The sequence below is a fragment of the Lynx rufus genome, unplaced genomic scaffold (genome assembly GCF_022079265.1).
Source record: "Lynx rufus isolate CCGP_SWC_20201006 ecotype Redwood Valley unplaced genomic scaffold, mLynRuf1.p SCAF_1, whole genome shotgun sequence".
NCBI lineage: Eukaryota > Metazoa > Chordata > Mammalia > Carnivora > Felidae > Lynx > Lynx rufus.
Genome location: NW_025814823.1, coordinates 9,763,660 through 9,897,746, shown reverse-complemented (window position 1 = coordinate 9,897,746; position 134,087 = coordinate 9,763,660). Strand labels below are relative to the sequence as shown.

The 134,087-nt window shown below is 42.6% G+C and overlaps 1 protein-coding gene, 1 long non-coding RNA gene and 1 other non-coding gene across 5 annotated transcripts; 1 reads left to right on the top strand and 2 right to left on the bottom strand.

Moving 5' to 3' along the window:
* Positions 1 to 1,590: 1,590 nt before the first annotated feature.
* Positions 1,591 to 7,635, bottom strand: LOC124511353 (uncharacterized). Its single transcript, XR_006961869.1, has 2 exons — positions 6,410 to 7,635; positions 1,591 to 3,930 (listed from the first exon to the last, which is right to left on the bottom strand). It is a non-coding gene; the product is annotated as an uncharacterized LOC124511353 (long non-coding RNA).
* A 30,628-nt stretch (positions 7,636 to 38,263) lies between these two features.
* TRNAN-GUU (transfer RNA asparagine (anticodon GUU)) lies at positions 38,264 to 38,337 on the top strand. Its single transcript has one exon. It is a non-coding gene; the product is annotated as a tRNA-Asn (tRNA).
* Positions 38,338 to 48,281: 9,944 nt separating this feature from the next.
* On the bottom strand, positions 48,282 to 86,963 carry USPL1 (ubiquitin specific peptidase like 1). Of its 3 annotated transcripts, XM_047078385.1 has the most exons (9): positions 86,857 to 86,963; positions 83,421 to 83,586; positions 82,769 to 82,897; positions 75,519 to 76,164; positions 70,935 to 71,048; positions 66,098 to 66,227; positions 61,818 to 61,943; positions 53,160 to 53,317; positions 48,282 to 50,354 (listed from the first exon to the last, which is right to left on the bottom strand). In XM_047078385.1, the coding sequence occupies exons 2-9, from the start codon at positions 83,517 to 83,519 to the stop codon at positions 48,469 to 48,471; spliced, it is 3,288 nt and encodes a 1,095-aa protein (XP_046934341.1). In that variant the 5' UTR covers positions 83,520 to 83,586; positions 86,857 to 86,963; the 3' UTR covers positions 48,282 to 48,468. The 3 variants fall into 3 exon arrangements, with proteins under 3 accessions (XP_046934341.1, XP_046934350.1, XP_046934360.1); XM_047078394.1 differs by lacking the exon at positions 83,421 to 83,586 and having other exon boundaries at positions 86,857 to 86,961; XM_047078404.1 differs by lacking the exons at positions 82,769 to 82,897; positions 83,421 to 83,586 and having other exon boundaries at positions 86,857 to 86,961.
* Between the last annotated feature and the right edge of the window lie 47,124 nt (positions 86,964 to 134,087).

Here is a 134,087-nt window from a genome sequence, read left to right as displayed (position 1 = left end):
AGTGTGTGGCTATGAGCTTGTGGAAAGATTAAGTAAGCCACCCATAAGAGCAGAAAACATCATACGTGTGTCGTGCAAAAACAGGTATCTCGTGTGGGTTCCTTTCCCCCAGCTATCAGCTTGCCTTACAGGCTCTCTATGGAAAGGAGGCCAGTAGTGGGCATGACCAGATGTGGACGCATTCAGTTCTAATAGAAATAAAAAATTGTGAGGCTCATATACGCCCAGTTAATTTTTGACAGAGTAATTCAATGAGGAAAGGAATGTCTTTCAAACAAAGGGTGCTAGAACAACTGGCCATTCATAGGGGGGGAAAATGAACCTTGACCCTACGCCCAAATCGCACACGTATAACTAGAGATGGGTCTTCAACCCAAACCTAAAAACGAAAACTGCAAAGCTTCTGGAAGAAAAAAATAAAAGGAAGTCTTTGTGACCGTATGGAGGGCAAAGTGGTTTTTCTTCCATTTGTTTAATTTTTCTTTCATTTATTTTTCATTTTATTTCTTTCATTTCTTTCATTTGTTTTTCATTTTGTCATTTTTTTATTTTTTCTTTCATTTTTTCATTCTGTGTACAGTTGACATACAACATTACATGAGTTTCAGGTATACAACATGGTGATTCAACTTGTCTGTATGTTATCCTGTGCTCACCACAAGTGAAGCTGCCATCTGTCACCAGACAAGGCTATTACAATGCCATGGGCTAGATTCCCTAGGCTGTAAAAAGTTGTCGTTGTTTTTTAAAGACACAAAAAGTGTGAGCTGGGTAAAGAAAAAAATCAAAATTTAAAACATTTGTGCTTCAAAAGACACCATTCAGAGAATAAGAGGGCAAGCCACAGACAGGGAGAAAATACTTGTAATACATAAACTTGATGAAGGATGTAGTCTCTCCAGAATATATAAAGAACTTATTCCCAGCCAGTGATAAGAAGATGAACAATCCCCGTTTTAAAAAAAAAAAAAATGGGTAAATGACTTGAACAGACATGTCACAAAAGAAGATCTACAAATGGCCGATAAGTGCGTGAAAAGATGCTCGGTGTCATTAGTCATCGGGAAACGCAAGGTAAAAGATCCCACCATAAACCTTCTGGAATGGTTAGCAAGGATGTGGAGCAAATGGGACTTTAATTTAACCCATTTCTGGTCAGAGCGTAAAGTGGTAAATGTAAAAAAGGGGCAAAATACAAATAAAAACACTTCGGAAAAAGTTTGGTAGTTTCTTAAAAAGCTAAATCCGGGGCGCCTGGGTGGCGCAGTCGGTTAAGCGTCCGACTTCAGCCAGGTCACGATCTCGCGGTCCGTGAGTTCGAGCCCCGCGTCAGGCTCTGGGCTGATGGCTCAGAGCCTGGAGCCTGTTTCCGATTCTGTGTCTCCCTCTCTCTCTGCCCCTCCCCCGTTCATGCTCTGTCTCTTTCTGTCCCAAAAAATAAATAAACGTTGAAAAAAAAAATTTAAAAAAAAAAAGCTAAATCCACATTTACTCTATGACCTGGCAGTCCATTCTCAGATATTTGTCCAAAAGGGATGAAAACACGTGCCTTGTTGCAGTCAGGGTTTCACCAGAGGAGCGGAGCTGCTAGAAGATTATATACATGTTTATATATTTATATTTATACATATAATCCATACACGTATATGCATGTGTCATAGGGATCCAAGCTTACACAACTGTCTATGTGAATGCATTTGTTTTCTAGGGTCGCTGTAAAGAAATTTAAGACAATAGAAACCTATCGGGACACAGTTCTGGAGAGTAGAAGAAATCCACAATCAAGGTGTTGGCGGGGCCATCAGCTTCTGAAACCTATAAGGGGAAGGTCCCTCTCTGCTCCCCCCAGCTTCTGGTGGTCGCCAAGAGTCCTTGGTGTCCATTAGCTTGCAGCTGCAGCCCTTCAGTCTCTGTACCTGTCACTACCTTGTGCTCACCCCTTAGGTCTCTGTCTTCACATGGCCATCTTCTCATGAGGACAAAAGATCCTCAAAAGGATCAAAAGTCCACCCTACCCCAGTGTGACCTTTCTTAATTCATTATATTTGCAACGACCCCATTGCCAAGCAAGGTCACATTCTGAGGTACGGGAGGTTAGGACTTCAACAGGTCTTTTGGAGGACACAGTTCAACCCTTAACTGCGCAGCTTCTGTTCTCCACTTGGTGGAGAACAAGTGGTTCTCCATTTGGTGCTGAAGCCTCAAATCCAAAAGGGCAAGCCGACAGGCAGACAGGGGCAGGTAGAGAGGTACATGAAGTGGGGGAAGCAAGAACTGGACTGACGCTAAAATATGGGAGGAAACCACGAGGACAGGCTGGAACCCATTATCTTTCACACACCGACTTTAAGCCCAAACCTCAATGACTGCGACTTTCTGCCGGAGATTCTGGTAGCCTCGTCACAGTCCAGTCAGAGAAGCTGAAGGAGTTCCTAGAACAAGCTGGAAGAACTGAGGGCCCAGCCAACTGCCCTAAGTCAACTGGTTGAGCCAGCAGATAGGCAAGAATGTGTGTGCCAGAGAGCCATGTGCCCTGCCTAACTGCTAAGCATAAAAAGATGGCTGCTGGTTCGCGTCTACCTTCTGAACTCATGTCAAGTGCCTCCTGTAGTCCACACTAACCCAGAACTATGCAGGGAGATGAGAGGAGGGTGGGAGTCAACTTCTGCCAACCGACTGTGCGTGTTGATATTTTGACCTCCTCCCACGAATCATGACTGTTCTTAATGGCATCTAGAATAGTGAATTTTTTCCAGAAGATTTTCAATGGACTTTGCCCAGATCCATCAGAGAAATCACTACTTATGGCAGCTCTAGCCTTACAAGATGTATTTCTTAAGACTCCTAAGTCAAAGTTACTTCTCGATCCATGAGCTACAGAATGGGTGTTGCATTAGCATGCCTGAAAACAGCATTAATCCAAAAAAAAAATATTAATCTCCTTGTACAACTCCTTCAGAGCTCTTGAGTGACAGGTCAATTGTCAATGAGCAGAATTGTTGGAGGCTATCTTTTTTTCTGACCAGAAGATCTCAACAGTAGCTTCAAATATTCAGTAAGCCATGTTGTAAACAGATGTGCTGTCCTCCAGGCTTCACTGATCCACTTACAGAGCACAGACAGAGCAGATTTAGCATAGCTCTTAAGGGCCCCAGGATTTTTGGAATGGACAATGTGCATTGACTTCAGCTTCAAGTGATCAGCTGCACTGGCCCCTAACGAGAGAGTCAGCCTGTCCTTTGAAGCTTTGAAGCCAGCCATTGACTTCTCCTCTCCAGCTCTGAAAGTCCTCGGTGGCATCTTCTTCCAACAGAAGGCACTTTGGCCTACACTGAAAGTCTGTTCTGGAGTGTAGCCACCTTCATGAATTATCTTCGGCAGATCTTCTGGAGAACTTGCTGTAGCTTCTACACGAGTGCTTACAGATTCACCTTGTACTTTCATGTTACGGAGACGGCCTCTTTCCTTCAACCTCACGAACCCACCTCCGCTGGTTTTAAACTCGAGTGGCTTCCTTACCTCTCTCTGCTTTCATAGCGTTACAGAGAGCTAAGCCTTGCTCCGGATCAGGCTTTGGCTTCAGGGAATGCTGTGGTTTGGCCTTCTATCCAGACCGCTCAGACTTCCTCCACATCAGCAATAAGGCTGCTTCACTTTCTTATTTGTGTGGTCACTAGAGCCGCACTTTTAAGGGCCTTCAAGAACTTTCTTTTTTCATTGGCGACTCGGCTGCCGGTTGGGCCCAAGAGACCTCGCTTTCAGCCTGTCTCGGCGTTCAACACACGTTTCTCACGAAGCTTCATCATTTCTAGCTTTTCATTTAAGGTGAGAGACATATGACTCTTCCTTCCATTTGAGCACTTAAAGGCCGCTGTTGGGTGACTCACTGGCCTTATTTCAATATCATTGCATCTCAGGGCACAGGGAGGCCTGAGGAGAGGGAGAGAGACAGGGACGGTTGGTTAGGGGAACAGTCAGAACACACACATCTATCCATTCGTTTCACCTTCTTATATCAGCGTGGTTCCTGGCACCCCAAAAACAATGACCATAACATCAAAGAACCCTAGTCACAGATCACTGTAAAAAATGGGATAATAATGAAGAAGTTTAAAATATCATGAGAGGAGCGCCTGGGCCGCTCAGTCAGTTGGACACCCGACTTCAGTTCAGGTCATGATCTCGCAGCTCTTGAGTTCGAGCCCCGTGTCGGGCTCTGCACTGCCAGCTCAGAGCTTGGAGCCTGCTTTGGATTCTGTGTGTGTGTGTGTGTGTGTGTGTGTGTGTGTGTCTGCCCCTCCCCTGCTCACCCTCTGTCTCTCTCTCTCAAAATAAACGTTAAAATAATTTTTTCATCAAAATAAAATAATAAAATACGATGAGAACTACCAGAATGTGACACAGAGACACTAAGTGAGCAAAAATGGCACCCATAGCCTTGCTCTATGCAGGGTTGACAAATCTTCGACCTGTACATCTACGTTAAAACCTGAAGGATGAGTAGGAATCAGCTTAGCAGAGACAGGAGGAAAGAGGAAATGATGTGTTCAAAGATCCCGAGCAGGAGAAAGGTCACAAGGCAGCTGAGGAAATGAAACGCTCGGCATTTAGCTGGAAACCAGATTGAGGAGACGGGAGGGGAGGGGCCTGGGGAACCGCTTCACCGAGGGCCTCGCCAGTGCGGCCAGGAGTTTCAAAATGATCTTGGGAACAGAGAGAAGCCACTCCAGGACTTTAAGGGGAGTTGTCTCGAAACAGGATGGGCATTTGCCATCAGCTGAGCAGGGTGGAGACGGGGAGAGCAGCTGGGAGGCCGCGCCAGAGGTCTACGGAGAAAAGGGGACGAGTTAGACTTGGCGTGGTGGCAGTGACCTTGGGCAGAAGTTGGTGGGTTGGAGGACTGTTTCTTGAGGAGTAACTGCAAGGGTTAGCGAGGGACGAGGGATAAAAGGAAGAGGAGTCAAGGGTGATTCTCAGAGGTCTGACAACCTTCCAGATGAGTGTTGGTGTAATTCCCTGAGAAGTTTCTCTCGAGACTCTTTCAATATCATGGCCCTTGCAGCCCTTTGCTGGGGGGAGCGTGTGGGCACACAGCTGAAGTTCCCGGTGCCACGTTGACTCGGGCTACCGTCGAGTGAATGCTTGATGAGCACCCTAGCTCGCACACAGTCGCGTGGCAACACGACAGTGAGGTGGCGATATTAGACCTGCTGCGGACGTGTGTGTATTAAAAATGAACGCCCGTCTTCCGTGGTCTCGGACAGCAAAGGACTAGAGGGAGGCGTGTGCGGCCGGCAGAAAGGGGGGGGCATGTGGAGTAGACTCAGTGAAGGGTCCACGAACCCTGTGCCGTGACGGAGAATGGAATTACAAGCTTCGTTTCCCCCCAAGTACATGGCCACAGGGGGTTCCCAGCTCGAGATGAGGGGTGGAGCATCGGCACAGAATTCCGATCCCTGCGACCACAGCGCCCGCAGAGAAGCGGAGGGACAAATTAGAAAAGCGGCTCTAATCCCAGGAGGGTGCCCTCGGGCGGCAGACGGGTCCTTGTCCTCCGCAGAGAGCAGGGAGAGGCGAGGAGAAGTCCTGTGGGGGTTGCTCGGCCTTATTTTATTGACAGAAATGATGCAGCAGGCAAGGAAAGAGAATACTCAGATCAAATGACGGGGCATTTAAAGATTCAGAAGTTAAACTTCTTCCCCCAGCAAACTTAGCCTGACCACAGTACCAGAATATATATAGCATTAGAGTGTTCTTGTTCCTGTTTTCCTTTTGAATAAACCAGCCGAAAACATTATTGTTTGCAGTGCTAAATGGATTTCATAACCAATACAGGATGTGGCTAAATTCATATTACTGTGATAATTTTAATTGAATTTCCTGACTCTTACATGCTTAATTGTCAACTTTTAGCACTGCATTAAACATAAGTTTCCAATGTTATTAATATGAAATGCTCACATTCCCTTAAGACCGTGATTATATTTTGCTTATCATTCCTGCATGTTGTATTAAGTCTATTTAAAATATGTCCCGAGAGACCCTTATATGTTTACTGCATTAGAAGAAAAACAGATGTTCTCACATATCCTGATAGATATTGCAATTTACATTGTATATGAAGGTTGCTGAGAACCACTTAGAGGTTTTTTTTTTAGTCGGCCAGAGGGCTTAAGGTTTAAGTAATCCACAGTATCCGATAGTGTGTGACACTATAAAATTCAAAACAAATGCCAGTCACATTTTCCAAACGCAAACACACATTTTAAAAGTGTCCTTGGAAAGAGGGAAAAAGGAGCATTTGAACCACCGCCTCGTTGTCCTCAGGCTGTGTTTGGATTACATGCACAAGTGAGCACTTGCCTCAAGTTTACCTGCAGAACCGCCCCAACCGTCCCTCCTCACTCACGTGGAACTTGTCCATGAACCCCACTTGTCCAGCGCACGCCACGAAGTCCGACATAGCGAAGGCAACCCTGAGCAGCTCAAACAGATTTAACGGAGACTATCCACTAAACAAAACGGCGTTTGATTCTCTGAACTGCCCTGAGAAGGCTGGTCATTTTATACAGGATCGTAACAGGCTTAGTCGTCTGAAGTCCATACTTCCGGCAAGAGAATAAAGAGCTAGAATAAGGAGACAGGTGAGTGACAATGTGGGAATATTTATCGAATGCAGCTAAATGCAAGCAATCTTACACACGTCACTTTATTTAGACTTTAAAACAACCCTACGAAGAGGTATTATTGTCCCCTTATCCAGAGAAGAACACTGAGACTGAGGGGTCACCCGGTAAACAGGAGGTGAAACTGAAGTCCCAGTCAAGGTTGCTTTGGCTTCGGAGAATCATAACAACAATAGCGTAATTGCTAACAGGTTGCGGCTGCCTTTTCCCCTGCACAGCGCCGCCGACAGAGAAGCGTCCAGGTTCCCGAGCGAGCCCGGGTGCACGTGGAGATGTTCTGCACGCCCACTGCCTGAGAAGGCAGCACCACCTTCACCTTGGCCAGGGCACTGTGGCACAGCCGTACTCCTCACAGCAGAGAATCTTCCTGAGAGCAAAAGGTAGCATAGATCAGGTGTGGTAAATACACCAGGCACGGTACCAGTGGCTCGTACTCAACGTCTCCAAAGTCCCTATGATGATTGCCCTCATTTGCAAATGAGGAGAGTGAAGCTCAGAGAACCCCAGCAACTTGTCCGTGGTCACACAGCAAGTTAGAGCGCGGTACTTAAGGCCATACTTGTCAGTCCCCAAAGCCAGTGAGACCTAGGTGTTTCACGGAGGCCCCGGGGGGCTTAGGCAACCGGTCACGGGCGCACGTCGACCTGGAGAAGGAGCAAGGTGGCGAGCCCAAGGACCAGGACAGCCCTCCTGTATCTTGCGACATGCCATAGCCAGTTGAGAAACGATCTGACCTCAGAAGGGCCCCGCCCCCGCCGAGGGCTAATCTCTCACGACCTTGACAGACGCTCAAAAGGGGGAGCACGGCACAAGACTGCAGTGAGTAGCAAGACAGAAGCCAAGAATGGCGTTGTTCACTTAGTAAAATGAACACTTTGGCAAGCCCTGAGTTTCCCAACAGGAACCAGAGACCGTAAGCTAAGTGGAGACGTTCTGCCAAATGCCCAGGGCCCGTTGGCAGGCGGTCTTCTAAGAGGCCACAAGAAGTCCCCCAACGGAACCACCTGCCAACGTTTCCCACGTCTAGGGTCCTCCCCTCTGGCGCGGCCACGAGAGCCCGACAGCGGACTGCACACCACGTGCTGGTCCCCAGAGCACCCCTTGGGCTCCCGGGCAGCTGGCAGCCTGGCAGGGGTCCCCCCCCGACAAGCCCCCTGCCAGCCGCTGCCTCTCGGCCAGGAGCCAGGGGAGGAGGGAGAGCGGGGCAGAACGAGTGCAGCCCGCGGAAAGGGATCACTCACACACGACGACGACGAAGCGCTCACCCCCCTGGTTTCCGCACCTGTGGATGTCTCCCTCTCCTTGCCCTCCCCCTCCCCCTGCACAGCAAAGGCCTTTCTGTGAGGAGGGAAGGAGCCCTTCCCTGCCCAGGTGTCTTTCTCAGGAGAGAGGAAAAGGGGTCCTCTGGCCTCTCCCTCCAGAGGAACGGAGACATAGTCTAAGCCCTTCATGAATCTCGGAACACGCGGCTCAGGTTTTTTCTGTTAAGGTTAGTACATCCGTCACTTATCCTAATGCTTATTCAGCATCCCTTTAGAAAGAGCCAGGGCTGGGCGTTCCCTCGACAAAGTAGCTTTCAGGGACTCGCCGTTATTTAGTGCAAGGCAAGTAAGAATCCCTTAGCTGTTGATTAGGAGTGCGACCCCGTGATGCAGATTTATGGAACAAGACTGGAGAAGAAATTTGGTTCAGAAGTAGGCGGAGTTGGACGTACATCCCAGGACCTTCGCGCTTCTGGGAGCCGTCAGCTCTAAAAACCACTGCATGTGCCCGAAGACTCAGGTGGGTTTGTAGGGAGGCACGTAGAAGATGCCTCCAACACACACACACACACACACACGCACACGCACACGCACACACGCACAACGAGCGCCTCAGAGACAGCCAACATCTTCTATGTTCCCAAGGCTCCCCAGGGGGCCTAAAGACTTCCCAAATTCAGAGGTTTTCAGACTTTTCCCGTGCATTCCATGAGAGCTGCGGTTAAATGCCAGCATTTTTTGCTTCTGTTGACTTCCCGGAGTTGTGCGAGGCCCTGTTTGCAGTGACAACAACTCTACAGAGCTCTAGCAAGATCTAGCTGTGTCGGAACGCCCCCTTTGCACGGGGGCGGGAGGGGAGAGAGGGGCAGAGGTGGGGGTGGGGAAATCAGGACCCGCAGAGCCCCCACAGTGGGAGCGGGTGCCCCTTCAGCCTCACCTCTGCCAGAGCTGTGGCACCTTCACTTCCCTAGTCCCATGTGCCGGGAAGCGATTTCTGTTCCTTTCCTGGGCGCCTCATGCCTCACCAGACAAAACACACTTCGGATGAGGATGGGGGTTGGTACAGTCTTCTGACTGTGGGGTCAGAGGCGGTGCAAGGAGAGGACCCGAAGTTGCAATGTTATCTCCCTTACTCATTTCCTTGTACCCTGCAGAGAGGAAGGCTCACAGGTTCAGGTCCACAGAAGGACAAGTGTCCCACATGGACACTTCCTCTTTTCAAACGTCTGTGTCACCCCCACTTAATCTGTCTCCTACTCTACCCTCGCAGCCCGGTGTCCTCGCTCCTTCCCCTCTTTAGAAAGCTAATCCTGGGGCGCCTGGGTGGCTCAGTCGGTTACGCGTCCGACTTCGGCTCAGGTCACGATCTCATGGTCGGTGGGTTCGAGCCCCGCGTCGGGCTCTGGGCTGATGGCTCAGAGCCTGGAGCCTGCTTCCGATTCTGTGTCTCCCTCTCTCTCTGCCCCTCCCCCGTTCATGCTCTGTCTCTCTCTGTCTCCAAAATATATAAACGTTAAAAAAAAATTTTTTTTTAAATAAAAAAGAAAGCTAATCCTCCCCATCCACCATTTCCAGCCCTTCAACCCCCACCCCTTCCACCATCCTGCATCCCCAGAAAGTTCTCCTTCTTATGTCTTGGGAAGTCCAGCTTCTCAGGCTTTGCTCAGATGCACAACCTCTCTTCTCAACTTTTGCCAATTTAGGATTGGAGAAAATGAAATGCAGCAAAGAAGATGTGTGGGCTCTTATCCCCAGGTATGGCTGGAGGCAAGTTGGCTTAGGCGCATCCAGGACCGGGACCCAAAAATCCTGACAATGCTCCCTGCCTACAGTTCTGTGTCTTCGCGAGCCGGCTTCTTCCCCTCCGGCTGGAGTCGGGCTCTAATTCAAGGGCAATGGTGGTGGTGGGTGTTTCACTCCACTTCAGAGTCCCCAACAATGAGAGCGACGACAGGCGGTATCTGTTGTTATCTGGAGTAGCAACCCAGTCTGGCTTGACTTGAGGCAAATGTGTTCTTCCTGTTAGCATGGCTTTGTTCCTGGACCTTGCAGAATAAAAAATCCTGGCACCTTGGTCCCGGCCCACCTTACAAACTCCATGACATGTCTTAGCAGCTGTTACTGGTTGAATTGCATCCTCCGAAAGATATGCTCAAGTCCTAATGCCTGCAGCCTCAGAATATGATCTTATTTGCAAAAAGGGTCACTGCAGATGTAGTTATTTAAGTTAGGATGAGATCATCCTGGGGTCAGGGGGGCCGTTTTCCAACACGACTGGTGTCTTATAAGAAGACAGACACTCGGGGCGGGGGACGGGGGGGTGACAACAGAGGCACATGTGACAATGGAGGCACAGGTTGGAGTGATGGATCTACAAGCCAAGGTTTGCAGGCAATGCCAGGAGTTGAGAGAAAATCATGGAAAAGATTCTCTCCTGGAGCCTTCAGAGAGAGCATGGCTTGCCAACATGTCCATTGGGGACTTCTAGCCTCCAGAATGAATTCCTGTTGTGTGAGGCCTCCCAGTTTATTGTACGTTGTTACGACAGCTCTAGGAAATGAATACCGCAGTAAACACGGGTTGTTCCAACTCGAGTCGACTCTTAACGGTCACTAGCTATCACGGCGACAGGAGATACTTGTGCCTCAGTTCACCCCACCAAATGGAAAACTGTTTGAGTCGAGGCCTGCTAGGCACTTGCCTGTCCCTCGAATCAATTTCTTCCAAGAACAAGGATGGGTTAATATTAAAGGCTAAACGAATTACTCAATAGCAGACAGTATAGACGGACTTACGGGATCTCAAGGCAAGAAATGGTACAATATCCATGCTGGGAACTTGAGCAGTGCCTGCTGTGGGACAAGGTAATACAGTCTGTCACTAAGTGCACGAAGAGCAGGTTCTGAACAGAAGTGGCTGTTGTTCTCCCCGACATCCCTAGGATCCAAACATTTGCCATCATGCTTTCTCTGTCTTTGAGTTTTTAAGACATAGATTCGGTTAAGATATTCATGAGGCGGTTACCTCTCAAAGATTCAAAACTTGCAAATGTAAGTGGTGCAGCCACTCTGCAAAACTGTGGAGGTTCCTCAAAAAATTAAAAATAGACCTACCCTATGACCCAGCAATAGCACTGCTAGGAATGTACCCAAGGGATACAGGAGTACTGATGCATAGGGGCACTTGTACCCCAATGTTTACAGCAACACTTTCAACAATAGCCAAATTGTGGAAAGAGCCTAAATGTCCATCAACTGATGAATGGATAAAGAAATTGTGGTTTATATGCACAATGGAATACTACGTGGCAATGAGAAAGAATGAAATCTGGCCCTTTGTAGCAACGTGGATGGAGCTGGAGAGTGTGATGCTAAGTGAAATAAGTCATACAGAGAAAGACAGATACCATATGTTTTCACGCTTAGGTGGATCCTGAGAAACTTAACAGGAACCCATGGGGGAGGGGAAGGGAAAAAAAAAAGAGGTTAGAGTGGGAGAGAGCCAAAGCATAAGAGACTCTTAAAAACTGAGAACAAACTGAGGGTTGATGGGGGGTGGGAGGGAGGGGAGGGTGGGTGATGGGTATTGAGGAGGGCACCTTTGGGGATGAGCACTGGGTGTTGTATGGAAACCAATTTGACAATAAATTTCATGTATTGAAAAAAAAAACTTGCAAATGTAATTAATGACCTGAATAAGTGCTGCTTCTATTGCAAATAGGGGCAGCCTTGTGGAAGGAAGGTTGAAAAACTCCGTTCATACGACAGGGATGCCCACTCTCACCGTTGTTGTTTAACATAGTGCTGGAAGTTCTAGCATCAGCAATCAGACAACAAAAGGAAATCAAAGGCATCAAAATTGGCAAAGATGAAGTCAAGCTTTCGCTTTTTGCAGATGACATGATATTATACATGGAAAATCCGATAGACTCCACCAAAAGTCTGCTAGAACTGCTACATGAATTCAGCAAAGTTGCAGGATACAAAAATCAATGTACAGAAATCAGTTGCATTCTTATACACTAACAATGAAGCAACAGAAAGACAAATAAAGAAACTGATCCCATTCACAATTGCACCAAGAAGCATAAAATACCTAGGAATAAATCTAACCAAAGATGTTAAGGATCTGTATGCTGAAAACTATAGAAAGCTTATGAAGGTAATTGAAGAAGATTTAAAGAAATGGAAAGACATTCCCTGCTCATGGATTGGAAAAATAAATATTGTCAAAATGTCAATACTACCCAAAGCTATCTACACATTCAATGCAATCCCAATCAAAATTGCACCAGCATTCTTCTCGAAACTAGAACAAGCAATCCTAAAATTCATATGGAACCACAAAAGGCCCCGAATAGCCAAAGGAATTTTGAAGAAGAAGACCAAAGCAGGAGGCATCACAATCCCAGACTTTAGCGTCTACTACAAAGCTGTCATCATCAAGACAGCATGGTATTGGCACAAAAACAGACACACAGACCAATGGAATAGAATAGAAACCCCAGAACTAGACCCACAAACGTATGGCCAACTCATCTTTGACAAAGCAGGAAAGAACATCCAATGGAAAAAAGACAGCCTCTTTAACAAATGGTGCTGGGAGAACTGGACAGCAACATGCAGAAGGTTGAAACTAGACCACTTTCTCACACCATTTACAAAAATAAACTCAAAATGGATAAAGGACCTAAATGTGAGACAGGAAACCATCAAAACCTTAGAGGAGAAAGCAGGAAAAGACCTCTCTGACCTCAGCCGTAGCAATCTCTTACTCGACACATCCCCAAAGGCAAGGGAATTAAAAGCAAAAGTGAATTACTGGGACCTTATGAAGATAAAAAGCTTCTACACAGCAAAGGAAACAACCAACAAAACTAAAAGGCAACCAACGGAATGGGAAAAGATATTTGCAAATGACATATCGGACAAAGGGCTAGTATCCAAAATCTATAAAGAGCTCACCAAACTCCACACCCGAAAAACAAATAACCCAGTGAAGAAATGGGCAGAAAACATGAATAGACACTTCTCTAAAGAAGACATCCAGATGGCCAACAGGCACATGAAAAGATGTTCAGCGTCGCTCCTTATCAGGGAAATACAAATCAAAACCACACTCAGGTATCACCTCACGCCAGTCAGAGTGGCCAAAATGAACAAATCAGGAGACTATAGATGCTGGAGAGGATGTGGAGAAACGGGAACCCTCTTGCACTGTTGGTGGGAATGCAAATTGGTGCAGCCGCTCTGGAAAGCAGTGTGGAGGTTCCTCAGAAAATTAAAAATAGACCTACCCTATGACCCAGCAATAGCACTGCTAGGAATGTACCCAAGGGATACAGGAGTACTGATGCATAGGGGCACTTGTACCCCAATGTTTATAGCAGCACTCTCAACAATAGCCAAATTATGGAAAGAGCCTAAATGTCCATCAACGGATGAATGGATAAAGAAATTGTGGTTTATATACACAATGGAATACTACGTGGCAATGAGAAAAAATGAAATATGGCCTTTTGTAGCAACATGTATGGAACTGGAGAGTGTGATGCGAAGTGAAATAAGCCATACAGAGACAGACAGATACCATATGGTTTCACTCTTATGTGGATCCTGAGAAACTTAACAGGAACCCATGGGGGAGGGGAAGGAAAAAAAAAAAAAAGAGGTTAGAGTGAGAGAGAGCCAAAGCATAAGAGACTCTTAAAAACTGAGAACAAACTGAGGGTTGATGGGGGGTGGGAGGGAGGGGAGGGTGGGTGATGGGTATTGAGGAGGGCACCTTTGGGGATGAGCACTGGGTGTTGTATGGAAACCAATTTGTCAATAAACTTCATATATAAAAAAAAAAAAAAGAAAAAAAAAATAAAAGTGAAACTCGAGGTTAAAAAAAAAAAAAAAAAAAGAAAAACTCTGTTCATGAACCTTATGCCCTCCTGTGTACCCCTTACCGGGTTGAGAAGCCATGAAATAAACTTATATATATAATAACTTATATATATAATATATATATATAACTTATATATAATATTATATATATATATAATAACATATATATAATATTATATATATAATAACTTATATATATAATATTATATATATAATAACTTATATATAATATTATATATATGTAAACATATATAAACATATATATAAGTAAACATATATATATAATAACTTATATATATTATATATACACACACACACATATATATACACATATACATATATACATATGTATATATATATATATTCTGGATGTTTCTTTGTCCTCACTCTCTTGTTAAAAGTTTTCCATGTTTACTTATTTTTGAGAAAAAGAGAGAGACAGAGCGCAAGCAGGGGAGGGGCAGAGAGAGAGGGAGACACGGAATCCTAAGCAGGCTCCAGGCTCTGAGCTGTCAGCACAGAACTCGATGCGGGGCTCAAACAGGCCATGAGATCATGACCTGAGCTGAAGTCAGCCGCTTAACCGACTTAGCCACCCAGGCACCCCCGTCCTCACTCTTTATTGTTCCCCCAAGACGTTTTGTAGCACTCTCCTGGTTTGTGAGATTGACCTACATCCAGCTGCAAGGGTGGGTTCTGATTTGTCCAAAGTGATAGGTGCGATCACTCCCCTTCTGCCGCAGTGGTGGGTACACTAATGTAGTCGTCGCACAGCGTGAAAATATTCCTCTCCCTAGTCTCCTCTCCCTAGTCTCCATTCCTCTCCCTAGTCTCCATGTGATCGGTTCTGAGATGCGAACAGAGTCCTGACTGGGGCCTCCGGAAGGTTTTTATGATGGTTTGGTTATTTGGGTTTGGGATTTTTTTTTTCTTCGATTATAAAGGGGCAGACTCAGCAAGGTGCTGAGTCTTAACCTGTCTGTCCTCTTCTTCCTGCCGGAGGCCAGAATGGGACGCCATTGACGAAGCAGCCATCTTGCTTCCAGGAAAACAGAACCCACTCATTGAAGATGATGCAGCAGAAAGCCAGAAGGAACCTGGCTCTTCGCAGACAACTCCCTTGAGCAGCTTTACCAGCCCGGGTCCACCTACCTCTGGAAACAAACTAAAAACCCCATCTGAATCAAGAAGGTGGAAACTGGCATAAGTGAGAGTAGACAAGTAGATCAATAGAACAGAACAGAGAGCCCAGAAATGGATCTATGCTGGCCATACAATTAACACCTGATCTACTGAAGTTCATCAAAATTTAAAGTTTCCACTCGTCAAAGACATTAAGAATATGAGAAGGCAAACCACAAACTGAGAGGAAATATTCACAACACATTTATCGGGCAAAGAGCTTGTATCCACAATATACACACTGCTGTAAATTAAAAAGAAAAGAAAACAAAGCGAAATGCAACCCAGGGTTTTTAAAGAACGAGCTGAAGACTTCAAAGGGCATGTCACAGAGAAAGCTGCAGAAATGACCAAAGAGCGCATGGAAAGGCGTTCAACATCACCGGTTGTCAGTGAAATGTAGTCACAACCACGTGATATTTCACATCCGCCAGGATGGCCAAAATGTTTAAAACTGGCAACACTTCTGTCCGCGAGCATGCGGGGCAACGGAACGCTCACACGTTGCCGTTCAAATTATCGTGGGCATTTGGAAAAACCGATGGGCAGTTTCTTGAAATATTAAATACGCACCTATTTATTTACCCAACCATTTTCCTTCTGGTTATTTGCCCCAGAAAAGTGAAAACTTAAAAGACGTATACAAGAATGTTTTTAAATGCTTTATTCACGACAGGCAAGAACTGAAAACGGCCCGAATGTGTATCAACCAAAGAATGGGTACAAAAAGTGTGGCATATTTATTCACTAGAATACTACTTAGCAGTGAAAAGGAAAGGACTACTGAAACTTTCAACCACGTGGATGAATACTATGAATATTACGCTGAATCGAAGAAGTCAGACACAAAGGGATACATTCGGTATTGTTCTATTTATATGAAGTTCTAGAAGCAGGCACAACTAAGCTATGGTAAGAGAAATCAGAACAGTGGCTGCCTAGGGGAAGGGGTCAGGGTTCACAAGAAAGGGACATAGGATCATTTCCTAGGGTGATAAACATGTTTTATATACCAATGGGGTGGTTTCATAAACTATATAGTACCTTTGCCAAAACTCACTGAACAGGAAACTTAAAATATGTGGATTTACATCATGTAAATATCTCAAAAACAAAACTAAACTAAACTAAGCCAAAAACCTTATTTGGTTAAGTCCCTGCCGTCGTGTTTCTTTTAATGTGGCTAATGCCAGCCATCCTGATTCAGGAAGGAAAAACTGGAGCAAAAAATATAAAGATAACAACAGGAAAATGAAGAATCAACAGCAGGCAGTGTGGTACACAGCGTACCTCCGTCCACAAGTCCTTAAATCATGTAAAAGGGTGTAAAATTAATTGCATTCATCATATAGTTGAATGGAGTTTCTTGTGTAGGTGGGTAAGCTTTGTGTACCAGTCATGTTGCATGGAAATAGGACACATATAGTTATTCCTGAGGGGAAGCTCAGGCCCAGGGGAAGGTGGGCTACCAGATGTTCCTGACATCCTGGGACCAGCTTTAAAAACACAGCTGCAGGGGCGCCTGGGTGGCTCAGTTGGCTAAGCCTCCGACTTTGGCTCAGGTCACGATCTCACGGCTCTCGAGTTCAAGTCCTGCATCGACTCTGTGCCGACAGCTCAGAACCTGGAGTCTGCTTCGGATTCTCTGTCTCCCTCTCTCTCTGTCCCTCCCCTGTTTGCTCTCTCTCTCTCTCTTTCTCTCTCAAAAGTAAATAACCATCAAAAAAAAAAAAAAAACCAAAAAACCCACTGCTGGAAAACTGGGTGTGTGAACCACCCAGTTCTCTCTGTGGTTCTCTCTGCCCCTCCCCTGCTTGTGCTCTCTCTCTGTCTCAAAATAAATAAATAAATAAACTTTAAAAAAAATGATAAAATAAAATGCCACTTAGCATCAAAACACATTTGTGGATATGGGTCCTGAGGGGCGAGGTAGTACTCCTACATAAGGGGTCAATCAGCACCGAATACGCTTATTCCAACCCGTTTAGACGATCATAAACTCTAAAAAGCACAATTTCTAAAATTCTGGCAGAGAACTCTTACAACTCTGGGGAACGGTCCGGTGGGTTCTCGCCCCCCACCCCCACCCCCAGCCTTGGCCCGGGGCTGCAGACCCCATCGGAGAAACCCCTCACCCTCTCTCACGTTTCCCTCGATGCTTTTCTGGCTCTGCCTCAGATCTGACCCCACGGGATGCAACAGCACGTGTGACGAGTCCCAGGGGGTTTTCACGCAGGCCTGTCCTAGGATTACTACAAAAGCAATGTTCATGTCCTGGTGGTTTTCTAACGTCACCTGGCCAGGTATTACCTTCAGGCTTGATGTAGCTGTCATAGAAGGAAATTGCAGGAGAAGCTTCCTGCCTCTTGGGCTTTATTCACAGGCTTCCTTACTTTTCGGCTTCTGACGTGCACTGACGTCGTTAGGCCTCAAGAGCAGGACAGAAGGGAGCGGGCTGGAGGCCTTCGTGCCCAACTTGCGGCCTGCCTTCCTCTCCCCTAGCAGATTGGCAGACTGTCGCCTGTCAGGCCCAGCTGAAGCTCCCGCCCGCGTGGGTCACTGGCTGTCAGCTGGAGGAGAAGTTCCAGGAAGTGGATGTTGTTTTTCAGGCTCAGAAAGGCCACATGCTAAAAATATCGATGGCAGAGGCTGTCACCAGGGAACACTTGGCAGTGGGGAAGATGTGCTGTGAAATGGAACAGGCTCGTCCTTCGGGGAGAGGTTTCTCGACCAGCCCGATCTGTGAAGCAGCCTTGGTGGCCAGCCCTCCGCGGAGCTCTGGACACAGGGAGCTCTCCTCGCCAGGAGATAGATACCCCCACTTCTTGACTCCTACCCACGCAGGCTCCCTTCTGTGTTTCCTCTTTGGGTAAATGAGATCATGGCTCCCCCGTGTTCCTGCGCTCAAAACCCAGGAGTCACCTTAGTGACTTCTTCGCCTTCACCCCCCTGCATTGACGTGCCATTCTCCGGTCCCCCAGCGGTGCCTCCGCTTCCGCTCTCTCATTACCTCTCGTCTGGACGACTGCGGTGGCCTCTTAAGTTTTCTTCCTGCTCCGGCACTCCTTTCGCCAACTTAGGTTACACACATCCTCACAGTCATCATCATCTTTTACGCCTTTAAAAAAACATCGCCCCCATTGCATACAAGTATGGCGCCTTGAAAACGAAGGCTCTTCCCAAACTCTTCTCCAAGCCTTCGTTTCTGTACGTGTGTCTGTTGCTGTCTATGAAACGACTCCCAAAACCAAAGCCTTAAAGCATCAAGAGAACACCTACTGTCTCTCAGTCACTGTGGGTCAGAAAATCAGGAGCGTCTTAGCTGAGCGGTTCTGGTTCAAGGTCTCGCCTAAGTTCCAGTCAGGATATCAGCTGGGACTGCGGTCACCTGGAGCTCCGACCCAGTTCTAGCGGATCAGCTTCCAAGAAGGCTGGTTCACACAGACAGTAGGAGCAGGTTGGCGCTGGCTCGTGGCGGGAGGCTTCAGTTCCTTCCCCACGCGGGTCTATCCCTAGGCTGCTGGGTGTCGTCACCACAAGGCAGCTAGCTTCCCCCACAGCAGGCAGTCCACAGAACAGCAAGGGAAGTGGCAACATCTTCTGTGGCACAGTCTTAGAAGTCACACACCATCACTTCCGTTGGTCACACAGACCACCCCTGAGACAATGCCGGGAGGACTACAAAAGAACATGAATAGCAGGAGTTGAGGATCATTGGGCGCCATCTTGGAGACAGTTTTCCACCTTGACCCTCACCATCTCTTCCTTCGCACCCTGAACTGCAGTCGAACAAATGGTCCTCCTCCCGTTTCTACCTGACAAAATCCTGCCTGTCCAACCAGGACTCACACGGCCATGAAGTCCTCCCAGATCCCACAGACTTTAATAAATTCCTCCCCTCCTGGTCCACTTAGCATTTCTTTTCTTTCCTCTTCGCTTTTCTTCTCTTTTCTTTTCTTTCCTCTTCTTTTCTTTCTTTCTTTCTTTTTTTTTTTTTTTTTTGAGAGAGAGGGAGAAAATGAGAGGGGAGAGGCAGAGGGAGAGAGAGAGGGAGAAAATCTCAAGCAGAAAATCTTAAGGTGTGACTTCCACACCTAGCACGGAGCCCAATCCCACAACCCTGGGATCATGACCTGAGCCAAAATCAAGAGTCAGACGCGTAACTGACTGAGCCACTCAGGCACCCCCCACTTTTCTTTTTTTTTTTTTAGCACTTAGCATTTCGACCTCTATGGTAGTGTTTATCACATTCTGCCTTGTGTTACAGTTGGGTACAAATGTAACTAACTACCTCCGAAAACCCCTGAAAGGACCCATGATCTATTCTCTTGTTCACCCACCCCTTGGGAAAGTACTTACAGAAGTAGATGCTGTATATGGGTTTATTGAATTGAATGTGTCCTCCTTCCTGTCAGGGTTACTGGTTGGGTTAAATCCTACAAGAGAAGAGAATATTTCACTTAGCATCATACTATGTGCCTACTGTGTGCTAGCTTTGGGGGATAAACATGGTCCTTGCTGCCACAGGGTCTCAGCCTAGTGAAACATTTGTAAATTCTCATGAATGACCAGACAAATGGAGCCACATTCAAAATTCTCTACTCTGTCAACTCAGCACATTGGAATATTCGAGAATATTCCTAATTTTTGAAAAATATTTTACCTGGAAGATTTTGTGGCCCAGTCTTTCCACTTTATCCTCAGCTTTTTAATGATGGTTCCTACTCATTCATTCATTCATTCGCCTACCCAATCAGCCATTCAGACATTCAACAAACACTCACTGAGCAAGCCACTGTGGGTATTTAAAGATAAACGAGATGAAGTGTCTCCTTTTAAGACTTTTGAAATCCAGCAGAGGAGACAAACAGGTACACAAAGCACTAGAACACAACCAACCGTTAGCACAGGAAAGGGAGGAGCATGACAGCAACAGATTTCAAGGGCAATTCCGAAGATGCTCTCCAGCCTGCAGGGTGAGGGGGGGGAACCCCCGCGTCTGCTGTAGAGGCTGCTGAGGGCAACATTAACCTCCTCAAACTACATCAGAGATGAACAGCTGTGTCTTTTTTGTCCAGAAAGATCTGGACCCCCTCCCCTGGTCCCCAGAACGAAACCTCACCGCCAACCTCTCCATCTTTCTACTCAAGGCCTTGAGAGCCAACAAGGGAAACAGGAACAGGAGTGTCAGTTAAGATCAAGTTCAAGTTCGCCAGGTGAGCCTTCTCAGCAGCATCCCTCCCTGGGTAAATGGATCAGTCCTCACCTGAGTACTGTCCTTCCCCGCTCTGAAGCGGCCTGGAGAGGACAGGCATACCAATGATTCAATACTAGTGATTCTATGAATCTGGAACCTGCCGTCGGTCCAAGAAGGGAAAAAATAAATACATGCTCATGTATTAATTCCTAGAAAATCGGTACTATTTCTATAGTTACCGTATTTTTTTTTTTTGAATCATGAATAAGAATACCTGGGCGGTCCCATTGTTTGCTACATGAATCCAATAATGGGATGGAATATTTTATTTCATTGTTTTCCTGGAACCCTGGGACATATGATTGCTAAAACAAACCTCATAAATGCTCATTTATTTTTAATGCATTTATTTTAATGCATGCAAGACATATCATACACATAAAGAGGATTTATAAGACATACGCACATTTTAAAGCTTAATAAAATGAACACCGGGTACCCACCACCCCACTCAAGAAATATACGTCAGTTGATTATTAATAATAAGAGCTAATATTTTCTAAGCACTTATTATGTGCCAGACACTGTTCTAAGCACTTTACATATATTATCTGATGGATTTTCACAACAACCTTATATGTTAAGCATCACTATTATTTCATGAATGGAATAACAAGCCTCCGTGTGGGAGCTTGCCCGAGGACACAAAGATAATAAGTGGTCGAGGGGCGCCTGGGTGGCGCCGTCGGTTAAGCGTTCGACTTCAGCCAGGTCACGATCTCGCGGTCCGTGAGTTCGAGCCCCGCGTCGGGCTCTGGGCTGATGGCTCGGAGCCTGGAGCCTGTTTCCGATTCTGTGTCTCCCTCTCTCTCTGCCCCTCCCCCGTTCATGCTCTGTCTCTGTCTGTCCCCAAAATAAAAATAAACGGAAAAAAAAAATTTAATAAGTGGTCGAGCTGGGGTAGAAACCTAGACAGTCTGCCTCTAGAGCCCACACTTTATTTTTTTTTAATATTTATTTATTTTGGGGAGAGCACAAGCCGGGGAGGGGCACAGAGAGGGGGACAGAGTATCCAAAGAGGGCTCTGGGCTGCAGGCTGATAGCAGTGAGCCCAACGCAGGGCTCGAGCTCACGAACCTCGAGATCATGACCTGAGCCAAAGTCAGACGCTCAACCGACGGAGCCACCCGGGGAACCCTCAGAGCCCACAGTTTAAATCACTACACTATACAGAGGCCCTTGGCTGTACAGGATATTGGGACAAATTGACCATAAGATGAAACGTGTATGCAAACCAAATGTCTCTACTGACTCCTACTCTTACATGGAGGGTGAGTTTGGGAGCAGAAGCCTTCCTAACCACAACAAACAAAAAACTCCTGAGACCCAGGCTATCGTTGCCAAACAGCAGCAGATTTAAAAGATGTAAAGGCAGAAACAACAGGGCAAAATGTATAATGATTTTAAAAAATCCTATTACCCGCACCTACAGACACATAACCTCATGGTTATTTTGCATCAAATGCAAACTTTATCCTGAAACAGCCAAACGTGATGTTAGAGCTTCAATGATCATGGGAATTTTTGATTCCACAAATAACTATTAAGGGGAAGATGGTTTCAATTGATATATTTATCTTAATCTCAATAGGGCGGCATGCAAGGGCCATGACTTTTTTTTTTTTTTTTCCCAAATGTCCGAAATCAGAGTATTGGTGGGAATCAAAGATCTTTTTAAATGACTGAGCTTTAGGGGCGCCTGGGTGGCTCAGTCGGTTGAGCATCCGACTTCAGCTCAGGTCACGAACTCGCGGTTTGTGGGTTCGAGCCCCACGTCGGGCTCTGTGCTGACAGCTCAGAGCCTGGAGTCTGTTTCAGATTCTATGTCTTCCTCGCTCTCTTCCCCTCCCCCGCTCATGCTCTCTCTCTCTCTCTCTCTGCCAAAAATAAATAAACATTTTAAAAAATTAATTAATTAAAATAAAAAAAAAAAAGACCGAGCTTTAGAATGCCAGACAAAACGCCAGGAAGGTCTGGCTGAGGTTGTGCGTCCGTGCGAGGCGTCCGGGGCAGGGGGAGAGCCTGTTGCAGAGCCCGGTGGGCGAGGCCCGCCTCCTCTTTCCCCTCCCCTTCTCCTTTCCTGGTGCTTGGGCTCTTCCTCTCCGCCCTTCCCTTCCGACTTCACTTCTTTCCTCCCACTCACCCTCCACTCCACGCACTGCATTTGTCTTTCCTTCCACACCCATCCTTAGAATCACCTTCTCTTTCTGCACCCAAATGCCTCTCCTTTGCACCCTTCAGACCCCTCGGGGAGCTCACCGAAGATGTGTAATGTGCCTCCGTTAACGGCTGGTTCCGGGCTCCAAAGCATGGAGCACATTTGTGCAGGGACATAGGCAGGCAGGGTACAGATGCGAACGAGACTGGGTCCCCCTGGCCCCAGACAACTTCCCGTCTAGAGAAGGAAGCAGACAGAAGCCCATATAACCAACCCAGGCTGAGTGGGCTAAGGCAGAAAAGTAGGGCTAATACTATGGGTGAGCAGACCCCTGGGGGGAGCCCAGATTCATGCTGCAACAAGGAGGGCTTCCCGGAGGAGGCAGCAGCTGAGCAGAAGTGTAGGGTCCTGCCTTTCTTATCTCCGAAGCTTCACGTGAAATGCTCAGGAGAGATGTCTTCACGGGGGTTAGGAGAAAGGGCTGCCGGAGAGTTTCAGCACCCGCTTGCATAACCGCGGGAGCCTGAGCTCTGCACACAGCCACGCCTGTGGCTCCCCGACCCAGCTCACCCAGCTACGATTCCCCCGGGATTCTGTCTCGAGGGGCAGAGCTCCGAGGGAGATCAGCAGAAGGGAGCAGAGTCCGTCTTAAAGACCTTGCCTTCCCGGCCCGGAATGAGAAGCAAACGCAGGCCCGGACACTCAGCTTGTCTCACGTTCCCTCACCCCCGGCCCCTCTGTACGGGGTTTCCAGCCTGCCTGTCCTTCGGTTCAGACTCAGGACAGCAGGGAAGGTGAGGAAGTGGAGAGGGAGGGCGAGAGCAGATGATTCTTTCAAGAATCTGCTCTTGAGCAAACCACTTCCCCTCCCTGGGCCTCAGTTTCCTCATCCGCAAAATGAGAAAGCCCGTCCCTGCCAGCCCAGCCGGGCCGGCTGTTTTCTGTTTCCGTCCTGCCCTCCTTCGGTACGTCTTTCTCTTGCAGTCAGATGGGGCTGTTTCCCAGTTTCTGGAAACCGCTTCTCACCATCTGCCTATCATCGTCCTCTGTCACAGGAGCTCTTCCCCCCCCTGTGGCTTTTCTCTCCCCTGCCTGGGCTCCACGGTGGGGGGACACAGGCCATGCTGCCGTTCCTTTGGGGCCGGCCTTTCTGAGCCTCCCTCCCCTCCGCCTCACAGCTTTCAGTGGGCACACACGGACAGGAAGCCGGGCCCTCGAACTGTGTGCTCAGCACTTGGGGCAAGAGCCATTGCCCCCAGCCTGACTCACAGAAGGGAATTCAGAATCTCTGCAAGGCCAGCCGAGCCACGTTGGGGAAATGGCCTCCTTTTTTTCCCCCCCCTTCGAATCCTGGTTAAGACTTCAAGGAAGGGTCAGGTGAGCGTGGTTGTTGCAAGACGGAAGCAAGGGGCCCTCCAGGCAACGGCGGGGACACGGTCTGAGGCGGGTACGGAGTCCGCGGTTGATAAATGGGAGAATGAACGCTGCTGTGGATTCTGTCGCAGAGGACGTTCCCTCCCTTTAGAACCGCTGCCAGAGAAAGGGACTTTTCTAGGATACACTCCATATGGAAAGATAGGACAACAGTCCCGTGCGCGTAAAAGCCATTTCCCTTTGGGTCTTTGTGCTGGAAGCTTCCGCCCGGCTTCCTTCTCCCGAAGCAGCCCCTGACAGGACACATGGGTCGGAAGGGCTGGCAAAGCAGGGCAGGCTGCTCAGGCGACCCAGGCGTGCGGGTGGTGCGACCCTCCTCCGCTTGGCCGTTGGTCCATCTGTCCCTTCACTCCCGCGGCCCTTCCTTTGTGCGCCCACCTCCTCCTGCCTCCCCGAGAACAGACCTGCGACGCTATGCCAGCCTGAACTTCCGTCCCCACCCCGACAGGCGCAGCCCACGGTGCCAGGGGTGAGCTCATGAAGGTCACAAATGTATCTGTTCTCATCCCTCACGACAGTCTTGCTCTCTCCCTACACGAAACGCCTCCAGCATTTGTGTTCTGGAACGCTCCGCCAGCGTCCAATAAACTCTGCCTTTTTTGATTGTAATCCCTTTGATGCACAGGCCCAGGGTCCCCAACCAAACTGCAAGTTGCTCTGTAACCTCTCTAACCCCGGTACCTGTCAACGTGTCTCATTCATAGTCAGCGGATTCCTTTTTATTTTTTATTATGGTTTATTACACAGATAAAACATGCTCACGGTAGGATTACATGTTTATTGGCAGAGTAAATCACCACGGAATCAAGTGCACAGCCTCCAAAGCTATTAAAGAAATGCAAATTTTTTTTAAATGGAAGATATTCTTATACATGTATTAAATTAAGGCAAATCAATAAAAATGAAAAAATGCTATGCAAGAGTGATTATGGAAAAGAGTGTGCTTACACAGCATTGGTGGTGGTGGGGCCACCTATCGTTCGGTTCAAGACTCTGGAACACTACCTGGAGGTATCTCACAGGACGTATAAAGATCCCCGTGCCCTGGGGCGCCTGGGTGGCTCAGTCGGTTGGGCCTCAGACTTTCACTCAGGTCACGATCTCGCGGTCCGTGAGTTCGAGCCCCGTGTCGGGCTCTGTGCTGACAGCTTGGAGCCCGGAGCCTGCTTCAGATTCTGTGTCTCCCTCCTCTCTGCCCTTCCCCCGCTCGCACTCTGTCTCCGTATCAAAAATAAAAATAAACGTTAAAAAAATTTAAAAACAAAAGATCCCCACGCCCTTCAATTTGGGATACGAGTGTTAGATCTGGCATCGGGGTATCCTGAACCTTCTCCATTCTGTATTCTCCTCTCCTTGTTGCCTTCTCTCTCTCTCTCTGCCTCTGTCCTCTCTGTGTCATCTCCTCTCTGTCCACCTCCCCTCACCGGGGATTTCCTTCTGCCACTGTGTCTGTCCTCAACCACATTGCCAAGAGCCCGTCCTCATTCTGCTCCAAAGTAGAAGGAAATGTCTCCCTGGGCTAGACTTTAAGCCTCTGTCTTCCAAGTGTCTTCTCCAGTGTGGATAAGTCCCGCCTTGCTTGTGCTCCTCCCATCAGAGACTTCACCAAGCCCTCCGGGTGAATCAGGGTGTTCCCTGTGAGACATCACCAAACACCAGCACTCCGTGTGCAAGGCCAGGGAGCTATCCTTTCCTCCCTGGAGTGGGCGTGCGGAGCAAATCCCAAGAGCAGAGACTCGGAGCTTGCTCACGGAGAACATGCACAGGCCAAGGCCAGCAGCGAGACCCCCCCGCACTGCTCCCTCCCCAGCTCACTCCCAGGACCAGAGGAAAGAAGAGATGGGGGGGCGGCGGGGAGTGGGGGTGGGAAGGGAGTGCCTGTGCTGTTTCCTTACTTAGCTGGTCCTGTTTGTCTTCTCTCTGCCGTCCAGCGGCCACTGTCATGGTAGCCCGTGCCTACTTCTCTTCCGAGCCAGTTTGGAGGTTCCGCTGTGATTGTCCCGTGGACAATCCCTCCGTTGGGAACTTCACAGAAGCACAAGGTCTTGGCTCAGATACTGTAGCAGACGCTGAGGGTGCCACGGCCGGAGGCCAGAGGTCCACACTCTTCACGGCACCCGGCAGATTCTTTCTTTCCTTTTTTCTTTTTATTGGAGCTTCGTTGACATACAATGTCATGTTAGTTTCAGGTGTTCAGGGTAGTGCGTCAACAGTTCTATACATTATACAATGCGCACCACCTCCAGTGTGGTTACCATCTGTCACCATCCAACGTTTTTACAACATTATTGACGATTTCTTCTCATCCCTGTGCCTTATTGATTTCATAACTGGAAGTTTGTACCTCTTAATCCCCTTCGTCTATATCGCTCATCTCCCCCACCCCTCCCCTCTGGCAGCAAGTTCTTTCTTTCTTTCTTTTTGAGAGAGAGAGAGAGAGAGAGAGCACAAGTGGGGGAGGTGCAGAGAGAGGGGGAACAGAGGATCCCAAGTGGGCTCTGTGTTGACAGCAGCGAGCCTGAGGGGGGCTCAAACTCACAAACCGTGAGATCACGACCTGAGCCAAAGGCTGCCATTCAACTGACTGAGCTACCCAGGTGCCCCTGCGAGTTCTTTCCTGTAGAGAGAATCCAGAGCACCTGCATGGCTTCCACAATCACCTAAAAATCACCTACTTCTAGGGATCCAGGAACGGAGTTTTCTTTAAGAAACGTTAGCCTTAAAGTTCTAAAGTTGCCCCCTTCCCCCTCCCTGAGACAGGAGCTGAATGCTTTTCCCCCCAGATCAAGCAACAAGTGAAAGGAGATATAAGGGAACCGCTGGAAGAAAGCGGGAGCCCCTCTCGCACGCGGAAGGACATGTGCCTGGTGCTGCTGTACGATGGGCAGAGGGCGGCGGGATGGATCTTGCTAGAGCTCGATTTGTGTGTCTTCAGTTTGGGAAGCATGGACCCTGGTGCCAGGGGCATGGGATGAGGGTAACAGCGGGAGCTCCTGGAATTCGTCGGCTAAAAACGCACACGGTTCCTGTTGCACAGTGGTGTGAATATAGTTAACCCTACTGACCTGTACATTTTAAAGGATCAAGAGGGTGAAGTTTGTGATATGGTTTTTACCACAGCTTAACAAAAAGGGGAGAGAGGCACAGGGTTTGCCACGGCCCAGATGGGCACTGCGGAAGGTAGCCCCAGAGGATCCCTGCCCAGAGAACTGCCTGCCGTGGGGACACGCAAGCAGGAAGAGGCCAGCGCTTACTGCTTCTGGGGACGGGGACTGAGCCGAGTGGTGGCAGATCACCCGGAAAAGGAGCACCCACTTGAAGGGATAGACACGTACAGACTCCCCAGCAGAGGGGTCACTGTGGAACCTCAGACAGGGGTCACCCTAGGGCCTCGCTATGCCTGCCCCATGTGGTACCCACTAGTGGACAACTGCTGGCCCAGAGCTCCCCCCTGGGTTGGCTACTACTTCCTCAGATTGCCACCATAGCCTGGGGCGTCCCCGTCCAATCCTGTTTCCTCCATCAGCTTTTACAGCCATTGCTCTGCACTGGTAACCAGTTCAGCGTCTGCTCCCAAGGGGATCCAAACAGTCACAACTGCAGAATTTCAGAACCGGTCTCCCCAAATCATGCCAAACGCCGCGGGCTGAGCGAGCGTCTCTCTCTGGGATGTGTGAGCGCTTTTCACCCTTTTCCTTCAGCTCTGAAACACCAACACCTAATATGCTGTTTGTTACCCACGATTTCTGTATCCTGTTAGGTATCGCACAAGCCAACTTCCGCTACGTAACACTGTGGTGACAAAACCTAAAATCTCCGTGGCTTACCATGACAAAGGTTTATTTATTTACCTGTTTATTTATTTATTTATTTATTTATTTTAAAGTTTATTGACTTATTTTGAGAGAGACAGAGACAGCGCAAGTGAGGGAGGGGCAGAGAGAGAGGGAGAGGGAGAATCCCAAGTAGGCTCCATGCTGCCAGCGTAGAGCTCTACATGGGGCCCAAACTCACAACCCCCAGATCAAGAGTCACACACCCTACCAGCCGAGCCAGCCAGGTGCCCCAACAAAGGTTTATTTCTAACTGATTTTATAGGTTACCAGTCACTTCTAGATGTCTTCTCATAACGGAATCTGGGCTAAAGGAACAGCTTCTCTCCTTGATGTGCCTTTTTAACGGCAACGGGAAGAGAGCAAAAATGCGAGTGGACGTGTGCAATGCTCTGCAAGTTTCTGACACTCATATTTTATTAGCCAAAGCAAATCACATGGCCAAACCTGACAATGAAGCATGGAAGTATATTCTTCCCACAGTCCCAAGGCAGCGGGCAAGGATATCTAATCCTCCTCTGAAGAGGCAAATATTTGAAAATACAGAAAGATGCCAGGGCTGAGGTCTCCAAGAGTTCTTGACCTTTCCTAGTTGTGCCAAAGTGGCTGCCACGGCTCCAAGAAACAGAGCTATTCCACACAGGAAGGAAAAGAAAGGGGGAAGGATAAGCAGGAAGAAATGCTGGCTGAGTCTGTCAATCTCTTTCTCTCTCTCTCTTTTTTAAGATTTTTATTTTTATTTAAAAATTTTTTTTAAGTTTATTTATTTTGAGAGAGACAGAGACAGTACGAGTGGGGCAGGGGCAGAGAGAGGGAGAGAGAGAATCCCAAGCAGGCTCCGTGCTGCCAGCACAGAGCCCAAAGCAGGGCTCAAGCCCACGAAACCATGAGATCATGACCTGGGCCAAAATCAAGAGTCAGACACTTAACCGACTGAGCCACCCAGGTGTCCTTAAAGGTTTTTAAGTAATCTCTGCACCCAGTGTGGGTCTCACACTCACAACCCCAAGATCAGGAGTCACACGCTCTACTGACTGAGCCAGCCAGGAGCCCAATGTCTCTTTGAAGAGTTGTTGTTATTGGGGGGTTTTTTTGCTTTTTTTTTTCTTTTCTGGCAGGCTGCCTTAAAGACTTCCACTTACTTACGTTTCATTGGCCATTTCTCTGTGCAAGGAAAGCGAGGCTATGTTATTCAGCTACCACTCCCAATAGAGGGGTTTTGTGAGTAAGGAAGATAGTATGAATATTGGGTGCTCAGCTGGTGGTTTCTGCCATTCCAATAAGAGAGGTATCTAAAAGTTTTGAAAGCTGCAAGACAGAATGAAACAAATTAACTAATGAAACTGCAAAAGAAGCCACAGTCTCGAATTTTCTGTGGTTGTTGCAGAGATGCTGGAAGCTGATCTACCTACTAGAACCCTGACATGTTTCTGGGCTCCGAGTCAGCAGCTGGGCTAGAAGACAGAAGCAAGAAGTGGGCTGAAAAGAGAGAGAACTCGTGAATGTCTTACATGGACAACTACCCTTCACACCATTTTTCCCATCACGACCCAGAAAGCCAGCACTCAGCATTTACTCCCATGCAAAACAAAACAAAACCCAAAGATACAAAACAAAATATTTCAGCCCTCTTTCGTTAAGCCTCTATTTGGAGGCCCCTGCAGCCTGACAGCCCCCTTCTCACCCACTTTACCCAGAGCTCTGAATCCAAATCCTAGTTGGTAAAGATAACTGGCTTGAGAACAGACCACTGTGGAAGCCCACATCAGCTAGGCAGTCTTTCTGCCTTATATATGAGCAAACCGTTGGGGCTTACCAGGCAAATGAGGGGCTCTACTGCAGGATCAGATGCAATCTCAGCTGATGCCACACCCACAACCAAATGTTAAGTGAAAGTCTGTAGGCTGAACCATAGGCCCACCCCCAGCCCTGTTGTATCCATGCAACAAGAACAGGTTGCTATGAAAATGGAACATTCAGAGAACCACAGAGGAGTACTTATAAACTTAAAAACTCTGCCTATCACAAATATAAATATTAATACTGGGAAGAGGGTGGTAGTCTGGGCAGTGCAAAGTAAAATCTTCATATTGAAGAGTTAAAAGATAATGTTAAAAGTCTTCCAAATAAGTAAATAGAGGTAACAACATATAATCTAGAGTTCTGAAGGTAGCCACAAGAAGAACTAAATAAAGAACCTGCTTTGAAGGAAAGGAAGGTAGGTAGGAAAGAAAGGAGGGAAGAAAGAAAAGAAAAAGAGGGAGGGAGGAAGGGAGGAAGGGAGGAAGGAAGGAAGGAAGGAAGGAAGGAAGGAAGGAAAAGGAAAGAAAACATTTTCTCTGAGTTTGGGATTCAAGGAGGGGAGGAAATGTGGAAGTCCACGACTTTCCCCTATAACCTGCTCTGTATTATTTGATCTGTTGCCAGTCACATGGACTTCTGTACCTATGCTTTCTGCAACACTACATTTTTAGATATATACACATTGAAACTGCTATATAGCATTGCAGTGTCTAAATATGCCATGCTTATTTATACAGACCCTTTAGATGACTATTTGAGTCATTTAAAATGTTTCAGTGTTAAGAACAATATTGGATCAAACAGTCTTGTATACATCCTTCTGTACAAGTCTGGAGGAGGGATACTCTGCACTGGAGGGAAGGAGTCTAATTTCACCAGGAAACTGACAAATTGCTCTCCAGGGCATGTGAGCCAGCTCTCATCCATAAGACATAAAAGTGCCAGTGTTCCACACCCTCACCAATTGTTTTTCAAGTCTCTTACATTCTGCCAGTCTGGTGGGTGTGAAATGACGTCTCACTGTGACGCTGCTTCCCAGATTATTAGAAGAGTTGAAGGTCTTCTCATGAGTTTGCTGGCAATACGGATTTCCTCTTCACTGAGGCTTTGCCTGCGTTTCTGTTTTGTTGTTTATCTTCCGCTAATTGGTAGGCATTCTTTACGAATTCTGGATACTAAGGCTTTGTGGGGCACACATGTTGCAAGGTCTTCTCTCAGTCTATTTGGTTTTTAAATCTGTTTACTTTTTGCTCATTCATTTAACATACGTTTTAAGTGTAATCAAATACATCAACCTTTTATGTTCATACTCACGTTGTGTTTATGAAATCCCCTCTTACCCTGAGGTCATCATTCTGTCTTCCTTAGGGCACAAAGTAACGCTTCAGTTAATATATGAATAAATACACGAATAAACAAAGTCTTTCCAGGTTGTTGGTCTCTGGGACATTACACAAATCCAATTTTTATTTTGTACAAGCACCTTGCTCATACAAGCAAATTTGTATTGCAAGATCAGACTTAAAGACAAATGTTAAAGGGGTTGTTACCATTTATCATAATGAAACCAAGCTGAAGCATGCCTTACTTTACACACACGGAAGTGTACAACCAGCAAGACTAATTCTTCTTCACAAAAGATGCACTTGAGAAATGGGGTTTTAATATACAGCAATGTTTAGATTAGAAATCAGAAAAACAATCTTGTTAGTAAGGGCTACAGCAATACAACAGGGCACCTGGAACAGCCCATGTATTGAAAAAATTGTACTGAGCCTCTATTGTATGGCAGACCTGTAAGAAAAATTGTGGAACTTCTTTTTTAAAAAGGGTGGGGGGAGGGGGTGGCGCCTGGGTGGCTCAGTCGGTTAAGTGTCTGACTTTGACTCAGGTCATGATCTCAGGTCATGAGTGTGAGCCCCTCATCGGGCTCTGTGCTGACAGCTCAGAGCCTGGCACCTGCTTCGGATTCTGTGTCTCCTCTTCCCTCTGCCCCTCCCATGCTCATGTCTCTGTCTCTCAATAATAAATAAGCATTAAAAAAATTTAATAAATAAACATTAAAAAAACCCTATGCAATCATTAGATCTGAAAGCCAGAGTCATTGCCATCAGTAGCACCAAGTCAATGGCTCTAACACGCATGTTTATCAACTGCATCCCACTGCTTTTCTCCTTAAGCCTTTGTCTTTCGTGTCCTTTTCATTCTCCGTGGCCCCATCAAGGCCTCCTCTCTCCACATCGAGTTTATAGAAACAGTCACCCAACTGGTCATCCTCCTTCCAGCTCGCTCTCCTATCCTCCCGTGCTGGACGAAACGTCCCCCGAACCTGGCTACGATCAAGCCTTCTGCTCAAAATTTTCACCGCATCCTCGCCGCACTTTGGATAAATGTGCCATAGAAATGTGTACATTGTCCCTTTGATGAGTATTTAAGTCATTAAAAATTTTCCACTCTTATGAACAATACCATTCGTAATGCAAATTTTCTCGCTGGGTATTCAATCCTCTGCTTCCTCTGGGCTGATTTTCTGTTCTCCGCCTTTGTTCCTTCTCCTCCCCGGCTAAAGGATCCTGCCAAGGACAGCCCAAGACCCACTTCTTCCGCTGATTGTTTACTGACTGTTCAGTGATTATTCCCACCTCACATTCCTAAAACACTTACCATCTGTGCCATGCAGTTGGCACATGCTGTCTTGAAACGTTTTTATATATCTCCTGCTTCCCAAAGTAGATTAAAGCGATCTGTGGGCAGGAATGATGTGTCAGAGAGTCTTGGGCAGAAGGGAGGTCCCCGAAGCATCCAGCCCAGTTCCTTACAAGATTCAATAAATATCTGCTGACTGTCATTTAGCCCCAAATGTATTAAATTTTTCATAGTATATTCACCAACGTTAAAGAGAAAAGTCTTAATACTCTCCAGTAGGTTGGGTTATGCTTCCCAGATGAAAACGACTCATGCTAGAAAAAGACAAATGATTAATGCAAAGAAGTGTTTTTGAACATTAAGAAGAAATACAAGAGTGACCTAAAATCTCAGGCACTCCACATCTCTTTTTAAATGAAAGCATACTTGGGGTGCCCGGGTGGCTCAGGCGGTTGAGCGGCCGACCTTGGCTCAAGTCATGATGTCACGGCTTGTGGGTTCGAGCCCCGCATTGGGCTCTGTACCGAAACTCAGAGCCTGGAGCCTGCTTCGGATTCTGTGTCTCCTTCTCTCTGCCCCTCCCTTGCTTGTTCTCTCTCTCTCTCTCTCAAAAATAAATAAGCATTTAAAACAAATTTTTTTAATGAATAAACGAAAGCATATTCATTACTGAAGAGTCACACGTTGTAAAACTCCCCGCAGAAGTTTACACGTTCCCCAGACACCCTTCTCTCAGGGGGTTGAAGACTTGGAGAAGAGAGGCCAGCATTGACGGTTACGCTGTGCTCGGCCAAGACCCACAAGTCCGCACGCTGCGCTGCCCAAGTCGCCACCTCACGCGGGCACTCTTCTGGCCCCAGACAGACCAAGTGGAGAATAACCACCTTACCACCCTCTACCTGTAATTTCGGGAAACTGCTGCTGTCGCCTTTCATCACCGGCTCCTTAAAAGTACTGCTTGCTGCAAATGCTTGAGGAATTAGCGAAAAGAGGTAAAGAAGAAAATACAAACCACCACCCAGGCATAACCACTAACACTCTTTTGGAGGTTTCACCAAAACTACACACACACACACACACACACACACACACACACACACACGCACCGCCCTGTGGGCTCCTGCCCCACAGGCAGTGAGAGGCTGTGTGGGTCAAGGTTACAAGCGTGGCCTCCGGAGCCTGACTCCAGGTCTGAAACCTGGTCCCACCGCTCACTGGCTCTGTAACCTGAACAAATTGCTTCCTGTGCACATTCTTTCACCTGCAAAATTAGAATCATAGCGTCTGCCTCATAGGGTTGCTAGGGGTTTAAGTGAGGTGATATATATGTCACGTCCGTACCAGCCAGATGCGTAGAAAACACCGGGCAGTTCTGAGTTATCATGATTGGACAAGTCCCCATCTTACCTTTGAACTTGACATTTTATCAGGGCTCTGTTGCCAAATCTTCTTTGAAAATATTGTCTTTATGGGGGCGTCTGGGTGTCTTAGTCGGTTAAGCATCTGACTTCAGTTCAGGTCATGATCTCGTGGTTCGTGAGTTTGAGCCCCATATCAGGTTCTCTGCTGTCAGCGTGGAGCCCGCTTCGCATCCTCTGTCCCCCTCTCTCTGCACCTTCCGCTTGCTTGGTCCCTCTCTCTCTCTCTCTCTCTCAAAAATAAATAAATAAATAAATAAATAAATAGGTTTTTTTTAAAAAAGAAAATATTGTTTTTATGATTATACGTTTCTCTATCCTGCTTTTAACTTACCACGCTTTACCACGCCTATATGTTTTTAATATTCTTTTAAAAAATTATTTCTGATGTCTGTATAACTGATACTCTATCTTCTAAATATGCCACATTCATCATTTTCTTCTATTGCGGGATGTTCAGGTTGTTTCCTATTTATCACTATGATATATAATACTGTGATAATAAAAACTTTAGTCACATCTCTGTTTGCTTTCTTGTGACTTCTAACATAGAATTTCTAGAAGGATAGGGGATAAGCATTGTTTAATGTTTATGTTACCAAACCGCCATCCAGAAAAAAATACTCCAAGTTCACACCCATCAGTCCTGTGTGAGAACAGCCTCTATATCCATGATGGTGTTTTAGTGTTATCTCTTTTCTCTTTTTTTTTGCTACTTGGGAAAAAGAAAATTTTTATGTCATTTAATTTTGATTTTGACAGCCAAACTTTTATGATTATAATGGTCAAGTGTACTTCCTCTTTCGGGAATATTCGATTCATGCCCCCATTCTTTTGCATTTGTTTGATTTCTTTTGGTTGAGTTGCAAAGAGGTTTTTCATATTAATTGGTAAGTGCTCCTTATACTAGCAATTTAATTTTTCTGTTACATTCTATTTTTTTCCAGTTCACTTTAGAGCTTACGGCTTTTATTTCCTCATTGACTCAGCACATAGTTATTGAGAACCTGCTGTGCCAGACAATGTTGTAGATGCTGGGGATTCAGCAGGGAGCACAGCCGGCTAAAATCTCTGTCCCTGGAGAGCTTACATGTTAGTGGGAGAGTGGAATTGCAATGCACAGAACCATCTAGTTCCTGGAATGCCTGCTCTAGAGTTTTATAAGCACCTGTAACTTCTTAGACACAACGGGCCTGTTAAGTCGTCTTCTTTTCAGAAAACCATTGTACCCACGTGAATACAGAGGAAGAGAGACCCCAGGGTCTCTTGATAGAGAAAATGAGATAATATTTTCAAACGAGTCTGGCTGGAAGGGCACCCATAGACTTTCAGACGGGACTTGGGATATCAAGAGCACATCTAGTGTTGTTTCTTTTTCCTTTCACACACACACCTCGCTTACACATCCCGCACTAGGGGGCAGGAGAAACAGAGGGGTGCGGGCACGGATGATGAGAATAGAAAAGCTTGGGGTCCTATCTGAGTTGGCTCAGGCTGTCACCACAAAGTGCCACAGAGCGGGTAGCTTATAAACAGCAGCACCCTCTCTCTCCCAGTTCCGAAGGCTGGAGGTCTCAGATCGGGATGCTAGCCTGGTCAGGTTCTGGGGAGAGCCTTCTTCCGGGTTGCAGACTGCTGACCTCTTGCCGTGGCCTCACACGGTGGGAAAAGGTTGAGCTGGCTCTCTGGCCTCTTCTTAAAAGGGCACTAATCCTATTCATGAGGGCTCACCCAAGTACCTCCCGGAGGCCTCACCTCCAAAACCCAGCACACTGGAGATTAGACTTTAACATGCGAATTTGGGGAGGCCATAACGAGGCTCCATAAGCGGAGGGGATTGTGCCAGGAAGGACTTTATGGAATGGTTGATGCACCAGCACCAAGTTTACAAGAGATTCCCATCCCTCAATGGATGCACAGGAGAGCTAGGGGACCCACAACAGGAGCAAAATGGCCTTCTCAGCAATCTGTGTGCACGTGTGACTCAAGCACCAGCTGAACGACCACCCCTCCAAAGTGTCAACTCTTGGAGGGGTGCCCGGGTGGTGCAGTCAGTTGAGCGTCCGACTCCAGATTTGGGCTCAGGTCATGATCTCACGGTTCATGAGTTCGAGCCCCGCATCAGGCTCGTGCTCACAATGAGGAGCCTGCATGGTATTCTCTCTCTTTTCTCTCTCTACCCCTCCCCTGCTCTCTCTTTCTCTCTGTCTCTCCAAATGAATAAATAAACATTTTTTTAAAAGTTTAAAAACCAAGTGTCAGCCCTTGGAAACAACTCCAGAGAAGCAGACAGAGAGAATCCTGAGTTAACTGAGATTGTGCCTTGGGCAGTAGCAGAACAAGGCTGAAAATAAAAGTTGAATGGAGTTATAGAAAGTTCTATTTCTCATACCTCTGAAAGATCTCCCTGTGCTTTTAAGAGGGATCATGCAAAAAAGAGATCATTATTTCAACACTTAGACAAGAATTCCCACAGTTCTTAAGAAACTGAAAATGCAGATAGAAGGTTCTGTTACATTAGCATAACCTTAAGTTCACTTTTGCAAAGGCAGTTCCAAAAACAGCCGATCCGATACGTACAAGGTGGAGGTCATCAATCCCTCCTTCACCCTTGGCCCCTCGCAAGCAACACATACATAAACATCCCTACAGAGCCAGGACAAACACAACGGACCCCCAAAGTCGCCAACGCAGACGAACAAGATCCTCGTGAGGACAAAATCTCTAGATGGCCCTCCTCAGAAGACTCCTCCCTCACCCCCTCTCCTTGCACGGCTCAGGCTTCCCTGCCGCTTCCACTTTGTCCGCTGTCTCCACTCTTTGTCAAAAGCTGCCCTCTTATCAGGGCAGCTGCCCTCTGTCACTCTCAGCTTACTCCTCAATAAAGCAGAGCTGGCTTGCTAGGAGGAAACGAGTAGAGGAAGATGGGTTCAGAAAAGATGTTCCGCATCACTAATCGTTAGGGAAATGCACACCAAAACCACAACGAGATAACACTTCGCACCCATTGGGATGACTACTTAAAAAAGGGGGGCGGGGCTGGTGGGCAGGGAGGTTGGTGAGGATAGGGAGAAAGAGAAACCCGGGGTGGCGGGAACGTAAAATGGCACACAGCCGGTGTGGAAAATGGTGTGATGGCGCCTCAAAAATTTTTAAAAGGGGATTACCATACAATTCCCCAATTATACAGCTGGGGATACCCCCAAAAGAACTGAGGGCAAGGCCTCAAAGAGATGCTTGCACACCCATGATCACTATCACTGCAGCATCAGTCACAAAAACCGAAAGGCGGAAGCCACCCAAGTGTCCCCAGACGGATGAATGGGTAAAGATGTGGCCTATTCATACAATGGGACATGATTCAGCGTGAGAAAGGAAGGAAATGCTGCCCCAGGCAACAATATGGCTGAATTCTGAGGCCATTGCGCTAAGTGAAATAAGCCGTCGTCGCAAAAGGACAAAGACCGTCCGATTCCACTCCCATGAGCTGCCTACAGTCAAAGTCACAGGGACAGAAAGGACAAGGGTGATTGGCAGGGTCAGGGGGGAAGAGGGGAATGAGGCGCTCGCGCTTGAGGGGTCGAGAGCCTCAGTTGAGGCCAGGACAAAGCTCTGGAAGTGGATAGTGGTGGCCGTTGCACAGCGATACAGATGTACTTAATGGCACAGAACGGTGCGCTTCTAAACGGGGGAGGGGCGGGGTGAATGCTGAGAAAAAGAACTTGGGGGAGGAGTGGGTGTCGGGTCAAATCGGACGGAAACAGGAACACTCAAGGACCGGCTTTACGCCCTGGAGAGCTGGAGTGGACTCCCCGGGCTGTAGGGCCAGGAGCGGGGAGGAGGCCCCACCGAGCTCTAGGGACTGGCCACCCAGAAGGATGTCTGCAGCTTATCTTAACGCCACACCCTCCACGAAGCCCCCTTCTGATGTCCCCTAAACTCCGCCTGGTCAACGGAGGCCACATGCCCTCCAAGCGGGCACCGGCTGGGGCTCAGGAAGGGAAACACATCTTACATTCTTTAGCCCAAGCACAGATCGACGTTCGGCCCGGGCGCAGACGCACGGTGCCTGCGGAATTAAAAGGTAACGGTGAGGGGTGGTGCCGAAGGGGGGGTGGGAAGCCTCGGGGCGAGGGGACACACGCGACGCTTGGGAAAGCCAGCCCTAAAGTTTGGGGCCTGACACACGCGGCCCCCGTGCTCCGAGCCCACACCGCACTTGCTTCTTCTCGGACAGGCTCTACCGGGACCCCTTTGCCCAGTTCTGCCCGCGGGACCCAGGGCGGGGTCTGCTGGGGGCCGCGGGCACCCGGCGGCGCCCCGCACGCGGCCCGCGCAGACACGCAGGGCGCGCCCCTCCGCGTCCCCCGGGCTCGCGCCCCAGCGCGGGCGCGCTCACGAGCTCGGGCAGGGGCCGGCGCCGCCCGCGGGGGCGCGCCTCGTCCCCCCCCCCCCCCCCACCCTTCCCCGCGCGGCCGCGGGCTCGGCCTCTTCGCGCCCGCGCGCCCGCGCGCCCGCGCCCGCGCCGGGCTGCCCTCAGCCGCGGCCCCTCCCGCCGCCTCCTCCTCCGCGCGCTCCTCCGCGCGCTCCTCCGCGCGCTCCTCCGCCCGGCTCGCGCGGCGACGCCCTGGGCGGCGAGAGCCTCCGCGGCCGCGGAAATCTGTACACACCGCGCGGCGAGCCTGGTAGCTGGGTCTCTGTGGCGCAATCGGTTAGCGCGTTCGGCTGTTAACCGAAAGGTTGGTGGTTCGAGCCCACCCAGGGACGGGCGGCGCTCATTTTCCTGAGATGACCTCGTTACGGATCCATTTTAAAATGGCAAGCCTGAGATTTTTAGTCGAACGGGAGTACGACGCCACCACGCTTCCAGGCTAGAGGAAGACCTTGTCCTCTCAGTATTTGTTGCACGGCGGGGGCGGATCTAAGAGGGACTCTGCGTCTGGACTGGCAGCTTGTGCCTTGGTCATTCAGTTCCCGTGGTCATTTATCCACGGGAAACCAACACACATTCTTCGGGAGACCGGCCCAAGATTGTGCTTCGACAGCAGTAACTGTAACGGGGGGGGGGGGGAATAAATGCCCCTTGACAAGTGAGTTTCTCCCAGAAAATCGGATACCACCAAAAAGTAAATGTACTTACTCAATACTGCCTTATCTACTGCCAGAAGAATCCGAGGAGCTGTTCGATGAACATATGCAAGGGGAGTCACCTAAAAGTGTGTGGGGGCATAATCACCCCACGTAACTGTGCTAAACGGAGCTCTGTTTTGGACAATGGACTTGAACCTAGGCAAAGGTGTTAATGTTTGCGTTAGATCGCTGACACAATTTTCCCTGAAATTAAACTCAGGCAGAAATTGTTTGTATGAGTTCTTGCTAAAAGGTTTCCAATGACGTGTTTTCAACTCCGGTCTCACAGAAGACACAGATCTTTTACAAGCAGATGGTTCACATAAGACTTTCTATAAAGATAGAGAACCACACGATAATATGATAACGTGATGCTATAATTCGTTCCTGCCAAGATTGAGGTCATGTGGTGGGTGCTTTGTCTCTGGGATGTACTTTTCCTGGATAGAACTGAGAGACTCGGAACAAGGAATAAGTTAGCTGCGTCACTCGGCGGTCTCTTAGGAAATGCCTTGCAAATGCTGGCTGGTAATTATTTATCAAATAATTGTTGATAATAAAATACCCTCTGTTGTCTAATGAGAAGCCCTAAAAAAGGAGACACAGTGTTGCACTTGGAGAATTTCAGGCAGATTCAGCAGTAGCCGGCCCCCCACCCCCACCCCCCACATTCCAAGCTTTCCACTCATACTTATGGATAGATTATAGTAGAAACAACAAAAGGGAAGGCAGTTAGGTCATAAGATCATTCATGTACTGTCCAAATCTAGTCTAACACTTCAAGATGAAGGAGGCATAATATTTGCTAATACTTAAGTTATGAGGCATTAGAAAGCATATCCTTCCGCTTTAAACTGATCGTGTTTATACTAGGTTATAAGCTCCTTGAGGGAAGAGACCAACTTCTGTTCTTAGTGATCATTTTAGATTCCAAACTGCTTCCTTCAAGATGCAGTTCAAATTCTTGAGCTTAACACACAGAGGCTTTCATGATCTGTTGCCTTGTCTCCTACCATGTTCCTGCATGAAAACTTCTAGTGGTTATATGCATTTACCAGGAGTTCCTTCAATGGCGCATGCCGCCTTGTACCCCCCACCCCCCAGAAGTCTTTCCCGTTACCCTGATGTGCCGGTCCCCGCCCCCTCTGTACACACCCGGGTAACAGCCGCAGAGGAGTTACCTTCTCAGGGAGGCGTCCCCTGATGCCCCTCCTCCATTCATTCATCACGCTACCCTGAAAACAGGGAGTTACTTGTCACCTACGCTAGAATACGAACCCCTGGAGTGTAGTGACTACGTCTTTATTCACATTGTTTGCTCACCTAGCACAGGCCTGTCACATGCACATGCTCAGGACAGATGCGTTCCCTGCCTTCTCAGAGTATGTGATTAACAGAGATAGATACTCAGATAAAAATGCATATGATGAAGTGTCAGCGTGAGGGCCACAAAAAAATGTTCCCAGGCAGTAAAGGAGGAAGTCAACATAGATAGGCTGGATTGTGTCTCCGTGGAGGATTTAAAACAACCCTGAAAGATCTGGACAGGCCAGAAGGCAGGGGAGAGCTATTTAAAGCTGGCAAAATTTGGAGACAAGATGGGGGTGGGTAGGAGAGGAGCGTAACCAGAATGTGGAACAAATGTACTTAAATAGAGCGCACTGAAAATGTTCTTAGCTTGCGGAAGGGCCCTGAAGACCAAAGGATGAGGCTAGACTTTACCCTATAAAGTAAGGGAGTAACTGTTAAAGGTTTCTGTTTCAGGATATAATGAAATTTAGTCTTGATGGTTGGTCTGGCAACAGAATAGGGAAAATAAGAGATCAGAGAACAGTTAAGAGGAAATTATATTTCAAAGGAGAGGCAATGAGGTGACTTTAGAAACGAAGGATGTAATTCAAGGGAAGACTGGATAAGATTTAGAGACCGAAACAAGAGGGAAATGTGGAGGGTGGTGCCTACATTTACAGCCTGGGTGACCCAGGAAATGGTGATAGTGTTACTTGATGTTGGAGGGGTCTTAAAGAAATCTTGAAATTGGAGAAATTATACATTGCCCATACTTTCAGTTTACCGTACTTGTGGCTGGTTCTCCACCATGGAGTTCATCTAAAACCTAGCCCCAAAAAGAAAAAAAAAACAACCTAGTCCCAGAATCAGTCTTCATTTTTTAAAAAGTTTTTATTTATTTTGAGAGAGAAAGAGAGAGCGTGTGCACAAGAGTGAGCTGGGGAAGGGCACAGAGAGAGGGAGAGACAGAGAGAGAGAGGGAGCCAGCACGGAGCTTGATTCGGGGCTCGAATCCGTGAACCGTGAGATCATGACCCGAGCCAAAGTCTGACACTTAACTGACTGAGCCACCCAGGCGCCCCTGTATTTATTGTATTTGTATTCTGATTAGTGATAAAGGTTATAAAGTATGTCAAATCCAAAGTGTTTAGGGATGGAAAAATTACTAAACTGAAGCTTTTAAGGTAATACAAAGAACTAGAATAGTCTAATACTATTGACAAGCCACCAAGAAACCAATTTTTTTCTTTCTTTTTTTTTTTGCTGAGCAATTAAGTAGATACGCAAAATTAGTAATAAATGACTTCAGACCCCCAAAAAAGGCTGCTTTGGGGTTTTAACACTTAATACCTTATTTTTATAATCTGCAATGACTTGATGTGAAGGGCTTTACTATATTGATCCTTTAAGGGTTGCTTCTATAGGGATTTACAGCACAGCAGATACCAATTTGTATTTCTTTCCTTGCAAGTTACTTTAATGACATCCAGCAAACTGTCATACTTTATTACCCCCTTGGAGGAATTGAGCCATTTTTCATTGCTTTTTTTTTCTTTTTAGTAAAAACAGAACAGAAATTACCGTCTGCCAAAGAGGACTCAAACTAGTTATTCCCTAAGATAAAGTGACAAAGTAAATCAAACACACACTTTAAGGAGACCGACTATCTTAGTACTAAGCTGGGAAGTCGATTATTATAGATTATCATATGTGTGTGTGAGCACAGGGGTGTTTATTTATACCTAATTGAACAACATATTCACTTTAATACTCGAGTTTAGGCTAGTCTGATAATTGAAATTCACTAGAGTGTAAACTACATAGGCGAAAATCTACATTGGATGTGACTCAACATAGAACTGAAGTTTGAAATACAGAATTTCTCCATTAATCATCAAGCAAGGAGGTTCTTTACTGGAACCACAACTTTCGTGGCCAGCGGGGACATCAGTTTACTGCTGCAAACATTTTGCCATCCTGCTGAATTGGCCTGGTTTACACTGCCTTAGGGCTGGGGGAGCAGTAAATATCTGGTGTTGTAGACACTTGAACCTCAGCATATTCCACGATCTCCACCTCCAAGCCTGGTGGGAAGGTATACTAAAAAGAGAAGGCTGGCAAGAAGGGTGCTTTACCAAGCTATTAAGTACCTGCAATAACCAAACAAAATGAATTTCCATCTTGAGATGTGAAGTCTTTCACAAGTTCCTTTTCTCTCGATGACCTCTTGCTTCTGTGGTTACATTTTAACTCCTGACGACTGTATTTTACACTTCTCCGGTACTAGATTTGTTGTCACTTTAGCCCGTTTGCTATGTTGCAGAAGTTGATAAGCCCCTTTTCGTGGATCTGCTCGGATTAGAAACAACCTGGTATGCCGTTCTGCCTCCTTTGCCTCTTCTGTGGCTTCCTGAGGGAACACTGGTTGGGGAGAAGGGGTGTGGAGGTCCTGGTGCTCAAAAGTGAAAGAGAGTCAGAAAGACAGTCACAGATAAGCTCGCTGAGCAGGCCTGTTCAGAGCCAACCAACTATGGGGGACTCTTTACAGGCACCCACAGGAGGGGTTGCCTCTGGAAACTGCTCGGAATGAAGTCATTAGTTTAAATGTGACTTCTTTGGGATGCTTTCTCTAACCTCCCAGATGGATCCCACCCTTCCTCGTCATCCTCTGCCATAACACATATTGATCAATGTTTTTTGGCCCCCAGGCTCTGCAGTCCATTTTGTGTTGTTTGTATTTGTGGTACCTAGCAAAACTCTAAAGTTACCTAAATTTGATTGCAGTAATCATTTTTGTGATTATAAGCCAAAGCATTATGCTGTATACCTTAAGCTTATGCAGAGATGTAGGTCAGTTATATCTCAATACAACCGGAAGCGAACAAAAACAGAACAAAACTCTAATAAATCTTCCACTTTTCGTCCAGTGTTTCTGACTTGCAGAGTACATTATTATAATAATGTTAACTGGAAGAAAAAACAGTTAAAATTTAATAGACTTTCCTCCCAGCGTATTTTCTCCTGGAAAATTGAGATTTACACTATTTAATTGGCATTCTACGACTGAGCACCAAAATTTCCCCCTCAACTTACTACAGGAATTGAACATTTGTTACATTTAATATGAAAGATAGGTGAATGGTGTATCCTGAATGGTTAAAGAACAGTAAGTTGATTCAGCAAATGGTGTTCAAACAAATTTACTATCAGGGGAGAAAAACCTCAGTGCAGCACATCAAAATACATTCCAAAAGAATTAAAGATTCATGACTGAAAAAAAAAGAAAGAAAAAAGAAAGAAAAGAAACCTAGCTTTACCAGAAGATGTATGTAAATATTTGTATATTTGGGGTGTGGAAATGACCTGGCTAAAACATAATACCGAAAGGAAAAGACTGTAAAATAATGTAAAATTTCTATCAAATTTCTCCTAGTTGCTTTTTCAACCACTGTTCCCCTCTTCATTATAACCCTCCCGTGCCTTTGAAGCACAGACCATTAGACTGAACCACCCACGCTGTTCCTTTGCGGCCATCAGCCATTTTCGTGGTATTCTGCCTTTCCTTGAGGATTTTAGCTCCTGGCTTACTGTATATTTCTTTCCACCAGGACTCCTGCCGCCATTTAAATGACTCTGCCTTCCACAAAGTCTATCCAAACACCATCCTGGCCTCTTGATTCCTTCATCTCCTCACTTTTCATGGACCCTTGGCCATGCACTTCCCTTGTCACACTTCAGACCTTGTCATCGCCAATAACTGCACTGTTCCCAAAAGCTCAGTTTCAAGCACGCTGCTTTCTTACTCACTCCAACTAGTCCCGCGCTGGCATTCTTCACACCCACCTCCAATCCACTGAGATCTGCCACCACTTTTTAAATGATCACCACCTGTCCTATGTCCCTCTAGCCCTCCTTATCACATCCTTAAAATCATTTTCCTTGCATAAAGCCTTAATTCCTTTTCTCCTCTGTCCCATTTACCTGGCAATACCTCTAACCTTGGCTGGATCCAACTTCCCATCTACTCTTTCTGTCCTGAGCAGCAAATGTGATTAGAGAAAAACAACCATCTTGGCTCATTTTGGTTAAAACTTACGGCCATAAACGTCTGGTGGGTTCTCTGTACGGCCTAGTGAGCCTATTGCCATGCCCCTGTTCAATTAGCTCTCAGACTAAAAATTCTAACTTCTCTCACTCAATGTTCAACTCCCCCAACACTCATACTCAGCTGGTAATATTACTGTATCCCTGAGAAAATAAAAATGTGACCTTCCTCACTGCCCAATCATCACATCTCCTAATATCTGTACCCATATATTTGTCTTCTCTAGTATTAACGTGGATAAACCTGGGGGCTCTGGGGTGGCTCAGGTAAGCGTTCAACTTGAGTTCAGGTCATGATCTCACAGTTCGCGGGTTCAAGCCCCACATCGGGATCTCTGCTGTCAGTGGGGAGCTCGCTTCAGATCCTCTCTCTCTCAAAAATAAACATTAAAAAAAAATAAAATGGATAAACTCCTTCTAGCTCGTTAAGGTCACACCTCCTCTTATACACTGGGTCCCCAGCCCTGGAGAAATTTACTGTGGCAGCTATCACTCCTCTCATCTACAACATCCATTCAGGTCCACACATACACATACTATGACATCTCCCGTCTTAAAGACATTAACAAAAATCTTGACCCCTCACTCCCTCACCGGGCACCAGGTGAATGTTTCAAAAGGGTAGGTCTCTATCTGCACTTTCTCTCAATCCCTTCTCTCTTGAGCCCACTCACACTTGTCCCAACTCCACTGAACTGTCCTCACCAAGTTACCAAAGACTTTCCAATTACAAAAGCCAATGGTCATTCTTGGTCCTCACCTTACACTACTTCTCAGCAGCATCTGACATATCAGCATCGCTCCGCCTCAAAAAAAAAAAAAAAAAGCTTTCTTCCCTTTTCAGGACACCACACTCACGTCCCTTCCATGGCTCTTCCTGTTCCCCAGAGTTATTTCAACTCCCTAAATGACTCCATCCTTTACTGGACGTTAAATACGATCACGTATTCATAATTCCTAAGTAGGAATCTCTAGTGTCCGCCTCTTCCTATTAGATTATCTCCACTTGGCAGCCTAATGGGAACCTCACATATATTCAAAACTGAATGAGTGAGTGCTTTGCTTTAAATTTTTTCCTTCCCAAGCCTGTCCCATCTCAGTAAATAGTATGACCCATCTGCTCAGGCAACAAAACCTGAGACTCCTCTTTCTGCCCCACATCCAACCCATCAACACATCCCGTTGGCTCTTCTTTTGAAATGCAACAGTAATCCAGCTACTTTTCAACACCTCCACAGGGCTCACCCTAAACTCTGGGGAGGCTGTAACAGACTATGGCTTCTACTCTGACCGGCTATAGTCATTCTCCACGCGTAAGGGATCCTTTTGAATCTAAGACTAGATATCCTGCCCTTGCCTGAAACCTTCTAGTGGCCTCCATTATTCTCAAGTGTTAACAAGGTCTTCGCTATGGCCCACAAAACCATTCAAAAACTGGCTTCTGCCAACCTCCTTCATCTTGTGTTTTAATTCTCTTTCCCTTTGTCTCTGCTCAACCGCAATGGACTCTTCCTAGTCCTCAATCATGCCAAGCACCCTCACTCCTCTGGACTTTTGTTCTTCCTGGAATGCCCTTCCTCTACACAGTCACATGGCCCAACTCCCTAACTTCACTGAAGTCCCTGCCAAATGACACCCATCTCCAAGAAAACTTTCCAAATCCACTCAGTCTGAGTCCTCCCATGCGCTCACCTGCTGTTTTCCTCCACAGCATTCAGTGCTATTTGACTAAATCCTCATTATGCAGATTGTTTGTGATTTTGCCTACATGCTTAGATTTATAACCTTAAAAATCAACACTTACAATGTGGTTACTATGGACACCCACAGAGCCGCCCAACACATATGACCCCAGGTGAGGTCTAACAGGTCAACACTGCCTTGATTCAGCTCTCATGCTGTAAGTGTCCTTTTTACAATATATCTAGTGCCACATCTTTTGTGTGTTTTTGGTGATTTCACTGTTTAAAATGTACCTCAAGTGTAGTGTTAAACTGCTGTCTGATGTTCCTAAGCACAAGAAAGGTGTGATGTGCCTTATGTGTTAGATAAGCTTCCTTCAGGCGTGACTTAAAGTGCTGTTGGCCTTGTACTCAATGGGAATGAACCAACGATATATGTTACCTGAGGTGTTTTTAAACAGAAGCACAGAAAAAACAAGGTTATTTGTTGATCAGTTGACGATAATGTTGCAACCAGAGGCTCACAGGAACCTAACCCTGCAATTCCCCTAGGAGCAGTGGTTCAGTATTTCATATTCATGGAACGCTTGTGGAAACTTTATAGAAGAGAACCACCACAAGTGACCATCAACTGTATCTGTTACCACTTAACATGATATATTTATTTCCTTGTTTAGAAGGCAAGCTCCTTCTAAAGGGCAAGAATTTCTTTTTTTACTGCTTTATCTCTGAGGTTTACAACACTGTTTGGTACTTACCAGAAATCTAGAAATATTCAAATGATTAAGCAAGTTCTTGGAGAAAGTCAACTGGCCAATTGTTATATAAATATATAACGTCATATAAAGTTATACTCAACCGCACTAGTAATCATGATAATGTTAAAACAACAACAAAAAAACAGCCAAGGTTTTTTTGCTCCCTCAATGCTACTACTTGGTGTTGGTGAGGATTCAGGAAAGCCAATCATGCCATCATTAAAAGACTTTAAAAATGCATATCCTCTGACCCAGCAATTCCACTCCCAGAAAATAAGACAAAAATAAGAAAGAAAAAATCTGTGCAAAAACTTAACAAGAATTGTTGTGGCACAACGAATAATAACAAAACAGTACAAATCACCTTGAAATCTCAAGATTGGTAAAACAATGATAATCCGTACAACCTAACATTATGGAGCTATCCCAAAGTTGCCAAAGCTGTTAAGACGGAGAAAATGCTCATGAAACGTTAAAACAGATTGTACAAACAGGTCGAGTAGAATTTCTTAAAGTCTATTTGTATACAAATGTGAAAATGTTCGTGGTAGTTATTACCACTAAGTGTAAAGACCGAAGGTTCAAAATCTTCCTATTTTTCTGGATGTTCCAAGCTTCTCCTGACAATAAACATGCGCTACTTTTGTGATAAAAGAAGAAAATGGGGCCGGGGGAGGGGACGGAAAGCAAATTGGACAAATCAATCACGAAGTGCCGAGTACCAGAGTACTCCATCCCAAGACTGCCACCCTTAAAACCTTAGGAACTACCCCTAGTAACTCACATCACTATTGCAGTGGTGTTGTTTAAGCAACCAAATTTTAAGTGGGTCCTGAGGGGGAACACATGCTTCTAACAGCTGCAGGAACCACGCTACTCAAACCCGGCCGAACGACTCACTAAGCTCTGTGCTGTTTTTTTAGGTCAAATGTGATAAAAGGAGCCTGCTCACAGAAATGTTGATTTTTGTTTTGATTTCAAAGTTTATTTATTTTGAGAGACGGTGTGCACAAACGAGGGGAGGGGGCAGAGAGGTGACAGAATCCCAAGCAGGCTCCATGCCACCAGCATAGAGCCCATCGTGGGGCCTGAACTCACAAACTGTGAGATCACATCCTGAGCCAAGATCAAGATCTGACGTTCACCCGACTGAGCCACTCAGGTGCCCCAGAAATGTTGGGATTTCAATGAATTAGTGTTTCATACAAAACAGAACGTTAACATACAGCAAGCTTTATAAGCACTTGGTTATTACTTTCTCCCTAGAACAACTGTTGGATGGCGTCCAAATTTGCTTGCGGAAATAAATGTGTGGGAAAAATATGAGATTTATGATCATGTGGCCTCTTTGCATATAACACAAAAATAGATTATTTTCCTGTTAGAGATCATTTATTGATCATGTAACGTTACTTAAAGTTCTAGTAACAAGGTTCCTGCCATCCTTACTAAGTAGAGAAGGAAAGTTCTTTGGGGGAGGTTTACATTCCACAGCACTTGACTGGTACAAGAAACAGGCGTAGGATCTATGACCATAGAACGATTACCAGTCACACATTCATATCCCATGTACAATGACTTAAGTTTGTACAAACTAGTGTTTCTCCTGAACCACTGTAACCGAAAATTAAAATGTAGAAATTTAATGTACCCAAATGTAAAAACTGCCAGAAACTAGACACTCCTCTGTATCATTTTTAACATTTGAAAAACTCACTCTCCTACAATACAAAATGAAGCAAACAAGGAAAACCAATTCCTGATCATTTTAATTTGTAAAACAGATTACATGCTTTGTGGGTAGAACCAAAGGTAAAACCTCACGTAGCTTACATTTTGTTCATGACAAGGCCAGTGTATAAATACTACTTAATAACATATGAAGTTTTCCAAGAGCCATAATAAATATTCAACTAAAAGAAGACAGCATGCAATCAACAACTCTCAAACAGATATTCATCAAAATGAGGTAAGTCTAATGTGTCATTTGCTAAAGAATTTAATGTCGAAGTGGAAAAAAACTCATCAAAAATATCAGTCTTCATGGAACTTTCCAAGTTCAATGTCCTAACGCAGGCATTATTTGTCAGTGAGTCTGGCTGAACTTCACACGGATTCTTCTTGGTGGGGCTGCAGTAATTATGGTCCTGTCTCAGGTGTGTATTTTGGGGAATGTCGTCTAACTCAGTAGGCACTGGTGCTGTGACGTGGTCATCTCCCATTTCTAAATACCTGAAATCAGCCTCCCCATTTGCCGAGTGCTCTGTTGAGACAACAGCTGTAGGAGACAACAGTTCTGCCAAAATTTCTTCATGACTTTGACCACTGTATGGAACCGCGGTGCATCCAGATTTATTCTCAGCGGTATCGATCTGATACTGTAGTTCTTTTAACAAGTCTTCTATCGAGTCACAATCGTTTGGAGACCCACAATGGGACACGTGTTCTAAATTTTCACTTGGAAGCGCTCCGTTTTGGGGGGAAGACATAAGAGCAGCTAATTTCTTCTTCTTTGCCTTAAGTTTTTTAAGAAGTTTGAGACGAAGTTTATGAATCTGACCCTCAACTGAGTCTCCATGGTTTGCAGAAGAAACACCATGTTCTTTGACACAGGAACTGTGACTGCGGTGAGCTCCGTAGGGGGCGTTTTCACATTTCTTCAGAACATCTGAATCAGCAGTAACATTAGCATGAACACGAGAAGTCGTGCCACCAGGCAGTGGATGACTTGGTGGCGGGGTGCTAACCGTAGGAGGCTTCCTTGCACACCTATTAGCTTTCCTGGATGCCCGGGTAGCCTTTTGGTTCACACCTTTAGTTTTAAAGCCACCAAAATTACTTGCCCCCTTAACCGAAGGCTGCAAATCAGTTACGGTGTTCCTATTACGAGCCGAAACACAAGGTGGCATAAAAGAAGCACCTTTGCTTAATAAGCCTTTAACCCAACTTCCTACAAATGGTTTCTTCGGAGCGTCTTTCAGAGATGGATTCTGCAGTGGCTTTGCTGTTACAGGTTTAGAAAATGCTGCCGTTTCGTTTTTCTTCAAATTAGATACCTGAGATGTAACCTGTTGTTCGGGTTTTCGTTTCTCAGTCTTTGGTGAAGGAAACCGTGTCAATGGAGTGTCCTTCTCGTGGGCCACTGTGCCCTCAACTTCCTGCTGCCCACCGTGTACAGGATCAGTAGCGGGGATATTATTCACGGGTGCAGCAATCCCCGTGTCTTCGGCATTCGGCGGTGCAAATCGCACGCTTGCATTTACAGTTTGAGACGGAAGCTTTAAATCCATGAATTGGTCTTGAGTCAGGTTTCCAACACATGGAGCAGATACTAAAGAAGCCAGTAGTGACTCCTGTGATTGCAAAGCCTTTGTTTTGCCAACTCCTGCATTCTCTGCCACAGGTTTATTTTCAAACGGGAAACTTTCAGAGTTAACCTGTATTTCTTCAAGTGTCAAAGATAAAATATTGTCGTCCCCCAAACCTTCTGGACCGGAAAGTAAATGATGTCCGTGAGCTACAGCCTGACCCTGCGAAAGAGTATTAGGAGCAAATGACACACTGGTGGGGAGAGTTCCTGAGGACGGCTCGGTGGAGGCAGCATCACCCACAGAACACCATGCTGGAGAGGCTTGTTCCTCATCACCAAAAGCATGCTCATCACTAGTCTTTTTAAGTGGAAGGCAGGCAGATGTTTTATCTGGCATCTCAGATGTTCTTCTTTCCCAGATAACAATATGGATCTCTGAAGCAAGAACTTCAAATTTCTCACGCCTTTCAGAACATAGGCCTTTTAGGTCATCACATTCCAGCCAAGTTCCTGGGGGAGAAGGAAGTTAAATAAATGAGGTTAGACATTCAAAACGCACCAGCTAGGTTAATTTTCTTCTGGCCATTTTAACTGCTGTATCCCTGAATATCCATCAAAGGAGAACACTTGAGGGGCGCCTAGGTGGCGCAGTCGATTAAGCGTCCGACTTCAGCCAGGTCACGATCTCGCGGTCCGTGAGTTCGAGCCCCGCGTCACTCTGGGCTGATGGCTCAGAGCCTGGAGCCTGTTTCCGATTCTGTGTCTTCCTCTCTCTCTGCCCCTTGCCCGTTCATGCTGTCTCTCTCTGTCCCAAAAATAAATAAACGTTGAAAAAAAAAAAATTAAAGTACCAATGTTGGGGCGCCTGGGTGGCGCAGTCGGTTGGGCGTCCGACTTCAGCCAGGTCGCGATCTCACGGTCCGTGAGTTCGAGCCCCGCGTCGGGCTCTGGGCTGATGGCTCGGAGCCTGGAGCCTGTTTCCGATTCTGTGTCTCCCTCTCTCTCTGCCCCTCCCCCGTTCATGCTCTGTCTCTCTCTGTCCCAAAAATAAATAAACGTTGAAAAAAAAAAAAAAAATTTAAAAAATAAAAAATAAAAAAAAGGAGAACACTTGAGAACATGGCCTTATCGTTGTCACCATTTCCTTCTGCCAAAGGTTTAAGTCTTTATTTGGACAATTAAAGTTACAGACTAACATCCAGAAATTTTAAAAACTGAGATAGTGTTTACTCTTCCCTAAATTGCCCACAAAAATCAAGACAGAAGTCTAAATATTTAACTTTTGTGACTTGGAACACAGTATATATCGCCCAATTTATCCAACAACATCAGAAAATGGATTTTTTCTGAGGCGCCTGGGTGGCTCAGTCAGTTAAGCTTCTGACTTTGGCTCAGGTCATGATCTCGTGGTGTGTGGGTTCGAGCCCTGCATTGGGCTCTGTGCTGACAGCCCCAGAGCCTGGAGCCTGTTTCGGATTCTGTGTCTTCCTCTTTCTGCCACTCCCCTGCTCGTGCTCTGTCCCTCTCTCTCTCTCTCTCTCTCTCTCAAAAATAAATAAACATTAAAAAAAAAAAAACAAGGGGGATTTTTTCCATATCTGTGAATTTTCATGAAGTCTGTTACCTCAAGTACCAACATTTGTTTGAATTCTTAATTTTTTTTTCTGATTAAAAAAACGAAAACTTTAGAGCTTTCATGTGTTTAGTTGTTTTATTTCTGAGCTTCTATTCTCTCATTTGTCAAGCAAAAATGAAATCATGTAGGTAGGACAAGGGAAGAGGTTAAGACCCTGTAGACACACACAAAAAAAACCCAACAAAACCATTCACTAAGTTTATGTGGATATATCCTTATAAACCACCTGAACCTACTATTTCCATACCCATTAAAACTTCTGAGACTCTGTTGTCTGTTTATGTCAGTTGGTTAACATTTGGACCTAATCCCCAGGGACTGATTCAATGCTCGAGGGAGGAGCCATGACCTTTTTTATAAGGTAACCATTTGATTTTTATATGTTGGAAACCATATAACCATGTAACCTACTGAAGAGGATTTCAGATTCCCTGGAATGCAGTAAAAAATTAATTTTTTTTCCAGTTTGTTTATGTTATTGAGAACCACTTCCCTCCAAATGCTGAAGCAGAGTAAAATTTTAAGGTGATCTTATTTATAATGTGAGTTTTGGCTTGCAAAGTGCTTTTATAACACATTATTGTGCCACCCACCCAAACCACCCAAAGAGGAAAATATCAGCTATGAGAAGTGTCCAAATAATAGAAAATGGAAAAACAGAAAATATCAAAAAGACCCCTTACCAACAGCCTGATACAACACTTTAAGTGGCTGCGTTATCTTGTTTAAGACAAAGTGAACACTGTGAGAGAAACACACTCAATATTAAACCATATTAGATAAATGTTAGGAAAAACCTAGCAAAGTTCATGGGCTGTACTATTTAATCTTCTTTTGAAAAGTTTAACTATTTAAATAAAGGCTTTACGGGGCACCTGGGTGGCTCAGTAGGTTAAGCGTCTGACTTCAGCTCCGGTCATGATCTTGCGGCTCAGCTCATGAGTTCGAGCCCTGTGGAGCCTGAAGCCTGCTTCAGATTCTCGGTCTCCCTCTCTCTCTACCCCTCTCCTGCTCACTCTCTGACTCTCTCTCTCTCTCTAAAATAAATAAACGTTAAAATAAATAAATAAGTAAATACATACATACATACATACATACATACATACATAAAGGCTTTACCTTGACCATAGCTATAGCAAATTATAGAGTTCAGATACTCTATTTCATGGGTAGAGAAGGCTACATGATCTGTAATGTCCAATAGTCTTAGAAATAGATGTTTTCTTTATGACTAACAATTGTAAACTAAGCAAAATTTTTTTATTCTCAGTTAAAAACCTTTCAGTACGATGCACTCTCTTTTTAAAAGAAGTACATGTTACATATCTAGGAAATCAGAACTGGCACCATTCACTTATCTGTACTGACCACCTATTACTCATGGAATAAAAGCAAACATAGTGGAAAAAAGCAAATTGTAAACTAACAATAGTATATGATCCCGTTCTTCACCTAGAAAAGAAATACGCATAAGCACATGTACCCCCATACAAAAGCAGCAGAAGACAGGAGTGATTCTAAACCAGAGTGACAGAGAGGCGGGGGCAGAAGAATTAAAGGCAAGGGCAAGAAGTGAGAGGGAAAGGAGTCAAGACAAAGTCTGTCTTTTTAAAAAAAAAAAAATCGAGAATTTAGCCTCTACGCCTATTATCATAAAAGAAAAAGGTTTAAACACTTACCATCAGCATCTAAAATCCATGTTATAAAATGATTATTTGCTTGGTACTGAATTACAGAAGTTATTTGATAAAGACAGCCTTCAAAATGGAATGAATAGCGCTGCAAGTCATTTCGTGGCAAGCCTTCCACAAAGTGCAACATGAATATGGGAGATACTCTGTGGGAGAGGAAGGCAAGCAAAGTCAAACAAATTTCATGCCCGTGCCTGGTTATACAAAAGACAGTCTGAAGCAAGGAAGTCATACATAACGCTTTCAAGGCTAACTGCACTAATTTTTCTTGAGAACCTCCAGATGTGTGCCTTAATTAGCAACGGAGAACTCACTCTACGAAGTATGTAACAGTAAACCCTTCTCAGAATGGTATCACCGACAGTTGGAAGCCATCATGCAATAAGGCTCTAACACAGACCATTAAACAAAAATTGCTCTGTAAGCCACACTGCTGCTTTGGCTTAAAGAAGATCTCATAGTAACATAACTATTCTGCAAAATCACAGGGAAAAATCCAGACCTTTTAGAATTTTCTTGGGCATCCAGTGGCCCAAATGAATTACTTTTGTTAGATGGCATAGGTAATATGGGAAAACAAAGTAACAAACCTAAGACACTGAAATCAACATTTAAAAAATTGCCAATATGCTAATAACTTGTCCTATTTCACTTTTATCTCAAGAAGCAGAGTGGTCCATCAAAGTAAAACTACTCCTTAGGAAGCTTAATTTGTACCTAAGTAGACAAGAAAATAGAACATAGTGGTTGATTTACCATACACTTCAAGACATCCATAATTTCAAAAATACACTTTATCGTTATAGTCACATGCCAAACCAGAAAACAGAATCCAAAGATGGGCCTCAAATTAACTAAATTTAACAAAGCTCTCATGATTTAAGAAAAATGTCAAATACCCCTTTTCCCAATATTTAAACAGCTGTCAAACTTACTTATCAAAACTTATTCAGCTGAAATGAACTTGAATCAGTGTCCAAAATGCAGATTATTCAGACAAGGAATAATTAGTAAATTATCTCATCGATCATTCTGTTAGAGGAAAGAATCAAGTCTTCAAAATTTAAGTACCTATAAATAACAAGTCCTGCAGAACTGTCTATAATGCTAACCCCCTTTGTTCTTTTATCATATCTGTAGCATCACTTTAAGATAATACTGATTATAGAGGCGCCTGGGTGGCTCAGTCAATTGAGCGTCTGACTTCGGCTCAGGTCATGATCTTGCATTTGTGAGTTCGAGCCCCGCGTTGGGCTCTGTGCTGACATCTCAGAGCCTGGAGCCTGCTTCCGATTCTGTGTGTGTGTGTCTCTCTCTGCCCCTCCCCTGTTCACGCTCTGTCTCTTAATAACAAATAAATAAAATTTATTATAATATATTTATTATTTAAATATACTATATTTATTATTAATAAAATAAAAAATGAAAAAGAAAGATAATACTGATTATAAAATATACCACTAGGAAAGAGAACTGCTAACTGAACTCTACCACGCCATCAATTTATAGACATACTCCCATTTTAAATATGTGAAAATGTGCCTCTGAATCAGTGATCCACAGTGAAAGTACAGATATGTTCTCACAGCTTGATATGCAGGCTTCAGGCACCTACTTGACTCCTTAAGTACTAATATCTTTTCAAGATATCTTTTTAAAAAAAATTTTTTTTTTAATGTTTGTTTATTCTTGAGACAGAGACAGAGCGTGAACAGGGGAGGGGCATAGAGAGAAGGAGACACAGAATCTGAAACAGGCTCCAGGCTCTGAGCTGTGTCGGCACAGAGCCCAATGCTGGACTCAAACTCACTGACTGTGAGATCATGACCTGAGCCAAAGTCAGACGGACGCTCAACCAACTGATGAGCCACCCAGGATACCTTCTGTGGCTAGTTACTAAAACATTCTCTCCTGGATCCCTAGATTACGCAAACTTGCCCCCTTAGTAGTGTGAATTACACATAGAAAGTGTTCAATGGTCAGCATTTTTTTCTTAATGGCATATTTAAAAAAACAGTACAATTTATAATGATGGCATCTTGGATTCAATAAAATAAAGCATATGCCCCCTCCTCTTCGAGTTTATTTTCCTCTCTGGGTCCCTAGACTCTAGCGTCCTTTAACAGTCACAGATTTCTCCTACCCGTACTTCCAGCCTGTCTCATTTCCAGCCTCACCGCTGAGGGTACAACTTTACTCTTAAGCTGGCAATAGATTTTGTTCCCAGGCTTCTTGCTACTCGCAATGCCTAGCATGTCGAGGACGATGCTCAGAGCTGAGACTGAGTTAAGCTGAGACTTAACCATAAAAAACCTGGATGGGACAGGTTAACAGAATTGGAATGAGAGTCACAAGAGACTTCACGCTAAGATCTGCTTGCATTCACCTCCTTAACTTGAGGCTGAACTCCTCCTACTAGAAGGATCTACCCTCAGGAAGAGAAACAGAAAAGAGAAAGAAGCACAAGAGAACCGTGCCAATTGCCCCGCTACTCAGACGGCAGGGCAACACAGAGTCCCCGTCCCACAAGGAGCAGCCAGTTGTATGTAATGGCCTGGATAGAGTACAAGTTTTTTATTTTTATCCCAACTAATGTAATGTAATAATCTGTATTTTAGAAAATGCACATTTAACAACGTGCATATATACTCCTCAACGGTAATAACAGGCTTTAGGCAAAAAAAATCTGCAAATATAATTTTTAAACCTCATTGCATTCTAGATCTAATTACATCACTGAACTAGTTCATATTTCAGATTCTATGACAAAAATTGAGGGGCGCCTGGGTGGCTCAGTTGGTTAAGTGCTGACTTCGGCTCAGGTCATGATCTCACGGTTCGTGGGTTCTAACCCCATGTAGGGCTCTGTGCTGACAGCTCAAAGCCTGGAGCCTGCTTCAGATTCTGTGTCTCCCTCTCTGCCCCTCCCCCATTCATGCTGTCTCTAAAATAAACATTAAAAAAAAAAATTAAAAAAAAACTGTGAGTAAAATCAGGTATAATTAAAGTCAGAGTTGGGGGTGCCTGGGTGGCACAGTCAGTTAAGAGTCCAACTCTGGATTTTGGCTCAGATCATGATCTCACGGTTCATGAGATCGAGCCCCATGTTGAGCTCCATGCTCACCAGCACAGAGCCTGCTTCGGATTCTCTCTCTCCGTCTCTCTCTCTGCACGACCCCTCACTCATGCACACATGCACTCTCCCTCTCTCTCTTAAACTTAAAACAAAAACCCGTAATTTTAACTTTTTTAAAATGTTTTTTTAATTTATTTTTGAGATAGAGTGTGAGTGGAGGAGGGGCAGAGAGAGGGAGACACAGAATCCGAAGCAGGCTCCAGGCTCTGAGCTGTCAGCACAGAGCCCGATGCAGGGCTCGAACTCACAAACCGTGAGATCATGACCTGAGCCGAAGTCGGACATTTAACCGACTGAGCCACCCAGGCGCCCCTTAACTATTTTATATGTCAGTACTCCAACCAAACTTTTGTAGGGAATGGTTCAATTTATCTGCTTGGAAGAAAGTCTCAAAGTCATTGTAATTTAATGATACTTTAATAAGCTCTATAAGCACAGAACAGAAACATCTAATTCTCTTCCTATCACTCCCCTACCCTTTACAAAAAGTTATTAAAAAAAAAAAAATCATGGCACAAAAACAGACACTCAGATCTAGGGAACAGAATAGAGAACCCAGAAATGGACCCACAAACCTATGGCCAACTAATCTTTGACAAAGCAGGAAAGAATATCCAATGGAATAAAGACAGTCTCTTCAGCAAGTGGTGCTGGGAAAACTGGACAGCGACAAGCAGAAAAAGGAACCTGGACCACTTTCTTACACCATACACAAAAATAAACTCAAAATGGATAAAAGACCTAAATGTAAGACAGGAAGCCATCAAAATCCTTGAGGAGAAAGCAGGCAAAAACCTCTTTGATCCTGGCCAGGGCAACTTTTTACTCAACAAGTCTCCAGAGACAAGGGAAACAAAAGCAAAACTGAACGATTGGGACCTCATCAAAATAAAAACCTTCTGCGTAACAAAGGAAACAATCGGCAAAACTAAAAGGCAACTAACGGAATGGGAGGAGGTATTTGCAAACAACATATCAGATAAAGGGTTAGTATCCAAATCTATAAAGAATTTATCAAACTCAACACCCAAGGAACAAATAATCCAGTGAAGAAATGGGCAAAAGACATGAATAGACACTTCTTCAAAGACATCCAGATGGATAACCGACACATGAAAAAATGTTCATCACTCATCATCAGGGAAATACAAATCAAAACCACAATAAGATACCACCTCACACCTGTAAGTGGCTAACATTAACAACTCAGGTAACAACAGATATTGGTGAGGATGGGGAGAAAGAGGCTCTCTTTTGCACTGCTGGTGGGAATGCAAACTGGCGCAGCCACTCTAGACAACAGTATGGACGTTCCTCAAAAACCAAAAACTAGAACTGCCCTACGACCCAGCAATCACACTACTAGGTATCTATCCAAGGGATACAGGTGTGCTGTTTCGAAGGGGCGCATGCACCCCAGTGTTTATAGCAGCATTATCAACAATGGCCAAAGTATGGAAAGAGCCCAAATGTCCATCGATGGATGAATGGATAAAGAAGATGTGGTGTATACACACACACACACACACACACACACACACACACAATGGAGTATTACTCGGCAATCAAAAAGAATCAAACTTGCCATTTGCAACTACGTGGATGGAACTGGAGGGTATTATGCTAAGTGAAATTAGTCAGAGAAAGACAAATATATGACTTCACTCATATGAGGACTTTAAGACACAGAACAGATAAACACAATGGAAGGGAAGCAAAAATAATATAAAAACAAGGAGGGGGACAAAACATACGAGACTCTTAAATATGGCACACAAACAGAGGGTTATGGGAGCCGGTGTGGGGAGGATGAGCTAAATGAGCAAGGGGCATTAAGGAATCTACTCCTGAAATCATTGTTGCACCATATGCTAACTAACTTGGATGCAAATTAAAAAAATAAAAGAAAATAAACTTTAAAAAAATATTGAGTACCCGCTCTATAACAGGGAGAGATGACATAGTACTGTTTACTGATACATGAAGATTCCATAAAATAATAATAAAATTGATTATAAAACAACAAAAAAAAATAACTGTTAAAACTGAAGTTTAAATAAATAAACTTTTCAAATTACAATCCAGGGTACTGTGTGACTTAGACTCCTAGTAATGAGGTTTTTTTCAAGATCTGTAAAGTAAAATTAAATCAGATTCTAAGTTGGTGCTCCGTATCACCATGCTCTGAATATAATTCCTAAATAATACACTTAAAGTAGCAGATCTGGCCTTGCTAGATTTAATTCATCTGATTTATCAATGGACTCTTTTTCCAATGGGAATATATTAGAGTGTGGATTACCTGAGACAAGGTGTTCAGGGAACTCACAATACTATTAGTTTTTAGAATGCTGACTGTAAGGTTGAATTATACATGATATCATAATGGATCTAATTACTTTTAAGTTATCCTTAAAAACTATTAAATTTGTTTCTAGATTCCATTAGACAACAATAAATCTTGATTTGTTGAATCTTGTTGTTGAATATGAATTTCAGGGGCTCCTGTGTGGCTCAGCCAGCTAAGCATCCGACTTCAGCTCAGGCCATGATCTCGCGGTCCATGAGTTCAAGCCCCGCATCAGAGTCTGTGCTGACAGCTCAGAGCCTGGAGCCTGCTTCAGATTCTGTGTCTCCCTCTCTCTCTGCCCCTGCCCCACTCACGCTCTGTCTCTGTCTCTCTCTCGAAAAATATACGTTAAAAAAATAATAATACAAAAAGAATATAAATTTCAAAGTAAAAAACTCAGAGGACTTCAAAAGACCCTGTCATTTAAAATTTAAGTGAAATTTTACACACTAGTTCAGTTTACTTTTGAATACAGTCAATGTCCAAATTATAAACTCGGCTTATAATTGGCCTGTTAGAACTCTAAACACATTTCACATTGAAACACTTATATTCAACGGATATGTTTCTGGATCAGAGCCTGAATCTCTAATGTAAGTAATGCATCTTATTTGTATAATTAAAAATCGTACGTTGCAATGCATCCAATTAACAGATCAAACAAAATCGGAGTAAAAGTTTATCTTCAATGCTGGTGCGTGAGAAAAAGCAGGTGTAAGTGTTAGATGAAATCACATACACCAGGCAGCCTCAAGCAACCCACCGGTCCAGTACAGGATGGCAGATACCCACACCCTGCTGCCCTTCTACCTCCTTCTCAAGACAGGGCGTAAACAAAAAAGACTCCCACAACACTTCAGTCTCAAAGTTTGAAACCCCAGACAACCAAAACAGACTGTGGACTTTATATTAAAGGTAGCTCCTCTTCTTTTCCATTCAAATGCTATCAAATGATAGTGAATGGGGGGAAAGAAAGGAAAGAAACCGAAAGGGCCAAGAAGGGGAAGAAGACATGAGGAAACAAGCAAACAACAAATATTGTGCAGGCAAAAATTAAAGAGCAACAGGGAAGCAGTAACTGAGCAGAACGGATGAAGCGGTGACGGGAGCGCTGTGGGGTGGGCACACTCAGGAGAAGAGCTTATACATGTCACAGAACCCCTCGAAGACTCAACGCTGATGGGCAACAGATACTGCAGAATGTGGGGTAAGGCCCTGGGCTAAAAACTAGGGTAGTGACAGGAAGAGTGTATCCAGAGCTCCCATGCACCAGGCTCAGAGAGGAACCAGTATAGACCGGAACACTGGAGCAAAAGATGAAAGGTGGCAGAAGAAAGGTTTCTAGAAAAAAACGTGGGGGAGGATTCCAAAATTGTGAAACATTTAAGTGTTTAGAAAATGTATCAATGAGGGGCGCCTGGGTGGCGCAGTCGGTTAAGCGTCCGACTTCGGCTCAGGTCATGATCTCGCGGTCCGTGAGTTCGAGCCCCGCGTCGGGCTCTGGGCTGATGGCTCAGAGCCTGGAGCCTGTTTCCGATTCTGTGTCTCCCTCTCTCTCTGCCCCTCCCCCGTTCATGCTCTGTCTCTCTCTGTCCCAAAAATAAATAAACGTTGAAAAAAAAAATTAAAAAAAAAAATGTATCAATGAGTGAAGAATTTGGAAAAATTTCACAATGCATACATAAAGAAAGCAAATGAAAACACAAGGAAATAATTCCAGGAAGACTTAGAAGTTATAAAAGAAATGAAATACAACCACATATACTGCTTGGCTGGAGAGGAAATACACATGTATTCATAATAATAATGAGTACCGATTACAAAAATCAGTACTGATATCAGTATTACAGATAACAAAAAATGTTACCATGTTGCAAGGACAGGGAGAGGTTAAAAACAGACAGAGCCCAGTGATTGGTGTAAGAACCCTAGTCTTCAACAACTATAAAAGAAGGAGAATGGGGCGCCTGAGTGGCTCAGTCAGTTGAGCTTGGTCCAACTTCAGCTCGAGTCATGATCTCACGGTTCGTGAGTTCAAGCCCCGCATCGGGCTCTGTGCTGACAGCTCGGATCCTGGAGCCTACTTTGGATTCTGTCTCCTCCTCTCTCTGCCCCTCCCCACTTGTGCTCTGTCTCTCTGTCTCTCAAAAATAAATAAATGTTGAAAAAAAAAAAAAGACTGCATAAAAGTGGAATAAGCTTTAAAAAGAAAAAAGAATGAAAACAAAGAGAAACAAAAGGTGGAATAAGTGCACTGTTCTGAAACGTCAAAGTAAATACCGCTTCACAGGTGTAAAATAGACGCTTATGGGAGAGGAGGTCGGGGGGGCACTGCTCTCTTTCCTTCTAGGTCTTGGCAGTATTAGATTAACCAAGAATGTATTACCTAGATGAAAACAACTCTTTAGGAAAAGATTGGAGGGATTTCCTGGCACATCCAAGGGCATCAGAAAAGGTATGAAAAGGTTAATGCCCCTGCTTCTTTATATCACATTATACCTCCAAACATTTCTTTACTGAGAGTCAGAGGCGAGGATGACTAAACACGAAGGTTACAGGATGCATTCGTGCGAAGTGTATTAACAAACGAGACAGACTGCCTAGAATGGAACTGACCCATGAGCTTAAAATATGGGCTTCTGGTAGCAATTTTAGAAAAGGTAATTCTGACCAGTGGTCCCACTGCGGACAAACAGAAAAGCTGGCAAAATATACTAAAAACACATCTGCTCAAAGGCAGCAGAAAGCTTCCAAGGGGATGAAGAATTAGCAGGCCGAAGTCTGGGAGAGGATGGGAATTCAGACAGATGAGCCTCTGGTTCACCTTTGAGTCATCTTAGTTCTTGAAATCAGATTAAGGAAATCCCAGAATTCTAGTGACTCCAGGCACTTGGCAGAGGAGACAAAAACTGATGATTAATATCCTTAAAGGGAGAAAACAAGGTAAAAGAAGGCAAGGCCCCATTAGAGTGGGGTCAGACAGTCACCCTGAGACAGGTGCAGCGGTACTTTGCCTGGGACAGTTTGCTGTCGGCCAGAGTCCACGACGGAGAGGCATTTTGGCAATTCGTAACAACTCAAACTTCTGACAAAGTTTCAATTCTACAAATTAAATCCACCTTCATTTCGTGCCAAAAATAGTAAGACAATTTTAACTCACTTTTCCAATACCATTTTTCTTATCTGTGACTTATTCCTGCAATTGTTACATGGACCAAAATGGGCAGCATTAAGTGGGTGCCACTCAGGGATGACATTTGTAAAGGTGACCAGATTCTTCATGTATCTGTAAAACAGAAGACATAAATTAACTTAAATTCGTTTACATTAATTTCAATCAATGCCTAAACCTTCATTCACGTATTTATACTTCCCTATTCCCCCATATCCCATGATAAATCAATATGCTAACGTTCCTCGCACACCCTAGTAAAGCTCTCTGTGAAGACCCTCCACAGTGACTCCTGTACTTTTTCAGCTGTGAGATGAAGACAATACGAAAGGCAGGGTTTCTCAAGAACAATACTGACATTTTGCGCTGGGTATTTCTTTGCTGTGAGGCATCTGTCCCATGCACTGGGGCTGTTGAGCACCATCTCTGGCCTTGACCCACTAGATGCCAGTAACAGCCTCCAAGTGCAGCGACCGTTAGCTCCAAACACCGCCAAACGTCCCACGAGGTGCAAAACAGCCCCTCGCTGAGAACCACCGCTTCCAAATTTATTACGAGCTCACCCCTTACCTACAAAATTACAATCTGGCTACCCGTATGGACAACCAAAAAGGAAAAAAGACAGTTCCAAATGTATAATCGCGAACACATACAACTTAACTTTCTTGATCTTTAAAAAATTAGAATGCCAGTTGTGGCAGAATTTTGTTTTCCCAGATACAGAAGTTCCAAATTTGCACTTTAGTCTAGATACCTGACAGCGAGAGGCACCTAAAATGATCTTTATTTTTTTATTTTTTTTTTCCAACGTTTATTTATTTTTTGGGGGACAGAGAGAGACAGAGCATGAACGGGGGAGAGGCAGAGAGAGAGGGAGACACAGAATCGGAAACAGGCTCCAGGCTCCGAGCCATCAGCCCAGAGCCCGACGCAGGGCTCGAACTCACGGACCATGAGATCGTGACCTGGCTGAAGTCGGACGCTTAACCGACTGCGCCACCCAGGCGCCCCTGATCTTTAAAGATATACACTACATCAATTGGGTCTACTTTAATAAAAAAAACCTTTAAAGGGGCAATTAATTACCTAATAGACATTAGTTTTTTCCTAAACAATAACAACAAATAATTGATCAATCGTAAGTGAGATCAGCACAGGCTATTACAAATACAGCAGTTCTCAGGGAAGCTAACATTTTAAAAGGGAGCAGCATAAAGTTATCAACAAAATGGAATGATTTATTTCTACTAAATTTTTAGTGCTCACAGATGACTGTTAAGGCTCCCATTTTTTAGTCTATAAGGGGGAGTTTGTCTCTGCAAATAAATGTTCATGCTCCACATGACAGCTAACGTTTTTGAGCACGTACTATGTGCAGGGCAGGGCGTTTACGCTCCTCTCCCAAACAACCCTAAGTGGCAGACACTATTCTTATCCCCATCTTACAGATGAGGAAAGTGAAACAGACTGCATATCAGATGATAAATGACCGACTTGAGATTTTAATCCAGGGAGTCTGACTCCAAAGACCATGTAAATAACTGCCTCCAGAATATACCTTATAAATCAAGTAACAGATCTTAAACAGGCACCAAAAAAAGCAGCACAAAACCCAGTGAGTTTGCTGGATATTCTCACGTTGGATTAAGTGGAAATAGTTTTAAACTATGATATATTAAGATTTAATGAAATGCCACTTCATGTTAGCTTTTCCTCTAGAACTACTTATTTTTAGAACAAAGGAATTAAAAAAATAAAACCAGAAACCAGCAAACTCAAACAGCCAGTGGCTTCTTTCCCCTGAGCCCTCTGAGATTTTTTAACATACCTCCAAAATGCTCTTGTATTCGAAGTATTCAAAGTAACTTAATGCAGCCAACAGATCAAAATAATTACTAAGTCACTGGCCCTCAATAATGTGTTTATATGTTATCTCCCTAACTAACTGGTCTGAATTTGGCCAGATAGAGATTATTTCTGTTGAGTTCCTGGCACATAAAACATACTCAATGAAAAGCTGTCAAACAACTCAGATGTAGACTTTGGAAAAGCTGTAATTAAGCTGATTTTAATCATCAAGCTTGTTTGTATTACTTAAAATCCAGGTGGTGATTAGGGAGTGTGTATACTACAGTGAGCAAGAAATCGAGGCCAGAAAACGTAAGCCTGAGTTTTGCCATCTACTAGTGTGTGTCACCTCGGGTGTTATTTACCCCCTTTTCAAGGTTCAGTTTCCCTATCTGTCAAATGAGGAGAAAATTAGATAATTTATATAAACCAGTGACAGAAGACCGAGAAATAGATAACTTGTTCTTATACTCACTTACAGAAAACTATTTTAAGTCCTAGGTGTGAGTGAATGCTCATTCTTACTCTGTTCTACTACTTTTGAGTCAACTGGTAAAAAACAAATGTCTTCTGGTTCTGTTGCTTGCATTCCCTAGAACATTCTCTCAGACTGGACTCTCCTTGAGTGATGCTTAAATACCAAAAATAATCTCAATTTAGATAATGAATATCTAAATGGTTTTCTCTCACATTTTTATTTAATAATGTTAAATAATTTTATTTTTATTTGTTTATTTATTTATTTTAACGTTTATTTATTTTTGGGACAGAGAGAGACAGAGCATGAACGGGGGAGGGGCAGAGAGAGAGGGAGACACAGAATCGGAAACAGGCTCCAGGCTCCGAGCCATCAGCCCAGAGCCCGACGTGGGGCTCGAACTCATGGACCGCGAGATCGTGACCTGGCTGAAGTCGGACGCTTAACCGACTGCGCCACCCAGGCACCCCATAATTTTAATTTTAAATCTGTTGTTTAATAATTTGACTCCAAATTTTCTAATTTGCTAGTAGGTGGGTGAGTTTAAGGCAAGAGGAAAGTATCGCTCTCCATGACAGTAATTTGAATAAATGACCAACAAAACCAGTTTGGTGATTTCAACTGCCAGTCAGCAACTTTCTCACGCACGGACAGAGTGAAGGTGTCATGTGTGATGAAAACTTTCTCTGACTCCTCTTTCCAAACCAACTTTCTCTCCTTGTTATGTGGCTCAGTGTATGGAAGCAAAAGAAACCCTCTGCCGCTTTCTTCTCCATGGTTCCTCTCAAGTCCCAGTCTCAGGGCATAAAATGATTGTGCGCCCATCAGGACCCCTCTAATCCTCACCCAGAGCATCAGGGAAGTAGGAAGCAGGCTGAGACAGCTCACATGCAAGAGGATTTTGGCGGTGGCTGGTCTTTCACGGAGGAGCGGAAGAGCCTAAGTTCTTCTCAGAACTCCTGCCAGACTCCCAGAGCCTCAAATCAGTTTCCGTGAGGTTAAAAAAGGTAACCGAACAAAAACCCTAGTTGCTAACAGAGGAAACAAAACACATATCATTTCAGGCAATTCTAAGAAGTATTCTTACTCCGCAGGGAATCCAGAATGGGGGTTGTGGGAGAATGCACTGCTCTTCCCATCTGTCCCCACGGAAGAAAACTCCTACTAAGTAACCCCGCAGACCATGGATTTTTACGCTTCAGTTGAAAGAAGCAAGCAAATTGCAGTTTCTGGGGCTCAAATTTTTCCACTGATTGATTGATTACTTATTTATTTGAATTTTTAATGTTTATTTTTGGGAGAGAAAGAGACAGAGCACGAGCGGGGGAGGGGCAGAGAGAGACACACACAGAATCCGAAGCAGGCTCCAGGCTCCAGGCTCCAAGCTGTCGGCACAGAGCCCGATGCAGGGCTCGAACTCACGGACTGTAAGATCATGACCTGAGCCGAAGTCGGATGCTTACCGACTGAGCCACCCAGGCGCCCCTCAAATTTTTCCTTTGAATCTTACTGGTGGGGAGACTTTAAGATATGGTAGGAAATTTTTTTTCTAAACATTTTTATTTATTTCTGAGAGACAGAGAGAGACAGAGAGTGAGTGGGCGAGGGGCAGAGAGAGAGGGAGACACAGAATCTGATGCAGGCTCCAAGCTCGAAGCTGTCAGAACAGGGCGTGACATGGGGCTTGAACCCATGAACCGTGACATCATGACTTGAGCCGCAGCTGGACGCTTAACCACCTGAGCCACCCAGGCACCCTGGTAGGAACTTTTACTGAGGGCAGAAGGAACCAGGGAGAGAGCAATGCCACAAATCAAAGTTTCATTAAAATTTTATTACTCAGAACTATTTTCAATAGAATGAGTCCATTTTTAAAAAGAGAAAAACGAAAAATATAAAAAATTTAAAATTTAAAAAAATAAATAAAAAGAGAAAAACTAACCTGCTTTGATACTTGTGCCCACACTGTGAGCATTCAAAATTCCAAGAGAAAGAATACATGAAAAGCTTTTCAATGAGGGGTTCCATTTTTAAGAGCAGGGGAAGTGCAAACACTGGGCTTTCCATATCACCTATAAAAAGAAAAGGGAAAACTATTGTTCATAATTGACTGAAAAAAGTAAACCCAAATCATTAGCTGTTATCTTTTCTCACTACGTTCACAGTACAATATATGTGAAAACATGAATATATGACAGAGTAAGTTACTCACAGAGGGGCAAGGGGAAGTTTTTAAAGCATTTCTCTAAAAATGTCTATCATAAAGATTTAATTATCACTTCAGTCCCTGTCTTCCATTTCTCGTGGCGGACACCTACGAAAACTTTTTAAGGCAAAAGACACAAAAGACCCACACTATCTCCTCAGAGCTGTTAACAGCTCTAGAGTATTATAAAAACAAAGCAAAAATACACAGCTTGCCACAGATACTCAAAATAGTACACCTGGTGAAACATTGTAGAATAATGGCAGACGTGGACAAAACCATTAAAAAGCCACTTCTATTCCAACCGTCTTGTTCCACGTGTGAAGGACGTGACACACAGGGTTCAAGGGCTGGCCTCAAATCTCCCTGCTCTTCTTCTATCACTCTTCTTAAAATCTTTTAACAGTTAAAATTAAACTTCAATGGCTTTAAGACTAGAGAAGATCTGAATTCTGGTGTCCTTGAAACAAAAACTGGACAGTGAATCTGGTCCTCCAGTTTTGAGATCAGCAGGCAAATTAAATAGGAAGATTTACATTCTCCTCTTACACTTGTTCTCCAGTTGGTTTCTTGCCTTTCTGTCCTCAGGGGAGCTTAGATGGTGCCGTACTGATCCAGCCCTAGAAAGAACTGGAGTCCTTCCCTTCCCTACCTGCCCGGGAACAGTCTCGCTTCCATGGTCCAGTTCTCCCCCTGGCCTGCAGCTACCACAGCCGGGAACGTGGCCAGGAGGAGTCACCTTGGCAGGATGCAAATGCAGAGCAGGTGTGACTGCCGGAGCACACTCTATACCAGTAGTTACAAAGGCTATTTTAACAGTCGCCTTTGTGGTATAGCCCCACAGCTATTTCCATACAAAAATAAAAATCAAAACAAAATTTTTGTACGTAGAAATAAATGCAAATCAATCTCCTAAACACACGTCAACAGCGTAAACAGGGAACAGTACAGCATGTTTGTAACAGTTACTACCATTTAAATGCTTACTCTACCGTAGCTAAATATTAATTGAGAAGCAACTAATTTATATTTCTTAATGACAACATAGAATCTGCAAGTCTAAAAATACATAAAGTTCTCAGTAAATCAAAATACCATAAAAGAAAAAAATCATAAAAGAGCTCAAAACACACCGTTAAATAAGTTATATGCATACAGATCATTTTCGGTAATTTATATAGCTCCTAAATTAACCTTAATTATTTTTCCTTTGTTTACAACTCTTATGGGTATTAAGCATAAAGCATTTACTAGAGAACACGTAATACCAATTAATTCCAATTTTTATAACTTCCTGCTGAAATCAGTTAAGTGGTTTCTTTGACTCTAGTATCTTCAGCCCAACTCCTACCCAACTACCTGGTTTTTCATATTTCCCTAAAATACTATCATTTGCCATGATGCAAATCTTTCAGTGACGTTTTGCTGCCCAGCTAGTCAAGTTTTCTCTTCTGATCATTGTTTTTGTTTTTTTTAAACCAATGTACAGAGTTCTTTAGAAGATATCCAGGATATTATTTCTTTGTTCTATTTTTGCCCAGAGGTTTTAAACTTCAATGTAATCGTATCTACCACTATTTTATGTACCTTATTTAGGAAATTCTTCTCCACTGAGTGGAAAAATATTCAGCCATATTCTTTACCAAAGTGTTAGAATTCTGCTTTTTCATGTTTAGGTCTTTTTTCTTTTTAATTCATTTAGAGAGAGCGAGAGAGCGCACGCGAGCGCAAGTCGGGGAGGGGCAGAGAGACAGGGAGACAGAACCCCAAGCAGGCTGCCTGCTGTCGGAGGCGCAGAGCTCTATGTGGGCCTCCAACTGTGAGGTCATGACCTGAGCCGAGCCACCCAGGCACCCCTGAAGTTTAAGTCTTTAAATGGGCTGAAATTTCTTTCTGATTACAGCGTCAAGTAGGGATCCAACGTCCCCCCTGTCTCAGGAACAAACTGTCCCAACACCATTTACGGGACGGCCTTTTTCCTTCCCCTACTTATCTACATCACCACCTCTGTCACAGGAGGTAAGCGAACAGGGAGGGTTTCATCTGGACTCTATTCTATTCTACTGGGCTGTGTATCCTTACACTAGTACACAAATCTCAAAGACTAAATTAATCTTTAAGATTACATAAATAAATCCAAACGAGAATATTAGCTTTATCTTTAAAAAAAAAAAAAATTAGACATTAGAAAGAGAAAACTAAGTTGAAGAGCGCAGTTACCTTTGTGGAGAGGTAAGGAAGAACTGAACAGGAAAGCGTACAAAGGGGGCTTAGCTTGTATTTGTAATGTTTTATATTTCTTAAACTGCAGGGAGGGGGGACAGAGAGGACAGGCTACGATGCATTTTTTAAAAACAATAATCAAAACGATGCTATGGCTGATCTTAAAAACGTAACCAACATTCGGGGTCAGTACAGATTCTCTTTCTCTTTCTTTAGTCCTTTCAAACACACAGTGACACTCAGAATGAGAACACAAACACTGTACAATTTTAAAATGCTCTTTTTAAGTTTATTTGTATTTATTTAGCACAGATTAGATTTCACTGGTAAGATCTTAAGCTCTAACATAGCGCCCAGTACTGTGCAATGAGTAATATGAACACAAACAAGAGAGGAATTCTACTGTATTAGAAGAGCTGTACACATGCCCAACTGCTATGGCTGCACAAAATAAGAATTTAAAATTCCCTTCTCTGGGGGTGCCTGGGTGGCTCAGTGGGTTGAGCATCCGACTTCGGCTCAGGTCATGATCTCACGGTTTGTGAGTTCGAGCCCTGCATCAGGTTCTGTGCTGACAGCTCAGGGTCTGGACCCTGCTTCAGATTCTGTGTGTGTGTGTCTCTCTCTCTCTCTCCCTCTCTCTCTCTTTCTCTCTCTGCCCCTCCCCCACTCATGTTCTCTCTCTCTCTCTCTCTCTCTCTCTCTCTCTCTCAAAAATAAATAAACATTAAAAAAAAAAACCCACAACATTTAAAAATCCCTTCTCTGTTACATAGAAAACCAGGCCCAAGGCAGCAGTGGAGCAAGACACAACCTTGCTCCAAATATAATGATCAGGACTAAGAAGGGTGGCGGTTCAGACTTGGGGAGAAACCACTCTGGAATTCAACTGGGAACTGGAGCAGGAACCCTGAATAAAACATCTCCGGTCACTCCAGGAGGGAGGCGATACCTGCAAAACGCACCACGGGAACCCCTCAGTCTGCACTCTGGTAACCTTATGGAAAAGGCTCCTCTGCGATGAGTATCCACCCAACAGATCAGGGGTTGGGGGTAAGAACAGGGACTGAAGGAACCTCAAGAAAACTTTTAGGCTGACAGCAGTGTTCTCTACCTTGATTGTGGTAATGGTTCCACACACCGTATACGTTTAAAAAGAGTTTTACTACATCTAAATTATACTTTGCTAAAAAGGAAAAAAGAATTTTCATCGCATCTGAGATCCTACCTGATAATAAGTTACAAAAGCCCTTTAGACCTAAAGGAGATAATGCCAAAGATTTGGCAAATCGAATTCCAGTTTATTATTTTAGGGACAGAGGAAACACAAACGTAGGAGCTCACGGAAAACAAAATAATAAAAGTAGGGGACAGAAATGTGAGACCAAAGATACTACCATTTACATGGTTTTTACCATGTAAAAACCAAGGTTTTTTACAAAAAGACCTTGCTTCCAGATGCAGTATCTGCGTCTGATGAAATAGATTTTTCTCACTGAGAGAAAAATTTGAAGGCATTGATATTTTATATAATTTAATATGGCTAATATACTAATAGAGGTATCCTGTATTTTTTACCACAACACAATATTAGTAGAAGAGTCAATACAAGGATAAAGAGAAATAAAACAAAAGACAATACCCTTTAAAAAAAAATCACTACTGGCTCTTCTTTGCAATACCCAAAAAATTGAGAAACCCCGGGACTCTAGCACCCCTAGCTCCACGTTGCTCCAAGGCCAGATCATAGAGAACAAAGCAGGTCTCGTTACTGTGCCCTTCTTAAAAGAAAGCTTTCCCAGAAGCTCATCAGGATATTTCTCCTCATATTCTCTTGGTGAAAATTGGGTACGGCAATTCTTCAACCGATCCCCGGCAAGGGAAGTCCAATTACTATGGCTGGGTTTAGATCAGAGCTTCTCAACCCTGTCCATCCTTAAGAATCACACGGGGCTTCTAAGCCGCATCCCTGAGATTCTTATTTAATGGACGTCAAGTACTTTTCAATGCCCTAGGTACTTTTTAATGCATCGTCAAGGTTGAAGACACTGAATCAGTCTACTGGAGGTAAGTATTAGAAAAGCAACCAATGGTGTCCACCCCCTGAGTATCCATCTGGTTCTGAGAACTGCATCCACTTTCAAGGGTAGAACACAAGCCTGCATATTCATACGGGACAGCTCTACCCAACAAATGATTTAACCAGCAGGAGGCTCCTAAACGAAACTACACAGATTTTTTCCTCCCAAGAATCTAATCACCCAAAGTAATAAAATAGTGTATTTCCTTATGATGTAAGGATTTCTTTATGATAGATGAGTAAAACAGTTAAATTACACAAATTACTTACCTAATGTGCATCTAAGCTGAGGCTGAAGCCTAATGAAAATTTCATCTCTGACTTCATTCAGACAGGTCTCTATCTTTGCAAATACTTCTGAAGGAAGCTTTTTACAATCTCCATCTAAAAATGAAATACAGATTATCAACTTCTCATCAATCTGTATCTTCCACAGAAAATTAAGACATTACCAAGAATGAAAGTTCATCAGAGTCAATACACTTTGTAGAGACGAAATGGAAAACACAAAATTGCCTTGATTCTTATTCCTCTGTGTTATACCATTTACTGCCTTAATATTTCCTCAGCCCAGCATCATTAGTAGCAATTCCATGAGCTAACATCTTTGTGCTTGAGTAAATCTCAGTGAAAAGCTTTCCTCATCCAAATAACCACAGGCCTAGCAAAAGAGCTAAGCTTTCAGATAGTGTGCCTACCTCTGAAACAGCTGAAGCTACGTCTTGTCTTGTGATTATTACTTATGTTAGAGACATCTAGTCATTTATTTTTTTGTAGAACTTTTATCAAACTTAGCCAGATCACAGGAGCAGATAAAAGTATAATTATTTCCCAAACTAACATTTGGTATATATAGCTCCCTCCTTCTATTGTCTCTGGGGGGTGGCGGGCGGTGAAGGAGTCTTCAATGACAGCATAATGTTTATACAGTTCTGCTTACTTAATGTTTACACATCCTGCTTACTTCACATGAATTTGCATCATTAAAAATTTTGTAGGCTAGTTATTACACTCCAACTGAACCACAGTTTTATTAAAAATTTCCCTAGTGCCGGACGTTTAAGTTGCTTCTTTTTTCACTATTATAAATACTGTCGTGATAAACGACTTTGGGGCACATACCTGTCCACATTTTTATTCATTTCTTTAGGGTTAAAGTCCTCATAATGGAACTATTGTGACAGAAAACTAAGATTAATAAGAAAACTATTTTGAATCAAAGCCACCATATGCACCTGACTCTAGTTATTCTTAAGCTACAAAAGACTTCACTGAAACCTCTTACAAATAATTCATAGAGCCTGATCACACTCTGTTGGTATGTTTTACTACGAAAATACCTGGATTCCCCTATAATATGAAGTAAGCATAAACTGGAACTTTTATTTGACCATGCCAAAAAGAGAAGAGAAAACTTACAATTCAAAGTAAGTCAACTTAAATGTAATTACAACCATATTATACAAGCTACAACTACTCTGTTAAAAAATTAATGATTGGGGGCGCCTGGGTGGCGCAGTCGGTTAAGCGTCCGACTTCAGCCAGGTCACGATCTCGCGGTCCGGGAGTTCGAGCCCCGCGTCAGGCTCTGGGCTGATGCCTCGGAGCCTGGAGCCTGTTTCCGATTCTGTGTCTCCCTCTCTCTCTGCCCCTCCCCCGTTCATGCTCTGTCTCTCTCTGTCCCAAAAATAAATAAACGTTGAAAAAAAAAAATTATAAAAAAAAAAAAATTAATGATTGAACATATAAAATGGGTGAAGTAAACAGAATTAAGAGTATACTTATTGTGATGAGCACTGAGTAATACACGGAACTGCTGAATCATTATATTGTACACCTGAAACTAATATAACACTGGATGTTAATTATAGTGGAATAAAAAAACACACAAAAAAAGTGGCTATGCTTTATAAAAAAAATAAACATAATTAAAATGAATGCAAGTCCATTTTGAACGAGAAATATGCTCTTCTGCAATAATCAACTGAACTGTCAGCTAACTCCGTACTGGGGTTCCTATAATCATAGAAATACAAAGAAAAAACAAAAGCAAAAATGCTCGTGAAAAACTGGATTTTAAAAATTAAAAAAATTCAATCTCAAGGAAACTCAAATTGAAACAAAATATCTGACAAAATTATAACTTTTAAAATGTTTATACCCAAAGGTGATCTGAGTGCTCTGGGATGTTTTCCTCTACATATAATGGAGTCATATGTTGATATAACCCTTCTATAAAGCCTTTCAGAAAGATTCTTTATATTCACATTTTAATATCCCTTCTAGGATAAAATCAGCAGTGGATTCAAAGGATATATGGATATTTGTCATGAAGCTTATTCAAAACTGAAAAAATAATAAGCAGCCTGAATGGTCAACAATATATATAGAAGTACAATATATATATTTTACATATGCAGGACGTATATATAAAAGACTGCAACACCAAAGTCACGCTGAATAAACATAAGGATTCTTGCCCCTACCAGAGAGAAAGACCTCAAAAAGCCACAATAATTAAAATAGTGTGGCATCGGTGCAGGGACGGAAACATGGTCAACAGTGGGGGAACTATGTATCAGACTGACGTAACAGACTGCATTTACCAAAAACAAGATGAAAAAGGTGAGGATTCTTGGGAAAACAATGTGTAAGATTTATATAAAAGACTGCATTGCATGATCAAAACCAAGCTGAATAAAGATGAGGATTCTTATACTTCCAGGCAGCAAGACCTAAAAAACCCCAATAATTAAAAGAGTGTGGTGCTGACACAAGGACAAAGTAACCAAGAAAACAAAACTGCACAAATAAATGGACGGCTATATGACAGAGGTGGCCTGGCAGGTAAACTGAAGAAAAAAGCGGAGCTGGACAATGGGGGGAAAAGGGGATCTTTATCATGCACAAAAGGTAACTTTAGCTGAATTAAAAATTCCACGTTGGGGTGCCTGGATGGCTCCCTTGGTTGAGCATCCTACTTTTGGTTTCGGCTCAGGTAATGATCTCACAGACTGTGGGTTTGTTTGAGTCCCACGTCGGGCTCTGCGCTGCTGGTGTAGAGCCTTCTTAGGATTCTCCTTCCCTCTCTCTCTGCCCCTCCCCGCTTGCACGCACTCTCTCCAAATAAACAAATAAAACTTGAAAATAATTCAATGTCAACCACAAATCTTTCTGACTTTTCAGTGAAAATATAGGTGAATAACTTTCTGATCTTGGGAAAAGGAATGACTCCTTTTAAATGTCGTATTACTAGCTACAAAAGGAAAGATTAACAATTTCTGTACAAAAGATATCTTTAGAAAAGGGAAACACAAGATACAAATTGGGAGATTTAGCAACACATACCTGATACAAAGATAACAACAAAGACCCATAGAAATCAAACAAATAAGAACATGACAACTGAACAAATAGCGGTAAGACACAGGCATTTCACAAGAGGGAACATATGATCAATGCTACACATGAAGAGCTGTCCAACCTCTTTTTTTTTTTTTTTTAATTTTTTTTTTTTCAACGTTTATTTATTTTTGGGACAGAGAGAGACAGAGCATGAACGGGGGAGGGGCAGCGAGAGAAGGAGACACAGAATCGGAAACAGGCTCCAGGCTCCGAGGCATCAGCCCAGAGCCTGACGCGGGGCTCGAACTCCCGGACCGCGAGATCGTGACCTGGCTGAAGTCGGACGCTTAACCGACTGCGCCACCCAGGCGCCCCCAACCTCTTTAAAATTTGGGAAAGGCAGAGAGGTTGTTGGAGGATGGGCTAAACAGGTGAGGGAACTAAGGAGTGATGAGCACGGGGTGATGAACAGAACTGCTGACTCACCCTACGGTACTTCCGAAACTAACGTAACACTGTGTTAACTGGAATGAAAATAAAATTTGGGAAAGGCAAATCAAGACGACAACCCATTTTACATCAAATAGCAAAATTCTCTAAATGTGAAAATAACCAAGGGAGAATATATGGATCGGGAAGATAAGGAAGATCTCTTGCACGTTGTTAATGGGAGTGCTGGTACAAGCACTTTGGAAAACAATCTGCCATTGTCTTGTCAATCTGAGCTCAGATTTGATTCCATTCCTACGGTATACTCAAGAGAAACTCTCTAGATGAGCCCAGGTATTTACAATGGCAAAGAACAACTCAACGACAGTTGAATGAATAAATATACTGATATATTTACAAAATGTAAATTTATAGCAACAAAAAATAACAAACTACCAATACATGCCAACTTCGTAGATAAATCTTTATAAGAAGAAAAACAAGGCCCCAGAAGACATACCGTACAACATCGTTTGTGTAAAGTTCAAAACAAACTAAAGTAGGCAATATACTGTTTAGCACTACATACATAAAAGAAAAAAACGGAATGGTAACCCATATTTGGGAATAATGATTTCCCCTAGGGGAGATGGAGGGTGGGACGGGGAGGAACACATAGGAGGTTAAATAATCGAGAATATACTAATTCTTCTTGAGTTGGGAGGTGGCTTTATGGGTATCCTATTTTATAAGAAAAAAACTATATATGCCCTTAATTGAGAATAGAGATTTGGGGGGAGTGGTGGGATAATGAGTGATGTGTATCTGTATCTTTTCCACACGGATGAGACAAAACTGAAGATCAACCTCTGTGGCTCAGTCGGTTGAGCTTCCAACTTCAGGTCAGGCCATGATCTAATGATTCGGGAGTTCAAGTCCTGCACCAGGTTCTCTGCCATCGGCGCAGAGCCCACTTCCGATTCTCTGTCTCCCTCTCTCTCTGCCCCTCCCCCACTCGCTCTCCCTCTTAAAAATAAAAACATGTGAAAATAAATAGAGAAATAAAATATTATTACCAACCTTTAACTCCTTCCAATTGACTGGTGTGCAGAAGCTTGCTTGCTTGATTATACTTCGTAAACAACCGCCAGAACACAGATTCCTCATTAGAACACAGGTCAGTCACAGTGTTCTTTAACCCTTCCAAGTGCACCAGTGCTGACAGAATACAGTCTAACCAACAGAGAGCATTAGCATTTTTCCATTGGACGTTGGAAGACTGGCAAAGTGACGTACATTTGCTCTCCAACAGCATTTCCAGTTCAGATGTGCATCCTTCATTGTGAGGGGAAATCCCTCCAGTTCCAGAAACATCAACTGTAGTAGGAGCTTCTTCAGCAGCCATGTCAATAACATCAGCCTCCAAACTCTCATTCTGTTCCAAGGAACCAACTGTCCTGTCTGGGCGCTGTGGTCCACTGTGTGGTGAATCAGGTAAGCTTGACGAGGTTTCACCATACGCTTCTCCATCGCGTTTGCTGTTCAAACCTTGCTCACCGTCAGTAACAGTGTGATTTTTAGTCTTTTTGGCATTTGCTAAAAGAGGTGAATCTTTATAGCTGGTTTCCAAGAACTTTCTTTTTTGAGACTTATTTGGAGTGTGATAATCTTCCAAATCAGGGGAAATTAAGTTATTAAGTGATTTAGAGCCCAAAGGGTAGATGCACTAGAAAGAAAAAATAAAATGATAAAAACTACAAAAAAAAGTCAAATAAGCTCAAGTTTTATATTACAGTTTCTATGTCATGAAATGTATGTATAAAATTTCAGCATTAATATAATTTTATCAATCTAAATTTAAAGGGCCTAGGAATTTAACCAAAATTTTGGCCCCCAAAAGAGTTAATCTTCCCTAATTTGAACAATCAAGGGTTTAATCTGATCCACACTAGAGTAAGCTAACAAGGAAAACATACATTTTTCTGCTTTAATAAAAAATCTAATGCTGAGTGAATTAACAATTTCAACAATTTAAAGAAACATTCTATGATGAGTGTTACTCCTTTTGGGGCAGGTACACTGCATAACATTACAAACTGGAAAAGTGTTTTCAAATAAAAAAAGCTGCATGAGTAATTTCTGTGTCTCTTAATTTTAAAACTGAATGTTAGGGGCGCCTGGGTGGCTCAGTCAGTTGAACGTCTCTAGATTTCGGCTCAGGTCATGATCTTGTGGTTCATGGGATAAAGCCCTGCATGGGGCTCTCTGCTGACAGCACAGAGCCTGCTTGGGATTCTCCCTCTGCCCCTCCTCCACTTGCACTCTCTCAAAATAATAAGTAAATGTTAAAAAAAATAAAACAGTATTAATCTGAAAGCACATCAGCATTATCAATTTTACATCCTTACTGGATCTAAGAGTCAATCTGGGTGAATTTTAACAACTTCATCAAATCTCACTATGTATTAACACAATTTCAGCCAAATATCAAAAGTGTAGACAAATCACTTAGTTTGAAAACTAGCAAAATATTTTAAAAAACAAATTCAAGAAATCTATATACTATGTGTCATTTAAAATGCCTTCTTCTACACAAGCATGCTAACTGCTACCCTGGTGGCCTCTAATGAGCTACAGAACTACCCCACCTGGTATTCACGCCCTGATAGGGTCAGTCCCCCCAACATAATGCTCTGGGTTTAACCATGTGACCAGCTTAGATGGGATGTTACCAAGCATGATGCACGTGGAAGCCTGGTAAGTATAGGCTCATTGGGCTAGTCCTTTTGGAACCCTCCTTCTGGAACACTCTCTCTTAAAGAAGTCCCATCCATCATGCTGTGGGGAGCCCAAGTAGCCCCACGGAGAAACCCTTATGGAAAAGAACTGAGATCTTGGCTGACTGCCTACGCGGAGTTCCCTGTTGGCAAACAGTACTGACACCAGCCATGTGGACATTTTAGGTGTCCCAGCCAACAGCAGGTAAAGTGTTAAGAACTACCTGGGGAGCCCACAGAATCATGAGGAATAAGTAAAGCCATTAAGTTTTTTTAGTCACTAGGTTTTGAGCAACAGACACTGAAATGCATTAAACGCTTTCATTTAAAGTACAGCTGCTTCTATACAAGTGAACGCCATTAACACTGTACTAAGGAAATTCTTTAGTTCAATAGGATAAGTTCTGGATTCTTCTGTTACCAACTAGTAATGCACTCACCATCAACTAACAACTTGTCTCTCAACTTCATGCCCTGAGATTATTTCCTAAATCCTACTGTATGTCACAAAACAGAGAACACTTTAAAAGCGATAACAACTATATGTTCATAGTTATAGACAGGTATATATATACAGAAAAAATGAAAGCAGGACCTCAAAGAGATACTTGCACACCCTTATGCATTGCAGCACTATTCACAATAGCCTAGAGGTGGAATCAACCCAAATTTCCATGAATGAACAAATGGATAAAGAAAATGTGGTATAGTTGGGGGGGGGGGCGCCTGGGTGGCTCAGTTGGCTAAGAAAATGTGGTATATACATACAGTGGAATATTACTCAGCCCTAAAAAAGTAAAGGAATCTGTCACAAGCTACAACATGGATAAACACTGAGGACTAAGAGTCAGTCACAAAGACAAATATAGTATGATTCCACTTACATGAGGTACCTAAAGTAGTCAAATCCATACAGACTAAAAGTAGAATAGTGACTGCCAAGGGGTGGGGGGAGGGAAAGGGCGAATTGTCACTCAGTGGGTACAGAATTTGAGTTTTTCAAGACGATAAAGTTCCAGAGATCTGTCGCACAATAACGGGAATATAAGTAACACTCCCGAACTGTACACTTAAAAATGATTAAGATGGTAAAATTCATAGTTTTTTTTTTTTTTACATTAAATGAAAAAAAAATTTACAACAAATTTAAAACTAAAAAATCTTAATCGGTCTCAAACAGAGTTAAAATAATGTTGTGCACATCCTACCAGCACCCCTTCTTAATTAAAAGCTATAAACCATAGGGCACCTGGGTGGCTCAGTTAAGCGTCCAACTCTTGATATCAGCTCAGGTCAAGATCTAACCATCGTGAGACCGAGCCCTGCGTCTGGCTCTGCACTGAGCGTGGAGCCTGCTCCGGATTCTCTCTCTCCCTCTCCTTCTGCCCCTTACCTGCTCCTGCTCTCTCTCAAAATAAATAAACTTAAAAAAAACAAACCCATTAAGGGCCCTGGGGCTGCAAAATTTAGTGGCCTAGATGGTTTCCCCCCTACATTATTTGAAAATATCTCAACTGACTTTTCAATCTATAATTTGTGGTCCAATCATAGGGCAAATTTAAAACATAATTTGTCCTTGTCCTGATTTTTCCCTCTTATAAATTAATGCTTTTGGATGTTTATCTCTTTTATACGTCAACTTTAGGTCTTAATATGCCACAGAAGTTTTTGGCTTGTCTTCAAAAAAAGGGAAAAGTCATAAAACAATACACAGAGTGCTAATTTCTCCATCTAGCCCAACCATGTAAAAGCATTCAAAATCTAATGCTGCCTCTTTCACTGATTTTGTTCAGTAGCTTAAACAGACTCCCATTTTTAATTCTGTAAAACAGAAAAAGGAAAACATTGCACACTACCTTACGTTTGGAAAATTATCTTAAGGTATGGCCAGAAACAAGTTATAAAAATAATTTACAAAAAAAGTAATAATAATTTACATTCATTTTACAAATGAAAAAAAAAACCAGGAAAATGAGTTTTTTGATGGCTTAACACTAAAGACTTAAGAGCCTTATAAAGTTCATGTTTAAAAAAATAAACTAAATAAGTGTTCCAATAAAAGACTAAATAATGGAATACTCAAAAAAAAAGAGAGAAAGAGAGAAAGAGAGAAAAGATAAGTTAAAACTCCCTACAGTTTGAAAAAACTTGAGTTTCAATTTATTAATTTGGAAGCAGAGTTTGAATATTAGTGCTGTTTTCAAACCAAGAAACTTCTGATCAAGAGGGGTTTCCCATGTGGTTTACAATTTGGCAACGGAAAGCAGAATGTTCAGTGGACTCCAAATTTTATAATAAAACCCTACAGAAATTAACAAATTGATTCAAAGGTCTTCTAGACCAGGGATCAGCAAACTTTACCCGTCAAAGGCCAGATAAATATGTTAGGCTTTGTAAGCCAGTCAATGTCTGTCATTAACTACTCAAGTCTGCCATTATAATATAAAAGCAGCCACAGACAATACAAAAATGATAGGGTATAGCTAAGTTCCAATAAAATTTATTTATGGACACGGAAATCTGAAATTCACATAATTTTCATGTATTACAAAAGAGTATTCTTTTCATGTTTTCCTAATCATTTAAAAATCCGTTTTTAGCCTGTGGGTGTCATACAAAGTGTTTGCTGACTCCTGGTGTAAACCAATCTACCTCATAAAACATACCAGGCTCTTACTGATTAGAACATTTTCTAAAATTTAGATAATAATTACTTTAAAGTTCTCTTTTTATATTTGCAAAGTTTATACTTAATATTCTTGGTTATATGTTTTCTTCCTCATCACTTAAAAAGAATGCTTCAAAACTAAAAATGCAAATACCTCTAACTTTACGAGCCCAAACCTAATGTCCTAAGGACACGGACTTCTCCATTATGGTAGTCTGTGGTTAAAGAACTCTACTGAAATATTATACGTTGTTTGGAAGAGCAGGAAAAAGTAGTTTTTTTCTAGGAAGATTTATTTTCTCTCTTCAATATTCACCATTCTACAACTCTGTTCTGAGCCAGCTAATGAGTAAACTCTCTGCATAGTCCGCTGCTAGGATAAGCCGTCCAACCTAAAATCAAGCCCTCTAATGGTGCGACAGAGCCCATGTCTGCTCAAAGGAGAGCAGCTCTCCAGCAATTCCATGACACTTTCTATTTTCCCCTCACTACTGGATACAGTCAGCATACAAACATGCCGTTGTTTCTCCCAACTTAAAAACTTCCTCTTCCAGGTACCACCTCACATCTAGATTTCTGTTCTTCCTCTCCAATTTTCTATCACTCACTGCAATCAAGCTTTTATCATTAATACTTTACCCAAACTATTCTCATTAAGGTCCTCAATGACCTACAACACTAGCCAATGGTGAGTATTCATCCTCATTGAGTTCTTACTGGCACTGAAAGTAAATAATTTCTTCTTAAATATTTTTTCACTTGACTTCCAGGACAAAATTATCTCCTTTCTGGGTTTACTCCTACCTCACTGTCTATTTCTCTCACCCTTTTCCTGGTTCCACTTCATCTCCCCACACTCTTAATGCTGGAGTATAACAGGGCTCAGTCCTTGAATCTCTACCCATACTTCTAGGTAAACTCCTCCACTGTCATGGTTCAATTATATACATGCTGATGACTCCCAAATTTATCGAACCTCACTCTCCATCTAATAGCAGACACACAGATCCAACCATTTATTCCATATACCCTCAATATCAGATTATCTGTCTCGCGTTTGACTTGGTGCTGGCCTGATCTTCCCCTAAAATCTTCGTCTTCCCAAAGTCTTTCTCATCTCAGTGACTGGCAACTCCATTCTTCCAATTATTCAAGTCAAAAATCTGGGAATCATCCTTGATTCCTCTCTCTCCTACTATGTATCTATCCCAATCTTTCAGCCAATACTTTTTGGATCTACTTTCAAAATATGTAGATAATCCAATCATGTCTCATCACCTTAGCCACTACTTGCTCCCCCCCCCCCCCCCCCCCCCCGGAATACTCCAATTGCCTTCCAACTAGTTAGTCTCCCTGCTTCAAGTCTTGGCCATTACAGATACTTTCAACAAAGGAGCCACAATGATCCTTTTAACATGTAAATCAGATTACGTCACTCCCTGCTATGGTTCTTCATTTCAGTCACTGTAAAAGCCTGGTAAGACCCTGCTGGGTCCAACCTCTTCCCCATTATTTTTCTGACCCATCTTCTAGTACTCTGCCTCACTCCCTCAGATCCAGCTCTGCTAGTTTCCTTGCAGTAGAACATGCACAGGCACCCCCCATCCACCGCCCCTCACAGGGCCTTCGATCTGCTACTCTCCCTGCCTGGAAAGCTTGTTCATCCCATACCCACATGGCTTGTTTGTCTTCATCTTTCAGGTCTTTGCTCAAATGTCTCTCAATGAAGAGTTCCCTTCACCACTCTGTTTAAGATTGCAAACTACACATTCCCGAACATTCCATTCCCTGGGCTTTATTTTTCCCCACAGCACTTTTCATCACCTCACACACAAAAAATATAACTTACTTATTGATTTTCTTTCCTACTCTAGAATATGACCTTCTTGAGGTAAGAAATTTTTGCCTTTTCACTGTATCCCAGCTTTTGGAACAATGCCAATATGGTGACACTCGAAAAAAAATTACTGAATAAATGCAAAAAGAAATTTATTTCTATTTGTGAGAATGCCTGGGATTTTCTTCAAGTTATACCCAGCAAAAGTATCTATCACCAACAGTGTGATTTAGTTTAGTATTTTGCAAATTTGGCTGATCATCAGCCTCACCCTAAAAATTACAAAACTATAAAATTCTGGGTCAACTCTACCAAATGAGCATCTGGGTGTGAGATCCAGAAATTTTTAAAAAGTACTCCAAGTGACTCTGAAGAACTGTTACTTTACCTGGAATAAAACATATCTGAAATTAAAAGACTATATTCCAATTACAGTTCTGCTACTTTAGGAAGATCTTATGTTCCCAAACCCTCTGTATCTGATTTCTTAATCATAAAATGGAACTATCTACCTTGCAAAACTTTGAGAACTAAATACGTAGAGAACAATTTCACCAACTGTCAAGTACAATAAAATGTGGAGTATTATGGAGTTTAATGAGCTCCTATATAAAAGCTGTACCACTGGAAATGAAGTCTATAATTAATTCTAAAAGATATTTAGATCCTTAAGGACTTTCAATTAATAACTTTTCCAGTAAGTTCCAAAGTTTATAAACCAAAGAGGTGAAAGACTATATTATATACCAACAACTAACAAGGACCCCCACAAGGTTAATGGAAAAAAAAAAAAATCTTGAAATGTAGATTCTCTCCTCATTAAGTCTAATGATAATAAAAACAAATACCTTCATGCAATACCCCAGGGAAATAACTGAAGTGGAAAAATAACACAAAATATTTAAAACTGTACACCGGACAGATCTAGAAACTCTGATTATCTATTAAAAATGTACACTCTGAAAGATACAAAACGAGTACAAATATAAATACTGAAGAAAAAAGCAAAAAGCTAAAACCTTGATACTATCTAAGATTAATACTTTACCTGCAGATCCTCACACAAAAAGACAGATTCTTGAAAACTAATTCGGTAAGTCTTTAAGGCTTTTAACTTTCCCTTCTCTCTACAAGCAGGACAATACCCATCTGACGGGACTTTAGCTGAATCATAATTCTAAAAAAGAAATAAAGTAAATTAAAATATAGACATTCCTAAATTATATCAAATTACAAAAAGTCAAACGAAAAAGGAACCAGAAAAAAATTACAATTTTCACCTGGAAGTGTTCTGTCTAGATATTTTAAACATGGCAAATAAAAGAAAAGCACATAGGCTTAAAACACAGCTACTATTCCAAAAAGAAATGTATTATAGTTTTAAACATTAAATTTTAAGTGCTAAAAATAGCATCAGTTTTATGTGCAAGAAAAAAGTAATGTCAACTGCCAGGGAAAATGTATGTTCCATATTTTCAGAGAATAATAAACCACAAGGTCTATGTTCTATTTCTACTTTCACATACCAATAAAACACAGAGAGGTAAACACATTAAAATAATCTTTCGCCATTGCTTAAGATTTCCGTGGAAGATATAATTTTTTAGAAGTTAATTGGAAAATTAAAACCAAATTTAAATCTCTAAAAAAAGGAGGAAAAAACCCAACTTTGCACTGAGGCAAAAAATAAGTTCACTAACTTTTCCCAAATACCCCACCATGTGGAGTGAAGATATCCCTATATCAGTCCCTGGTCCAATCACTGGCAAACCATTTCCAATCTTCGGGGAATCCATCATTCCGAGTCATTGGCTAATTTATGTCACTTGAAACATGTCAATATCACTAAGGATTTTTCAATGAACCCTGGAAAAAAAAAAGTCAATAGACAATTAAATAAAAAATTCTATTTACCTTGAAAAAGAGCTATGCTATAAGATGTATATATATTAAATATACTTTGAAACCATAGGTCTTAAGATAAACATATTCTAAAATTGTAATCTTGACGTGAAATCAAATAACCGATACATAGAAACCTGGCAAATTTGTTGGAAGAGGGCAGACTGGAAACAGGACCAAGTTTCAGACTTACTTGTAAGCAAATTTATTAAAACTTACAAAAGAAGGTAACTATTCTTTAAAGCAAATTATACTGACCAGAGTTTGAAAACTCAAGTTCGTAGAGTTTATGCATAATCTGAAACAAGTATGTCAGCGTTATATTAGAAGGTGCTTTAAAGACTCAGGATCTTTTGTGCCATTGCTTGACAGAGACAAAAGAACCCCATAAATTCCTATTGCTTTCAACCACCAAGAACAGGTCACCAAGAGGATAATGCTATTTTTTTTGAGTTTCCACCAATATACTATTTTATAATAAATGAACTGTACCCGACAAAAATGTTAACTCTGTAATAGTACAAATTAGGTATTTAACAAGCTTGGTTTGAGTGTTAATTTCATGGAATAGAATCACATTCAGTAAAGTTGAAATTATGAGACTGGAGCTCAGTAGAAGGAAAAAATAATTGTTAAGAGTAGTTTAGATATGTGTTTAAAATATAGGGAAACCAGATACAAAAGACCTATAGCAGAGAACAGCAGGGATGTTGTAAAATAATTTCAAGCAAAAGTCTTTCCCAAATCTAAGAATTCATCATTCTATGACAACCATTTCCTGGGAAACTGTGGCTCGCAGATTCACTTTAAAAATCAGTGACACTATTCTGTTCCAGATATATAAAGTTTACACGTCTTTCAAGCCGAGGAATAACGTCAAAAATAAAAATGTTTAAGAAGAAAAGTGTAAGTGAATCTCAATTCCCTCTTCCTAAAGAAATATATTGATATGGCAGGACTTCTCAACCACAGCACTATAAACATTTTGGACCAAATAATTCTTCGTTGTGAAGGCTATCCTTTCCCCGTACGATGTTCAGCGGCATCGCTCACTCTTACCTACTAGATGCCAGTGTTACTCCTCAGTTGTGACAAAGTCTCCAGACATTGCCAGAAGACCCCTGGGAGGCGAAACTGCCCCACTGAGAACCACTGCCAAAATGATCAAAGTAAGGGGCACATGGGTAGCTCTGCCAGTTAAGCATCCGATTCCTGATTTCGACTCACTGCATGATCTCACGGTGCATGAGTTCAAGCTCCAAGTCTGGCTCTGCGCTTCACAGCGCGGAGCCTGCCTGGGACTCTCTGTCTCTCTGACTCCCTCTCTCTCTCTGCCCCTCCCCTGCTTGCATTCTCTCTCTCTGTGTCAAAATAAATAAATAAACTTCTAAAAAAAAAAAAAAAAGATAAAAGTTTGGTGCTTTTACTTTATAAGCTCCTCAAAGAAAACACAAATTTATCATTTTTGCTTTGTTCTATTCATAACGTACTTACAAAAGGCAACAAACTAGGCAGAAAAGAGTCCAACTGCTTATGGTTCCAGAATGGCCAAAAGCATGGGCTTTACAACAGCAGATCTGGGTTCAGAAATTTGTAAAATTGGTTTGTTCCAAGAATTAAATACATATAAAATGCTTAGCACCTGAACACACAATACGTTTTAACTACTATTTGTTTGGTGCTAATTTTATACTTTACCCTATAGAAACTATGGAGCCCATCTTGTATTATTCTGCACTATTCTCAAAAGAAACTGGTAGAACCTGGTACGCTATAATCCTTGAATGAGATGTTTTTAATGAAAATTTCCATCTGCCTGTGAGATCTAGAAAAACTTTTTTGGCCTGTTTTGTTTTGTTTTTTCTCTCTCTCTCAATTATAAAAGTAAAAATAAGAAGCCTTCAAATCTGCTCTGATCCTGATCTCAGCAGCCAACATTTCAATGGGACAAGCAGATAGGCTGGTGGTTGAAATTCTGGCTATGCAAAACCTGGCAAAAGAAAACCGATTAAAAAAAAAAAAAAAAAAAGCAGAGGTGAGCTATCCAGGACTTTCAAAAACAATTTACTTTGTCTCATACACAAAACCCTGGGGGTGATTCTTGCAAGTTAATTTGCCCTCAATGATGGTCTCCATTGTTCTCGCTACAAACATAACCTGCTCCTCTTTCTTGTATCTCACCTAGATTGTGGCATCTTCATCCTTCCAAATACACACACTAGAAAATTCGAGTGGTTCTCTAAACTTTCACTTCCCACTTCCTCCTGCCCAAATCCTGTGGACAATTCTTGGGAAGCATCTCAAATCCCACCTCTTTCCATCCGATCCCCACTCCGTATTGCAGCCAAAGTAACGCTAGTATAAAACAAGTCTGAGTCTGTCACGGCTCAACTTAAAATCATTTACCCCAACCTGATTGTAGGAAAGTCCAAACAGTTCAGTGTGGACCTAAGGGTAATACTATGACCTTAAAACTCACTGCACTTGAGACCGACCAACCCGGCTTTCCAGTCTTACCTTCCTCTCCTCCACTTCAACCTCAGCACCTTCCTTCTGACTCCCTCTTTTCATTATTTCGGTGAGCCACTGATACTCCAGGAGCCCCAGTGTGAATGCCTAGCCCAGTATGAACCCAGTTACAGCACAAAGAATATGTAAAGTTGCCCCTGGGTATGCCGAAAGATACGCAATTAAGCTTCTCTCACAGCCCCGGGTGCACAGTGGGGAAACCCAGAGAACCAGCGGCTCCCGAGAAGAGCCTCAAACTTTACATCTGAGCTTGCCCTCCAAGACCAAGAGAGCTCAGCACATGAATTGTCAAAGGTAAGACCACAGTAAACTTGAAGCCGAGGACTGGGGTCGGCTTTGGGTGCCCGGCCCTCCAGAATCAGAGACGCACAGGACCAAGACCTGTCAGTTTCAAAACCAAACCTTGGAAACCCAAGGTGCAAGGTTCCGTTAACCCTCCCCATCTCCACGCTCTTTGGAAGAACGAAACACAAAACAACTCTGGTTTCTCTTCAGCATTTACCTCTCTGAGCCAAAACGAATCAGTAACTCTCTACCTTAATCGCCAACCCTTCCCCCCCGAGCCCAGTCCCCAGCCCCTTCCCTCTCCCAGCCTAGCCCACCTTTCAGCGCGCGGACCCCCCCAGCGGCAGTCCCTTTTCCCCAGCTCTGTGCCCCCTTCCCTACTTCGGGAGCTGAAGGAAACCACTTCCTCTCCTCCCTTACCTGCCGCGTGCACGCTCCTTCTTCACACCGGGTCGGTCCGAACTCCTGTTCCAGCTTGGGTCCACACCACCCCGTGCAACGTTCAACCCACGTTCCCCCCGGCCCGCTCCTCCCCCACCGGCCTCTCCGCTCGCCAAGCGGCTTCCGGTTTGAGTCCGCGGCAAAAGAATTCCCCTTCCTGCTCGGCGCGGGGCCTGAAAGTTCGTCAGCGTGGCGGGGAAGGTGAGAACGGGAGCACTTCCGGAAGGCCTCTGCAGAGGCGTGGCTGCCCGCCCGGCTGTCGCAGCCGCAGTTTCAGCCGCGGCGACGGCTAGGGGCGGGGCCGGTGGCTGCCGAGCCCGGCATCTGTGAGTGGCTGGGTTTGGGGAGGCGACGTTTCTGGAAGCTGCTGGAAAGCGCTCGAGTGGCGGAGGTGACGCCGGCGACCAGGGGGTGGGGCGTGATTAAAACTAGTGCGCGCTCGGCAGCGGAGGGATTACGCTGAGGAAAGAGAGTGGCGCGCACCTCGTTGCGCCCGGGCCGACGCGAGCCCGGGTCGGAAGTCGACGCGGCGGAGAGTGACCTGGGTGGGTGGGTGGTGGGGCGAGGGAAGGGCTCCCCAGCCTGCAGAGGCGGAGGGTGCAATGGAGCCTGTCGGCCGGCGCGTCCCTGCAGCGCTGCGGTCTCCACGACGACTGTGGGCCGCGCAAGGCCCCCGTAGTCCGCTCTCCTAAAGCCTCGGTGAGAGCCGAGCAGCCACAGAGTGTGTGTTCACAAAGGGTCACCACACACGGAGCTGCCCCTCCCTGTCTCCCTAAACCCCATCTTCGAGGCCAGGGGCTTTTCTGCCAGGATTCTGGGGTGTTTCTCCTTTCCTCCCTCCCAGATCTTCTAACGGTAAGGGGAGTAGCCAAAGCACAGGGACTTTGCTGTCCACCGCCCGTTTTTGCTAGTCAGCAGCCGATCTGTCCCTGCTGCGTTCATTTTAGCTGCCCTGCCTTGCTTGGACTTAAGAGAAAAGGATAGTTCTCCTGTAGTTGATAAGTTTAAGGCTCTGCTTTCGTAGGAAGGTCATGTGGCTTAAGGGACATCGTGACCGCGTGTGCTATTTCTGAGTTGCATTCTGAATCTTGGGGCAGCATATTCTAGAAGTCCTTTTGGTCGACTGGTTCTGTAACCTAGAGTAACAGTTTGGATTTTGTGACCCTGTCGTGACAGAGTAACCACCGTTAGCATTTTGGGCTGGGGGGGGGGGATGTTTTTAGTGGTTTCAAACTAAGTAACTATATTCTAGAATAATGTTGGTAATTTTGATAGGGCGGTATAGAGGAAACAAGTCCCTTATACCGAGAAATTCTTCAGTAAAAAGGATTTTAGTTGTCTGTACTTATGAATGCATATGGCCAAGAAATCCAGTAGGGAGTTTGTTTTTCCTCCAGACTGAAAACTAGGCTGGTTAATTTTTGCTTACCTTTCTTGTTGTCCTCGATTATTAATATGCTGGTATATTTGTTGTAACATCTAACTAGTTTTCTCTTTTTTAAATGAATTATGAAAATAGAACATAGTATTTCCTTCTTGAAATAATAGACAAACTCGGAGCGTTTTTCTTGTTCACCATTGCTATTTCCATTTTCAGGATAGAATACAGGATTTTTTTTTTTTTTTGTAAATAATGCTTGCCGAATTGTTAACTTCGTAAGTTGAACAAAACAATTGATTCAGTTAAAATTGTAGCTACAATTTTAAGATGGAAAAATCAACATTGCCAAACTGAATTATATCAATGAAACGTTGTTTGTGAAGTTGATTTATAGTCTTGCAGTGCAAATTTGATTTTTTGCCAGGAAAAAATATGTAATAGTGACAGAAACAAAATGGATGTAGGGCTTGGGTTGTGGAAAGAAAAGAGGATTTTAGATATACAGATTTGACTCCAGAATTTTTCCCCCTTGTAAAAGGTAGAAAAAGTTCTGCAAGACTTTCTAAAAGGAGTGATGCTAATAAGGACAATTAGGAGAGGTTGACTAGAAGAAACCCTCCTTTCAGTTATAGTACAGTAGCAGTCCCAGGTTGAAAAAATTAAATACATTTATGCTTCTTCCTTGTGAATGTGTTTGGAATGCCTCTTTCTATGTACACTGGTCCCAGAAAGAGTACAGTTACCTTTCAGTAGAAAGCAATCTCCTGGTCAGCAATGTGGTACAGAAATTGTATTTAACGTGTTTCCATTTAAAAACTAACACACTGTGATTAAAGGAAGCTTTTATTAGTGAACAGCCAAAATAGGAATATAATGTACAATTAGGATTTTCTTTCTTCTCTTTTAAATGTTTTCTTTTCATAGCATCAGGTTTTGTCCCCTTTGCTGGATTGGATTCCTTAATCAGGAGCTTTAGCCCAAACCTGGGATGTAAAAGCTGCCTGCTGTGATTGGTCGTTCTGATCTCATCAAAAAAGATGAGAGTTGAAGGAACTAACCCTATTTTTTTAGCAGCACCTTTGTGAGTGCAGTCTATAATCTGTTTAATTCCAACATTCAGGAGGCTGCACAAACCAAAAACGTATTAAACTTGGAGAGAAAATTAATTTGGTAACAAAATATCACCCAAGCTAATGAAAAGTGATACATAGTTTTTACCCCATATGTTTTGCTGAGGAAATAGGTTATATGTTTGACTGTGGGGTGCTCCCCTTGACCACTGGTGTGGGAAGTGTTATGTGTATCCTGTAACATTTTTAAATTTCAAGGAATTGTTATTTCTAAAATATATCCAGACCCTGGGTTTTGGATAGGGAATGTAAACCTATATTACTATTTTTGGCAGTTATACTTGTGCTAGGCGTTTGCAAATTTAGAAAATTAAAAGAAGACACTCTAGTTTTTGCCCTCAGTGGATTCAATTGAGATAGGATAAAGACAGTACATTTATCATACTGTAGTATGTGCAGTGATGAAGATATGCACGGCCTATTTGTAAGTGTCGCCACATCAAGGCCACACTAAAAATGAGTAGTCTGAGGAGTTGACGTTATTTTGTACTTTAGCCTCTGAATTTTAGACAGAACATGACGACCCTTTATGTAGTCTAGACTTGTTTCCATTTTGCCCACACAAAATGAGAAGACGGTATGATACAGAAGAGTTGTAGAGTAGATCTTGGAACATCTGATTTCTAATCCTCACTCTTTTGTTATGTGACCTCACATAAGTCGCTTAATTCTCAAGGCCTCGGTTTCCAGATCTATAAAGTGAGTTTAGAATAGATGGTCACGGGGCGCCTGGGTGGTGCAGTCGGTTAAGCGTCCGACTTCAGCCAGGTCACGATCTCGCGGTCCGTGAGTTCGAGCCCCGCGTCGGGCTCTGGGCTGATGGCTTGGAGCCTGGAGCCTGTTTCCGATTCTGTGTCTCCCTCTCTCTCTGCCCCTCCCCCGTTCATGCTCTGTCTCTCTCTGTCCCAAAAATAAATAAACGTTGAAAAAAAAAATTAAAAAAAAAAAAAAAAAGAATAGATGGTCACTTACAGTTCCAATATTCTACCTACTATGCCTACTTTTTGCAAATGTTTAACATTAAGAGCATGATCCTTTTTCATCTCAAACTACTTTGGTGCTGATCTAAATTTTGTATTTTCTTTTAGATTAGGTAATAGATTCACATGGTTCACATTTAAAAAGGTAAAAAAGAATATGCAGTGAAAAGTCTTCCTTCTACTCCTGTCCCAGTTTCTTCCCTAGGAAGCAACCAATGCTACCAGTTTCTTATATTTTTTTCCAAAAAACTTTCACATGTATATAAGCAAATAAATACTACATATATTCCCCCCCCTTTTGTATGTAAATGGTACTGTGCACAGTGTATGTACCCTGTTTTTTTCATTTATCTTAGAAACTGTTCTATGTCATTATCTAAAGTGGTTCCTTATTCATTTTTATGGCAGCATGATATTCCACTGTATGATGTATCACTTAATCGGCCCTTTCCTTTTGGACATTAGGGTTTTTTCCTGGTCTTTAGTAAAAGCACTGTGCAATGAATAACTTTGTACATTCATCGGTTTCCACAGATGTGAATATGTCTTTTCCCTAAACAGTGGCACAGGTCTATTGGGATAGTGACATAGTTGGTAAACTATGTTATTTAGCAACCAGTAACAAAAAAATTGATGGATCAGGGTCTCAACAGTATATTGCCAGGGTTCCATCCACTTTGACTTATGTGCTCTCTATGGCAGTATAGTATAGTCATGTAGTGGAGTCTGTACCCTATTTGGTTCTAAAGTAAACATATGAACTAAATCATATCACCTGAATGACTGTTCTTTTTTTTTTTTGAGCTGTGGATGAAGCAAATGGATATGCAGGGACCTTGTTTTAGGCAAAGAAGTATGTAAGTGTGTGTGTGTGTATACACGTATATATGTATGTGTATGTATGCATATATAAATAAGTGTATAAATCTTTAAACACTAAAATCATACAGCACAGCAAGATTTTCAGTGAAAGGCTCTTAACTGAGACTAATTGATGGAACAACATATTTGGGCTTTCCAGCTCATGCTTACCTCTAGGCATATACTCACTGAGTACTATTTAAATTGATATTTTTCAGGGGCGCCTGGGTGGCGCAGTCGGTTAAGCGTCCGACTTCAGCCAGGTCACGATCTCGCGGTCCGTGAGTTCGAGCCCCGCGTCAGGCTCTGGGCTGATGGCTCAGAGCCTGGAGCCTGTTTCCGATTCTGTGTCTCCCTCTCTCTCTGCCCCTCCCCCGTTCATGCTCTGTCTCTCTCTGTCCCAAAAATAAATAAACGTTGAAAAAAAATTTTTTTTAATTGATATTTTTCTTTTAAACTTTTTGCCAAGCACATGGAGTTGACTTTGTATAAGTTGCAACTTTTATGTATTCTCACTTTATAATTTTTTTTAATGTTTATCAGAGAGAAAGGGGGGGGAGGGGCAGAGAGAGAGGGAGACATAGAATCTGAAGTAGGCTCCAGGCTCTCAGCATAGAGCGTGATGCGGGGCTTGAACTCTGGAACCACAAGATCATGACCTGAGCCGATCTGACGCTTAACCGACTGAGCCACCAGGTGTCCTATATATTCCCACTTTACCAATGATAAAACTAAACCTAGAAGTGAACAACTGACCCAAATTTGCATAACAAAGTGGCAGACCTGGGACTAGAACCTATGTCCTCTAGTTTCTAATGCAGGGCTTTTTCCAGTACATCACATGCTCCCATTTCACAGGTAGCTGTAGCAGTAGATCTGAGAATGCCCCGTGGTTAGGGACCACTTTAGGTAGGTTTCCTCTACGTAGGTTCTAGAGCAATTTGCAGTTCAGAAAGCAGCAGGTCATTTTTCTGAAAACAAAAGAACATTCTATAATTATTGAAGTAATTATACATGTTGATTAGCAATCAGGAGGACTCCCAAATCAAAAAATTAAAGATGATTTAGAGAAACACTCTTTTCCTAATTGGGACACAGATGTCTCTTGGAGATGAATTTATCAGTCGTAAGATTAGAGGGAAATTAGGATTATTTGGAAACAGCCTTACATCCCCCTGAGTTCATGCCATTTGTAAAATTTTGCCAGGAATATCTGAACCATCAGAAAAAGAGAAGTGATAGAAACAATTGCAAAAGAACTGATAAATAGAAGGGTAGAGAATATGCTGTGGTAATTGGATTCCCCTGAAGCTGGCATTGTAGCATGTGGCTGCCACCCCTGCTTCAGGGCCTTAATTCTCCTAGCTGTTCCCCTTCTCCTTGCGTATGTGACTCATCCTTCAAGTGTCAGCCTCGGTTTCACTTGTCAAGCTGTCCACCCTATGAGCAGCCCTCTACCTGCCACCCCTACTCTAATTCCTTATTACCACCTGCTGTTTGTTTTCTTCACAATCTATGTATATATTAAGTGTCTACTAACTTGTGAGGGCAAGGACTACATCTGTCTTATTCGAGGTTATATATACATTGCCTAGTACATAGTACATATTTTGCTAATCAATGAATGATCATCATGGTTCCCAGTTCACAGGGCTGACAAAACCTACTCTTAAAATGTAGTGTTTTCCACAGTATATTTCCCCACGTTCTTATCCTTGTTAGTTCAGGGTTTGGGAAGATGTGAGAAAAATATTAACTTATTTGTCAACGCACTTTTATTGAGTATGCAAAGCACTGGGCTAAATGCTGGATGAATACAAAGGTGCTTAATGCATAATCTTTATCCCTAAAAAAAAGTAGAAGCATTTGTAAATGGATAGTTTTCATACAAAGGCAAAATGAAATAAATGCTAAATAGAGATGTGCAAGCAATATTCCGTAGCAACAATGGAAAGAAACTAGTTAATTTTAATTACAGGAAGGGTCTCACAAAGTTGAATTTTGACTTTGGTCTTAAAGATGGAGAAACAGTTGAGGTGCCTGTATACATGGAGAATAGAGATAAGTAAGTATTTAGCTTCACTTTTCAGAAAGTCCTTAAGGGGTGCTGGGTGGGTCAGTTGGTTGGGCATCCAACTCTTGATTTCAGCTCTGGTCATGATCTCCCCTCTGGTCATGACCTCACAGTTCATGGGCTAGAGCCCCAAGTCAGGCTCTGTGCTGACTGTGTGGAGCCTGTTTGGGATTCTCTCTCTCTCTCTCTCTCTCTCTCTACCCCTCCCCGCTCTTGCATATGGCTGCACATTCTCTCTCTCAAGTAACATTTTTTTTTAAGTCCTTAAGATAGTAATATTTATCATGAAGTCTTATAAAATATTGTCATAAAGCAGTCTTTAAAAATTTCAGTTAGGGGCGCCTGGGTGGCGCAGTCGGTTAAGCGTCCAACTTCAGCCAGGTCACGATCTCGCGGTCCGTGAGTTCGAGCCCCACGTCAGGCTCTGGGCTGATGGCTCAGAGCCTGGAGCCTGTTTCCGATTCTGTGTCTCCCTCTCTCTCTGCCCCTCCCCCGTTCATGCTCTGTCTCTCTCTGTCCCAAAAATAAATAAACATTGAAAAAAAAAATTAAAAAAAAAAAATTTCAGGTATGGGGTGCCTGGGTGGCTCAGTCAGTTAAGCATCTGACTCTTGATTTTGGGTCAAGTCATATCTCACAGTTGTAAGATTGAGCCCCACGTTGGGCTCTGCACTGAGTGTGGAGCCTGCTTAAGACTCTCTCCCTCTCTTTGGGGCACCTGGATGGCTCAGTTGGTTAAGCATCCGACTTCGGCTCAGGTCATAGTCTTGCAGTTGATGAGTTCCAGCCCCGCATCAGGCTCTGTGCTGACAGCTCAGAGCCTGTAGCCTTCTTCAGATTCTGTATCTTCCTCTCTTTCTGCCCCTCCTCTGCTCATGCTCTGTCTCTCTCTCTCCCCCTCAAAATAAATAAACGTTAAAAAAAAATGTTTTTAAGATTCTCTTCCTCTCTTTCTGCCCCTCCCCTACTCACACACGTGTGTGCACACTCTCTCCAAAAAATAAACATTAAAAAATTTTTTTCAGTTATAAATGAAATTACTCTGGCCTTAAACATTATGCTTATAAGACTAACTGTAAAATTAATTTGACTGTTTTGACTAGGTTGGTGCTTTCCAACTAGTTGCTGAATCATCAGTTCAGTCTAATAATTGGATTCTGATTGCTAATTGCAGTTGGTAATTATTTAGTAAACTAATCAATTCAGACAAAACTGCCTTTGATTTTTTTTCTTTTGATCTTTTTTTTTTTAAGGGGTGCCTGGATGGCTCAGTCGCTTAAATGTCTAACTCTTGATCTCAGCTCGGGTCATGATCTCATGGTTTTGTGAGTTTGAGCCCCATGTCGGGCTCAGTGCTAGCAGTGTGGACCCTGCCTGGGATTGTCTCTCTCCTCTCTCTCTGTCCCTCCCCCACTTGCACTGTCTGTCTCTCAAAATAAACATTTAAAAATTTTTTTTAAAAAACTTCAAGAATGTCTTTTTTTAAAAAAAATCTTTTTAAAACTGATTTTTATATCATTGGTGGTCTTTAATGTGTGGTTGTCTGACCACATCATAAGTTTAAGTGTAGACTATTTTTTGATGGTCTAATTTGATTTCTAAGTTTACTGTTGCTTTTCTGTTCTTGTGTTCTTTTTAAGCAAAGGAGATTCTCTCCTTTCCATCTTACTAAAAAGAAAAAAAGAAACAGGCTTTAGATTCACAGACCTGATTTCACCTTGTCCACTTATTAATCACAGTTCTTCCACTTTCCAATTTTGTTTCTTCCAACAAAATACTTAACCTCCCTGAGGCTCAATTTCATCCATATGATGAAAATGTCTACTAATCCCACTGTGTCGTTTAACTAGTTTTGTGACCTGAGGTAAATGATTTCATCTGTCTGAGCCTCAGTTTTTCCATGTATGCAATGAAATTATCTTAAATGAGGTGATGCATAGAACAGTGCCTGGCAGTTAATAGGCCCTCAGCACAATCTGGTTTCCCTCCGTTATCTACCATCTCATCTAAACCCTGCATGTCATTTACAATTTGCTTAAAGTTCTGTTTGCTATAATCTTTCCTTTGATAGCTCACAGCAGTCTCTTTTTTTCCAGAGTCATTGCACTCCTTGTGTATAGCTCGGGTTCCTAAATTGGTATGAATCAGCATTATATTGGGAACTTATTAAAAATGCAATTGCTTGGGTCCTATTCCCAATTCTGTGGTTTTGGCATGGGGTCTGGGCATCTGTGTTTTTGCCTTTCTTCTTCAGATTTTCTGATGCTTACCAGTGATCATAATTTCTCACTTATTTATTAATAACTATGTGCTTCTTATAGTTTACATTTGACAGGTAATTATTATTTAATCCTTCAGGTTATCTTAGTTTACATCCCAAATATACCATACAGTCCATATGGACACGAAATACCCATTATAGTGCTGTGTATTTAGTTTAGAGATTGATAAGTAATGACACCCTTTTTTTCCTTGCTGAAGTTTGAATCGTGGTAAGAAATAAGATGTAGAAATCACATAGATGAAGATTCAAATACAAGTTTACCCAAAAAGTTGTTTTGGAAACGTGGCTGAGGGTTGCAGCAACAAGGAACTTCCTAGTATTGCACTCCGGAATTAGGCTGATTTCAGCCTCACCTTTCTCTGTCTACAAGAATGGAGTTTGTCCCACTACATTTACTGTGTGATAGAGAACAGCCCAGAATAAATGGCTGTCTTCAGTTAGACAAATCCCAAATAGAAAAGAAAAAAGGAAGTGGCTGAGCCCAGAATCTTTTCTCTCAAATTTATCAGACTGGTTACTCCTTCCTACCCCAGGGAGGAGTTAGTGAGAAAGTGGAGATCAGCCATGAATATTACTCTAAGGAAGTTTCACGTGCAGTGTGACAAAGCTTTCTTGTCGTCAGTGGTACTCGATAGGTATTTGTTAGTGGATTTCTTTTAATATCTTGCATTGCATCAGGACGCGGTGATTTTTAATACTTAAGTGGGATGTTATATAGCTATAACTTCAACCAGTTAAATTAGTATATATCATTGTATAGTTATATTTTGCTGTGCAAGAAAGTACCCCCAAAGGCTTAAACCATAGATATTTATTATTGAACACAGTGTCTGATGGGTAGGAATCTGGAAGTATTTTAGCTGGGTGGTTCCAATTCAGAGTCTCATGTGACTGCAGTCATCTGAAAGCTGCATGAATGTCCCTTGACATGACAGCTGGCTTTCCACCAGAGTAGGTGATCTGAAAGAGAGGCAGAAACCGTAGTGTCTTTTATAACCTGGCTTTAGAAGTAATATACCATTTGGGGCACCTGGGTGACTCAGTCATTTAAGTGTTGGAACTCTTGATTTCGGCTCAGGTCATGATCTCATGGTTATAAGATTCAGCCCTGTGTCAGGCTGAGCATGGAACCTGCTTAAGATTCTCTCCCTTCTTCTCCCCCCCACCCCCACCCCCATCCCGTGCATGCTCTCTCTCAAAAAAAAAAAAAAAAAAAAAATATGCCATCACTCTCCTGCACAGACCCGCCCTGATCTACTGTGGGAGGGACCCACACGAGGGTGTGAATACTTGGAGGCAGGGCTCACTAGAGGCCATCTTGGAAGCTGGCTGCCACAGTTATATAACATGTTAGTTTGATTTTGTTACTTCACTTTGCTTCATTTGAGATCAAATAATTGAGTAACATAGTTTCCTAGCTGGAGAATAGGTTGAAAGGATAATTTTCTGCTGCTGGCCCCTCCTTCTCATCTAGCTCCATCTAAATGAGAAGTTTACATAACGTGATCAGGGACTACCAGTGGTTTTTATGATCTTCCAGACACTCTGAAAGTTGAGATGACCTACAGGCAGACTTATAATTACAGGTGATAATAGCTACAATTTTGGTTTTAACATGAATTAATTTACTTCTGGGAGGTGCTTCATGAAGTCTGGTCCCTAGCTTCTAATTTATTGAAGTAAGGGGTTTTTTGCAGTAGTAAGCAGAATGAGGTGGGACTAGGTGGCTAGTGAAGGGCATTTACCTCGCTGAAATAAACCGTAGGCCCAAAAGGGTTGAAAAATATCACTTAAAATAAGCATCAGTGGTTTGATTAAAATTCCAATGCAAAGCACTAAAGGAGTCCAAGGAAGTGCAAGGAAATGGTTAAAAATCATGAACCGTTTTGGGGCTCCTGGCTGCCTCTGTCAGTAGAGCTTGTGACTCTTGATCACAGAGTTGTGAGTTCGAGCCCCATAAAATCTTTGGAAAAAAATCATTAACCATTTTATTTTAGTCATTTATTTCACCATGTGCGATGAACTCTTATGAACTCGTAAATGAGATGAATTCATTTATTTTATGATATTTCATATGCCATGCTAAATGCAGGTTTTGTAACATAGCAAAAAATAAATAGCAATGTATGGGGGAACGTGAAACATTTACTGGATCAAACAGTATAAAATTTGTATACTGTTTAATCATTTGTATAAAATCATTCTGTTTCTAATGCTTTCTGACACTGTGGAAAAGACAATTTTAAGATTGTGGCAGAAAATGTTTATGACAAATTGATAATGCCTAAATGTTCTTTAGAATTCTAGTCCTAAACATTGTTGGGTCAGTTTGCATTTTAAGTTGCTTGAAGAACGTCCATTAAGTTGTGTAAAGCATTTATGCCTGACTGACCAGTTATAGAAGGCCAGATACAAGTTTAATCAAATCTTGCATCTGTATTTAAGTTCTTTACTACATAGAATGGTGTATAGAGCATACCAGCACCAGACTCTGTGCACCCTTTCGGCTGTTGTAATTTCTGGTCACGTGGGCATATTTCACAGCAGCTTTCGCCCTCAATTATTAGGAGGCACTATTTTGCTAATCAGGAAAGAAATTTCAGAGAATTCATTTTACTTTCCAAATGTAGTTTGTTGTGCTTAACCAATAAAATGTTTGGTGTCAGTACTGATTAGCTTTAGGATGAGATCCCCATGATTCTTATAGTGAGAGGCTGTAGTCGATTTTTTCTGACCATGGAACGTATAAACCCTGTAAGTTGCTCAGTTGAGTCTTTAGAGCTTACAGGAGGCAGTTAAATGGAAAAAAAAATCCTGGAATAAATTGAGAATTTTTGTAAAATGAAAGGGCAGAGAGATACAGAAAGTTGGGAAGTGTTAATTTTAGGATATTATGCCAAGAATAATGAATATATTTACTACTTTTTACAAACTCTTCCCTTCCAGGACAGAAGAACAAGTTAAGTGGCTTCACCAGGAATCAGTCAGGTCCATTCTGTAAGATAGGTCTTTTCAAAAACTCATTAAGAGACACCAAAGGAACATGATAACCAAATGTAATGTGTAGACTTTGATTAAATCCTAGTTTGAGAAAAACTGCTGCAAAACCTATTTGGGGGGGATTTTAATATGCCTAGCAATAAACTGTATTTGGGAGTGTACATTTTATTTTCCTAGATGTGTTGTTAATGGTTATTACGGTTGTGTCGGAGAATTGCCTTTCTTTTTTTTTTTAGGAGATGTATCTGAAGTATATTTAGAGATGAAGTTACCTTCAGTGTTCGGGAGGGTGTGTGTGTGTGTGTAGACATGTGTACAAATAGGAAAAACACATGATAGTGTTAAATGTTGAGTCTGTTGTAGATATAAGCAGTTTTGTCATACTGTCAAGTTTTCTGAAGGTTCGAACATGTACCATAAGCTGGGAGGGAAAAAATCCTCCTCCGGATATTACCTGTTTTTTTACTCAGCTTTACAAAGACCGCAAGAGAGTGTATCACTGCTTACAGCCACTGTCTCTACCTTCCTCTGCTATGAACTCTTTGGCCTCCAGGCCAGTCAGGCTTTCATTCCTGCCTCCCACCGGCACCGTTCATTTCCACATCAGCATCGACATCCGTGTTGCCAGATCTTGTGGTCATTTCTCAGCCCTCAGTTTCCCTTTCCCTCTCAGCAGCGTTTGACACAGCTCCTCGTTCTCACTTACTCTTGGTTCTCTTACCTCAGTCCTTCTCCTTTGCCTTTTTAGTAGTTCATGCTGATTCCCCTCCCCTTTAAGCATTGAAATGCCTCAGAACCCAGATCTTGTCTCAGTTTTCATTCCCTCCCTAACTAATCTCCTGTCCTGTAGCTGTTCGTACTGTATAGATGCTGAAACTCCCAAGTGCCTGTCTCCAGCCCCAGCCTCTGCCCAGAGCTTCAGGCTCATGGATCCATCTGCCTACTTGATACATTCACTTGACACCAGGTAGATAGACAAAGTTCAACATTTAAATTTTTTTTTTCAGCGTTTTTTATTTATTTTTGGGACAGAGAGAGACAGAGCATGAACGGGGGAGGGGCAGAGAGAGAGGGAGACACAGAATCGGAAACAGGCTCCAGGCTCTGAGCCGTCAGCCCAGAGCCCGACGCGGGGCTCGAACTCACGGACCGCGAGATCGTGACCTGGCTGAAGTCAGACGCTTAACCGACTGCGCCACCCAGGCGCCCCCAAAGTTCAACATTTAAAATGTGTAAAATAATTGCTTGAGTCTCATCAGCCACTTCTCACCTGCAAACAAAACAGAGCACCTCCTCCCTACTTACTGCTTCCACATTCTTCCTCCTCTCAATACTAGGCACTTCATTCTTACAGTTGCTCAAGTGAGAAAGCTTGATATCCTCTCTGCCTCTTTTTCCCTCATACTATACATTTAATCCCACAACACATACAGTCAGCTCTACTTTTTTTAAAAATGTATTTATTCTTTTTTGAGAGAGAGAGAGCGCGCCCACAAGAGTGGGGGAGAGGCAGAGAGAGAGGGAGTACAGAGCCTGATGTGGGGCTTGAACTCATGAACCCTGAGATCATAACCTGAGCTGAAATGAAGAGTCTGTTGCTTAACCAACCGAGCCACTCAGGTATCCCCAGTCAGCTCTACCTTTTTTTTTTTTTTTAAGTTTATTTATTTATTCTGAGAGAGAGAGCAGTATGAGTGGGAGAGGGACAGAGAATCCCAAGCAGGCTCTACACTGCACAGAACCCAGTGCGGGGCTCGATCTCACAAACCGTGAGATCATGACCTGAGTCGAAACCAAGAGTCAGACCCTTAACCAGCTGAGCCACCCAGGTGGCCCCTCTCCTTTTAAAATCTATCCAGAACTAAGCACGTCTTGAGCTATCACCACTGCTATCTTAATCCATGCCACCATTCTGTGACAGATTAGAACAGTTTCTCCAACTCAGCACTATTGACATTTGCAGCCAGTAGTTCTTTTTGGGGGGATGGGCTGACCCATGCATTGTAGGATACTTCGTGGTATCCCTAGCCTTTACCCACTAGATACAAGCAGCAAGTGCCTCTCACAGTTGTGACCACCAAAAATGTCACCAGACATTGCTAAAATGTCCCCTTGGGAGCAAAATTGCCTCCAGTTGAGGACCATTGGATTATAGCAATAGTCTCCTCTTCTCCCTACTTCCTTCCCTCCCCACAGTTTATTCTCCATCTGCCAACCAGTGTATCACTAAAAACATCAGTAAGGTCATGTCATTTCTTTGCTCAAAACATTCCAGTGGCTTCCCTTCTCACTAGGCTCAAAATCTATATGTGCCTACAGATTCCTTCTCTACACACGTGCGCACACACACCCCTGTTGAAGAGCAGTTTATTGCCATTGTTTAAAGCTTTTTCTCTTTTTGCAAATGGAAAAGGACACCCCTTTCACTAGGTAGATGCAGCCCTTTATGCTACTTCATTTTTCTTTACTGCATCATATGCCAGTTTATGTGTTGTATTTATTGAGTGAATGGTAAAATAAGTACAATTGTAATAATGTATACAAAGTCTACGATTTTAATAATATGTACAGTTGTACATAATACAAATATAGCCAAAACAAGTGCTGAAATTTCAAGAAAGGCTTAGCACCTAACCTAGTCCAGAGATTTTTAAAAGATCTCTCAGAAGAAACGATGTCCAATAAGACTTCATCTGGTAGTGGGGCACCTGGGTGGCTCGGTTGGTTAAGCGTCCGACTTCGGCCTAGGTCATGGTCTTGCAATTCGTGAGTTCGAGCCCCGCGTCGGGCTTGGTGCTGACAGCTCGGAGCCTGGAGCCCGCTTCCAGATTCTGTGTCTCCCTCTCTCTCTGCCCCTCCCTGATCATGCTCTGTCTCTCTCTGTCTCTCAAAAATAAATAAATGTTCAAAAAAAATTATAATAAAAGAAAAGACTTCGTCTGGTAGTGAAGAAGGAGAGAAAGGTATTCACAATAGAGGGAGAAGAGAAAGAGAGGAGCAAATGATTAGTTCAGTTTCAGACTGACTCTGGGGTCCCTCCATGAGATTATTCCATCAGGCAGTTAAGAGATGTGAGTCTTGATCTCAAGAGAGACATCTGGGCTGTAGCTACAGATTTGGGAATAATCAATAAGTAGGCAGAAATGAGAATGTTTACATGTCATAATTGGAAGGATAACCTTGAAACGTAGTCTGATAAACTGAGGACATTCCTGATCACATGCCACAGGGGAGAATGTAGATGAGAGACTGATGGTGTGCCTCTCGAAGACAAGGGAAATAAATAAGTTAGGGTCAGTTAGATCACTTGTACTTTAGAACTCCTTACCTTACTTCAGCCTGGTTTAAACTAAATAATCATTCTTCCTCAGGGCTTATCAAGAGTGTTGATCACATCAGACAAACAGCCTGCTGGTTGGGACATACAAGTTCTAAGACTCTACCTTTTCTGCCTTAGAAAAATCAGTTTTTCTCTTTTTTTTCTTCTAAGATTTTATTAAATTCAAGTTAACATATAGTGTAGTGTTTCTCAGATGTAGAACTCAGTGGTTTGTCACTTACATACAACACCCAGTGCTCATCACAGGTGCCCTCCTTGATGCCCATCACCAACCCCCAACAGCTCCCCTCCAGCAACCCTTAGTTTGTTCTCTGTAGTCAAGAGTGTCTAGGGGTGCTTGGGTGGCTCAGTCGGTTAAGCGTCCGACTTCGGCTCAGGTCATGATCTCACGGTTCGTGGGTTTGAGCCCCGCGTCAGGCTCTGTGCTGACAGCTCAGAGCCTGGAGCTTGTTTCAGATTCTGTGTCTCCCTCTCTCTCTGCCCCTCCCCTGTTCATGCTCTGTCTCTCTCTGTCTCAAAAATAAATAAAAAACATTAAAAAAAAAAAAAGAAAAAAAAAGAGTGTCTTATGGTTTGCCTAGGAAAATCAGTTTTTCAAACTTGGAAATTTGGGGGTGTGAAACCTTTAGGGTGTGGATTATGAAGTTCTTCTCTCATTCTTCTACTTTGAACTTGGAGTAGTAAACTAACAGGTTTTAGTCTAATGGTCATTTGTTACACAGCAAACTGCTCCACAATTTTGTGCCTTTAAAAAATGTTTATTTCTCACAATTGTGTATGTAACTGTACAGTTTTTCTGCCGGTCTCACCTGGATCCACTCACACAGCTGCGGTTAGCTGGCAGCTGGCCCGGGGCGGAAGGGTCTAAGACGGCCGCGCTGACATGTCTGAGGCCAGGGTGCTTCCTGCCAGCTGGGCATCTCTCTCTGTCTCCGAGCAGGGTCTCTTCGTTCGTAATCTCCCTTGGGCTTCCTACCATGGCAGCAGAGTATTCCAAGAGGGCAAAAGCAGTAGGCTACAAGGCTTCTTAAAGCTGGTCTCAGAAGTGGTATGCTATCGGTTCTCTTGCATTCTGCCACACTGTTATGTGTGCTGATTCTCATGTAAACCTCACAACAGTGCTACAAAAAGTAAGTATCATTATTATCTTCATTTTCAAAATGAGAAAACTAAAGCTCAGCACCAGTAGTTTGACCACAGGCACCAGACGAGCAAGCCACAGAGCAAAACATGGGTTTCAGTCTCTCCTTACCAACCAGCAGACTCTGTGATGTTAATTTATCTGAGCCTGACTCCTCGTCTGTAAAATGAGGGTACTACTACTCTACAGACTTATTTTCAGGATTGAATGATTCGCTTTCTAAAGTACTGAGCAAAAGCAGTTCAAGATGGCAGCGTAGGAAGGTCCTAAACTCTTGTCCTCCCACAGACACGCCAGATCTACAGCTACATGTGGAACAGTTCCAGAGACGGCACCTCTACAGCAGAGGATAAAAGGGCCACATAGAGACCGGTAGGAGAGGCAGAGGTGTAGTCTCGCTGAACACCCCATCTCCAGCACAGCAGCCCACAGCCGGAAGAGAGCTCACGAATACGGCACTTCTCCCTGAGGAGCAAGGGATTCCTGCCTCACGTTAGTCCCCCCAACTCTTGTGATCCGCGTCGAAGAGACAAACCTTTAAAACAACTGGCGTTTAAAACCAGCGAGGCTTACATGTCTAGGAGAACCAAAAGGCTGCTAGGAACTGAGATCCTTTCTTAAGGGTCTTGCATGCAGAGTCACTCACCCCATGGCCCGGCACAAAAGCAGCGGTTTGAAAAGCACCTAGACTTGATATGAAGGAGCTTCGTTTGCTAATCTTGAAGTATCTGCCAGAGGAGTAGGGACTTGTCGCAACTTCCTCTGGGGACAGAGGCACTGGCAGGTGCCATTTTTGTGCTCTCCTACCTTGCTGGCCCCAGCAGGCACATAACAGTCACGGCACCCTTCTGCCCCACTAAAGCTGGCAAGCATACCCAGCCCGTGTGCTCCCCCGCTATATTGCTAAAGCTGGCAGGCGTGCCCTACCCCTGTGCTCTTCAGCTGCCTTTTTAAAGCTGGCGGGTGCATAGTCCACATAGAGGACGTCCCTTGATTGCCTGGCTGTGGAAAAGACACTCAGATCCAGGAAGCCCAGAAAGTTCCAAATAAGATGACCCCAAAGAGATCTACACCAAGACAAATGATAATTAAAATGTCAAAAGTTAAAGAGAATCTTAAAAGCAGCAAGAGAAAAACAACATGTTACGGACGAGGGAACCTCTATGCAACTATCAGCAGGGTTTTTTTGGCCAAAACTTTGCAGGCCAAGGGAGTGGCATGATATAATCAAAGTACCGAATGAAAAAAAACTTGCAACCAAGAATGCTTTACCCAGCAAGGTTATCATTCAGAATTAAGGAGGGGATAAAGAGTTTTCCAGACAAGGAAATACTGAAGGAATTCATCATTAAACTGGCTTTACAAGAAGTGTTAAAGGAATTTCTTCAAGCTGAAAAGAAAGGGCACTAAGAAAACATATAAAAGTAAAAAATCTCACTGGTAAAGGTAAATATGTAGTAAAGGTAGTGGATTAATTACTTAGAAAGCTAGTCTGAAGGTTAAAAGTAGTGAAAAGTAACAAATTTAATAGTTAAGGAATACACAATTAAAAGATATAAAATGTGACATCAAATAAAACATAGGCAGAGGAATAAAAATGTAGTTTTAGGATGTGTTTAAACTTGCTATCAACTTAGATTGTTAGATATAACATATATAAATGTAAATCTCATAACCACAGAACAAACTTGTAGAAGTTATATAAAAGATAACAAGAAAGGAATCTAAGCATAACACTACAGAAAGTCATCAAACCACAAGGGAAGAGAGTAAGATAATAATAAAGAACAGAGAGGAGCTATGAAACAGACAAAAAACAACAAATGGCAATAAATACACACTTACCAATAATTGTGTGTAAATATACTACATTCACCAATCAAAAGACACAGAGTAGCTGAATGGGTAAGAAAAACAAGACCCTCCTATATACTACCTGCAAGAGGCTTCACGTGCAAGAACATACAGACTGAAAGTGAAGGGATGGAAAAAGATGTTTCATACAAATGGCAGCCAGAAGAAAGCTGGGGTAGTTATGTTTCTATCAGAAAAAGAAAAGCTATCTTTTGATATCTTTTCAAAACATAAACAGAACTGACAGACTTTTAGACTGAGAAAATGAGAGAGGGCTAAAATAAAATCAGAAGTGAAAAAGGAGAAGTTACAACTGCTACCAAAGAAATACAAAGGATCATAAGGGACTACTATGAATGATCATATGCCAGCAAATTGGACAACCTAGAAGAAATGGATAAATTTCTAGAAGCATACAATCTTCCAAGACTGAATCATGAAGAAATAGAAAATCTGAATAGACCAGTTACTAGCAAGGAAATTAAATCAGTAATCAAAAAAACTCCCAGCAAAAAGTCCAGGACCAAGCAGCTTCACTAGTGAATTCTAGCAGACATTGAAAAAAAGTGGTTTTTTTTTTTCTTTTTTCTTTTTTTCTCTGTTTAAGTAGGCTCCACGCTGGGCATGAACTCACAACCCTGAGATCAAGACCCGAGCTGAGATCGAGTTGGACGCTTAACTGACTGAGCCACCATGGTGCCCAGGAGATTTTTGTTTTTCAGAGATTTTTTTTTTTTAATTTTTTTTCAACGTTTTTTATTTATTTTTGGGACAGAGAGAGACAGAGCATGAACGGGTGAGGGGCAGAGAGAGAGGGAGACACAGAATTGGAAACAGGCTCCAGGCTCCGAGCCATCAGCCCAGAGCCTGACGCGGGGCTCGAACTCACAGACCGCGAGATCGTGACCTGGCTGAAGTCGGACGCTTAACTGACTGCGCCACCCAGGCGCCCCTTGTTTTTCAGAGATTTAATACCGTTCTCTATCAAAGTCTTCCAAAAAATGGAAGAGGAGGGGACACATACCAACTCATTTTATAAGGCCAGCATTACCCTGATACCAAAACCAGACAAGATACCATGGAAAAAATACTATAGGCCAATATCCCTGATGAACATAAATCCAACAATCCTAAACACAGTATTGGTAAACTGGATTCAACATACCTTAAAAGGATCAAATACCATAACCAAGTGGGATTTATTCCAATGATGTAAAGATGGTTGAATATCTGATGACTGCAAATCAATCAACATGATACACCACATTAACAAAATGAAGAGTAAAAATAATCTCATCACCTCAATAGGTGCAGAAAAAGCATTTGACAAAATTTAACATCACTTTATGATAAAAACTCCCAACAAATTGGATATAGAGGGGACATATCTCACCACAATAAAGGCCATATGGTCAATTTGTTTACAGCAAAGGAGCCAAGAATAAACAGTGGGGATCGGACAGTCTGTTCAATAAATGATGCTGGGAGAACTGGATATCACATGCATAAGAATGAAAATAGAGTACTGTCTTATACCATAAACAAAAATTAACTCTTAATGGATGACATACTTGAATGTAAGACCTGAAACCGTAAAACTCCTAGAAGAAACTATAGATGATAAGCTCCCCAACATCAATTTTAACGATGATTTTTTTTTTGAATTGACTCACAAAGGCAAAGGCAACAAAAGCAAAAGTAAACAAGTGGCACTACATCAGACTAAAAAGCTTCTGCATAGCAAAGGAGATCGTCAATGAAATGAAAAGGCAACCTACTGAACGGGAAAAAATATTTGCAAATCATATATTCGATAAGGGGTTAGTATTATAAAGAATTCATACAACTCAATGGCAGAAAAACAAGCAATCCAATTAAAAAGTGAGCAGAGAACCTGAAGAGGTATTTTTTCCAAAGAAGACATACAGATGACCAACAGGCACATGAAAAGATGCTCAAAATTACTCATCAAATAAACACAAATCAAAACCACAATGAGGTGTCACCTAACACCTGTTAGAATGACTGTTATCAAAAAGACAAGATACCAAATGTTGTCAAGGATATAGAGAAAATTCTCTATAAGGAATTTTCTACAAGGAACCCATGTGCATTGTTGGTGGGAATGTAAATTGTTGCAGCCACTATGGAAAACAGTATGGAGGTTCCTCAGAAAGTTAAAAATAGAACTATTATATATCCAGTAATTTCACTTCAGGGTGTTTATATGAAGAATATGAAAACCATAATTTGAAAAGATAGATGCATCCCTATGCTCACTGCAACAGCATTGCAAAGTATTTACAATAGCCAAGATATGGAAACAAGTGTGATACACACACACACACACACACACACACACAATGGAATACTGATTGGTCATTAAAATGAAGGAAATCCTGCCATTTGGGACAACATGGATGGACCTTGAGGGAATTATGCAAAGTAAAATAAATCAGAGAAAGACAAATACCATATGATTTCACTCATATTTAGAACCTAAAAAAAAACAAAAGAAAACTCATAGGTAGAGACAGCAGATTGTGGGTTGCCAGAGAGGATGGGTTTTGGGGGGTGGGCAAAATGGGTATGAAAGGGATCAAAAGGTGCAAACTTCCAGTTATAAGTAAGTCATGGGTTGTAACGTACAGTATGGTGACTATAGTCAATAATATTTTGCATATTTGAAAGTTGCTAAAGTTTCACAAGAAAAAAATTTTCTTTGTATGGTGACAGATGGTAACTAAACTTACTGTGGTTCAACTGATGAACGGATAAAGATGTGTGTGTATATACAATGGAATATGACTCAGCAATCAAAAATAAGATCAAAATGGAAGGGGGCACCTGGGTGGCTCAGTTAAGCACCTCTGTCTTTTTTTTTTTTTAATGTTTATTTACTTAGCACAAGTAGGGAAGGAGCAGAGAGAGGGAGAGAGAATCCTGACGCAGGGCTTGATGCAGGGCTTGGACTCAAGAACCGTGTGATCATGACCTGAGCGGAGATCAGGAGTCAGATGATCTGACTGACTGAGCCACCCAGGCGCCCCAAGTGTCTGACTCTTGACCTCTGCTTAGGTCATGATCTCACAGTTTGTGAGATCAAGCCCCACATTAGGCTCTGTGCTGACATTGCAGAGCCTGCTTTGGATTCTCTCTCTCCCTCCCTCTGTGATCCTGCCCTCGCCCACACTCTCACCCTCCCAAAAATAAACAAATAAAACATTAAAAAAAAAAAAAGGCAAACCATAAGAGACTCTTAAATGTAAAGAACAAACTGAAGGTTGCTGGAGGGGAGGTGGGTAGGGGGATGGGCTGAATGGGTGATAGGCATGAAGAAGGGCACTTGTTGGGATGAGCACTGAGTGTTATATGTGATGAATCACTAAATTCTCTGGAAACCAGTACTACACTATACATTAACTTGAATTTAATTAAAAAAATTTTTTTAATGTTTATTTCTGAGACAGAGACAGAGCGAGACAGAGCATGAGTGGGGGAGGGGCAGAGAGAGAGGGAGACACAGAATCCAAAGCAGGCTCCAGGCTCTGAGCGATCAGCACAGAGCCCGACGTGGGGCTCAAACTCAGAGACCGCGAGGCCATGACCTGAGCCAAAGTTGGTCGCTCAACCGACTGAGCCACCCAGGCGCCCCAACTTGAATTTAATTTTAAAAAATGTTTTTTAAATAAACTTACTGTGGTGATTATTTCCCATTGTATATAAATACTAAATTATTATGTTATACACCTGAAGCTAGGACGTGTTATATGCCAGTTATACCTCGATTTAAAAAATAATGAAAATTTGGGATGCCTAGGTGGCTTAGTCAGTTGAGTGTCCGACTTTGGTTCAGGTCATGATCTCACAGATTCTGAGTTTGAGCCCCTTATCAGGCTCACTGCTGTCAGCGCAGAGCCCGCTTTGGATCCTCTGTTACCTCTCTCTCTCTCTCTCTCTGCCCCTCCCTGACTTAAGCTCTCAAAAATAAAGAAAAATAATAAGAAAAATTAAGCACTTAGCAGAGTGCATGATACAGAACAGAGACTCAAAAATGTTAATTTCGCCACCTTCCTCTTATTCTTCTCAAGTTTCTTTATTAGGAGATGTTTTTATGCATGTCATTTGTCTTTTTATCTTAAAACTTATTATTAAGGGAGATGGTCATTAACATTCCAATGTTAGAGGAATAATAAAGAACATTCCATCTGATGGAATTAGTTATTTATTATAACACTGTGATCTTAGCTGTTCTACCCTAAGGTGTTAATGTCTGATGATCACTTAATGTATTACTCCTCCAGAAATTACATTTTCAGAGGAAATAAAATGCCAGTGAAGGAATAGAATAAAAGAATTTTAGGTTTTGTGGCAAGCCAGCGAAGAAGCTAAGATTAGGAAAGGGATCTTTCAGAGGTGTTCCTTGTGGTCTGTCTACAGACCTGGGCCAGCCCTGGCAATTTATCAAGCCAATCATGTATACAACTCATAGATTTGGGTTTGTATAGATAAAAGGGAGAGATTCCTTTTAATGAATTCAGATCACCATGTGGTATTCTTTCATTTGCAGATGTGACATTTAGGTAAACACAGATGCAGTCACTACTATTAATGCAAACTACAGTGCTGACAAGTTTTGGGCCTGTTATGGGCTGAATTGTGTCCCCTCCCAAATTCATATATCGAAGCTTTGATTCCCAGTCCCTCAGAATGTGACTATATTTGGAGGGCAGGTCTCAAAAGGGCATTAAGTTAAAGTGAAATCTTCAGGATGAGCCCTAATCCATTATGACAGGTGTTTTTATAAGGAAAGGAGATTAAAATACAGACCTGCTCATGTGCAGAGGGAAGACCACATGAGGATCCAGTGAGAAAGTGACCATCTACACACCAAGGAGAAAGGCCTCCGAAGAAACCAAAGCTGCTGACACTTTGATCTTGGACTTGTAACCTTCAGAAATAAATTTCTATTGTATTAGCCACTCAAGTCTGTAGTCGTATGCTATGGCAGCCCATGCAAACTAATACAGGGGCCATTTCTACCCTTTCACCTGATGTTTAATAATTGATATTTTTTCAAAGCCAAAAAATTTTTGTTACAGGAACAGAAATCAGGTATGAATTATAGGAAACTTTTCCAAATTAAGTTATGATCTAGTGTTTGAAATAGAATAGATTAGAAGTATCTTCTTATTCTTTATCCTACCACCATGGCTATAATCCTTTTTCCTTTTATTTCTTTACCCTCCTTCACCCTACCCTATCCAACCCTATCCAACACACATCCACTCCACGTAGCTGGCTCTTTTACCTTCAGTCTTTATATTGTCAGATATGTTCTCTTAACAGGCTTTAGTTATTTTCCCTAAACAGCAGGAAAATCATCCATGTTGTTTTTAGTCTTCACTTTGTAGAAGAAACACTTGAATAGCCCAGTTGAAGGAGGAGAGAGAGCCTTAACATTTATGGAGTGGCTATTTTATGCTAGGTACTAGGTTATTCACTTTACATAAACCATCTAGTGAGAAAACAGCAGTGGCCCAATTTAGAAAAAGAGGAGGGGTGCATGGGTGGTTCAGTCGGTTGAGGGTCCGACTCTTGATTTCAGTTCAGGTCATGATCTCGTGGTTTGTGGTATTGAGCCCTGCATTGGGCTCCATGGTGTCTCTCCCCCTCTCTCTCTGTCTCTCTCTCTCTGCCCCTCCCCTGCTCATGAGTTCTCTCTCTCTCACTCGCTGTCTCTCAAAAAAATTTTTAAGAAAGAGAAGGAGTGGGGTGCCTGGGTGGCTCAGTCAGTTAAGTGTCGTCCTTTGGCTTAGGTCATAATCTCACAGTCTGGGGTTTGAGCCCTGCATCGGGCTCTGTGCTGACAGTTCAGAACCTGGAGCCTGCTTCAGATTCAGTGACTCCCTCTCTCTCTCTCTGCCCCTCCCCACTCATGCTCTGTCTCTCTCCATGTCTCAAAAATGAATAAACATTAAAAATAATAATAAAGGGAAGGAAAAGCAACAGTAATAGACTCGTGACATCATTTCGGAATGTTAAGTCTCTGGCCATTGCCCTACTTTCTGTATACTTAGCCCTGCCACTATCAGATCCACAATACCTGATGGCTATGAAAAGCACCTTAACTATTTAAACCCCTAGATGTCAGTCATTTTGTGAGCTATGAAAGCTCCATATCCTTGGGGTATCTTTGGGGAGTGGCTCTGGAAATAGCATGGGGATACTAATCCTTCTGAGAATATGTCACTGACAGTCATTAGTCATTTGTGTGCATGCCCCTTAGTGGAGAGTAACCAAAGGAAAAATGGAAAAAGTTGCTATCCTTTGGACTACTCTAATAGTTACAATAGTAACAGTAGTCAAGAAGGGACAGCTAGCCCTAAGGATATTGGAAGCATGCCTGGTCTGGTGTAAAATACCTTTCACATCTTTCACCTACTTGTGAAAAAAAAAGTTTGAAATGGTTTCCCTTGGGCTTGGAATTCTGAAGAAAAGGAGCCTAAGGTTGTGTTAGCCCTCTACATCAGGGTTCAGCAAACTGTGGGTCCAGTTTAGCCTGACCCCTGTTTTTGTACATCCCTTCGCTTAAGAAGGAATTTTACGTTTTTAAAGGGTTGTTAAAAAATAACAATATGACAGAGACCTTACGTGGCCCACAAAGCCTAAAACATTTACTGTCTGTCCCTGCAGGAAAAGTTTGTCATCCCTTGCATATCATTGTAGAGGATCCGTTTTGCATTTTCCATTGAAAGACTGGTGGTATACTGCAGACTACTGAATACAAGAATTTTTTTCTGAACACTTGTCTCATAGAATTATTCAATTTTAGACCCTATAAAATACTGACAAGTTCTCTCTCACGTCTTAGTTTGTGAGGGCTGCTGTAATACAATACCGCAAATTGGTGGCTTAAGAGAAATGCATCGTTAATATCGTCTCACACTTCTGGAGGCTGGATGTCTAAAACCAGTGTGTCGGTGTGGATGGTTCATTGTGAGGAAGAATCTGTTCCGTGTCTCTTCCTAGCTTCTGATGGTTTCCTTGCAGACTTCAGTGGTCCTTGGCTTATAGACATAGTGCCCTGATCTCTGTCTCCATGTTCACGTGGCCTTCTCCTGGTATTTCTGTCTCTATGTCCAAACTTCCCCCTTTTTACATGGACACGGTCATATTGGTGTAGGGCCCACCTTTGTGACCTCATCTTAACTTTATTATCTGCTAAGAGCCTATTTCCATATAAGGTCACGTTCACAGGTACTGAGGCTTAGGATCGCAGCATCTTTTTGGAGAACTCCGTTCGACCCAAAACATTTTCTAATCGTTTTACAGATAAGAGCACCGAAGCCAAGAAAGTGTAAAGAAGTCATTCAGGTTCTATAGCTATCTAGGAGCAGAACTAGTATTAAAATGTAGATCCTGTCACTGGTCCACTTCTTGTTCACCTACATGCTTTACACCATAATACACAATTGTAGAATAATGAGGTTCATATCAAGTCTGTCGTACTTGCTTATACTAGTTGGATTATTCCAGTTGTCTTTTAGGTGTTTTGCAATAATCACAGATAATAAGTTATAGATGGATCAGAATGAATCCATAATTTCCATTACAGAAACCAGCGCATCTTGTACCAATTTTTGTTTAAAACCATCTTTGTGGGGCGCCTGGGTGGCTTGTCGATTGGGCGTCAGACTTCGGCTCGGGTCATGATCTCACAGTTTGTGGGTTTGAGCCCCGCATTGGGCTCTGTGCTGACAGCTCGGAGCCTGGAGCCTGCTTCGGATTCTGTGTCTCCTTCTTTCTCTCTGCCTCTTCCCCCGCTCACACTCTGTCTCTCACTCTCAAAAATAAATAAAACATTGGAAAAAAATTTTTTAAGAAAAAAAACCATCTTTGTATAATGCCTAGTGAAATAAGTCTGTCAGAGAAAGATAGATACCATATGATTTTATTCACGTGAAATTTAAGAAAGAAAACAGATGAACAAAGAAAAAGAGACAAACCCCAAAACAGACCCTTAACTATAGAGAACAAACAGATGGTTACCAGAGGGGCGGTGGGTGGGGGGATGGATGAAATAAGTGAAGCGGATTAAGAAATACACTTACCACGATGAGCAGAGTAATCTATAGAATTGTTAAAACCACATATTGTACACTGGAAACTAATATAACACTGTTAACTAAACTGGAATTAAGATTTTTTTTAATCTTTGTATATTTAGTTCAGAAAGAATTTATGAAGGTCTGTTGTTACTAGAGAGTATCTAAGCATACAGGGAAGGTATAAGCTAGGTAGTAATCGGTGAAACTTTGTGGAGAGCATGCACTGGTCTGGACCTGTGCTTTGCCTGTTTCAATAACATTTATGGGCAGGTGGCTCCTCTAGAGGTTCTAGTCCCAACTGTGCTACAGATTCTAGGATTGAAGGCTCATTTTTTGTACCTTTGACAAATCATGTTAGGCCTTAATTCCAATTTCTTTAAAAGAAAAAAATCAGGTTTTCAAAAGTACCTTATACCTCTAGGATTCTAATTCTGTGAATGTGATGAGACCTTTTTGCATTTGTGAGCTATCTGTTGGTTTGGGACAATACATTTAATTTCATACTAAAGATTATATGGTAAACCTCTCTACAGACTAAGACTTATCTAGCCTACCTGGAGTAGTATGTATGAGTGTTAATTGTGGGGTCCCAGTATTTGATTATAAAAACTTATAAAGTTCCCTTTGGATGCATTCTAGTGTATGCTAGATTACAAGTGGGAGAAATATTGCTGGACTGTCGTATTTTCTGTGATAATTATTGGCCAGATTTCTGAGTGAAGAGCTAACTTTAAAAGACTGTACCCCAGAGATAACCTAATATTTCTTATCATTGGCATCCCAAGGAATGGAGTTTAATTGCACCTCCTTTGCACTCTTGGTATTTTTTTACCTCTCAGGCAACCTTTCATGGGAGACACTCTCCAAGATGGCCCGTGGTTATTTCCTGCCCTTGTGAGGTCCCCTCCCATACTCAATAGGATTTGCCTATGTAACCAATAGGATATTGTGGAAATGACAATGTGCGACTTCTGAGGCTAGATCATAAAAGACACTTTAGATCCAGTTTGCTCTCTTGAATCACTCTAGGGGAAGTCAGCTGCCATGTCATATGGACACAGACAGCCCTGTAGAAAGGTCCAAGTGATAAGGAACTAAGGCCTCTCAACAACCAGCACTGACTTGCCTGGCATGTGAGTGAGCCACCCGGGAAGTGGAGCGTGCAGCCCTCATCGGGTCCACAGAGAACTGCAGCCCCAGCCAACGTCTTGTCTGCCACTGAGCCACGTCCAGCTAAGCCCTCCTGGATTCTTGGCTACAGAAGCATTAATAATAAATGTTTGTTGTTTTAAGCTACCAGGTTTGGGACAAATATGCTATGCAAAAATAGGTAGCAATACCACGTTTGTTGATTCTGCTCCTATTTTCAGATCATTGTTTGTATCTATTATCTCCTAATAGATTTTTATCTACTGAAGGGCAGAGTTCATGTTAATTCACTTTGATATGCCTCAACTGAGGTTATTACAGTACTCTGAACATATTTTAAATGCCATGTGATTGACTTGTATAAAGGCTGGAACACCTGGATTGCACCGATTGCTGCCGTTGGAAAGATGTAAATTACCTTTACTATTTTATTTGGAAAAAATGTATTTTTTTAATGTTTATTTATTTTTGAGAGAGAGAGAGAGACAGAGAGAACATGAGCGGGGGAAGGGCAGAGAGAGGGAGACACAGAATCTGAACCAGGCTCCAGGCTCTGAGCTGTCAGCACAGGGCCCGACGTGGGCCTGAACCCACAAACTGTGAGATTGTGACCCGAGCCCAAGTCGGACGCTTAACCGACTGAGCCACCCAGGTGCTCCCAGTGTAGTGTTTTAAATAGGTTTCCTTAAAAAGAAATTAGAGTGTTGGGGCACCTGCGTCGCTCAGTCGGTTAAGCATCCAGCTTCGGCTTAGGTCACGATCTCACAGTTCGTGAGTTCAAGCCCCACATCGGGCTCTGTGCTGACAGCCCAGAGCCTGGAGCCTGCTTTGGATTCTGTGTCTCCCTCTCTCTCTGCCCCTCCCCTGTTCATGCTCTGTCTCTCTCTGTCTCAAAAATAAATAAACATTAAAAAAAAATTTTTTTTAAGGGAAAAGAAGTTAGAGTGTTTAAGGGGCACAGTCCGTTGAGTGTCCGACTCTTGATTTCAACTCAGGTCATGATTTGGGGATCGTAGGATTAGGCTGCACGTCGCACTCCACACTGGACATGGAATCTGCTTGAGGTTCTTTCTCTGCCCCTCTCCCCAACTCGTGCATGCTCTCTCTAAAATAAGAAAAATGAATAAATAATTTTTAAAAATAAAAAATAAAATAAAAGAAGTTAAGAGTGTTTAAAAACATAAGTGAAACAAAAATATAGTTATTTATAGAGAACTTAATATTTTAACAAGTAGCTAAACAAATAGAGGGGAAAAGACTCATAGAATCAGGAAGAGCTGTTAGAGTTGGTCATATTTAAAAAAATTACTGAGAAAAAGAATGTCCTTTTTTGCTCGCTTGTTTTTATTCTTTATTTGAAAATAATTTCAAATATGGATAAGTTGAAAAAAACAAGAACTCGTGTATACCTTCTACTTAGATCCACCTATTAAGATCTTGTCTCATTTGCTTTATCACTTATGTCCCTGTATCCTCTTGCCTCAATGGTGTGTTTATAGGTGTATATGTATGTGTGTGTGTACATATACATGTATGTGTGTATGTATGTGTGTGTGTGTACTTACGTGTATATGTCCACACATACAATATTTTTTCTAAACCATTTCAGGGTAGCTTACGTATATCATAGCCCTATACCCCTAAATTCTTAAGTGTATATAGTTCCTAAGAATTGCAGTTAACAAACTTCCATTAAGTTCAACATACTTTACTGTTTGTAATCCGGTTTTGTCCGTCCATCCAGTAATGTCCTTTTTGCCATCCCCCTCCCGCCCCCCCCCACCCCATCCCAGTACAGGACCAAGTATAGGGTCATGCATTTGAAGTAGTTTTGCTCTCCTTTAATCTGTAACCTTTCCATAGGCCTTCTTGGTCTTTTATGGCATTGGCATTTTGGAAGAATACAGGTTCCCCTCACACACATTTTTTGGTAGAATGTTCTTCGTTTGGGGTTTATCTGGTGTTACCTTGTAATTACATCCAGTATCCGTTTAAATGTTCTAAAGTGAGAAAACAGTATTCCATTCCAAGCATCCGTTTTCAAGAACAATTTAGGTCACACTTAGTTTGAATTATTAGAAATTGAAATGGAAACCCAAAACCTGTTGTAGAAGCCACTTCTTAGAAAATGTTTAGAATAAGAACATTTTCTATCTTTTGTGATTCTGTAAGTAGTATTGGTTGGCCCGACAACCGGATTTTCAAAAGTCAAGAAATGCTCGGCTTTGGGATGACCTGAAGTGGTTTTATTTCAGCTTCATGGTGAACTCAGCCCCCCGCAAAGCCCGTGGTATCTTTCCGTGGAAACAAAGGATTTTTCTCCCAACTATTGCTACATTTTTGATGGTCGTTGTGAAGTCCTTACCATCTGTCAGACACTGAAGTGGATGGTGGGGATACAGAGAGGAATATAAGGCACACTTCCTATGCCACACTGTGTATTAGAAGACTGCCAGAGAGGCCAGCACCCCGGAGAGGCCAGAGCCCGTGCGTGGGGCCAGTCTGTAGCCATCCTGGAGTTGGGGAGGCCCGATGCGCCTTTCTGCCTGGAAGGAATCCCTGTTGCTCCTAGGAGAGTCACATCCATCTGCAAGAAAAACCTAACCTTGCTGCTGCTTGGCATTTTTACCTGTTCTGGCGCGTTAAGAATGACTAAATCATATTGAATAGTTCAGTGCAGGCAATCCCTTAAAAGACTGCAGGATAAGACAGATGATTTCTTTTAATGCTCAAATTCTTGAATCGTCAGTTATTCTATATTACGTGCAGTGTCCAGGAACTCACTGAGAAAATAGCACTAAACTTTTAATTGTAGTTCTGTTTACTTATGCATCATTTCCAACAGTGTCACAGGTGAATGGTTAAACATTATTTTAAGGTGAAAAATGTTCTTTTTAAGTCTGAAGATAAAACAGCTTTGTATCTTCTGATGCTGTGCACACAGTTATGACTTTGTTCTTGATTCTTCATCTGGCAGTGTTCTAGGCAATTCCTGGAAAGACTGATATTTTCATGTAATTCTCATTATGAGACTTACGAAAATGCTATCTATTCAAGGTTCTGGGTTGTATTTTGTTAATACAGTAATCAAATACCAAGCGAAAGCAAAGAATCTGTGGTTTTATATTCTCAGAAACATGACTTTAAAAGGCATCTAGGGAACAGAAAGGAATTCAAGAATCCATAAATCTAATATGATATTGGGAAAGATTTTTGTTTAAGTAGCTGTGTATAGTCCTTGATTATATGTTGGTAAATACAGACCGAAGAGAAATATTCTGTTGATAAGTGTGTATTTTAGTTAAAATAATTCTCTAATAAATCTCTCAAATAAGCTAACTTCAGCAGTCTTCCTTTTATTAACACTAAAAGGAAAGGAGCACAGATTCTTTTAATTCATGTAGTTTTAAATGCAGTTAACTATAGTATATAAATAAAATTGATCTTTCAAACTACCTTAGTTGTTGGGCTTCCCACAGTAGGGACAGTATTGTGAAGCATAAACTAAACTCTGAATCTGATTTTAAATGGAATGTAGATTACATAGAAGTTCTTTCTTATTTATGTTGTTAATATTGATTAAGAATTGACTAGGTTGTCTTAAACTTAAAAATCCTTACTGCTTTGCACAGAGCTTAGAGAGCAGAATGCAAAGTGTTTCCAATTCCTTAGCGCACATAGCGTGCTCTGACATTGCTAGGTGATTCTTTTTAAAATGAAAACTGGTTGGATATGGGAAATTTTATATGAGTCCACCTTAAAATGGATTTCTTTGTAACTTGACTTCTGCCTTCCTCTCTAGCTTCCTGTCCTGCCTCAGCCTGCCTTGAACTTCATTGCTTAGCAACATGAAACAGCTTGCCATTTCCTTGCTCACCTCTGACTTTCACAATTTAGAGTTGCACTGTCCACTCTGATAGCCACTACCTGCATGTAGCTATTGAAATTTAATTTTAAATTCATTAAAATTAAATTAAAACCCTCATTCCTGTTGCACTAGCCACATATGAAGAACTCAAAAGCCACATGTGATTAGTAGCTGTCTGATCACAGAAAGTTCTACTGCACAGTGTCCTTAGAGTCTTTTGTTCCACTACAACTTGCTCTTCTTCCTTGTCTATTTAAAGCCTATTTTTTCTTCAAGATTTACATCGTGTGTCATTTCGTGCAAGAAACACTTCCAGCCAGTGCTGTTCATTCCCAATGTCTGTGTTAGATTTTTCCTTTATTTTTAGCACGTTGCCTTCATTATTGGCATTTTACTGTTGGAAAATTTAGGTTTAAGGGCTCCTGGGTGGCTCAGTCAGTAAAGTGTCCAACTCTTGGTTTCAACTCAGGTCACAATCTCATGGTCCTGAGATTGAGCCCCACATCAGGCTCTGTGCGGAACATGGAGCCTGCTTGAGATTCTCTCTTGCCCTCTCTCTCTGCTCCTCTTCCCCCCGTGCATGCTCTCTCTCTCAAAATAAATAAATAAACATTTTACAACAAAAACTCTAGGTTTATATCATGTATGCCTTCCATTCTAGGTGTCACATTTCAAATTCTGCCTCCTAAATATTCCTTGAGTCTATCTCTTTTTTCATTCTAAATATAGTGGAAACAGCATAGTCTTAGATCTCATTTTAAATCAGGCCCCTCCATTTACCTTTGTGATCTTACCTTTAATCTTGTCGACCCTTAGTTTTCTCATGTATAAAATGGAAAACTAGGTATTCAACTTAATGTTTGAAGGTTGTTATGAACTGAGTGTTGGTGTCCCTCCAAAATTCCTATGTTGAAATCCTAACACCCAACGTTGTATTAGGTCAGGCAGGTGTAGCCCTCAGGAATGGGATTCGTTTTCTAATAAAAGAGACCCTCAGAGAGCTCTCTGGATACAGCAAGGATACGTTAATTCAAGGATACACAAGGATATAACAAGAAACAGCAGTCTGCAACTGAGAGGGTCTCACCAGAACCCAGCCATGTACCCTGATGCTGTACTTCCGGCCTCCAGAACTCTGAGAAATAAATTTCTGTTGCTTATAAGCTCCCTCACCCCCACCCTCCCCACCCCCGTCTATAGTGTTCTGTTATAGCAGCATGAGCTAAGACAGAGGTCATAAATATATATAATTAGAAAAAAACAGTAAATGCTATTTTTTTTAAAGATAACAATGCAGCATAGGAGGGGGAATCACATAATTTTAAAGTGGTATGACCTATTTTTTTCTCCTTTCTGATTTATTTTTAATTTTTTTTTTCAACGTTTATTTATTTTTGGGACAGAGAGAGACAGAGCATGAACGGGGGAGGGGCAGAGAGAGAGGGAGACACAGAATCGGAAACAGGCTCCAGGCTCTGAGCCATCAGCCCAGAGCCCGACGCGGGGCTCGAACTCACGGACCGCGAGATCGTGACCTGGCTGAAGTCGGACGCTTAACCGACTGCGCCACCCAGGCGCCCCCTGATTTATTTTTAAATAACTGATTTTTATTAAATTAATTGTTTCTGAACAATTACGTACATATCCAACCTTCTCAGTTCTCCGAGTTTTTGGAGAGACTCTCTAATAAAGAACTTTCAGACCTAGACCGATCTATTTGCATTGTGAAGATTTCAGAATGTATTTTCACCAGACACGTACTTCATAACTGATATGATCAATCACATATCCAACTATGCCTTTGACATTTCCTCTTGAATATCTACTGCCACGTTCTTCATCTAAGCCCTCCCAACTACATAATCTTCTAGCTAACTTCCCAGACTCCAGGCCCTCCCTGTTTTCGCCCATCCCCTGTGCTTCTGTGTCAGTCCTTTGTCTCATTTTTTTAAGCTTCTGTTTCCTGTGTTATCGTTCTACCTTTTTGCCTCAACATTAAGGCCTTTAGTATCTTCATTATACCTTACCTGTCAAATCTTTTAACCATGTAACTTCCTATTATTCTCATTTTTCTACAGAGGCAGATCTTTTTTACTGTGCCATTGATATACCATGCTCAGTCCTACCTCCTAGTTCTTACTATGTTGTGTGTTGTATGAAACAACATGGTATATATGATAGAAAGGTGGAAATTTGGCATTAACTGTATTCATTTAGTTTTACCGTTATGGTTATTTTGAAATAGGAAGTAACGAGTTGTGTGTGGTGCCTTACGGATAAAGGGCACGGGCTTTGGTCTGAGACTAAATTCTAATAACTCGCCTCTCACGAGAGCTGGGTGACCTTGGGCAAGTTCTTCCATCTGTCTGAGCATTAGTTTCCTTTATTTGTAAAATGGGACAACGTATGACTGCTATAAGGTGGTTGTTAGGCTTACACGATGTACCTGTGGAGAACACTTATCACAGTGGAACACGAATGTCGATGTTATTGTGGTTAATTATTTAGAAATAGATTCAGTTCTGGGTGGCGGAAAACTCTGAATGACAGTGGCTTAACAAGTTGGAAGGTTATGTCTTTGACCACATAAGTCTGCATAGGGATCTAAGACTAGTATAATATCCTGAGATACGAGGGAACTGAATTTCTGGCTTGTTGGCCATGCCATCTTTGGCCTCCAACTCATGGATGAAAATGGTGGCATTTGCGTTCTAGGTATCAGGATAAAGAAAGGTATGAAAATGAAGGAAAAACCATGGTATGTGCTCTGTTTAGGGTAGGCATCTGAAGATATCTCATGACATTTCCATTTACGTGTCATTAGCTAGAACTTGTTCACACAGCTACACTGAGCGGCAAGGGAAGCTGAGAAATGCAGTCTTATTCTCAGCAGCCAATATTTTGATTGCCAATATTCAAGCTAAAAATTTTATTGCAATAAGAGATGGGAAAATCCCTTGCCACATACTATGTTTATTAAAGTTACAAAATTATGAGTTTTTTTGACACCAATATTGGTTTGATTCATTGTTTTTACAAAGAAATATAAATGGAGCATAAGGAGAGAGCCTAATTTTAACAAAGTAGAGAAGTTATATTACTTAATGTTGATCTCAGTTTAAAAAGATAATTCTACATGTGAAGGTTTTAGAGAAAAGAAATTTAACATTTTAATCATAGTTACCAGTGAGAAAAGAACTTTTAGTAAATTTATAGCAAATTCTATGGAATAAGCATTTATTCAGTATACGAGTACAGAATGGTAATGTTGTTTATTGAAGAAGGTAGGGACAGGTTTGGGAGAGAGTCCAGTTAGTTTGTTGAACACATTAAGTTCGAGTTGCCTATTAAAAGTCCAAGTGGATCTGTCAAATAGATCAATTATTTTAAGAGAGCCTAGGGGGAAAAATAGGGATATAACACTGTTTTTTTAGCCTACAGATAGTGTTTAAGGCATGGAACTGAATGAGATCACCCAGGAGAAGTACACGGAGGGAAAAGGGAATAGGTCCAGTCCTGGAGTTGTTCTTACTATTTAGAGGACAGAGAGAAAGAATAGCCAATAGAAGAGCAAGAAGTAGTGGGAAAATAGTAGAGTTGGGTTTTTTTAAAACTCAAGAGAGTGTTTTAAGGATGGAATCATCAGCTATGTCAAATGCTTCTGGGAGATTGGGTGAGATGGAGACAGGAAATGTCCACTGGATTTGGCGACATAGACACCATTGATGGTGTCCTTCGTAAAAGCAGTTTTCGTGGAAGAGTGCGGAGAACTGCTGCCATATTGGAGTAGGTTAAAGGTAAGTGAGGGCATGGGGAGAACACAATTGTCTTGAGAAGTTTTGCCGCAAAGAAAAGAGAAGTGAGTAGACAGGTAGAGGTGAGAAGTCACAGGACAGTATTTTGATGGGAATAAGCTAGCAGTCAGTTTTAAACCTTTCTGAGTGGTGTTAAAGGGGGTATTTACACTTTAAAAGTCCCTGCAGAATCAGCCGTATACTTTTTTTACATACTGGACTTAAAGTGTCCACATTGCCTTGCTTTTCATAAGTGAAAAAGTTCAGTGTTTTCTGTCTAAATTTCAAAATTCAATGCATTCTGTCTAGTCACGAGTACATGTTTCTAGAAAAACTTATGTTAGTGTAAGCGTTTTCAGAAGCTATCCAGTTGCTAAAACATTTTACAATGTAATCCTTCCAGTTGACAAAAATAGTAGATATTTTATTGAAATAATTGGAAAATACCTGCAAATTACCAACATTTAAATAATTACATCTCAGTTCATATCTTTTGCTGAGAAAATGAAATTAAGTAGAATGTTTCATAGCTAGTCAATAAAAATTTTTTTATCAAACACTCTGTGTTCCAGGCACTATTTGAGCTGCTGATAATACCAACAGTGAATGGTTCCTGCCTTCAAGAAATGCTTCCATTTTAGGAGGTGGGGGTTGGGGGTGGGGAAGACAACAAGCACATACAAAGCACTTGGTACTTAACATAATACTTCTTGGTACTTAACGTAGTATTAGCAAATACTATGAATAAAATAAAATCGAAAGATGCAGTAGAGAGTGCCTGGGATAACTACTTTTGCTAACTGGTCAAGAAAGGCCTCTTTGAGGTGACCTTCAAGACTATTCTGAATAATGGGTGAAAGAGGTTCAAGTGTAAATGTCTTGAAGCAGGATCGTATTTGGCTGGTAACAGGAAAATGAGAAGGCTAAGGGGCCTGTGGTATGGAGTAATCTAGAAACAGAATGGTAGGAGATATTCAGAGAGTTTCTTTGGGCTTCTAAGGAACTTGGATTGGGGTTTTCTCCTTAATAGGAATCCATAAAAGGTTTTACTCAGGGAAGGGACAGGGCTAGATTTGTGCTTGGAAAGATCAGTCTGAATGCTGTGTGGAATAGACATAGGCATCTCCAGTAGTCCAAGTGAGATCATGATCGTGCTGACTGAGACTGTAACAGTGGAGATGGTGGAGAACGGTTAAATTCAGGATGCACAGGTGGATTGGGTATGGGCCATAGGGGAAGGAGAATGTCATGTTCAGCAGAGACTTGAGTACCTGTCCTAATGCAGTGCTATGTTAGATAACAAGCATACAGATTGACTTAAGCAGCTATGTCCCTTCCTTCTTGGATAGTAAGTCTTCATGCTTCTTCCCGTTTTGGTGTGTTAGTAAACCACCTAAATGACTGCATAATATTAACTTTCTTGCTACTTAAGTATATATTTTTCAAACAATTTGTAGAGGTTTTGATTGCAACAACAAAGATAAATTGTGCCAGTTCCAGTAGAGGCCATTGTTTTATCAACACTCCTGTGTATGTCGTCTTGGTTATGTGTCCAACTCCTAGCACAATGAAACATACCACACATAAAAGTTTCCACAGATAGTTCTGAAGCACCCCACCTCTCTTAACTCCTGTCTTGTTTTCTCTGCCTGCTTGCTGTTGGCTCCAGCTTTGATGCCCATTTGTTCTGGCATGAGATGGTGATTCTGTCGAAAATCATAAAACACTCCCTTCAGTAAGTCCTGAGGCACTTTTTTCCCCATCTTCCCCACTTCTCAGGTCATCAGGGTTGTTGAAGAAAGCAATCTCTGCTAAGGAGAACCCATCTGTAGAAGCATAGTCTACAGATTAAATACAACTGAACGCTTGTTCACATGTTAAAATGGACTTGAAATTTCTTCCCACAGAAAATTCTGACTTTGCCTGCATTTGTCTCCCTTCTCATTAAGATAACCTTCCATCAAAGCAAAAGCCCTGATTAGGAACCTCAGTTTCCATTATAGATTATTATTAGCCTTATCACCTGCTTGTCTGGCCTCTGATGCACATGGTTCTGCTCTTAATCAGCAGCACAGAATATTTGTAGTCTCCCAGGGTCAGCAGACTTTCCATGCAGAGTCTATTATGGACTGAATGTTTGTATCCCCCCCATATCCCTGTGTTGAAACCCTGCCCTGCCATGTGATGGTATAAGGAGGCAGAGCCTTTGCGAAATAATTAGAATTAGGTGAGGTTATGAGGGTTGAAACCTCATGAGTGAGATTAGTATCCTTATCACCTCATCTAATCCTAATGACCTGGCCAAAATCTTGTTTCTTTTCTCTCCTTTCCACCATGTGAGGAAGCAGCAAGGAGTTGGCAGTCTGCTACCCGGAAGAGGGCTTTCACCAGAACCCTACTGTGCTGGCTGGATCTTAGCCTTCCAGCCTCCAGAACTGTGAGAAATAAATTTCTGTTGTTTCTAAGCTACCCAGTTTAGGGCATTTTGTCACAGGAGCCCGAGCTGTCTAATACAGGGTCAGATGATAGATTTTTTAGTCTTTGTAGGCCGTATGGCCTCTGCCACAACTACCCAGTTCTGCCCCTATAGCTTAGAAGCAGTCATTGACAATACAAAAATGAGTGGGCATGGCTGTGTTCTAATAAAACTTTCTTTACAGAAATCAACAGCAGGCAGGATTTGGCCCACAATCTGTTGTTTGCTGAACCCTACTCTCTAGGCCTTTGTTAGACAAACTGGTACACTGTTCAGCTACCATCAAAACCTGGACTGTGCTATTCATGCAGTATGATTAGAAGGAGCCATCATATATCCACTCATGTAAGTAATCCAGATTATAAGATTCAGTTCTTGGATTTGATTCCCTCTTTTGTCCATTAAAAAAAAAATTTATTTCCCGCTATTAGCCAAGTAGACATACAGCTATGTCTTACATCATCTACAACAGAAATGCTGAAGAGGAAGAATGTCCTTATTTAGCCAGTAGTTTCCAGGGAAGGGCTGTCTTAATTATGATGACCAATGGTGATTAGCTGCATGGAAAAATATGGAGAATAGATAAAGGCAACCTATTGTTGTCTTTATGAAGACAACATCAGGATCAACACATGACAGAAATTCTCTAAAAGAGCCAAACTTGACTCTTTCTTGACTCTTGGGGATCATTCTGGTCTCTAATTGTATTCAACTAATTGTTGTTAAATGTCCGTTATGTGCAAAGCATGGTGCTCAGCAGTGTCTCCTGAGAATATTTTTTTTTACCAGTAAAACATGCCTATTGGTATCTGCTTTCCTGCATATAGAGCTCATTCCCTAGTATGTAGGAGATGCTCAATAAATATTTGTGGCTGAATTAATATCTCCTGTTATGAATCAGTAAATTGATATTATTTGTAAATTGCTGTCTAATGGATTCAATTAACATGAATCAGTGGATGAATTGATAAATAAAAGAAGCCAAAGCTAATGTCCAACCATGAGCCCAAGGTGATTCCAAATAGCCTGTGGTGTCTATTTTAATAAGATTACTGAAATATCTCTTTCTCATACTACCATATACAGCCCTGAAATATGTAGAGGGAAGTGATTGGATTAAATAAACACAATAGACTTCTTTAGGACAAGAAATAATAGCTAATTTGGGAGTTAGAACCAGGTGGCTGTTTGCAGGCTAATAAAGCAAAGCTAATTTTGAACTTTTCGAACTTTTTGAAGCAGAACTTTTTGAACACCTACTAAGTTCTGGTTTCTGGTGTTGTACGTAGACCTTTTTTTTTTTAATGAAAAACTGTGAAATTGTAGTTATTTGTTTTTACTAATGGAAAACTGAATCCAAAAAAGTAATTTATTTGGGGGCCACTCCCTTTTCTCGCTGTCTCTTTGTGTCAGAGATAAAGGCTTGGACGAAGATAGTCTGATGTCTTATTTCTTTTGTCATATGTAAGGTTACGTATTCGCCCCCATTATTTTCCTTTTCCTTCCAGTTGAGTCACTCCACTATTGTAACAGGTGAATCGACTTTGTAATTCACTGCTTTTATACAGTAGTCATTTTTTATTTTAATCTACTTTTCCCAGATGCCAGCAATGACCTCCTGCCTAATTTAGTACCAGTAGTCAATTTAAGTTTATTTGATCAAAGGAAGAAACTGACATTAAAAACAAATTTTTTTTTATTTTATTGTTTGTTTATTTTTGAGAGAGACACGGAGTGTGAGCAGGGGAGGGGCAGAGAGACCGAGGGAGACGCAGAATCCGAAGCAGGCTCCAGGCTCTGAGCTGTCAGCACAGAGCCCTGTGCGGGGCTTGAACTCATGAGCCGCAAGGCCATGACCTGAGCTGAAGTCGGATGCTTAACCAACTGAGCCCCCCAATGTGCCCCAACGTTTTTTTAATATCTTAGGTCCAGGTACTATGCTTTCATCATCATCATCATCCTTGCTAAGATTTACTGAGTAAATACTAAATACCAAGCACTGTGCTTGGTACTTGGAGGCCTTACATACATTTACATACAGTATTCCATTATCTCCACTCTGTGAGGATACTTCTGTTGTCCTCTGGGTGATTTCCATGAGAAGACAAACTTGGGGGTAGAACTAAAGAGAGGTTTTGTAAGGTGGCCTAGTGAGCTGTGATACGGACCAAGTCTTTCTTACAAGTTTTCACATCTCACTGAATGTTCCCCAGACTCTACGTGGTGGACATTATATTGGGGTCATTACAAAAACTAATAAACTAAACTAAGAAGTGACCATACACAGTGTTTTCTTAACTTTTTAAAAAGTCACTCCATTGTAGGAAAAGAATTTTACGTTGCAACCCAGTACACGTACACACGCACACAGGTAACTGAAACAAAAATTGTGCCAACTTCATGGCCACCTTTGCTGTATGTAATGCCCTCCGAGGTCTTCTATTATTCAAATTCTTTTTTATGATGGATTGTGACCTACAGTTTGAAAAATAGTGATCTAATGTGTGTCTACTCAGGATGTATTCTTAGTATGGTAATAAGCCTAAGGTTCTTCTCATTTTTTTTTTTTTTAGCTATTCTGTTCATAAATTTACCTAAAAATATGCTTATAACTATTGACTGTTGCTTACTATATGCCAGATGCAGTTCTAATTCCCAGGATATACAGACAGTAGAATTCAGTCCTTGCCCTTGAACTCAAATGGATAAAACAGACAAAAATTAAAATAACTTTTAGTAAATACAGTTGACCCTTGAACAAGATGGGGGTTAGCGGCACTGACCCCCTGTGCAGTTGAAAATCCTGGGGCGCCTGGGTGGCTCAGTCAGTTAAGTGCCTGACTTTGGCTCAGAGTCATGACCTCACAGTTCGTGGGTTCGGGCCCCGTGTCGGGCTCTGGGCTGACAGCTCAGAGCCTGGGAGCCTACCTTGGATTCTGTCTCCCTCTCTCTCTGCCCCTCCCCCCCCCAAAATAAAATAAACGTTAAAAAATTTTAAGAAAAAAAGAAAATCTTCATATAACTTCTGACTCCACAAAACAACTACTAACAGCCTGCTGTTGACTGGAAGCCTTACCAAGAACATAAACAGGTGATTAACACATATTCGTATGTTATATGTATTATATACTGTATTCATACAATAAAGTAAGGAAATCATAAGGAAAAGAAAGTACATTTATAGTACTGAACAGTATTTACCAAAAAAAAAAATCTGTGTATAAGTGGACCCACGCAGTTCAAACCTCTGATGTTCACAAGTCACGTGTGTTATAATATCAATATGAACAATGTGCTGTGGGAACAGTGGAGCAAGCAACTAACTCTCCCAGCCGAAATCCAAGAAAGGCTTGATGAGGGAGGTGACTTAGTGCAAATGGAGCGTATGGAATGAGTGAAGATTTTCCAGGTGTAAGAGAGAAGAACATGCAAGCAAAGGGACCTCCTGTGCATGCACGGGCCAGGAGGTTTGAGAGGCCCGAACTCATTCCAGCAACAGAAGAAGTTCAGTGTAGCATAGAGTTTAGGAGCATGCAGAGAAGTCAGGTAGAGGGGTGGGTTGAAGGACCTGTGTGCCTTGTTAAAGAGGTTAGATGCCATCTCCTGCAGGGAGAAGCCCGGTGAGGTTTTGGATCTAGGCCATGTAAGATAAGATGTTTGTGCTTTAGGAAGACAGTTCTGACAGCTGCTTAAAGGATAGTGTGGGGAAGAGAGAGGTCAGAGGCAGGAGATCCTTTGCATGGCCTCACCTGAGAAATAGAGACATGAACTTAGAAAGCAGTGGTGGGTATGGAAAAGATCATCTGGATCCCAGAGCTCAATTCCATTGAGCTTGTCAAACATTTACTGAGTGCTGACTGCAAGTCAGGTTGTTAAATACTATGATACAAAAAAAAAAAAAAAAAAAGAATAAAAATGGTCTCTGATCTTGAGTTTTCTGTCTAGTGGGAAATGAAGACACACAAATAGATCACTTCAGTTTTATAATGGTTAAGTGCTATGATAAAGGCTTACATGAAAATGAAAAGAGCAGGGGCACCTGGGTGGCTCTGTCGGTTGAGCGTCCGACTTCAGCCCAGGTCATGATCTACGGTTCGTGGGTTCAAGCCCTGCGTTGGGCTCTGTGCTGACAGCTCAGAGCCTGGAGCCTGCTTTGGAGTCTGTGTCTCCCTCTCTCTCTGCCCCTCCCCTGCTCATGCTCTGTCCGTCTCTCATAATTAAACATTAAAAATGTTTTGGGGCGCCTGGGTGGCGCAGTCGGTTAAGCGTCCGACTTCAGCCAGGTCACGATCTCGCGGTCCGTGAGTTCGAGCCCCGCGTCGGGCTCTGGGCTGATGGCTCAGAGCCTGGAGCCTGTTTCCGATTCTGTGTCTCCCTCTCTCTCTGCCCCTCGCCCGTTCATGCTCTGTCTCTCTGTCCCAAAAATAAATAAACGTTAAGGGGCGCCTGGGTGGCGCAGTCGGTTAAGCGTCCGACTTCAGCCAGGTCACGATCTCGCGGTCCGTGAGTCCGAGCCCCGCGTCGGGCTCTGGGCTGATGGCTCAGAGCCCGGAGCCTGTTTCCGATTCTGTGTCTCCCTCTCTCTCTGCCCCTCCCCCGTTCATGCTCTGTCTCTCTCTGTCCCAAAAATAAATAAACGTTGGGAAAAAATAAATAAATAAATAAATAAATAAATAAATAAATAAATAAATGAAAATCATTGAATGCAGTGAGAAATCCAATTTGCATTTTCTAGATTTCTTAGAACTTTGCTGTTGTTGTAGTATGCTAACTTGTTAAGCTAGCTATTACAAATCACTCAGTGGTCGCTGTTAGGAAAACTTAAGAGAGAATGTTAAAGGGGGCTCCTGGTGGCTCAGTTGGGTTAAGCACCTGACTTCGGCCCAGGTCACCATCTCGTGGTTTGTGAGTTTGGGCCCCATGTCAGGCTCTGTGCTGACAGTTCAGAGCCTGGAGCCTGCTTTGGAGTCTGTGTCTCCCTCTCTCTCTGCCCCTCCCCTGCTCATGCTCTGTCCGTCTCTCATAATTAAACATTAAAAATGTTTTGGGGCGCCTGGGTGGCGCAGTCGGTTAAGCGTCCGACTTCAGCCAGGTCACGATCTCGCGGTCCGGGAGTCCGAGCCCCACGTCAGGCTCTGGGCTGATGGCTCAGAGCCTGGAGCCTGTTTCCGATTCTGTGTCTCCCTCTCTCTGTGCCCCTCCCCCGTTCATGCTCTGTCTCTCTCTGTCCCAAAAATAAATAAACGTTGAAAAAAAAAATTTAAAAGATGTTTAAAAGCAAAACGAAAAGAGCCAAGGTGAGAGGTTCATTACTGACACTGAGAGGTTCACAAAGGCTTCCTCAGACGGAAACATCCACGTGGAGTCTAGAAGGATGAATAGGAATTGACCAAGTGAAGCAAAGGACAAGGGGCGTTCCAGGCAGAGGGCAGAGGGAAGTGGTCCTGAGTATCCTGGAACAGCAGGAGTTCAATGTTGCTGCAGCAGAGTGTGGGTGAGGAGTGATACGCCTGAGGCCAGACTAGGAGCAGAGGGTTCACTTGACTTCCTGTTGTGGAACTCGCAGGTTCTTAAGGAGCCCGTAAGTCGTGCTAAGGAGCCTGAACTTTATTCTGTCGGTGGCGGGGAGCCCAGTGAAGAGTTGTAAAACATGGGAATGGCGTGGGCAGCTCTGTGGTTCAGGTGGCTTGTTCTGGAAACGGAGACCAGAATAGCCCACTTTCACCAGATGCTTATAATGCACCAAGCAGTCCTGTGAGCGTTTTACATGTGTCACCTTGCCGAAACAACCCTCCTGTTCACTGCGCAGGGAGATCACTGACACCCAGATTCAGTAGCTGGCCCAAGCGTACAGAGTCGGTGGCGGAGCAGGGACTCAGTCCCCAGTGATCCGACTACCCCACAGTGCCATTCAGTAGTTAGGAGGTGAGAAGAGAGTGACCAGACTACAGGGGAGAGAGGATGGTGAGCTGCCCTGGGGGGCGGAGCAGAAGGAGGGATGTCTGCCGGGGCTGCGGTAACAAATTACCATAAACTGTGTAACCTCACAACAGAGATTGATTTTCTTACAACTCTGGAGGCTAGAAGTCTATCTAAGATGAAGGTGCTATCGGGATTGGCTTCTGTGAGGGCCCTCCTTCTGGCTCGTCGATGGTAGCCTTTCCTCAGTGTGTGCTTGTGGGGAGAGAGAGCAAGCTCTTCGGTGTGTCTTTTAAGGACACTAATCCTGTTGAATCAGGGCCCCACCGTTATGACCCCTTTTGACCTTAATTTCTTCCTTAGAGGCTTTGCCTCTCCAAATACAGTCACGCGGGGGAGTTAGGGCTTCAGTATGAATGGGGACCGGGGGGAAACAAACATGCAGTCCGTAACAGCCACATTCCAGAAACCATTTAGAAGATAAACTGAGCACAAGTTGGTGACTGATTGGATGTGCGAAGGGAAGGAGAAGGAAGAGTTGAGGATGACTCAGGTTTCTCACAGAGGACACAGAATAAGGAGCGACTCTGTTGGGGGGGGGAGGGAGGACAGTTCAGTGGGGATGATAGTAAATCGGGAGCTCCTGGAAGGAGCCAGGAGCTAGCTGGCAGTGGTGATGGGAGGAGAGGCACCAGCACGTGGATGGCAGTGGAAGCCACAGGTTGGGTCACATCATGTAGAGAAAATACGTAGGGTGAAAAGGAGGCAATGCTGCCAAGGATAGAAAAATACATGCCAGGTACACAAAAGAGAGACTTCAGAAATGAGAGACCTTTATGGTTGAATGCAAAGCAAGAGAGAATTTCAAACAATGGAGAATCTAACACTCAAATTCTGTAGCCTCTTGTGTGTCAGCTTTGTATTCTTAGGTGAGAAAAGGAAACAGTCACAGAATCGCAGCATTTCATCGCCTAATGGGACCAGAAGCATGATTTTACAATCTTCTGGCTCTACAAACAAGGAAGCTGAAGCCTCGCAAAGCCTAATGATTTGTCTCTTTTGTGGCGGGCACCGGCAGAACTAGAATTGAGGTCTCCCAGGCCTCTTGACGTCAATCCAGTGCTTCTAACATTATATCAAATGGAATCCATCGCTGTGGGGTTTGAAAATTAGGTCTAAGTTGTAAAAAAAAATTCCACTAAATAAGGTGGAGAAAGACACATCACAGTGTTACTACTATATGTACTTTGGGAGAGGAAGAAGTGGTATATAAAATGTATGAAAACGTTATGTAAGAGGACAGATTAATAGTGTTGGCCTTGGACAGTGATAAGAAAATGGACTCGTGGAAGAGAGCTTGGAGACAGGATGTCCCTACTACATTTAGAGTGGAAATGCCACATTGACCGGGGGCGCCTGTTACACGCTGGGCACGTGGATTTTTTTGTTGTTGTTGCTATGTTTTGTTTGGGGGGAGGGGGGAGGCATGTTTTTAAATGGGACTCCTATTTATGTTTTTCCTGTTGCTCACCCCGTATTAGATTTATGGTGATCCTGTTGTTAGAAAATTGCTTTTAAGTCAGTATCTTCTTACGGTCTTGAAACTGACCTCCTTGCTTATGGAGAAGAGTGACTGACTCTTCTACAGGATTTCAGAGCTGTCTTCAGCCATATAGACCCGCCATAAGTGAAAATTTTCTGTCAGTAGTAGTTTACCTTGTAACTCAGTTGATGAAGGATTTTTGAGTACCTGCTGTAAATAAAGCACTGTGTTAAGCACTTCAGGTTGTATTAGTGAGTTGAACGGCATCCCTCTGGAAGACGAATAGAGCCTGTTGCAGGTAGAAACTGTGTCACATGAACCTTTGGACTCACAAATATCTTAATGATGTCAGTATTGTCAAGAGTGCTAGTATCTTTTCTTCAGGACTTATGATTGGAAATACCTGAGCTCACTTTGGCATATATGTATCACTTCCAAGTTTTAAAAAACAAACAAAAACTAAAGCAGGTTTAGCCATCAACTTGGCTTGTTATATCAATTGCTTTCTTGTCTCTTGAATGAATGAAACAAACATGAATTTGACTTAATAATACTATTTTTTCCACTTTATAACTCTATAAGCAAATGTTTAAAATAATAAGTATACTATACTATAAAGATACTCTCGCTTGGGGCGCCTGGGTGGCTCAGTCGGTTAAGCTTCTGACTTTGGCTCAGGTCATATCTCGCAGTTCATGGGTTTGAGCCCTGCGTCGGGCTCTGTGCTGACAGCTCGGAGCCTGGAGCCTGCTTTGGATTCTGTGTCTCCCTCTCTCTCTGCCCCTCCCCTGCTCGTGCGCTGCCTCTTTCTCTCTCAAAAATAAATAAACATTAAAAAAAATTTTTTTAAAGATACTTTTGCTTTTTACTTCTATTTTTGATAGATTTTAATATATTGATTGAGATGGAATTATACAGAGTCCTAACTGATTCACTAACAGATACAATTTTGGTACCATTAACAGAATTTTTATGTGGCGCATGCATACATTATATGGAAAATAAACCAAACTCAGTATGTATAAGCATTACATAAAGGGACTAGATAACATGCAGTTAGCATCATAAAAAGAATTTTCATGTGTAGTATAGTATAAATTTCTGCATCAGGGCGAGCCCTCAACAAAATTGTGAAATAGGTAAGGTGTAGCTTCAGAGGATAGCAGAATCTTGGCATAACTGGTAATATGTGTTATTCCAAACATGAAATCTGAAGGCATTTCATGAAAAGTTTGACCTATAATGCTGCACCAGTTGAGACTTCCAGTAGAATGAGAGGCTTACCATAATTCTCTCAATATTCCCATCGTAGAGTAGTCCAAGGAAATGAGTAGGTTTCCAGTAAATGTTTACTAAATGACTGTGTTCTGTTTATTTTAAAACATTAAGAAATGTTGACTGCGGATTATATTAACGTAGTGCTATTATCTTAAGAGGATTTATTTAGCAACCATTCATTGGACATCATCTATGTGTGGATGCCGACCGTGTTGGCACTAGGAATACAGAAATGAATAAGCTTCAAGCAGTGGGATTGGGAAGAGTACATGAAGAGGGAAAAAAACACTTGTAAACAGATACAATGAAGATTCCTGGTACGATAAGAGAACTCTGAAGACAACTGTAAAATAACAATGCAATAACGGAAATATCTACAAACAGAATATAGTTATGTCATTATCAAAATAAAAAGTGCTATGTGAGTCTAGAAGAGAAGTTAATTCCAGCTGAAAGTAGTAGTTCACAGGGCAAGTGACTTTTGATCTTGGGCATCTCAAAACCACTTGCGTCCATTGGTGTATTCATTGTTTTCCCCTTCCACCCGTCTGTCCTAGATCTACATGTCTGATAGTCTTGAACATGATCACTGATTCACCCCTGACCTGGAGTCTTCCTTTTGGGAAGTGCTAGAATCATTGGACTCTGTCTTTTCTCCCTCTAGTATTAATCGCTATGGTTACATGAAGTTTTGAATAATTGACAGTTTTTGATGATAGATCTACTTTGTGCATAATCAAAAGCTTATCAAAAATATTTGAATATATCACATATAATTGCATATTTTAAATTTTGTTAAATTATATACAAAAAATGTCATCTTCAACAATTCACCCTTTTTTCCACATTGAAAAAAAATCCAATTTTATCTAAAAACTGTACAGAAAATTGTAGAGCTTACTATTCTAGAAAAGGTATCCTGGTTTGCAGTCACAACTGTGTCTTTATTTTAAATAATACTATTCTTCTAAGAATATATTTCTTTTAATTTGTGCTTATCTCTACAAAACCATAAAATTTTAGCACT

What these genes read in the sequence shown, in the direction of transcription:
- USPL1 (XM_047078385.1), bottom strand. Translation starts at nt 83,519, where the DNA reads ATGATGGATTCCCCGAAGATTGGAAATGGTTTGCCAGTGATTGGACCA. An exon ending in TCAGCTTAGATGCACATTAG is followed by an intron (nt 66,228 to 70,934) that starts GTAAGTAATTTG and finishes TTCTTTTTATAG; the next exon opens with GTGATATGGAAAGCCCAGTG. An exon ending in ATGGATTTTAGATGCTGATG is followed by an intron (nt 50,355 to 53,159) that starts GTAAGTGTTTAA and finishes CTTCTCCCCCAG; the next exon opens with GAACTTGGCTGGAATGTGAT.